Below are 135,549 nucleotides of genomic sequence, written 5' to 3' on the forward strand. Positions count from 1 at the left end.
ACTAAACTGGTTCTTTGACCCTGAGGAGGAGGAACATTTCTTATTAATTCCCCACTGTCTGTAGACCTGGCAGACACTATGAATGTCAATAAGCTTTCTTTCTTTCTTGAGCTGTCATTCTCCTCCTTAGTTGTGTGTGTGTGTATGTGTGTATGTGTGTGTTTGTGTGTGTGTGTGTCTGTGTGTGTGTGTTTAACATATATTTATAAGTAAACACACTTCCTTGTGAGCAGACCGTGTAAAGTCAAAGCTGGAAACTGGTTTTGAGTCCTTCAAGCGGTGAGGTGATGAGAGGGTGAGAGGGAGAGAGAGAAGGAGGGTGAGAGGGTGGCAAACGTGCGGCTCTCAGTTCTGCGCTCAAAGACGCCCGAGCACTTGAATGAAATCATCTCAGGCCCATTAATCCCCCTTGAAGGGCTGTGTCAGAAGCACACTGGGGTCTCTGGTCTGGCAGCAAGCAGATGACAGATGAGAGGGAGAGTTTGTATCTTTTGTGTGTGTGTGTGTGTGTGTGTGTGTGTGTGTGTGTGTGTGTGTGTGTGTGTGTGTGTGTGTGTGTTGTTTAGTCTGTGTATACATGTATAGCGCTACCAAAGGACTGAGTTGTGGATGGAGTCAGTATGGCTCTGCTCTCATGATGGCATCAGAGCTCAAGTGACCAGACTAATACAAGAGGTCTAAGAATGATAAGAATTCATTTAAATGGCTTACTATAACAATGTCCCACCCAAGAACAACCCTCTTCACCTCAGTCTTGTTCTGCTAATCACTTTGCCCATCTCTGTCCATCCCCATCACCATACCCCCACACACACACACACACACACACACACACACACACACACACACTGTCCATCCACACATGCACACACCTGTTGGGATGCTCTCCTGTTTGGGGCAGATCCCCTTGGCAGGCGTCAGCCTCCTGTCCTCATGCTCCTCAGGGGTCACTTGGACGCCCACCTCCACGGGCCGTCGGTGGCCTCCCTCATGCCGGTTGCGCAGCGGCGAAGGGCTGCCGCGGTTGCCCGGCTTGTCGTAGCAGTCCGGCACGCCGCCGACACGGCACATCCGCCGCTTGTGCTCGATGAACAGCAAGATGTCGCCGAGCGGGAAGTTGGTCTGGCACTGGCCGCAGGTCAGGAGGTCATGCTCGCCGACGCTGCCCACCGGGCTGGGCACAGAGACCGCTGGGGAGCGCTGACCCGCCTCCGCCTCATGATTGGCCTCTGCTGCTGACAGGGAGGAGAGGACAGGCACAGAGAAACTGTCAATCAAACAAATCCCGAACTCAACTGCATAGTCATTTCATATGATACACTTACTGTAATACATTTCTGATGCTGTTAATAGGTAGGTGTACTGAGGTCAAAAACAAGCTACTAAAATGCTTCATATATAGCCTTGGAAAACAATACTCCGTAAACTTCCGGTCATGATGAAATGATGCACATTGTCCAAAAATAATTTTAGTCTAATTTTTTCATAAAATGGCTTTTATTATAGACTCTGAAATATGGGAATATGTCCCTCTGTACAAATGTCCCTAGATATAATAATAGTTTGGATTGAGTGTTGCCACACTCCTTCTCACACCTGTTTCACTCTCTCTGGCACAGACCACAACTAGACACCTGAGTGCAACGTTGCCTGCAGGTTTTGGGTCATGGAGGGCGCATAGGGTGCAAGGCTATCTGGCTGTGGTATCTGCGTTTCCGGTCTAGTTCTCTGCACCGTGCACCGGTCGGGCGGGCGTGCCAGCGCGTAGCGTCGCTAACATCGCTCGGGTTGCAGCGTGTTGGTGTCGAGCTCTCGACACCTCCTGTTGAGCGTTAGCCAAGACCGCAGAGGCTCACCTCCCATCAAACGGTCTCCTGAAAACTGCACTGACGTTCGGCCCGGCCACGATGTCTTGCAAAAAAAAAAAAAAAAAAAACGGTGCACAGGTGCACCATGGGTCGATCCAGAAAACAAAACACATTTCACGCATGATATTTGTAACCATTTCCTGGAGCACTCGCAAAAAAAACAAAAAAAAAACACCCTCGTCCACCGCAACTGTCACAGAGCTCCCTCCCCTTAGCCTGTGATGCTTTGCTGAACCATGCTGTTTTGCCTGTTTTAGTCGACGGCCCTGCTTTCGTTCTTACAGAGCAACAACAACTCGCCTCTGACCCGGTCAACCCCACGAACACTCAGAACGAGCACGACTGAGCCCTTGAGAACACCAGAACATCTTTTCCTCATGTGTCCCCTCCATATAAAATGTGCTTCTGTCAACCGCCATTGTGCCAAACTGTATATTTTCTTGCTGATTTCCACACGGGCCGCCTGCAGAAATGCACTGACTGCCTCGTTTGCGTCTGCTTTTTTTCTTTCTTTCGTCCAGATCCTAAATCAAAATATTTTATATGACTCTCCATCATGGGTTGAAGAGACAGCCTTTGACAGACACAGGGAGACAGAGCGGAGCGATTGCCACACACACGCTCCGAATTCATACAATATGCCAATAAAACTGCCTGGCTGGAGTTCAACAGAGCCTTACTGATAGCTACACACACACACACACACACACACACACACCCCCCTTATGAGGAGGCATTATTTGAAATCATCCCAGATTCCTGGGACATGCAGCAATGCCTGTGCATCAACACACAAGGCCGAGGCCGTCGACAAGACACCTGGCCATCCAAAGTTCACTTTCACTGGCTGGTGACAGAGGAATAAGCGTGTTTGTTCACACGAGGCTTGAGTAACGTCGCCAGAGGAGCAACATAAATAACCTAGTGTGTGGCTTCGTCTCAATGCCACAGGAATGTCAGCTCCGAGCAGCTTATTAGACCCTTTCAACCCCCCCACCCCCAGGTTTTCTAAACACTCCCAGGACACTACCCCAAGAAGAAGAACCAAAACAAAATGCCTTACGTTTACTGAAAAAAGATAGATGACTATTCAAATTACTCGCAAATTGTCACAGATGTCTTCTAGTGAGGTAATGTTGAGTGTTTATGTTTTGGCTTGATACGGGTGTTCCTAAGCATTGTGACGCACTATACACTCCTGCAAAGCCCTTCATGCAAATTACATGGAACCTGCACCCCAACCCACCCCAATGTGTGCATATATGCAATTTTGTTAATGCCTCATGTGTTTTTCATCTCACATTTATGCATCAAGCAAGGCGCACTTCCTTCCAGAACATAAACAACCGAATCCAAAACCCATCTGACCATCTGTCTGCCCATTTTCACCTTGTTGCTTAAGTGTGTTGCTAAGAGTGTTCTTTCAGGCCTGGCATGGCGTGGCACAGCGTGCATCGCACATATTCATCCTCATTGCCGTGAGAGGCCTTGAGACATGATGACAAAGCTTGGCCATCGCATCGCATCAACCGCTGTCTGTCTTTCTGTCGCAGCACCAAACACGCTCGGCGTAAGAGGATTACGCCGCTTCAAGGTGCGGGGAAAAGACAAAATGGAGGTCAGAGATGGCTCCGAGACGCGCCAGGTTTGTGCTAATCCCCGTATCAAATGTTGATGGTGAGAGTGTCAAAAACACCTGAGGGCCCTCTCAACAGTCTCTCTCTCACTCTCTCTCTCTCCCTCTCTTGCTCCCACACTCTCTCCCTCGTATACAAGTACACACATAAACAAACACATGCACATATACATACACTCACTCACACACACTTGTGCGCACACACTCACAGACACCCCATATATGTACATTCAAAGGCAATGGTTGGCAGCACTCTGCCATGCAGGCATGCAGGCAAGTCTCAAAGACTAATAGCACCCCCTATCAGCTTGTGCGAGGCACCTTCTTCCCAGTACAGAGAGGCAGAGCGAATGGGAGCGTTTAACAAAGCGAGGCCAAACAAAAGACGGCTTCACAGCTTCATTTCAGAAGGCAGGTGGAGAAGACGCCAGCTTCTGTTTCAGCTCTGCGTGTTTGAACTGAGGCCAAGGTGTAAGCACAGAAGCTCCAGGGACAGGTGGGGTGGGACGTTTGAGGAAGGTCAGGAAGGTGCTGGTCTGACCAGATGGAAAAAAAAAAAAAATGGAGCTATGGAGAGGCCTCTCATTCACTTCTATTATTATTATAGTATGATTCACCACCTAGTCTGTGCCATGTGGTCAGCAGAGAGAGACTCTTCAAATATCAAATGCGCTTCTATATGTATTCACTACATTCAACTCTTTAGTTAAAAAAAATCAAACAAATTATGTTGGTTAAGATAAAAGAACATTAAGGTAAAAGATGTGGAGCATGTATCTATCTTACAGTCTTTGGGTCAAATTGTATAAATATATGGACATTATTATTTTTTAAATATATGGGAGATTATAATATAAAAAATAGGCTTTATAGGCAATGGCTCCATTTGCCATGGACTATTTAAGTTTGAGTATTTGTGGCAGGTTGTCCTGTGCACATTCCAAGTGCCTTGGAAATCTGTGCAAAAGTGACATGTTTGACACACAGATTCAACACTAATTAGAGGGGATTTTTTAAACACGTGTGTGTGTGTGTGTGTGTGTGTGTGTGTGTGTGTGTGTGTGTGTGTGCCTGTGCGTAAGGCACCACAAAATAATCCAACATGATTAAATTTAAAGCGGCAATGAGAAATGATACAAAAGCATTCCTCTGCCATACACTCACACTCACACACACACACACACACACACACACACACACACACGCACGCACACACACACACACACACACACACACACTTGCATTTTGCAAACAGATCCTTCATAGCATACGCTCATACATTCATGCATTTTGCAGAGATCCTTCACAGCAGGCATGTTTTTTTTATTTACATTCCATAATTTCCCCAATATTCTTTGAAAGAAAGGGTGATGACACAGGCGAACCGGTGTACACTATTTGACTGGACATGTTCAGCTGGCAGCTCTGCCGCAAGGTATTTGGACGAACCTACACACCTGTGAGTTTGCGTGTGAACTGACAGCATAGCATGTCCCACATTTATGGTAAGCCATGAAATATGCAGATATTCCTGTTCTCTCTCCACGGCACTCACAAAGCATGACCTATAGGTCCCACAACCGCAGGTGAGAAAAAAGAGTCACTGTCAAGTGAGCAGGCCTGCTAACAGACATGCTCTGCCCCCAAAAATATAAAAGGAGGAAAGAAAATTAATAAGCAAATGAGGGCTGTGTGGGGTTTCCCTGTGGACCTCACATCCCTGTGTGTGGTTTAATATATCATGTGAAGTTATGAGAGCTGCCTCCAAGGCTTACCTGGGGGCTTGTGCAAGACTTCTAGATGGTTCTATCAAATGTCCGTTTGAACTGGGTATCGCACACACACACACACACACACACACACACAGATGCAGAGTGAAGTGCATAAGCACACTTACTCAGACACACAGTCAGAAGTACACTCACACCTATGCGTTCATGCAAACACACACGTAGGCGGATGGCGGATGCATGCACACACACACACACAAACAACAACAGAGAGAGAGAGAGATAATGCTTAAAATGATCCCTTTCACACACACACATACACACACAAATAAACAAGTCAATTAATTCAAACAATAATGCAAAAGTGCAACGTGTAGCCTATAACACAGACGTCTCAACTCACACACGAACATGAGTGTACTTTTGATTGCCCTGTCAGTGTGAGGTCTTGACCACAGAGGCATGTTGCATATGAAAGGGCAACATAAAAACAGTTTCAGTATCGTCAAACCACTGATATGTTTAGTGATAACACGACCACCCATCCCAGCTACATAGATGATCAAACCTAGTGGGGTCACATTGTAAAATGTAGCCTAGGTGTACCGCGTTTTATGGTGACCGCGTGGTTTAATTATACTTATAAGTTCCCAGTTCATTTGCATCTATTATTGCGTCTATTACTACTGAAATATAAATGAACTGAGACGTTGACTTCAGGTCCGACTTAGAAAGTAGGCATTGTTATAGGCCTATACCGGCTAGGTGGACAATTATGGTGAAGGCCCTAACAATTTAGATGTGAACAAATATCTTGACTTGGACGATGGATTATATTTTTTTCGGTAAGACATTGGCATTTGCAGGTTGCAATTCCTTTGACTAATTAAAATGTACAAGTCAAAATGACATGGAAATCGTTTAGATGGCCGTAATAATATCCCGAGGAGGTTGTGTCATATTGTTTAACTTAAAGATGTTTCATCATAACGCTGGAGTGAAAAACACAAAAAAAAAAACTGTTCAGGGTAAACTATTAAAAGTCACACCGCGTAAATGATTGCATTGCATGTTCAGTGATGGTAGCGTGGCCAATATAAAATGTTCTTAACCCTGCTCAACATGAAACAGATTGGATAAGGATTACATCATGGTTCTGTTATGAATTAGATGGATTACACGACTATGAAATTGAATTTAAGCACGAGAGATTGCTGGGAACGTACTGAAGTTAATGCACCCTTATTGATTTTGAATTCGAAGTTTCGGGGCCTCTAAACAAAACAAACGTGCCCAAATAGGCTCTATTAACCAAAACGGTGACACATTGCATAATTGCAACGAATAAAAGCCTATATGATAATTGAGTGACGACATTACTAACTATGGAAAACATTAAAATAGCAAAACAATGTTTGCGTTCTAGCTATATATTAGGCTATTTGCTGTCAATCAAAACATCTGTCCAGCAAAAACAATTCAGGCTACCTGTATACCATTTCGTTTGGTCATAACAAGTCAGTGACTGGTATCCCCCTAAAATTGATATTCATGTTTATGATGGAAAGGAGCACCAATTCAGCTGAACCACAATTCAACACCTCTTGATTCGTGCTCTGTTGATTTAGAGTCACTTGCGAGAATTAACCTATATTCCTCAAAAGTAGGTGAATGAGGCTAGAACAAAACCCTTTCCGATTAAACCAAAGTAAAACAAAAGTTTTAAAGCTAATGGAGATATCTAGAAAATACTATATTTAAAACGTGCATAAACATGTAGCCTACTATCTTACACAGCATGCGTGCGGTATCTCCCTCTCTCTCTCTCTCTCTCTCTCTCTCTCTGTGTGTGTGTGTGTGTGTGTGTGTGTGTGTGTGTGTGTGTTATAGGACTCTGGCCTACGCATTGTCTTTGCACAGTTGTGCTTACAGTTTTTTTTAAACATGCTTACCACATTTTGTAAATGTTCCAGTAATCCTTTGCATTATTTTGAGAATCTGCCAATCTAGAAATTAGGGTTATAAACACGTGCCCAGTCAAATGTTGATGCACACGTGAATTGTTTTCAAAACACTAAGGGCCTGTACTCTTTGTTTGCAATTGATTCATACGTCAATTTCTTATAAACGCAAGGTCGTTGTAGGCTACAATGGCCCGTGACATTACAGTATTATTTGTACGTCTTAAGTAGTATGAAGTATAAAGTATGTCTCCTAGCTGTAACGCTTACTAATCTGAATTCACACTATGATTAGTTATTATGATTTGATCTTTGTAATGGAGGAACAAGGCCTAGGTTGACTACTGACATGTGTGTCAAAACAGCCATTTCCTTTGACCTTTTATGTGATACTATTTACACATCTTGTAAATGCTATATGCTTCTACCTCATCTTTACTCCACACATATCTGTTAAGAAAGGTTTATCTGGTAGCTCCTAAATTGTCATTGAGTTTAACTTATTTCGTTACCTAAATTAACAGGCACTGTCGTATGAGACAGAAAATAAAACTTTGATCGATGCGTAAAAACTACCCAGAACTACTGCCATTTGAGGGGTAAAAAGAGATAGGCAAGCCTATATGTTATTTTATGCGAAACATCTCTCTTCCTGTCTCTCCAGCACACATCTCTGATTTGTTAGTTGTGGTTGATGATATATATGCATGATACTCACGTCGTATTGTCTCCCTCTGCGACAAGGATAAGTGCTGTGGGTTCCCCTGCTTACGACGGGACATTGCCCTGGCATTTACACTCGCATCGCCCGGAGACCTGCACTTGAGTCAGCTGCTCCCGTTTCCTCCCCTGTGATTTCCAGTAACTTTTCCGAAATGCTCCAAACGTTTTTCTTTTCTTCGTGGGGAGAGGTTGTTTTTCCCTATTGGTACTATTATACTCAATCAGTTCAATGAAAAAAAGACCTGTCCACTTGAGTCCACCAAGTAAGTCTCGTGGTTTGACGCGTACGCGGTGTCTCACAAAACCGTCTGTTGACCAACAACATGAGCACCTGAACTGAAATCACGGTGCGTAAAAGTCTGGTGAGAGCGATATGTTCCTGGAACGTTGTTTAGGCAAAGTGGAAGCGAAATAACGTGACAGTTATGTCCCAAATTGATTTGCAACCTCTTTTCTCCACGGAAAAGTGACGAACGAAGTGCGCTTAATTTACACTATTCTCAGAACAATCCTTACAAAACCATGTAGACTACAACTAGTTATCTTCCAGTTGGTTTTTGCATAGATGCCGTACAGTCTTGCTTTTAAAGTCTGTATTAAAATGATTCTAAATTCCAAATTCCTCTGCGCATTTGGAATGCCAAGTGATGGAACCGTTGGCACCGATCTCCATGTGCTCTGGCATCAGTGCGCAGACTTGCAACTCTTCGCTCATGCAGACTCACACAAGAGGCCGGCGACAATTAAGACACCACCTCCTCTCCAACTCTGTCAAGGTCCACTATTTCTTTAGTTCTTCGCATTAGGCGTGACGAGTCCTGTCTCTGTGTAAGTACCCCGTGCGTGTGTGGCAGGGGTTGCCTCTGAAGAATGGGATGAAATTTAAGTTCAAGTGCGGACGTGACGTTGGGTCGGCGATGAGAGAGACATCACAGCGCGGTGAAGGACTACCGCAGCGCTGGGGGCGACTAGTGGTGGTTCGCGCAGCCATTGGATCACCTGAATTGTATCACAGAAGGCGTGACCGCATGGACACGTCGAAACAAGGAGCGCAGATATTCAGTCATTACAAGCCTCTAGCCTGGGCTTAGGCTACATTTGTATTCAAAATCTCTCACTAATAGACTATTTTATCCAGTCCAGTTAGGCACTTTGAATCACTGTCATCGCTAAATAATAGTTGAACAGGTTTCCTTTAGAGAATTATCAAATTGCGTGTCGATCTAGCCTAATTTATGATCGACTTCTGTGACACCAAGTTCATAGCAGTAAATTAACCCCCATGCTATTCAGAACTGCCACCCTATTGATACAGTATAGACTTCTGCTTAAAAAGTAATCGGGTTGTTACATTTAGCCTATGTGGCCTATGTGATACTTTTGCTGGCACAATTTACGACGGGCTCTTCGGGAGATGTTAATTAAGGACACCGGTTCTTAACAGAAGGCTACCTTTGTGGAGGTTGACAGCCAAACTGGTACTCTAATGTTTCGCTTGTCTAACCACGTTTATTGAAAGCCACGAGCACCCTCTGTTGGTGTATGTAGCCTATGCCTAGGCTTAGGCTATGTATAATCATCACACGTTTCCCCAGAGAGCGGGAGCGTGTGGTTGTGGTAGGCCATCATCATAATATGAGACGCTGGCAGGGTCATAGATCAATAAAGCTTGTAGGCTTCATACCAATAAAAAAATCGTTCACATTTACTAATTTTATCCCACGCTTCATCACAATGCCTATTTGGAGGCAATCAGCAAAAATGTCCTTTATTGAATATATCCTTTCTTTTAAATACAGCTCATATTCCCATACGCATTAAACTGCTGAAATGACTTTGCCATTGTTTGTTTATTATTTGCACTGCCTGATGGAGAGGTTCAGATTGCGCTGTAGAAATGCATAACTTTCTATGTTTGCTAGTTTTTCAGATAAGGACTGAGTTTAAATTGAAAGCTGGTGTGTTGAGGTACAATTTCATTCTGCTGTCTCTGAGCCCCATAAAGAGACACGAGCAAAAATAGTTTGTAACGTTTCTGGTGTGCACCAGATAGGCTAGTTTCTCGTGAGCACTAGAATTTCCTCATGAAATTCTGATCACCAGAAAGTTAACTGTGCACTGCACGACACCTTCTGGTCTATTAGAAACGGTGTCTCCTTGTGGCATACCTGTCAACCCTCTCGTTTTTTCCGGGTTTCTCGCGTATTTTAACTTTTCCCTCCGTTGTCTTCCCGTTTTAATATTTTCCCCAAAATATCCATATTTTAATAATCTCATAACATTGGCCCTACCATCGGACAGTCTCTGTCTCAGTCATCGTTTTGCTTGCTTGAAGGCGACCTTATAGTGATGTTATCAGATAACAGCGTGGTTGTCGTGAGAGCACGATTCAGTGGCGCCTGCATAGTGTAGGCCTATACGGCCGTAGGCTACTGTGCGCACCAGCGGTCTACCATCAGGCTACTCAGTTACGAGTAGAGAAATAGTTTCCCCTGTTTGTATATTCACTCCAAATTGGCCTACCATAACTTCCCAACTCTGCACTGCAGTCCATAAACTGCATGACAGGCTATTTATATTTTTTCTCTAAAATAGCCAAATGCATTTGTTCGACTTTATGAAGCAGAATTACGCACTAGGGTCTAGGGTACTTGGAACACACAATTTTGGTTGCGCAGGAGAGAATGACAGGACACGGGGGCAAAGATGATAGAACTTTAGCCTTTTTAGGGCTGTACAAAGTTTACTGTAGCCAACACTACTTTGTTGGCTACATTATTAACTGACCAATGCACAAACTTGCAATTGCGAAACGAACGAATACTGCACCCCTTCCAATGTTGGGGGACGAATGTTGATATTTTCCAGTATTTTGGGTGAGAAACCTGGGAAACCTCCCTTATTTTCAATGCTCAATGTTAACATATGCCTTAGAGGCCCTATATAGGGAAGAGAACGCTTTTGCAATATTCATTTTAAATGGCCATGCAAATGCATGGAGATTGGTCTCAATTGCTAGGCTAGGAAATTATGAAAACTTTGTGACACACACACACACACACACAAACGCAGTTGAAAACTTGGCATTAACGTTTCACCCCTTATTGTATGGTAATATGTCGCCCTCTGCTGTAGGCTTATGATAAATGGTATAGAACTACTTGAAATGGTCACTGAAATGTGCTCCCACGCAGGACGTCTGTCTGTAGTGACGTAAATGTAACATGGCGGCCTCCTTGTTTCGACGGGGACCGATGTGGATGAATAGATGATTCACTCTGATATCAAGATTAGAATAGTTTTGAAAGCAGTCATAACTATCCTGTAAATCCAGAATTCTTTGACGTGAGTACTTTAATATATTATTGTTTTGGTCTGTTTTCATCTCATTTTAGATAAGCTTAGTAATGGCTCGTTAGACTGTAATTTTCCTCCGCAGCTTCGCTAGCCAGCCGGGTAGCTAGCAGGTATTAGCTATATTAGCATATATATATATATATATATATATGTATATGCCGTCATGGATATCCTAAGATGCGGTGTACTTTCACATTTGTAGTTTGTTGATGTTCGTTGGGCGAAAGACGTATGTTTAGTCCAGATGACATTTGACTTCGTATTGATAATAAGTTAACGTTAATCAACATGGTAGATAGCTAATGTTAGCTACCATGCTAATCTCACAACTTCATGGTGTGTGCTGTCTAGGCAGCAATTTAGTTAGCTCACGAAGGTTATGTCATGAATGTAACGGCTTTTTATTGTAATCATATATTCGTTTCCCATAGATATTGTAACCTACAGCTTTGTAATACTGCAGGATGATTACGCTTAGACAGAGAGAGGTTCGTTTGCAATCTGACAATAGCTTTTTGAAATCATCAAATTAACTTCTAGTAAAGTTTGTCTCCTTGGGTTGGGCAATTGCACTTGGAAAATGATTTGTTGCTCTGTCGTAATAAAGTGGTCTATGACCCATAGCGGTTTCTTGCTAATAGTCAATAGTGATTGTTAGGTTGTTTAGTGTCAGGGTAAGTACCTTAGCTTTAGTTGCTCTTAACGTTTTTTGTCTTGCAACCCCTCAACAAACACAGGCCAAGTCTCACGACCCCCTTCTCCCCAACCGGCAAAAAATAGTCTCACTTTGGAAAATATTGCGAGATAGGCTTTTGTGGCGGGGGTAGAAAATGTCTTCTCATAGCATAGTGTTTTTCTGTCACTGGTAAGTTATGCACAGCATCTTCGAGCTCATCATTTCAACAGGCGCAGGTAGAGATTTGAATTTACGTAAACAGTATCCACTTTGGTGGAACATGTGAACTGTAAGCCTACATCTAGGGCTACTTAATATCGCATTTTTAAACATGGTAGTCTAAAAACTTTTAAGAAGAAAATCTTTAATTCAGACTGTAAATCTTTTCGCGAAGACTCCCATGTTTTTTGGCGACATTTATGGCAGCAGTCATTTTAAAATCGAATAGTGCCAGGAAACCACTGCCAGATGTGTTTTGATTGGCCCTTATTATTCTGTTTTGACTAGGTGTTGCTGTAATTAATTGCATGAGTCGTTTGTCAGCAACACTTCCCTTCATTAGGAGTGTTGCAAAAAAACAACACAAAAATAATTTACATTGTGTAGGCCTTAACAGTTGCATATCATCTTTGTCTTTTGTCTTTATTGAATGTTAAAAATTATACACATTTTTTTTTTTTTTTTTCCCTCCGCAGAGTCTACTTTCACAGAATCTCTGTCATCCTGTGTCGCCCACGGTGACTGCTTGTCACCAAATGAAGGACAACAAAGAGAACTCTTCTCTTGGGAGTTTTGCAAGCCTGGACCACATAAAGCCATGCTGGTACTGGGACAAAAAGGACCTGGCCCACACCCCGTCCCAGTCAGAGGGCCTCGACCCGGCCACAGAGGCCCGGTATCGGAGAGAAGGGGCTAGGTTTATTTTCGACGTGGGCACTCGGCTTGGCTTGTATCCTGTCATGTTGTACAATGTGTTTGCAGTTAATTTTTTGAGCTGTTTGGCTTTTCTCAGCAATGTTTTAGTCTGGTTTTAAATGGGAGCTTAGCTTATGCTTTAGCATTTCTCTTTATCATGCTATTTGTGCAAATATCTCTTAGTAAAACTAGCTATTTTAATGATCCATGGAAATGTCAGAAATGTGTTTTAGTCCTTAACATCTTGCCAGACACTATGATACCCTGGCAACAGGCATCATATACTTCCATCGCTTCTACATGTTTCACTCTTTCAAGCAGTTTCCCAGATATGTAAGTGATGTTCTAAATGCTTCCACACAAGCATATTACTCTCAAATGTATTGATGAGTAATAACCAAACCTTTTTCTTGGATCTCTGTAGGTGACCGGTGCTTGTTGCCTCTTCTTAGCCGGTAAGGTGGAGGAGACCCCAAAGAAGTGCAAAGACATCATCAAAACGGCTCGCAGTCTGCTCAATGACGTGCAGTTTGCTCAGTTCGGAGATGATCCAAAGGTGAACAGTGAATTTCAATTGATTTGTGCTCTTCTAGTGGTAGTATAAGGACATACGCATATGCAAAAAACTTAAGCATGTTTTGTGTGAGATATTTCTATGATTTTTAACTGCTGTTTCACTATCAGGAAGAAGTGATGGTGTTGGAGAGGATATTGCTGCAGACAATTAAGTTTGACTTGCAAGTGGAGCATCCCTACCAGTTTCTCCTTCGCTATGCCAAACAACTTAAAGGTATGACCAGTGTTGTGCTTGTGTGATTTATGACACTGAACTTGTTCATTTGTTAATAACAAGACCACTGTGTAGTTATAACTCACTTGCTTTTCTTTATTTATTAGGAGACAAAAATAAAGTACAGAAGTTGGTTCAGATGGCGTGGACATTTGTAAATGATAGGTAAAAATGACTGTCTTGTACCCACTTCTTCTCACTATACAATGGTTGTGGATGATGAATGTTTATCTACCAACTTCTAATTGGTAGATAAAAAGTTAATGTTAACCAACATGGTAGATATAACATGGTAGATATCCTTTCTATATCTCACAAGAGATAAACGAGCCCTTATTGAGATCTCCCCTTAGGAGAAATAAGGAGTAATGAGAGTAAGATTGAGAAGACAAAATCAAATTTAAACTTGACTTGGGCTGAGACAAGAGGAGAGCTATTTCTCAGGAGTTCAAATTAACAAGAAAATGCCAAAATTATGTTGAAATTAAGCTTAATGTTTTGGAAAACTAGAATAGACCAATTAGAGACTTCATTTCAAATGTACTTTCCTATAAGAAGCTAACATTAGCTACCATGCACACAACTTCACAGCATCATGGTGTGGACAGTCACATATAAAGTTTGTACTTTGTTCGTCGCTTTTGTAACATGGCTCTGTTGCCACCCCCCCCTTCTCCCGATCCTCCAGCCTGTGCACCATGCTGTCCCTCCAGTGGGAACCGGAGATCATTGCGGTAGCCGTCATGTATCTGGCAGGCCGCCTGTGCAAGTTTGACATCCAGGAGTGGACGTCCAAGCAGTCCTCTCGGCGCTGGTGGGAGCAGTTTGTCCAGGACGTGCCTGTGGAGCTGTTGGAAGGTATAGCTGTGGCAGGGAGAACATTTTTACTAAAGGCGCTCGCTCGCTCACTGCGCCAAACTTACGGCAACAAACATCCAGCAGAACCCAACAGCTGGGTCAGTGTGCACCATCAGTCTGTTTGTTGGTCTTGGTTGGATGGAGTTGTTCATGTAGAGTTTGACATGTCCAGGAGTCTTATTTTTTAACTAGAGTGCATTTTTGAGAAAATGCTAATTGTGACGGACGGATATATCCATAGCCCCCAAGCTGTGGAATTCACTGCCAGACTACATGAGACATTGTGACTCAATTACTGACTTTAAAAGCACACTTAAAACATATCTCTTCAAGATGGCTTATGGACTGACTGACTGACTGACTGATTTTTACTTTTTTATTTTTACTTTTAATTTATTTTTTTGAGATGACTATAATTTTACAACCTTTTTGTTTTGTTTATTTGTGAAGTGACCTTGGGTGACATGAAAGGCGCTCTAAATAAAATGTATTATTATTATTATTATTATTATTATTATATCCGGGCGCAAGTCTCGCTACGTGTGTCACATTGCTTTTCGTGACTTTGTTTGCCGCATTATGCTTGTATATTAATTCGCCAAAGTTTAAATGAGCTGTTACGCAACAGAGTTACAAATGAGCTATCTGACAGATGTTCAGAACATAGTAACATAACTGACACGGATTTGATTTCAGTGATGATGGCACACTGAAGAAGAGTTCTCTGTGGGGCTGAAACGATTACTTGAGTAACTCGAATAATTCTATTACAAAAAAATGAATGGGTCAAATTCTCTGCCTCGAGGCTTCGTTTAAATCCTATCACTTGGGTTATATGGCCTGCTCAGCTCAGGGACCATTGTTTCACACGGACTGTTATTACTGACGTGCACACCATTTTCAGAATTAAGTTGTTAAGACAAGAATGAGAGCTAAGAAACCGTGCGTAAAAGGCAGAGAATGTACAACGTTTTGGGTTGCTCTGCTGTTTTGAATAAGAAATATGTTGCAATAGAAGGGCATATAACGGGTTCAGTATAGACAGACATACAAGACACTTACTCGGATCCTATTCGGACACGGTGTGAGCTGAAAGCATCCTGTTGTTAAAACCAGCTCACCAAGCGTAGCAAGGCATCGTAAACATTGATGTTATGATTTAATGTAGCTAGAATGTACAGTATTTGTAGTGGCTGTAGTCTAATGTTGTGAGTCAATATGTTCAGTTGTGGAACCAAGTAGTAAATTAATTCATGTTAAATTGCAAGTGAGCAATACACCAAAAAACTTCTTATCACACACTCATCTGGTCTCTCTCTGTCTCTCCCCCTCTCGCCCGTGCGCACACACACACACACACACACACACACACACTCACACTTCCGGTGTTAGGTTATCTCACCAAATAGGCCTACCTCAGAGATACTTATTATAAGTTATTTGGTAGTAATGGTAAATGCTGCAGATGCACAAATCTACATAAAACAAATATATTCATTTACTTTGAAGTGAGTAGGGCTAGTTTACAGCATGACATTTGTTGTGCATATTAATAAAAAAAATGAGTTGATTACTCGATTAATCAATGAAATAATCGATAGAATACTCGATTCCAAAAAGAATCGATTGCTGCAGCCCTAGTTCTCTGGCTGAACACTGTCTGGCCTAACACTAGTGGTCCTGAATTATATCTTGTAGATCACCTGTGATTCCCTTCTCTCTCCACCAGATATCTGCCACCAGATCCTGGATCTATATTCACAGGGCAAGCAGCCCATCCCCCAGCAGCCCCCAGACCCGGAGAAGGGGAAGGCCTCTGCACCGTCCCCGGGCCCCCCACCTATCCAAGCGCCACCCACCCTCCCACCTGCGCCACCCCCGCCCAAGAAGGCATCTCCCCAGGCCAGCCCGCCGCGCCAGCTCAAACGGCCACACGTCAATACGGTACAGTTCCGCCTGCTGCCCTCCTCTCTCCCACAGCCTGCCGCTGTGTGTCTCATCCATCTAGTCTCTCTCATACTCTCTTTCTCTCTCACTCTCTTTCTCTCATGTCTCTGAGAGCCCTAATTTAAAGGGGCGAAGTACAGAGCTATTTTGCAAATTTAATTCCATGAGCAAAATGAGCAGCTCCTCCATACTACTACACACCACATGATGCACTTCATGCACAAGATGCGTTGCTCATTGCCTGCCTTTGCGTGTTGTTTTCATTAGGGCCGCCTGTCTCTCTTATGGCACACCAAACCTTCTGTTAGTATTTTTGTGCTCGTTATTCTCTTTCTCTTTCCCTCTCTTTCCCCCTCCCTCTTTCTTTTTTGTTTGCAAAATGACAAATTTATTTGCCAGGATATTACATATTACATGGCAGTATGATCGATGGATGTTGCAGACTTGTTCACTGGAGCTTCTTCAATCAGTTAGTCATTACGATGTCCACTTTGTCTTTTCACAGATATCCCCTAAAGAAGAATCAAAAACTGCAGGTGAACACTTTTTACCCTTTTAACCACTGATTATGTGCCATCACAAAATCATCTATCAAGCAATCTTTACTTATAGTGCACCTTTTGTGCAAAATTGCGCTGCAAAGTGCTGAACACTTAAGCATCAACAGACATCAAGACCTCATGAGAGCCAAAAACAAGAACAACATTTCTGAAAATTATTTTGAGAGTGAACGATCAAGACATGGCAAATGGACAACATAGATAGAATAATAAAAAATGAAGTTTTAAATGGATAACAGAAAATAAAAGATCAGTGCAAAGCTAGGCTAGAAAGGCATGTCTGAAGTATAAAAGATCAGCGCAAAGCTAGGCTAGAAAGGCATGTCTGAAGTATAAAAGATCAGCGCAAAGCTAGGCTAGAAAGGCATGTCTGAAGTATAAATGGGTGTACTAAAAGTGTTGTAAAGGGACGACAGGTGTTATGTGAGCTCTCTCTGGTCTTGTTTAAAACCCATGCTGCAGCGTTTTGTATGATCTGAAGCCTATTAATAGTTTTCTTGGTAGACCAGAAAGAAGAGCCTGCTGATGCTAAAAGCGCTTTTCTGCATCTGCATGTGAAAGAAGTTGCTGTACTTTTGCAATGTTTTGGAGGTGATAAAAGGCATATTTACTGACAGAGCAGATATGTGATTCTAGGTTCAAATCTGGCTCCAGGAGAACACCAAGGTTTTTTGCAAGGGGCTTGGCATTTAATGTGAAGGATTTAAAGCTGGCACTCTCTCAGGCTCTCTGGGTTTTGCTCTAACACCTCAGTTATATCTTTCTTTCATATCTTTGTTTACCGGTAGTTGTAGGAAATTATGAGACATCATCAACAAGCGAATACATTTGGTCAATTCCCTGAGCCTGATGATGGGTGCTTAACTCGTGGGGTGATTGGGAAATGTAGTTATGTTTCATCCGCATAACTCTGATTGGGAAATGTAGAGTTATGTTTCATACGCTTAACTCTGATTGGGAAATGTAGAGTTATGTTTCATCCGCTTAACTCTGATTGTCATAATGATAATCTATTTGCTCCTTTTTCTACAATGTGGGTGTGTTTATTAACAAGAAGCTGAAGTCGCTAATGGTGTGTAATATGTCATCTTTTAAACCTGCAGAGCAAGTTGGCAGCAAAATTCCACGTCTTGAGAGTCCCATGCCCCCCCTGCCAACCACTCAGCCCCCACCTGGTGAGTGCCTATTTTAGCAGCTTTGGAACCCCTGACATTGGAAATGGATCTAGAACATCAGGCTGGTCCGCTGCTTCTCACCTGTATTTCATTGGATCAGTCGTTGTTGTGCTCACATTATTCAGTTTTTCACTCATGCCTTATCTAGTTGAGTGCCATTCTCTTCTATTCAATTCCATTGGATGTTAGCCAAATGCTGCTCAGACAGTCCTTTTATCTGTTTTGGTGGTTTGATTGTGTTGAAGTGGCTAGAGTTTGTTCTTGCCCTAGCTTAGATTCTCTTGCCAACCTCTGCAACTTCCAGAATAGAAGTAACTGCATTGCACTAAAAACATGTCTTACTAAGGGTTAGGGATAGATCTGTGGGTTCTACTCCTCCAGACACACTTAATGGGTTTCAAAAATAATCTATTCAGCCAGTAGAGGGCGCCCTGTCACAGCAAGTGGCTTATGATGAGGCTGAAACAGTTGAGTGAGTTGACAAACTTGAATATCAGGTACCATTGACAACTTTAGAAGTGAGAAAGAAAACCTCTAAATGTAGGTCTACATTTAATCAAATTATGTTTTAGAAATAATATTAATATATGGAAATACAAAATGCTCTCTTCTGGGATGTTTTACAGGCAAAGCAGTTTCTCTTATATAGGCTTGTTTCTGAACTTGAACCAGGCTGTTTTCTATTTAAGTTAAGTTCAGGTTTTTGGGAGGTGGACCTCTTTTATTTTGTTTTTACAAATGGGCTCTCTAATTTTTGCACAGCAATGCCACATTCAAAGGAAATATGCATTCTTTCATGCAGGTGTATCACTAAAATAGTACAGACATATCTGCAGTAAAAGTGTTTCTGCAGGTGCACCCTGTTTCAAAGAATAGGACGTTTTATGCTCTGGGAAAATCACGTGTTTCATCTATCCGCAGACTGTATTATAGGAGTTTTTCCACCACAAAATTGAGCAGAACCAGGGTTTTTCCTGCATAGAGAATTGCCCAGGTCTAGTTCACAGCCACAAGTGGAGAGAATCTGAGCGCGTTCAGAGGTTCAAAGTGTGAAAGACGAGTCAAGGCGAGTGTTGCCTAAAAACAACAAGCAGGTAACGTTCAGTAAAAGTTCTCTGTGAAGTAGACACCTTAACCATGAAACGTGGTAGGCTAACATAGTATAAAAATCTGGTTTGAATTCTCCCACCTGTTGTGACAGTCCAGTAAATACAGACTGCAGCTCCTCACCTTAGGGGGCTACGCAGGGAGCATGCAAATCCTCATGGACATCCAGTACGCACATGTGAAAGAAATAAATGCATCAATAAGATCCCCAATAAGAGCAAGTGTTTTGTCATATTGTGAACACTGGTTGTGTATGTTATTTCCACACCCACCCCCCAGTTCATCACTGCCTCAGGATCAACACTAGATAAGGGCGCTCTGCAATAAACTAGTCCTCTTTTTAGCGATAGTGAGCATCTGAAACCGAGAAGAAACATCATCCAATCTGCCAGAGAGATCAAGCTCACAGAATGCTGCACTGCAAGTCCCTTTCACGAGCCTCACCAGCCAGATTCACCCATCAAGCTTCCATGGCTCAATGAAAAAGCCTGTATCAAAGTGGCATAATATTCAGAATATGAAGACTCTGATTATGGCAGAAGAGTTCCGTCACTGCCCTCCGTCATGCGGGCATGCTATCACTGCAATGGATGGGCATGATTGCTGTGTGGCATGGTTGCTGTGTGGCATGGTTGCTGTGTGGCATGATTGCTGTGTGGCATGATTGCTGTGTGGCATGGTTGCTGTGTGGCATGGTTGCTGCATGATTGCTCATGATTGCCTTTGCTGCAAGTCTTCTCTGCCTTTCTGCCTTCTGCCTGCACTGTGCTGCGATGGAGCAAATCCTCCTCAGTTCCAGTGAGGGGTTAGGTGCCTTGCTCAAGGGCACTTCAGCTGTGCCTACTGGTCGGGGTTCGAACCGGCAACCCTTCCGGTTACAAGTCCGAAGCACTAACCAGTAGGCCACGGCTGTGCCAAATTGTTGTGGCCTGTGAAGTTTTTGATGAAATCCATTATGGCTGCCGTTGCTCTGATGCTAACCATGTGTCATCTTTGGGACCTTCCAAGATATAACCAGGATGTAGAATTTTATTTTAATTAAAGCAGAATAATATTGCATTTTCATTTTTACCGAGAGGCGGTGCAAATCACAAATGAGTGATTATGAGCCAGGTTGATGTGGGCCCTTGAGACCAACATACCATAAAAGATTCTTCATCCTCAGTGCCACGGTTCAGGTAGTTATTTAGGAAAACTGTTTGTTTTTCCGTTCGGGGCCCAGCCAGGGGGCTGGTGGTGGTGGTACCCGGGACGAAATGAATTTTTTCTGTAAAGTCTAGTGGCTACATACCCACCAAATTTCATGTACCCCGTGGTTCGGTGTCCCGGTATCAATGACCAAAATTCAGGAGTAGATGATTTGCAAAAAATTTTGAATTGTGTGCGTGTACAAATTTATGTTTATGTGTGTGTGTGTGTGTGTGTGTGTGTGTGTGTGTGTGTGTGTGTGTGTGTATGTGTATATGTGTGCACCGCCATTTACAGGCCAATGAGAGTGTACAGTCACTAAATGTACACATAACCTAATTTTAGACCCCATGGATGAAATTCTACGAAACTTGACATACCCCAGAGAATGCCAGGTCAATCATACACATAAAATTTGGTGCAGTTCTGAACATCTTAACTGGAAGATAGGGCAATTAAAGCAGAATAATATTGCATTTTCATTTTTACCGAGAGGCGGTGCAAATCACAAATAGTGATTATGAGCCAGGTTGATGTGGGCCCTTGAGACCAACATACCATAAAAGATTCTTCATCCTCAGTGCCACGGTTCAGGTAGTTATTTAGGAAAACTGTTTGTTTTTCAGTTCGGGGCCAACCAGAGAGCTGGTGGTGGTGGTACCCGGGACGAAATGAATTTTTTCTGTAAAGTCTAGTGGCTACATACCCACCAAATTTCATGTACCCCGTGGTTCGGTGTCCCGGTATCAATGACCAAAAATTCAGGGAGTAGATGACGTAAAAAATTTTGAATTGTGTGCGTGTACAAATTTATGTTTATGTGTGTGTGTGTGTATGTGTATATGTGTGCACCGCCATTTACAGGCCAATGAGAGTGTACAGTCACTAAATGTACACATAACCTAATTTTAGACCCCATGGATGAAATTCTACGAAACTTGACATACCCCAGAGAATGCCAGGTCAATCATACACATAAAATTTGGTGCAGTTCTGAACATCTTAACTGGAAGATAGGGCAATTAAAGCAGAATAATATTGCATTTTCATTTTTACCATGCAAATCACAAATGAGTGATTATGAGCCAGGTTGATGTGGGCCCTTGAGACCAACATACCATAAAAGATTCTTCATCCTCAGTGCCACGGTTCAGGTAGTTATTTAGGAAAACTGTTTGTTTTTCCGTTCGGGGCCCAGCCAGGGGGCTGGTGGTGGTGGTACCCGGGACGAAATGAATTTTTTCTGTAAAGTCTAGTGGCTACATACCCACCAAATTTCATGTACCCCGTGGTTCGGTGTCCCGGTATCAATGACCAAAAATTCAGGGAGTAGATGACTTAAAAATTTTGAATTGTGTGCGTGTACAAATTTATGTTTATGTGTGTGTGTGTGTGTGTGTATGTGTATATGTGTGCACCGCCATTTACAGGCCAATGAGAGTGTACAGTCACTAAATGTACACATAACCTAATTTTAGACCCCATGGATGAAATTCTACGAAACTTGACATACCCCAGAGAATGCCAGGTCAATCATACACATAAAATTTGGTGCAGTTCTGAACATCTTAACTGGAAGATAGGGCAATTAAAGCAGAATAATATTGCATTTTCATTTTTACCATGCAAATCACAAATGAGTGATTATGAGCCAGGTTGATGTGGGCCCTTGAGACCAACATACCATAAAAGATTCTTCATCCTCAGTGCCACGGTTCAGGTAGTTATTTAGGAAAACTGTTTGTTTTTTTGCAGTTCGGGGCTCCAGCCAGGGGCTATGGTGGTACCCGGGACGAAATGAATTTTTTCTGTAAAGTCTAGTGGCTACATACCCACCAAATTTCATGTACCCCGTGGTTCGGTGTCCCGGTATCAATGACCAAAAATTCAGGGAGTAGATGACGTAAAAAATTTTGAATTGTGTGCGTGTACAAATTTATGTTTATGTGTGTGTGTGTGTGTGTATGTGTATATGTGTGCACCGCCATTTACAGGCCAATGAGAGTGTACAGTCACTAAATGTACACATAACCTAATTTTAGACCCCATGGATGAAATTCTACGAAACTTGACATACCCCAGAGAATGCCAGGTCAATCATACACATAAAATTTGGTGCAGTTCTGAACATCTTAACTGGAAGATAGGGCAATTAAAGCAGAATAATATTGCATTTTCATTTTTACCATGCAAATCACAAATGAGTGATTATGAGCCAGGTTGATGTGGGCCCTTGAGACCAACATACCATAAAAGATTCTTCATCCTCAGTGCCACGGTTCAGGTAGTTATTTAGGAAAACTGTTTGTTTTTTTCCAGTCTGTAAATTAATAGGGGGCTGGTGGTGGTGGTACCCGGGACGAAATGAATTTTTTCTGTAAAGTCTAGTGGCTACATACCCACCAAATTTCATGTACCCCGTGGTTCGGTGTCCCGGTATCAATGACCAAAAATTCAGGGAGTAGATGACGTAAAAAATTTTGAATTGTGTGCGTGTACAAATTTATGTTTATGTGTGTGTGTGTGTATGTGTATATGTGTGCACCGCCATTTACAGGCCAATGAGAGTGTACAGTCACTAAATGTACACATAACCTAATTTTAGACCCCATGGATGAAATTCTACGAAACTTGACATACCCCAGAGAATGCCAGGTCAATCATACACATAAAATTTGGTGCAGTTCTGAACATCTTAACTGGAAGATAGGGCAATTAAAGCAGAATAATATTGCATTTTCATTTTTACCATGCAAATCACAAATGAGTGATTATGAGCCAGGTTGATGTGGGCCCTTGAGACCAACATACCATAAAAGATTCTTCATCCTCAGTGCCACGGTTCAGGAGATATTCACAGAAAACTGTCTGCCACCTACAGGCCAGTTGGTGTATAGTAACATAAATTAATTTATTGTGTGGCCCCCATGAACGGAATCTACAAAACTTTACATGCATACAGAGGGTGTCATAATGATCCTACAATTCCAATTTCTTGCAGTTTGACTATGTTAGGGTCACAGATACCTTCACTACAACACCTCATTTTTACTTTTTTTAGTTTAACTAGGGTGGCTTATACATGAAATGAGAGTGGTTATGGAATGGGCTGACATGGCCCCTTGAGATCAACATACAAAAAATGGTCCTCCTAAACCCTACAGTTTTCGGTGATATTCACAGAAAACTGTGTTTGCCTCTACCTCTCCTTCGGGGTCCAGTCCAGCTGGGGCTACAGATCAAAAATCAAAACGATGGTTCCATGCTATCCATGTGGGTTACATGCCCACCAAGTTTCGGGTACCTCGGTCTTCAGTGTCCCGGGAATCATTGACGGAATTTGGGCATGCGAAAAAGAAAAAATCTGACCGATTTCGGCGCCGGGCGGTCATAATTAGTGTAAAGGCTGCAGGGTGCTGCCTGTATTGTTGGAAAGTCAAAGTGTCTCTACGTGTGATCCTAAAGTTACAGTAGAACAGTGGTATTCAGAGTTGATTTTGCATCTGCACAGAGCTAAAATGAATGCAACACAATAATTTTGTGAGCTACTGTAAATAAGAAGCTCTGAAAGCTAAGGACTTGGCGTGCATACAATGGGAGACCATGGCTACAGATCTGAATTTGAATTTGTGCACAGATTTTGAAAAAATAAGTTAGTTTAAACTAAAGCTAGTTTGTGATCATTTAGTAACTTTTATTTCAGTTTATTCATGGACTATACTACAAAAATGGCCTTTGTGGTCTCATGGTCTTTTCTGTGGTGTATTTGTATTGTACAGAGCAGACAAGCAGTCATAACAAACCTAACCAGACTGTTGTGAAGGATCACTATTCAACCTGAACAGCATGAGCAGCAATAAAATTCTCAATTGTAACGAACTGACATCTCTCATGTCAGTGTTTCCCAGAGAACTGAATTCCATTTGTCGTGGTTGGTGTGCAGAATTAACTTGAATGCAACAGTTTTTAACAAATTAGCACAGCGTGGTTATGATGCTAACCAGATTTAAGCACAATTTAGTACAACCTGGAAAATCATTGTGTGGAGGTCAATGTTGATATTGTGGTGGGCCGCCACAAATAAGTCAATGTATGGGTAACACTGCATGTACATGCACTCAGCAGAAAGACCACATTCTGTAATTAATCTCTTGCATTCTGTGTGTTTGTGTTTGTGTGTGTGTGTGATTGTGTGTGTGATTGTGTTTGTGTGTGTGATTGTGATTGTGTGTGTGTGTGTGTGTGTGTTTGCAGAGCGTAAGGCCCCACCTGCAGCCCCAGCGCCCCCAGTGGAGGCCGAGCCGGCGGCCTCGAGCGACTGCGTGGACCTGCCCAAAGGGCCGCCTCCCCCCACGTAGCTCCACCGCCCCTGCCGCACCGCCCCCCACCCCCACCCCCCTCCAACACCTACATCATGGGCATGTCCACCTCCAGCTCTTACATGTCGGGCGAGGGCTTCCAGAGCCTGCAGTCCATGATGAAAACCGAGGGGCCCTCGTACGCCCCCATGCCCCCTAACTACGCACCGCCCATGCCCTACCACCCGCACGCCTACCCACCCCCCAATCCGCCCCCACCGGGGCCACCACCCCCTACATCCTACCCTCCGGGCCAACTTTGTTCCCCTCCCTCCCTACCCTGCCTACTCACTACAACAACCACAGCCCGCCTCTGATGCCACCCAGTCATGCGGGGCCCCCGCCAGGCATGGGCCTTCCTCCGACTGGGTACCCACCCCCGCCGGTGCCCCAGTCCCAGGTGCCTCTGCCGCCCCCTGGCATGCCCCCGGTGCCCGGGATGACTCGTGGGGCATGGATGAGATGAGATGAAGGGAGAAGAGAAGAGAGCGGCGCAGCTCAAAGGGAGCAGGTGAGGTTGGCCACCAGTCGAGCAACCAGCCTGCACCCACCAGTGGAAATACTGTTTTGTTCAAAGACAGTTGCACAGGATCAACAGACCACAAACATTAACTTTAACCACACCAACAGGGCAAAAGTGAACTTTCTAGAACCAAGCCCAACAGTGAACACTGGGATCGCACACACTCACTCACACACACACACACACACACACACACACACACACACACACACACACACACGGCAAGCCTGCTCCGGGTCAGAACACACCATAGAGCGTCATGGATGACCGTCTTTATTGTTTTTTTTTTTTTTTCGTTTTTTTTGACCATGGAACGTTGCCGGCATGTCCATTGACGAGTTATTGTCATTTCATGTTTTAGAAACGTGTGGAGAAAAAAAAATCTAATGGAAGTATGTTTGCTCCATGTGTAAAATGCTTTACCTTTTCTGATCTTAGTTTGCTACCTTAGAACTTTTATGTATGTGCTTCATTAAGTACCATATCACCCCTTTCCCCCCTAAATATTTCACCATCTTTTTGCTTCTCTGTTCTTGCTCATGTGTCCAGGGTACGGAAGCGCAGATGTACTGCAGCTAGTCTACTATTCGGAAGTCCTTTTGGTCGTCTCACATTTTCATTAACAGTTGAAACACTGTAAAACACTGAGGCATGTACTTTTTTTCTCTTGTAAATATGATCTCTGAAAATCAGACGAGTCATCCTTTTTTATTAGCTAGTGGTATTTTCCATACGTGCCTTAGGAATAGGATGTAATGGCATAGGTAGGCAGCCTGCAGAACCCCTCTGATCCTCCCCTGCACACAGGATGTCCTGCTTATGTGATTTCTGTGGCACTTGGGATAATTAAAAATGCCGATTTTTTTTTTTTATTTATTTTTTTCCTCCTTTTGTTATGTCTGGTTTGTGGTGTGATGGTTGTTTTGGTGTTTACCTGTTTCTCTTATGTGCCGCTGTTGTTGTGTCTGCCGGGCCACAGCCAGGTAATCTCATTGGAAAGGTGTGGGAAAGTTCAGGCGTTTCCAGACGCAACAAGCAGCTTAGCTTGTTCTCCACAAGGCCACAAACACGTAGGGCACGTATGCAGAGATGTGAAAACACGTGGGGTTGCCTTCTAATATAGTGAACAGTAAGGGCTTCATGTTCTGCAGTTATGCAATTAGTCATATGGGATGGAATTTGCATGGGCATCTATAGTAACTTCGCTAGTGGAATATACCAGCATAAATTCACTTCATTTTGTTTTTTAAAAATCTGTTCATCCATTTTCGGATTTGTGATGATGCTTTGAAGGGACCAAGGAAAGTGGAGAGGAACAGGAACACCTGCAGTGGGCGCACATTTCTTTACCTGAAAACTTTTTCACCCACAAAAACATGCATAGTAAATGAGAGAGACATTTTGAAAGGAACATCTTTCTTTAATATTTAAAATCATCTAAAAGTGGGCTATTCCATATAGTACAATTTCTCCTTAATCTTTCATCTAAAAACATCCAATATACAACTCAAGTTTGGCTTTTTTAAAAAAAAAAAAAAAAGAAAATAAAACCAAAATGTTACATTTGTCATGCTAGCAACTACAGTATTGGCTTTAACACTGTAGACTCTAGGATCCAGTTTTGATATTTTCTCATGTTACAGAGTAAAATACAACATAATCATAAAACACAGGTTCCCAAATCAAAACCCATGCAAAAGAGAGGTGGGACTTTCCAAATGCCACATCAAGAAAACAATTTCAAAAATCGAATCATGGCTTTATATTCAATTCAATTCCTAAAAAGGACACTTTTTGTAATCCACACTTAGATTATAGTTTTTGAAAATGCATTTGCATGAAAGAACAACAAAGACCAACCTTATTAGGGCATAGTCAGTCATGTTCTAATTTGGAACAGTAATATAAGTGACAAAGTACCTTTTGACAAGGACTCTGCCACTCAAACCAGCCAAGATCTTTTCCAGTGACAATAAAAGGCTTTCTGCTGGTTTCAGCCATTGCTTTCACGCTCACTCTCCATACTAGCAAACACCAATAAATAACCTATTTGTTTTAATATACACCGAGTTGCTCAGCTGAAGACGTCAACATTGACTAGGGAGAGAGAAAAAGAGCACATCAGATATACCACCAAGGGAAGACTTCTCTCTCACATTCCAACTGAAAAGCTCTTCTGCCACAAACATGCAATGAAACTGCTGAAATGCATCTTCCATAGTTCTCACACTTGCTACCAAGGGTTCAAAGTCAGCCATTACGTCTAAAGTACCCTTGAGTCCCCTGGAGTGGTTTTGGTGACAACGCCAGACAAAAGAGATAGATATAAGGGATCTCCACAGTCCTCCAATATCACAGTAATCACAATGAGTGGATGGCCAGTGCGGTCAAGTGAATGTAAAAGATCTGCACAGTATAGTTTGTCAAGCAGTTTCTCAACCAAGTGAGGAACCGTGGTTCTAAAGGTGGGCGACCCAGAGGTTGAAACAGCTTCCCCCCTTCCCATGCAAGCATGTTTAAAGCAGTCTTTTTTTTTTTCAAATCCCAAACCTGAGAAAATGATTGTCAAGCATGCACAGCACACTACTGTAGTTTTCAATTTCACAAATTGTACGACAAACAGTAAAAATTCTGTTGACTTTACCAGTATGGGCAAACCAATGAGGAAAATGTCCATGTATTTTCAGACTGAAAAGCTGCACAACCTAAAAAAAATTACATTGAAGTGTATTGAATAAAAAAAACACACTTCTGTAATGTTCGGCGCATTTTTTAAACACAAATTGTAGCCTGCACAAGGCTACTAAAAGTAAATAGAAACAAAAAGCACAACAAGACAAAGATGACGACAAAAGCAGTGCTAAGTTTGCTTTAATTGTACATTATTTTACACATACTGAGAAGTATTTCTATCGACAGTACACTTCGGTCTGGAGGGAGGAAGAGCGCACTGGTCACCCACACACACGCACACACACACACACACACACCTGGAGGTTGTTTTTTCACGTGTGGGTTCACTAGTGGCAAACACCCATAAGTGTAGCTGAGTCAAAAACTACAGAAGTGCAGAAAAACGTTTGTTGTGTGAGGGGAAGTCGACGCTCGCCTGCAGCTGTCCCCTCTGTGGAGAAAGGTGTTCAGCACGTAACACACACAAGGGAGGTGTCTGTTCATCACTTATTGAAATACTAAGTAAACATCGAGAAAGAGCCAGAGATGGTTCGTGTGTTGGTGGAACAAGCTGCCGGTCATTAAACGCCCCATTTGCCCCATTTGCAGGCTTGCGGGGCAGAATGGAAGTGGGAGCTGCGTGCCAAGTTTTATGCAGGAAGTTCGTTGTGTGTGTGTGTGTGTGTTTATAAAAGCGACTAGGAGAGATGGTTGAGGACAGTGTTCTGTTGTCTACATGGGGAGCACTTTGGGGTGCGCTGCTGCTGTGTCCCAACGCTGCAGTGGTTTATGGGTAGGTGATTCAGGGTGAGCATGTTCCCCTGGGTGCCACAGAGACAGCGGGGGAGAGAGAGAGCGGGTGAGGCGGCTACAGCGGCCCTTTGAACTGATTCCCAGAGAGGTGTTGTCGGATGGACGGCTTTGATCCGGCAGCATCACCCAGCTTGCGCCATACCACCTGGACAGACAGACACACAGATACAGACACACACACACACACACATACACACAGGGAGACAGAGAGAGAGAGTTACATTCTGTATCTTCAATACATCAATCGGAAATGTGAAACAAAGGAAGAAAGGGATGTTTCAAAAAGGCACAAGTGCAAAAGCATTCTGTGTCCTCATGTGGCTTCCTCTAACCAGCCTCCCTCCCTACTCCCCTGTCCTATCTCTCCTCCTGACTCCATCCCCTGTAGAGAACTACAGGTGAGACGGGGTTACGGTTCCCCAGTAGTACACAGGAGCCCCCCCCCCCAACAATCCTGCTGCATACCACAGAGTGGGGCCGCTCACAGCCCTGCCCCTGTCTCTCATCAGCAGTCATCATTACAGCACTGAGGACGGCAGGGCCGGGCAGAGGAGTAGAGAGAGAGAGTAGCAAGGATAGAGGGAGGGGAGGGGAAGGCTAGGAAAAAGTGAGAGAGTCTCTCTCTCTCTCTCTCCCACTGCTCTCCTTTAATTGCTCTGACAGCTGAGATGCGAGCGTCTTATTAAGGCACCCCAATTAGAGTGCCACTGAGAGAGCAAGCTAGCCACAGAGAATCACTGTCTGTGCTGCGCCAAACAACAACATGCACAGACACAGAGAGAGGGAGAGAGAGAGAAGAGAGAGAGAGAGAGAGAGAGGAAAAGGACATCAAAATAGAGAAACAGAGGAGAGGGAGAGAGTGAAATGGGGACAGTGGGCTGCGTGTTGTCTTGTGTTGTGTAGTCTTGTGTTGTCTTCTGTTGTTTGTCTTGTCTTGTGTTGTGTTGTCTTCTGTTGTGTTGTGTAGTCTTGTGTTGTGTTGTGTTGACTTACGTTGCACATCTCCCGCACGATAGCTTTTTCCTTCTCGCTGAGGTCCTCCTCGTAGTCCTCAGGAAGCTGCTTGTCCAGATTTTCATGAACCTCAAGGACCTGGAGGGCCATGCAGTTGGAATTAGAGATCGTATGAGGCAGTTCACTTGCTTTACAAAACAACCTACACACAATGATACATACATTAAGTTATTCCACGTTGTTTTAAGAACCAAAATGCTCTTTAAAAATGGACAAACTCAAAAACGTTATAGGATGGACTCAAGTGGATGATTTGAATGCATGTTATTTTTTGGACTCTCCTGGTGCATGTACCTTCATTGCGTGCACCACGGCCTCTGGCTTCTGCGCAGAGCTCAGGAAGCCAGCCGAAGGGGAGGACTCGCTGGTGGGCAGACCCCTGGTGCCCTGCAGAGACAGAGAGAGAGAGAAAGAAAGAGAGAGAGAGACATAGAGAAAGAGAGAGAGAGAGAGAGAGAGAAAGAGAGACAGAGAAAGAGAGAGAACACAAAGAGCTCATCAACTGTTTGCCTACTGCAGGGGAATCAAACACGGTCAGTACGGAGTAACCAGGGGCACTGACACCCAGCATGCCACAACTGATGGATCTGTCGACCGATGCCCTTGGCTGGACCGATCCCTATTGTCCTACAGCATGATTAATCAGGCCTAATTAAAAAGAGCCTCATTGAAGCATGGAGCTAGCGTTACACAGCACCAACTCTCCTTTTTGGTGTATGCCTATGCGAGTCCACCCTGACATCCTCTTTGAAGAATCAATATATTTATTTAAGCAAGAAATCTGGGGGTGGGAGTAAATCTCACAGGAGTTCTAGGTCTGATTTTTGTGGATTTTGACAGTGTGCTCCAAAGCCTCAAATAGCAGCGGATGGCGGAGTTAAAACAAGTAGCCCCGAGCCATGCTTACTATTCATCCAGTGGGCACGAGGTAGAGTTGGCTCAGTGCACGCGAATCAAGCTTGTTAAACGCTCGGGAGAACCATCGAGACACACTGTCAGAGAGTATCGGGCTCCAGCTATGGGCTTGTCTATGCAGCCCTGCACTTGTACTTTTGCAAGTGGAGCTGAATCAAAGGGCCAGTGAGCAGCAGCTTCTGGTGTCGGTGGACAAGTCGACTAAAATAAGGGGGAAGATTTGAATGATAATGCAAATAAAGTTTGTTTGTTTGTTTGTTTCATTTAAGGCCATTTCTGCAATTAAGGCTATTTAATGGCCAGAGCATTGTGTGTTAGAGAAACTTAAATATGTTTCTTAAAATCTATGCTAATAAGATATTCTAAAACCTTCAAAGGTGGGACCTTATGCAAATAAAGTCTTGTGTAGTGTGTGTGTGTAGTGTGTGTGTGTGTGTGTAGTGGGTGTGTGTAGTGTGTAGTCTAATTCCAAACACATCCTACACCACAAGGACAATAGGACACATCTTGAAGGGTGGGTGTATGTATGTGTGTATGTGTGTGTGTGTGTGTGTGTGTGTGTGTGTGTGTGTGTGTGTGTGTGTGTGTGTGCACTAGTGAAGTTTCAGCAAAACCCTGATGGTACGTCTGTCTACTTCATGTTCTAGTTCCTCTTCGTCCTCTCCAACTCACTCATGCATGGATACGCTGAGTCTCATCAAAGCACAATCAATCAATCAATCTGCATGGCACCACATATTTCCCCCTACCCCTCCCCAGCCTAATGAGGATGTTGCCATGGCAACACCATGACGACGGGCCCGGAGCAGATGTAGAGAGTGAAGCGCGGCATAATCGGCCTAATAGAGGCGAGCACTGCCGAGAAGCAAGAACTACCAAGAGAGCTCATCTTTACGTCCAATCAGTGGGTAATTTGATGATGTAACACAATTACCCCTTCCTCTCTGCAACCATAAATGACATTATTATGAATCATCCTCGCTCTCTCTTTCTCTCTCTCTGAGCGCATGTGTAGAATGAGTGTCAGAGTGAATGCAATGCGAGTGTGAGTGAAGTGGTCCTTCTGGCCTGAGCTCAAACTCCTATCTTTTGTGTGTCTTATTGTAGTCTTGTTGTCTGTCTTATGTTTTTGGATTGATCATTTTTGAGCAGTAAATTTAGCTCTGTAGGTCTGTAGATTGCTTTAAGTTTGCCGTGTACATTGTAAACTGTTTCTCTGTGGAGTCAGCAAGCAGAATCTGCTGGAAGCATGACTGTTGCAGGGACAATGGATTATGAAAAGCTGACTAGGCGTCATGCTGTTAGAGTTGAGTGCAACACTGTGCAAAGTGTAGAGGAATGTAGTTTGACGATCGGTGATATTACTGATCAAGAACATGTTAAATCGGCCTCGCATATGAACGTGATTCATACGTGTACACATATCTCTTGTTCTATCTATTGTAGGAATGCCAAAAGATAGGCATGGAACTCTTATAAAACTGAGGCACTCAAACACTGCTTTACATTTGGGCTCTCCTACAATCAGACAGAAATCAAAAGGTCAATTCATTAATTTCATCATTGGTCAGGCCAAATTTGCAGTTTACATCTGCAGGAAAAATAAGGTACAGCAGACATTAGGAGAGGATGCCATGGCAGTTAAGTTAAATCAAGAATTGTCATTGATCTTCAAGGATACATGGTGCTGAGATGCTGCTCTTTGCTCTGTGACAAATTACATTTTCTTTACTTGGATGGTTAGAGATCTGTCTGTTGTAGTTGTTTGTTCAAAATGTTAAAATATTCTCTCTCTCCCACCATCTATATGTATAGCCTGATTCACTGCAATTACTTTCTTCTCACACAACATGGTGTACTAATGATGTTTCTGCTAGTTCCACACATATAAAACATATTTATTCCCTCAGTCACTTCATATCAATTAAAAGGTCGAGACACTTTTGGAGTTTGATTCTTAAAGTCTAAGGAGGTATGGTATTGAGAGGAATGCAGCTAGTGTGAATCAAGAGCTAAAGTAATCACTTATCCTTGTCAGGCCTTCATGAAAGACAATAATGCACCTTTCTTGTCATTGCAGGTCATGTAGACTGTCAGAGGACATTCTAATACACATCTGTTGTTCTATTGGAAAACCTAGTGCTCCCCTGAGACCATTTACCAATTACGCTAAACGTCACCAGCTGACAAAGTCTTGTGACTTTTGCCTGAGGCGGTCCGTCGGGTGAGTGCGTTTGACCTTGGGGGTATGTCGCGTCTACGACAGTTCAAGTGTTCACGCCAACGTCGCAGCTGGGCTGACGAGGTATAAATTGCACAGGAGCCCTATGCAAAAAGGTTCGGAGGAACGTGAATAAAATCAGGCCGTGCAGATCCGCTGGGACAGACAGCTGCCTCCCCGGCTGCCTGAAACATTAATGCGTGCCTTCAGAAGGAAAAGTTACAAGGTCACAGGAGCAGAGGGGAGAAGAGAGGGATGTGGTGTGTCAGCAAACTCGTGACCCCACACACACACAACTCCTAAGGGAGTTCCTAAGGGAGTGAGTGAGTCAGACAGAACGCCTTCATATTAGGTTCTATATTGATTTTTTTCAGCGGAACCCTTTTAGGAGGACCAGAACAAGTACCTTTGGCAGGGTGACAGAAGCGGAAAAAAAAACCAAAAACAATTACAGCTCTTTTCTTCTCTTTAACAGCACCACAGGGAGGTGAAAAGTCTGATCGATCTTCGGGAGCTAATTAACGTTTGATGAAAATGCACTCGCAAACAAAATGTAGGATTACAGTTTAAGTTAGTGGGCGGTGGCTTTTTTTGGCAGTGTGCCATGTTGCAAGGGAAGCTGACTCAAATCATTAACAGATCGTTTTGGGTTTCACTGGAGGCACTGCTGTTTTATGAATCAATACATCAGAAAATGTGGAGCTTAAAAACCTACTGTGTGATGAATTTAATAACACTTCATATGGTTTTAATTTTGGTGGAACAATGGCCTCTCTTACATGCTACAAGTACACTGGACAAGACTGACCAAACGTTTCAGCTGTTTTAAGTGTGAGCTGTGGTCATTTTACATAGCAGATGTGCAGCTAACCAATTAAAATGACATTTGATACTCATACATACAAGTGGACAGTATATCTTGTCTTCCTATCTACAATGCTGGAGACAATGTATACACAACAATAATTCTGAATAATATTATGTGTAATGTAATGTCTCAGTGTACAGCGGGGAACTCTGAGCACTTGAATGCCTTGAGGTGGCTGATAATCCGGTTACACATTTCATTATAGTCTAATTCCAAACACATCCTACACCACAAGGACAATGGGACACACCTTGAAGGGTGGGTGTATGTATGTGTGTGTGTGTGTGTGTGTGTGTGTGTGTGTGTGTGTGTGTGTGTGTGATGGGAGAATTTCCTAAGGGACAGTCACATATATGCATGCGACCGAGCATAACAAGGCCGAGTATCTGAATGTCGGCAGTGCAGGAGAGCAGACTGTGTGTGTGTGTGTGTGTGTGTGTGTGTGTGTTACGCCAGTTAGCTGGCCGCTCGGCTGCTAGTCTGCAGGTTCACTCACGTTGAGCATGGCCTCCTGGCGCTGGGGCAGTGAGGACAGCTGCGACTCAGAGTGGTACAGGGTCATGCCCTTCCTCAGGGCGCGCAGATCTCCAAGGTTACTTTGCTGCTGAGCAACACAAAGGAGGAAGAACCACCATCACCATCATCATCATCATCATCATCATCATCATGACATGGCATTGCCATGGCAAGCTACAATCACCATAAGAGTGAAAGTGAGAGAGTGGAAGTAAAAAAAATCATCACCATCATCTTCAAATCACCATGGCAACCTATCATACCCTCCAAGTGGTCACCAGTAGAATATGGAGTACTCTTGCATGGAGTCATTGGATCCCTGAGAATGGAGTCATTGTGTTCCTGTGATTGAGTTCATCTGGGACTAAATGTGCAGTGCTTTTCACCCATCTGTGCTGTAGAGCCACTAGTGTAGAGGGAGAATCCCCTGGTGTAACAGTGTGATTCTCACAGGGCCCCTGGGCTCTCCCGATCCTCCAGGAAGTCACAAGTGCACTAGATACTCTGTGATGTCCTCTTGTCCTCTACACACACACACACACACACACACACACACACACACACACACACACACACACACACACACACAAACCTTTCCTCTTATGAGAATATGCCCAACAACCTTCAGTCCCTCTATGAGAGAACAGCACTTCCCAAAGGCAGAAGTGACTGTACCGTAGCAACCCAGGGATCTGTGAGAAAAAAAAAAGTCTTCTCCTAATGACATTTCCAATGTCATGCACTCGTGTTCTTTTCAATGGGCAGAGTGGAGCGCGTGATTGCTGGGAGACTGAGAGAGCGAGAGAGCAAGCGAGAGAGAGCGAGAAGGATAAAAATAGCCAGGTCGTCGTCTCGCGCATCCTAGCGCGGTTCCTGTGCTTTCGAGCGCTCCAGGGAGGCTAACTCGCTCGCTCTTTAATACCGTCAGCATCCTGTAGCTGCGTCAAGACACGTCCCATTTTCGCTCACTCGGCGGAGACAGAAATACATTGTTTCATAACCTGCACTGAGGGCGACTGAACACATTGCTACAGATGGCAGGGTCACAGAGACAGCCTGACCATATCCATATAGGCCTTTATGGACACCTAAACAGCACATTTCTTAGGTCTCTAATGACATTTAGCCTCTTTTAGAAACGGAGATCAATCCATTTTGGGAGCATATTGAGTGGCACTGCAAACACAGGCCATGTAGATGGCCTAAGTAAGTTGTACTTAATGAGCTTATAAATGCTGGACATGCATGACCCGAGGACCTTCTTCAGACATTTTCTGTTAACATGTGCATTCTTTGCCTGCATTAATGGTCCTCAAAATGGCCGCAAGCGTCCAGTTTGGTCTGACGCGGCAGTCCATTTCTCTTCATTTTTGGCCTGGGCTCCAGACGACTGCGCGCAGGCCTGAGCGGCTCGACCTTATTCATCACAATGTTCCCGGAGGGTGACAGTGGCCTGCAGCCGTCGCACCTCATCTCCTGTCTGGAGCAGCGGACTGGGGCCAGAGGGCTCGTGCTTGCTACAGTGAGGTCACTCTTCTTGGAATGAAAACAAGGAGAAGAAAAAAACTTACCTGCCTAACCTCCTCCCAGGAGCAAATCAGGCCAGACTGTCAGGCCGCGAGGTAAGCACTTTTCCCCCTGCATCAATTTGACTCCTCTGGAGGCACCGTTTTGTCATTTGGACAGACTGCGGACACAGACCAGGAACACCCCACCGCAGCTAGGGTGCCATTTCATCTTAAGCCAGTAATACGATTCTAACTTCAATATTTCCTTTCATTTTCACTGGAAATTAAGAGGATTTAGTATCATTTTAATTTATCAATACCAAGATGCTTAGACTAAAAACTATTTTCTGGTACTAAACTGAGAAGCTTGCTCAAATGACACACTCTCACGGAAGAAACTACAGTGCAGCATCAACAGAGCATCCAAAGTCATTGGTCACCCCTACCATCCCCTACCATCACTCTACCACAAACAAACAATACACAGAGCCCACAAGGTAATCTCTGCCCACCCTGCACACTACACCTTCCAGCTACTGCCCCCTAAGCACAGGTGTCTAGTCTTTCTGAAGGGCTCAGGTTCAGCTCTTACCTAACCAGTTTGGAGGGTCAACATTCCATTCCTTTGGTCATATTGTTTCCACAGAACAAAGGGGGAGGTTATTCTAGGTACACTTTTTTTTAATGAAACCCTCTGTTTAGTAAGGCTTTGTCTGTAGGTTGGGCAATACCTTTGTTGAAAGGAAGAAATGTCAGGTCCTTGTGCACTATTAAGTGAGATTACAATCTGACCCTTTGAAAACTTGCTGCACCAGTGCAGGCCTCCTTGTGGAATTACTAGTTATTATGACTACTGTGATGTGCCACTCAAATTCATGTGTAGCCTAAGTATTGCCATACGGAGTGGTCTCTAAAATCTGCAGTAAAACAGACGATAGTAGCCACATCATCAATTTATAAAGACTGAACTTTTTCTCCCCCAACGTCCGCATATGGACAAGACGGATGCCGAGACAACCGCAACAAGCAAGACACAGGTCATGAAAAATTCACATGAATTCATTTTCTTCCTTACACACATCAATTTACAAGACCCATGCATTATGGAAGCCTCTCATCCACCTGCGTTGGGGCTGCTCAATTATTCAGCGCGTCCAGACGCCCCTGCGAGAGAGGGGGACAAACATCTTGGCTCATGCATCCACGTCGTGCTGCGACAACCCCCCTTCGCAGTACATCGCATCTCTCTCATCTCTCTCACAATAACAACCCCCACCCCAAGGCCTGTTCGCTGAAGCCACTGCTCTGCCAATTGGGAGGGTGGTGGTACACACATGCACACACGTTCAGCGTAGCCTAGCATGCTGTTCCTGAAAAGCAGATGGGATGCTGAGCAATGCCCAAAACGCAGCCAGGAAGTGCGAAGAGTTTATTAGAAAGTCAAGCAGCCGAAACACGCAAGAGAGCATGAGCACCACCACCAGAGAGAGAAAGAGGGGGGCTTAGTAAAGAAGAGATTTCAAGCTGCCTCTAAACCAGCTTATCCCAGCAAAAACAGTTCGGGCTGAAAATGGTTACCTTTGTTTGTATCTTTGACAAGCTATATCGGCCTCCAGGCTGAAGGGACAAAACATACCAGAGATCAGGATATAGGGAAGAGGTATGTGACACACATATAGCAGGCCACATGTACCATACTTATGCTTGGTTGAGAAGGTAAGCATATAAAACATAGGATGAGCTTCGTCGGTTGGGAGTTTGGGTGTATGTCCACATTCAGAGAGAGAAAGAGGGGGGGGCGATAGGAAAGAAGAGATTTCAAGCTGCCCCTAAAAGCAGCTTATCCCAGGAAAAATAGTTCGGGCTGAAAATGTTGGGTTTCGTTACCTTGGTTTGTATCTTTGACAAGCTATATCGGCCTCCGGGCTGAAGGGACAAAACACACACACCGGAGATCAGGATATAGGGAAGACAACATGTGACACACAAATAAGATCAGGATATAGGGAAGACAACATGTGACACACATATAGCAGGCCACATGTACCATACATATGCTTGTTTGAGTGGGCAAGCATATAAAACAGGAGTTGCTTCTGAGATCCTATAGCATAGACATAGGGACAAAGGCATCTAAGCAAAGCTCAGTGGAGCCAATCTAATACTCTCTGGATGCCGCTTCAGATGGATCGACTTCTCATCCGAGTCCGCCATATGAGGAGGAGTTTTATTTTTCTGTGAGGAGAGTTGTTTTTCCAAGATGCGTGGGTCCAGCATTGCAATAGAGAATAAGGCCCACATGTTGTTCACCATGTGTGGCAACAAAGGCGTCACCACCACAGAAGTTGCCTATGGATATGAATATGGATATGAATATGACAGCACAGCAGCCGAATATTCTGGAGACAAAGACAAATCCCCAATTTGAGGCCTGCTCCTGGCAAAGGAATGTATATTCAATAGCTCGCTTGGCACAGAGGCGTGTTGGTCTGATGAAGACTATTCGCCCACGCGCCTCTGCGTTAAAAAAGGCCCAACAGCCTTGATGAACACAATGGGGTTGTGTTTGGGGAGAATCATTGTGCTGATCCTACGAGGTGTCTTTCATAGCAATAGCCTCGCCAACGCTCCGCACACTGTCCCCGTCAGTCTCACCAACCACAATGGGCGATTAATACTTCATTTCACACAGGCTTTGCCCGTTCTCATCTGGCACCTAACACGTCTCTAGCTAACAATTGGCCTTTTCTCTTCTTCAGGCGCCTTAATAACTAAGAGTGTTTGAGTAAATGTAATACTGGGTGGCTTTTCACCCCTGAGCAAGGCTCTAATTATATCTCACTTTTAGGATCAGGATCTGATAATAAAGGCTTCATTGCAGACTATGGTACAGCAGAAGAGGCTTAGGTAAATTGCCAGTGGGCAATGAAACGATGGGTTAATTACATTTTAAACCCGTTGAACTATATATTGTATCTATAGCTAAATGCTAAATGCTAAATCTGCATGCGCTCTGCCGTATCAGCCTTGAGAAAAAAGAAGCTCAGGGAATCTGAGTGGGGTTTGCCATGGTTTTGAGATTGTCATAGGGATCCCCTCCCACTCGATCTGGCAGGTAACCAGTGAACTCTCGCTGAACTGGGGGAAGATTTTGCCCGAAGGCTGTACATAACAACCCCCCGGCGGGTGGCGGGGGCGCTAGGCTAGTGGATGTGAAGTCCAGGTCAGCGGAACAAAAGGACGCCAACGTTGTCACTGTCTCCAGCAGTGCTGTGCCGCTTAGGGATCCCTCTGGGAGAGAAGCATGCCAGTGTACCAGGCTTTGATTTCTCCAGAATCAATTAAACATCAGTGGAATGCATACTCTACCATTACAGTGGGCCTACTCTTAAAGGGGGCATGGTAAACATCAAACGGAATACCCTACTGAATGGCACCCTACTGTATTTTTTTCCCTTTCTTCTTAAAAGTAAAACAGGAAGAACTTAAGATGAGCATTTTACAGGGCAACTGTACCTGAGAGAGGAGCTTGTTCTTGTCGTCCTCGAGAATGCGCACCTTGGTCTCCAGTTGTCGGATGTAATTTGAAGATGACTCTGTGGTGACACAAAGAAGAACAGGAAATTAGGACTTAGGTATCATTTTATACATAGTGCAGAACTCATTCATACAAATAATAATAATTAAAAAAAACATGGACAGTGATTATAGTTGAACAGTATAGAGCAGTTATTACAGTGGTCATGACAGATACAACCCAGGTCTCATAAAAATATTCCTGTTCATGTTCCTGTTTTGAAGGTACCCTCACTCTTGCTTCCATGGATCATTAATTTTTTCCCCGTAGTGATTTGCTGCCTTTCTGTGCCTTCCGTCTAAAATTAGCCTTTGTTTGCAGAACCACAGATGACTCACTCCACACCATTACCCAGCATACAACACACCTGTCAACGTTCTCTACGTCTCTTAAATCCGCTTCTTTTTTCCCTGACAGTTTTACTCGGGTTCATATCGAGGACACCAGGACTTTCTCACACTCTTATTTTTAACTGTGACTTTTTTTCATGACATCAAAAGGGAAAGCCCTTGGAAGCTGAGGCCTCCCCGTCACCTCATCAGAAATCCTTAGGCTAACCACCACGGGCCAAGACACACCCTATAGGAGAATATCCCTGGATTCAGAACATTCCTTTTGATGCTATGGAGAAGTTCCTCTTAATGGATGCAATCTCTTCTCATCCGTGCTGAGATGGAGGTCAGAGGATTGGAGGGAAACTGGTGGAGGTGGGGGCACTGAAATAGGCCACTGAAAGAGGATTTGGAGGTCAGGGCAAGGGAGGTGACAGGGTACCCCCTGGGCCTTCCATCGCATGCAGGTATGAGTCACTCTGATGGTGCATCACTAAACGGTCCAAACTTACATGCTCTATTTGCGGCCCCTTTCCAGATCAAAACACAACCAACAGAATGTGACCAAAGCTGAACCACCCACTGCTACCACCAGGTGGTGCTGCTCTGTGGAGTAGGGACTGAAATGGTTGTTTTTACAGAATATAAGAGATGACTGAATTACTTGATGTTTTTATTGGAGGCTATAATGGCAACATTGATTATACAGGTTCAGGTCTGAACAAACAACAGTCTATCAACAGCAGAGGAAACTTTGTAGGTGGAGGTGGGGGAGAGAGAGGGGGAGAGAGAGGGAGGCAACGTTAGCGTGCTGATAATCCTCTTTGGCTCCCTTGTGACCCTCTAATCTAACTTCATCTGGTCGGCTGACCTGTGGCCAGTGGCTCAAGCCGATTAGGGACCAGGTTCTGCAGCCGGGTCAGGTCCAGCAGGACCCCACACCACCATAACCCACCCCCCAATATAATAACAAAATAACAACACAGGCACGCCACACCATCAAACCAACCTCACACACAGACACACCTAGAATCAAACAAACCAACATTCTCAAGATGCTCTGGGGAAGACACAACTTTACTCCTAACTGAACACCCACCCCTGCCCCTCCCACCCACCTTTTGAACAAGGTGCCATTTATACGATGTTTCCACTGTGGCAGAAATTAAAAAATATCCATAAACACACACACACACACACACACACACTGGCATACACACACCAAGCGTGTTGAGCAGTAGACAGAGCTTAAGGCTGTAGACTTGGGAGTCACAGGGGAACGCCTCTTCACATTAATACTGCTGGAGTGGAAGCAAGAGCCTGCGTGGTGTGGCTTGCGGCACGCTGCTAACAGTGACCCAGCTCTTCTCAGTGCCTTACAGCAGCAAACAGCCAAGTTTAGGATTGCACTCGCCACGCGGCACGTTCAAAACAATCACCAAAGAAGCGAGATCTGTCGAGTACGGAGCTTAACAATGATCCATTAAATGTGCACCAAGCGAGATGCGGGGATAACAGTTAAAGAACGAGAGTCAGTCTGGCTGATTACATGGGTAATGTTGGGACTTATTTCATTAAAGTGGCATGAAGCTAACCTGTAGCTAACCTTAGCTTGCTCTCATTGTGAAGGCCTGCTGTGAAATGAACTTTGTCACCTTGAAGTGAGATGGATGTAATGTTAACGTCTAACCCCCCCACCCCACAATGAGTGAGTTTTCATTGGGCTCGTGCGAGGCTTCACATGGGTTGCCGCAAGCCGTGGTTGGTTGTGGTTTGGTGTCAGATGGAGAGGGGGTGGAGGCGCTGGGTGGGAGTGGGTTGGGGGTTGGGCTGGGGGTTGTGGGATTGCAACTGAGGCAGTGCACGAGTCCGCGAGTCTGTCCCTCTCTCGGTTTGTCGCTTTCAATCCCGTCAGCGGCGCCGTGACCCACTTCCAGGGGCGGCTGGGGCTTCCTCCACAGTCACCACCACAACCACCACCACCACCAGGGTCACCAGCACTGCCGACTGCCACAGCCTTGAGAAGGGGCCAGATGGGCTCAGAGGAACTAAGCTCAGAGTCAGGCAAGCCCCCCTAGCAACCCCCCCCACCTCCTCCCCACATACACTCTGGCAGGCCCCACAAGAGGTATGCCCTCACGGGTGGGGGTTGGGGGGGTTGGTGGAGTAAAATCAAACTACAACTGGTCATACTTCTGCCACTAGGCGTAGCTTCTCCTCTGTGTCAGTGTGTCTTTAAAATGGGATTATCCAGACTTCCAGACTTTTTCTGCCTGCCAGGCCCTTTCTCTAGGGTTTTGTCTGCCTGTTATTTGAACTGTCTGGGAGTTTTGCAATACTGTATGCGTTCAGCTTAGCTTTACTGAGGGCTGTGAAGAAATATGATGCTATGTATATGCATATGGTGTGCATGTGTGTGTGTGTGTGTGTGTGTGTGTGTGTGTTGTTTGAGTAATCCTGTAGGCTGTACAAGTGGGTGGAGTGTGTGTGTGTGTGTGTGTGTGTGTGTGTGTGTGTGTGTGTGTGTGTGTGTGTGTGTGTGTGTACTTGCCTCTCTGTATGTGTGAGTCAAGACGGGGTCTGCGTCAATTACTGCAAGATGTGGAAGAAAGCGAAGAAACTACAGTCTCCGCATAATTAAATTCCATCCACTCTGACCTCATTCTTTAAAAAAAAATATCATCCATCAGACAAGGAGCACTTCATTACAGGGGGCAAGAAGAAAGCAAAGAAGAGCGAACGAGAACATTCCGGTGGACAAACATGTTGAAAATGTAAACTCAAGGTCAGACCAAAGTGAGGCAGATAACGTGCAAACAAAAAATTTAGAATATCAGTTCCTTGCTGATAAGAATGGGAATAATACCGTCTTAGACTGACTGTAACTGCCAACTCAAACCCAGAGAGAGGGAAAGGACTGTTCTGACTTTAAGTTCATAAGTAAACGGATGAGTGTGTATGTTTGTTTGTCATTTGTGGGAAAGAGTGTGTGTGTGTGTGTGTGTGCGTGTGTGTGTGTGTGTGTGTATGTGAGAAACAGACAAAAGGAGAAAAGAGGGAGGCCTCCAAAGAGAACAGGGGCGGCTGTTGTTTTGCATGTTGGCACAGGGCAGGCTAGAACTCAGCGGTGCATCTGACAGCAGCACAGGACGGGATTTTTCAGTGGCATCTGAAATGCCCTCAAGTGTACGGAGAACGGTCAATGGGACCAGCTATAGCCAAAACTTCCTGGGAAATGGGCAAACCGGGCATTAACGAAACATTAGTGAGACGGACTTGGCACGGGGGCTAAATAACAGCAGGCTCTGGCATCATCAACGTGCCATCAAAGGCACGACTGGCATTCTTGGGGGCATCAAGCTAACACGATGTGACTGGGCTGGCACTGTGGGAAAGGCCAGGATGTGAATGCGCTCAGTCAAGAGGGTGAGGGCCTCTCCTTTTAATGCAGGGGTGCACCCGCGCACACACATATAATAATAATAATAATATAATATAATATAATATAATAAGCTTTATTTGTATAGCACCTTTCATACACAGAATGCAGCTCAAAGTGCTTTACATTTGAAGCATGTAACACAATAATAGTCAGTCAGTCATTACCAATCACTTTCACTTTAATAAATTTAAAGTGAAACTTATAAGCATTAACACACACACACACACACACACACACACACACACACACACACACACACACACACACACAGGTAAGTGCCTCTCCTTTTAGCACAGTGGCATAAATGCATACAGACAGACAAACGCACACACACAGAGTTGATGTGCCTGTATCGTTGATGTGCCTGTATCGACTGTCTGTCTGAAGCTGCAATAGGCACGCAGGTATATTAAAGGTGATACTTCCACAATCAATGTGGGTGTGGTTGCCCTGGATGTCAGCAGTAGCCCTGGACGCCTGCCACTTCTATTGATCAGGAGGCACGCGGAGGAGTGAGCCAGGCCCCTCCACTTTCCTGTCGCCACCTTTTCAACATGCTGCTCATTAGTCACAAAGGAACTGGTGAAAGTCTGATACACTCAATGTCAGTCTGTGTGTGTCTGTGTGTGTGTGTGTGTGTGTGTGTGTGTGGGTGACTGCCTGGTAGAACTCACTCTTACACAACCCACTCATTCAGGCTTTTAATCATTGACTTGCTTTACAAATGCGAGGGCCACCAAATTCGACCTTGGACTTGGGGATCGTGGCCAGGTTTACACATACATAACAGAGCTCAGGTCAAAACTTAACTAACCTCCTCGACCTCGCTGGTCTAAGGCTGTTTCTATTGACCCTGTAGTGTCAGTGAAAGGAGAGTGGTCCATCTAACTTGAACAGGTGTATCAGGACTTAGTCTCTGGGGGAGGGGGGGTGTGGTATGTGCAAAGCTCTTAAAGCTCCCATTCACTGGGAGTATAAGGGCCATGCTGCAATCTCTTCTTTTCCTCTCCAAAACAAACACTACAAGAGTTTTTGTGCTTTTAAGAGGACAGCAATAAGGAAAACCAAAAACAACTTCACAAACAAAAAAGCTTGAAAAAGAAACGTTATCTTTCAGGAATAAATCCTCCTCAGAGGAGGAATTCTCCCACATCGCTGTGAATCTATTTTCTTACTTCCAAAAAGAGTAAAGACACTTTTTTGAAGGCAACATTGGAATGCACATGGGTCTCTTCAACCGTTGAGACGAACAAAGGGAAATAATTCAGATTAAACAAGTTAAACACACCAGCTCTCTGAGCACTTGCCCACTCCAAGTGCAAATACACACACAACAGTTTCCCCTGTGCGTCACTGACTCACTGTACGTGAGTAGGTGGTACCTACGTGCCAAGACGTGTCACCTTGGCATCATCCCTCTCTCAGCACGGATGTGCCACTGAAGTCAACTAGCGGTGAGCGTGCCACCACCCCACCCCCCCCCTCTTTAAAGAGCCACCGCCACACCTTGATACCAGGTCTGACTGTCTAGTGGCAGGCTCTCAAGTATGTGGACAGGAATTTTTGACTAGAGCTCAGACTCAGTAAACATTTCTAGGCTAATCTCTGTAGGCATCAATAACAGGAGCTAAACAGTCTTTGTTGGCATTGGCATTGTGCGAGTTCTTGGCATATGACTCGCAGTCTAAAATCAAGTGATCAGTCTCAACATCTAGACACAAACTAGTGGATTTGATCTGTACCTTCCCTTTGCAAGTCCAACTCTTGCTGCAACAGAAACCACTCCCTAACCAAACCTGATATTTGGGGCGAGCCACTCACTGAGCAACACCCTGAGGTGCCGATCCTTTTCCCCTTGAACCTGTCATCAAGCCATTCGGAGAGCAAGAGGGATGGGTTGGTTGACAATTAGGGCTGCACGATATAAGGAAAACATGCGATATGCGATAACATTATTGAGTACTGCGATAACGATATAACTTGCGATATTTAAATATTTAATGTTTTTCTCCACCTCATGTTTTTCTCCAACCTCATACACTTCATCCCGTTATTAGGCTACCGCATGTCGAGTGCAGCGGAAAGTGAAAAGTAAGGGGTTCGCGTCGCTGACAGTCCAACAAAGTAGGCTAACCAACTTTTACAAATAATCTAATCCTGATTACCTCTCTGCTGCTGTCTGGGGCTTTTGCTAAATGCAAATCATGAAATACAAGCCTTACAGTGAAAGACAGATATCTTCTGATCCTATAACGTTAACGAAAGAAATTGTTTATTTTAACACAGTGGAGAAGGACGCATTTGGCGCTGTGTTTGTAACACTTCATCCTTAATAAAACCAAAATATTTCCATAGAACAGACATGCTTTTCCTTTTAGTCACCAATTCCTCTTCATCCAAGTGTAACCTACCTCGCTCGACTCACTATCTTCAGCCATCACGACATTAGCTCCCGCCTCAACACCTAAAACACCACACAGCTAAACTGGTAGGGGATCAACGGGCTTCTAGGGCAGCATGACAGCATCGGTTTGGTAAAATATGTTGACATTCAGAATGTGAATACACCATAGACTGTATGGAATGTGCAAGGCACAGAAAATGTATCGAAATTTATCGAAAATTAAGTAATCTTTGCGGTATGTCCATCGCAAATGTTGATATCGCGATAACGATAGATTTTAGATATATCGTGCAGCCCTATTGACAATGGTCGGGCGTGCTGTGACTGGGGCCTCATCATTGGCACAGTCGCCTCTGTGCCAGGGCAAAACACATTCAGACGTCTAAGCCATGCAATGCAATGCAAGCCTCTCGGGGCAATTTCATTTGAATAAATCAGCACACTAGGAGCAAGGGAGTCTGTCTCTCAATTGGCTGAGTGTTGTGCTTATATAACCCTGAACCTAAATGTGTTTATCTGGAAGCAGTAAACGCTAAATATGTATGGCATTCTGAGGACATGTACAACTTTGGCTTCCATTAAAAACCCACAAAGCTCAAGCTCTGGAAGAGTGAACGCAAAAAAATTCAGCTCGAAAGAGGGGATGTAAGAGCTCTTCTGCTCTCTGTGAAAAGAAAATAACCTCAAAATAAACTCGCAACTCGCCACGCTTTCAGTTCGGTCTGGCGAACCAATCTAAAGTATGTTTGACACAACAGCTTAGTGGAGGAGACGTTGCTTCAGCCTCCATGATGTGGATAGAGGCAACATCTCCATGGTGAATTCAAAATGGCTGCGTTCTGGTCCAGAGTAGTTTTGGCATAGGGCCATTTTCAATCAAGTCAATTCTTGAAAGGGTGCCACAGAACCACCACAAAAAAAACTAGGTGAACATTACCAGTCTATCCAATCTTAATAACCTGAAAACAAACACCAAGCTGAGAGAGCACTGTTGTAAAGGGCTGGGCTAGAGATTGTCTAACAATACTAGGCCGGTTCCACTCCCTGAATGGTCAACGAATGCGCTGATAGGGCAGAAGAGTGCATGAGATGTTTGCTGGTGGGAGCGCTCTCCCTGGCCCAGAGTATTCCACACGATGAAAGGTAGCGAGTGCTTCAGTTCAGGCAGTTGCTTCCCTCCCACCTGCTTGTTTGAAGTCAAGAGAAAGGAGGGACCTGCTGAGAGCTACACCTAATCTATTTCAGAACAGACATCAGATCTCTTTGTAGGAGCAGACAGCACGCTAATTTCAAGCCTTCTAAAGTGGGGACAGTCTTTCTCTCCATTCATTTCTCTGGCTCTGGCAGACGCCTACACCGCAAGTACCGACAACAGAGAAGATGTCTCACCGAGAGAAAAAGCCTTCGTCAACTCTCAAGTTGCTGTCTTGCAGAAAACATCGCAAAAACGTACAAAATATATAAATAAACAAGCGAGTGTGCAGCGCAATGTAACCAAAACAACTCGCCAAAATAGGCGCTGCACATCAAGCCATCTGACTGCCACTTACAGAGGCTGACAGCCTCAGTCCTTAGGGGGCGTTTCTCATTCATACAAATTTAGCATGCTGAGTCACATCTAGCTGCCCCATGCTGTTTAACAGCTCAACTAACAGCACAGGTTTTTCGGGGCGAGAGAGTTGCAGTTTTGACATTAGTGCAAGGGTTGCTGTTTTCCATGTAAAACCGAAAACTGTTTGGAAGCCCTACGATGACTGGGTGTCGACCCATGTTAGCTGTGACTTTATCACTGGAGTGGCTGGAGCTATTGACTCTTTTCCTAGTGAGTTTAATAGGTTGGCTGAGTGTTGGATGGATTTGTAGGTCATGTAGCTAGAGGCTATACACACACACACACACACACGCGCACACACGGGCACACACACACACACACACACACACACACAATCCCACACAAACAAACAGAGGCCACTCTTCTTATCGAGCTAAAGCTGGGCTGAAACTGTGTCTCTCAATGCACTTGCAACACAAAGAGCCCTGACACAAATGCAAGACTAATGTCCTTTAATCTCGTGTAGAGTGTAACAAATGCTCAACACACACATGGCACAGTAGCCTACCGCCACTGTTATGCGGTACAGAATGTCCTTCCACGTCCTACTCCACGACACGTGACTCAGTAAGTCAGACCATCCCTTTGCACTGTCATTTCACAAATGGTCTACGAATGCAGCATTTATAAAGTGGACCCCTTCAACTTCCGCGTCGGAAGGCCATTAAACATATTAGCGGGCCTTGGACAGAGGAGATCGGTGGACAAATTCCATTAGTGACAGAGATGAGAGCTTTATGGCCAGATGGTTAACCTTGGCCATATCAATCTGACGTAGACCCACTCCATGCTACCCAAGGGCCCCATAAAACTTAATGAAGCCCCATCAATCCCCCTACTCATTACAGAATGCTTAATTCACACCTCCAAACTCTCATCCATTGGAGAGCACGGAGAGCGTCCCACCTTTCAGCAGGCAAGACGGATGACTCTGGATCACACGGAGCAGGCAAACATTCTGTGATGCATGTTCTGGTCCATCACTGCAGCCCAGGCATTCCGGGAGCTCCACTTGCAGTGTAATTACATAGTTGGACATTATTATGCATCGTGTATCAAGAGTGTGAAGAAACAAAGTGAAGGAAAACTGCCTGGTGCCTAACTATCTGGATCGAATACATGCAGATTCCCCATTTCATCCTAATGTCTGAAAATGAGTGCATCAAACTACTGGAAAGTGGAATCGACATGAAATATTGGTTGGAATGCTGCATGACCATTTTGTGTCCAAGAGGCCATTTAACCAAAATAATTTCAAACAAAGATGATTAATAGCATACGTTCTACCCAGTAATGACTTTCATCTGAACTCTTACCACAACAAATCTGTTCACAGACAAAACATTTAGGCCATGGTATTTGACCAATAGGTTGATAGTAACTGGCTTGCAATAAGCTTAAGCCATTTTATCTGCCTCTGTTTTTTAATACAACCCATCCAAGCCGTAATCATCTTACAGCTGAAATCTGTAGATTACCTAAAGGGGACATATGTTCTTTTTTCCAAATTCAGCAGTCAATCTCTCTCTCCTTTATACAATGTGTGTGTGTATGTGTGTGTGATGACGCTAACTAGACTGTTAACAGAGATGTCGGCAACTACTGCTTTGCAGTGTGTTGCCGTCTGTTACTGTCTGTTAAGACAGACTTCCCCCTGTTCTTAAAGCAGACCGTTTAACCGCAGGTGCTGCAATCAAAATGATTTCACTCACGAATGATTCCTACATACTGTAGGCTAAATTGGCGTCATGACGTTTGTAGCACCTCGGTTCAAGTATCTGTCAGCGTGTTCAGAACCCTGAGGAGCCTGGGTGATCCCCAGTTCAGGCCTAACCCTTTATTAGTCAGGGCACATTCCACTCCGCTCCGCTCCATCCAAAACACAACCAAAGACTTGTGTGTTTTCCCCATTTCATCTAAATTGCCTATTTGCTTCTTGAGGTCTTTTTGACCAAAGCGATCATCCAAATGCCTTCACATTTTGATCAGGTCACATCATTACTTTGGACAACTTTGGTTGTGTTTTTGAGACAGCCGTGGCCTACTGGTTAGTGCTTTGGACTTGTAACCGAAGTGTTGCCGGTTCGAACCCCGACCAGTAGAAAGCGGCTGAAGTGCCCTTGAGCAAGGCACCTAACCCCTCACTGCTCCCCGAGCGCCGCTGTTGTTGCAGGCAGCGCACTGCACCGGGATTAGTGTGTGTGCTTCACCTCACTGTGTTCACTGTGTGCTGAGTGTGTTTCACTAATTCACGGATTGGGATAAATGCAGAGACCAAATTTCCCTTACGGGATCAAATCATACTGTATTTTGTAACACTGACAAGGGGGTTGAGGTTGGGGGGAGGGCAAGAAAAATAAGTATTCCAAGACCACAGGCATGTCATTCCCTCTTTGTGCACAAAAGCACTTTCCACAGAGCCTTAAACTGTTGCACTGTGTATGGGAGAGCTAGCTCAGACATCTTTCGGTCACTGGGTAATGATCTGTGACTGCATGCATGTCTCTGCATGTAGCCTTGCTGTTTGGTGTGTGTTTGTCTATAGTTATAAGCCTGTCAGCTCTACCCAGTTGCAGCATGAGTGTGTATCAATGTGTGTGTGTGTGTGTGTGTGTGTGTGTGTGTGTATGTATGTATGTGTGTGTGCATGCATGTGTCTCTCCATGAAATGCTGGATGTGAAGGGAGATGTTTCACACATGGCTGGGCACCTCTCTCTCCATTCCTTACGCTACGCTAGCTTTTCATATCGATGACCCTCAAGGGGAAGGTCTTGGCTGCCTAGGCCTGCTGCAGTGCTCCCGCGGTGGCCTTCTATACCCATTCAGCTCAGGAATGCATGGCACCCATTGAAGGGTAGAAAAAGGGACTCGTAAAGGCTCGACCGAGGCCACTGTCTCGGGTTAGCTGTGACAGGACAGCGGTGAGCTTTCACCACCCCCACCCCACAACGCACACCCTGGGAGCTTTGCTATGATTGGACAGATTTCTTCTCTGCCGGGACTGCAGGGCTGGGACCCCAGGCACACTCGATGATGATGGGGTCCTGTTTCCTTGTCACCGCACATAGAAAACTACACGCTGGTTTTCAAACTCTTCATTACTTTTCTGCTCTTTTTTTTCCCCCTCACACTCATTTTTACTCCCTCTGTCCTTTTTCCTCCTCTCTCTCTCTCTCTCTCTTTCTCCCTCTCTCTGACGCAGCTGTGTGGTGAGAAATGACCTGAGCCTCACATCGGCTCCCCACAACTTTCTCTTCCAGGTCCAGATGAGGGTGCGTTACATAATCCCTTCCCCCTACTTTTTCCTCTTTTTCTCACTCACAACTGCATTGCCCACTTTGTGAGGACATGGGAGCGGAAAAAAGCCCATAAAAAAAGAATGCTTTTAAGAGGAAGATATAAAAGCCTGGTAAATGGACAGTTTTGCAAAACTTTATTTTCCACTGGACTGTCTGATGCCACTTTATTTCAATTTGAGTGGTTAAAAAGTAATGAAAATAATATGCCAGTAAAGCCCAAATAGGTCTCCGCTATTAAAAACAAAACAAAAAAACTTCAAAAGGGACGTTTCAAAAACAACTGTTTACACCAAATGAGTATGCTAGCATTTACCCCTATACACAAGTCTGAACTTGCTTTGAAGTTAAACAAATAGGAAAGTCACAGGAAGAACATACTTTGGTGGTGGTGGGGGGGTGGAGGAGGCAGTGCACACTACTCAACGTTGCACAAAAAAGAGAGAGGGTATCCTAGCAACAAGCGGCTGGAGAGCCTTCTTCTGCCGCAATATCCACATTCTAAGACTCTGAACCTTGAGCCCCCTGCCAAGAGCACTCTTAGCCCTCGAGGGCCACTTTCATCTTACCTTTCTCCACAGCCCCGCCATGCCATCGCTGGAGACGCTGCCCCCTGTAGGACCATTCCCTTAACGCATATATTTTGATGGCACATTTTCACATTTCTACTCACCCCCAGCTGGCCTATCTCCTGGAGCAGCTTAAATCAGAGAGAGGGAGGGAGAAGACAAGAGGGTCTAAATTCTAATCGTGCTCCCTGAGAGCAAAAAAAGCCACGTTCCACATCATTTGGGGGAAAAAAAGGCTAGAATATTACACTTATAATCTCCTTTCGTTATCTGTAAGCTACTTAACGAATGCTGCCCAAATGCATTTCTGTGTGGGTTGTGCATGTTTTTTCCCCCCCTCTTTCTTTTTTCTCTCTCTGTTCGGTTTGAAACATCACAACCACGAGTGTGGGGCCTTTCCACTTGAGGACAAAGAAGATAAAAACCCGATGGATGGATTTTGCGAGGAAATCCTAGTCGCCGGGAAAGACCAATTCAACTAAACAGCTGGTCTGAATGGATGCTTAAGCAACCTAACTCAGGAGGGCAACTTAGAAGTGGGTGATCTTTTTCATGGCTCATCAGTCCCATGTTGTTATATCTATGAAAAACATCAGCACAGAAGGGATATAGAGCAGACAGGGAAAGAAACTGGAGGAAAATAAAGACATTGATTCCAAAGGCTGGGATGCTTTGTCACAGGCTCACTTGAAAAGCAAACAGGTACACACCAGAAACAAACACATAGATATAGACCAGCATGCTGAATATTTATGTGTTGGAGTGCTGTATAAAATGGGGCCTTAATTCATAATGAGCCAAAAGCCATCTTCAAAGCCACCATTCGCAGACTTAATGAAATGGATGAAAGAGATGAAACAAAATGGAAGCACTACAAAACAGGAACTCTATAATAAGCAAATAATAAGGTGGTAGATAAGGTATGTCCACACTGACATGCCTGGAGCAAAAAAAAAAAAAAAAAATTCACAATACTAAAAATAGCAATATGGCGAGAATGAGCAAGACATATGCAATAGTAGCTGGTTTGTCTCATTCTCTTAAGCAGAGCCAGTGCAGTTTGGACTGCTCTTTTATCTCTCCATGGCTGACTGAGTGAATTTTGTAGGCTGGCCAACTTAACCCGGGAACATTCTGATTTGATCTAATCACACGCAAATATGTGTTGCACACAAATCGCAGAACCTTGGATATATGATATATGATGTGCACTTTTAATAAAGACCCATGATGAATCTCTTCGGACAAAAGAGGATCTTAAACTAGCTGGATCTATGAGGTGATTTGCAGACCGGTTTATGTTGTATGTCATTCTTAACATTACATTATCCGCTCCCCCACCCGACCCAACCTCCATAACTGATTTGACATAACTGGCAGACAACTGTGTCATGCAACAGTTGGTGAGGCAAATGCATCAGTGAGCTATAGCTGTGGATCTGATGGATTCCCTCGGCTCTCTGTGAGAGGATAACTCACCTGTATAAACTAGATTAGAGCAGTAATCATTCAGAACTGCCTTCCCCTCTGCATGAGTCCTGCATTTTGTATTATCACAGGCTTTTAGATAAAGCTCTTTATGATGTTCATGGAGACTAAAATTCTAAGAATGAGACAGGGTGGGGTGGGACATGCAGGCATGGGTGGGGATTTTTTAATGGCCTTTCTACATCTACATTATGAAATTCTAAAATGACTAATCTGTGGTTAAAAAACAAAACTAAAGCACGAAATGAATCAATTGACCAATTTATAATAGGTGAATGTGTGGCAAACTGGTTTTGCAGTAAACATCTATGACAGACTAAAACCACTTTATTTGCAATGAACACTCAACAGGCTCCCTTCTGGAGAGACAGCCAATGTTCTCTCTCTCTCTTTCTCTTTTTTTATTACCAGCAGAACTTTCACAGCTTTAAAGCTTGTAACTTGACAGCACAGTGGCAAAGCAGTGATGGTCTATTGTATATGATGGAAGCCACAAAACATGCTTCACTTTATGGTGTAAGGTGGTTGATTTAAACATACACAAAAGCACTATCAGCCAACTAGCATGGCACACAGGAGCGCTATAGAGGAACTCCCCATTGGCACAATGGTTGTTTGTTCGCTGAGAAGATAGAGATATAATTTGACTGGATACACACAGACACTCACACACACACAAACACAAAAACACACACACACACACACAGACAGTCCCATGCACAGAGATTATCACTTTGATCCGACATTTCCATGGCTCTCATTTGTGTTTTATGACTTACTGGAGCTCATGGTGCTCTCCCACTCCGGTCCAAATGTCCTGTAAAACTGTAAAGCGGGGGGGATAAAGAGATAGCGGATTGATATATCGGAGAAGGTCAGGCCGTTTGAGCGGCGGGGAGGCCACTGCTAGTCATCCCCTAATCTTCTCTCGAGCCCTGCCCGGCAGCAGAGCAGTCTGCTGTTGTGAGTGTGAGATGGCAGAGAACACCCCCGCCCCCCAGCATGCGACCCCAACAACAACCCTTTTTAAATGTTCTTTCACCCCTGTGGTCATCACTCGTGCTTATTTCAGTGACCAGTGCACAGTTTCCTGGGCTTGGTTGGCTGGTTGAGATTGGGGGGTCTGGTATTGAGGGCCAATGAAGGCTTCTTTCAGAGCATTTTCTGGTTGGCTTTTTTTTTTTAAAAAGAGCCCTCCTTAGCTTTGTCCCTGGGAACAATGGCGTCGGACAGATGGTCTGCTGTTCACTGGCTGAGCACGGCCTCCACCCCAACTGGTCCCACAGACTGGCTGGGGGGGGGAGAAAGAGAGAGAGGACAGAGAGAGAGGGGGAGATTGGGTACATTTAAGAGAGAGGAAAAGAGACTGTGGGTATGTGAGAGTGAAAGAGGGGGAGAGAATGAAAAGGAAGAAAGAGAGAGGGACTCCAGCCAAGGAAATCTCACTTTACAGAGCACTAGATGGGAGAAGTGAAGACCAGAGCAAACTCTCAGCAAATGTGTTATCAATAACGGAGAGCCGAGCTCTTTTTCTGACACCACCCAAAAAGTGAAGCCAAACTAAAAAACACACCCAGAGGGGAAAGAAGAGAGAGAGAGAGAGAGAAAATTCCAGTTAAGGTGACCGAACCACCCGAACACGAAACTAAAATAAATAAATAAAATAAAACATTTCCTGAATGTGAGGCAACACTTTTTAAGTTACGGACAATCAATGCCAGATGACTGCCTCAACTGACCCACTTAGATTTGTTTCGAAAATGTTTCACTTTTTTCCGTGCGACAGCGGTTTTTGGAGCGGAACACTGGATGTTTTTTTCCCCGCAACAAACAGCTACATTTCGTGTCTCACTGAGCCTGAACCTGATGACACTAGTGGGGCCCGTTCCCATCTGAGGTACCAGGTGTCATGCAGAGCTCCAAACAGGGGGCCCTGGCACGCAAGAGAGAACAGCACTTAGCTGGAAATGTGCCCAAATATGCCCAATTCAGCTCTCCGTGTGAATCCAGTTGAGAGAAACTTTTAAAAAGCACAGCACAGCACGACATTGGCAACATTTGCTTAAAAGGCGCAGACTTTGATTAACATCCATTATAGACAGCTTTTCGTCAAATTCAGCAACATTTTCCTGACATCCCTTTAAGCTGGGTCAGACCTGGTCAAACCCCATGTCAGGCCCCCTAGAAAACTGTTTGTGCGGAGTGTGTGCCGTGGCAGCTCTGTAAACGTCGGTGTGGTGGAGGCCACAGACGGGCAGTCAGCTGACCCGGGTTTGAGTCCCGCTGTGGCAAGTCCATGTCGCTTTGGAATAAAGCATCTGATAAATATCAGCCAACTTTAACTTGAAATGGAACACCAAGAGGCTCAGACTGCGCCAAACAATGCTGTCCCGGCCAACCAACACATTCCGTCAGGAGCATGAAAAGGAGCACGTCATGTGGTTCTGTTGATCGCAAACCTCTTCACCAGAGCTCCAGTCTATGCCTTTAATATTTCATGTACCGGTACATATTTTACATACATACTTACATGCATAGTTTACCCACAAGCCGCCAACCCAGTGTATCATGTAGAATGGATGGGCACAGAGCAAATGCAGGGCTCCACTGACGTGAGATGGGAGAACAAGCCCTGATGGAGATAAGTTGCCTTAAGCCCCATGGGAGAAAATGAAGCGTTTGCACTTCAGCTTAAGACGGCAAGCGAGAAGTAGGAGAAAAAAAGCTGACAGGCACAGAGTCACATCTTTATTGGCCAGGGAGGGCATCAAGGGCACACACAGCGCATTTGACTTTTGGCTGTGTGTGTGTTTTTTGGGGCTTCCTGAAGGTGACCCAGGCTACAGTTTGCGTAAACAGAATTGGATTGCTGACAGGGTGGTATGCCCGCGTGGCCAGACCCCTGCCAGGGTACCACCATCACCTTGGCCACCTCATCAAAAAGCTCCAGCATGCCGCGTTGCATTGAACTGCAACAATCGATGCTGCTTTACCAGAATGTTCCGTGCAGCTCATCAAATTAGTATAATAGCCAAACAAGCCCTGGATTATGGCACAGATATGACTCGATCTGACTTTTTTGTCTTACTAAGCCAAAGTTACATAAATAAAATGTCAAGAAATAGCACTTGACACAACTACACTGCTGTAGTTACACATTTATAAAGACATCATGCATGCCATGAGAAAGTGCTCTCGAGAGTTGCCATGATAAAGTGCATCAGTGGACAATGTTGCTGTAGCAGCAGGGCTGCAGTCACACCCAATCAGCTCATCAACTCCCCTTGGTCCTGGAAGTCACAGAGCGGAGGTCGCGAGCACTAAAGTGGGGGTGGGGTGGGGGTGGTTGGGTCTCCCTCCCTCCCCTCCTCTCCACTCCACTGCTCCCAGCATGTGGTCCGAGCAGAAACTGTCACAGGCAAACTGGTGACCCCTTTTAACGTGATGTCATGCTCGGTGGGTAACGCCAACCCCCACCCCCACCATACACTCCCTTACCCCATAGTTCCACCCTCCGCCTGACCCCACCTCTCTCTACACTCCCCAAGCCAGCCGGGGAGCCAGTGGGCAGTCCAGACTGCCAGGGCTCATCCCTGCTGTTACCGTGGTGACCAGCGTGACACCCCAAACTTCGCCACATCTCTCTCTCTCTCTCTCTTTCTCTCTCTCTCTCTCTCCAAACCCAACCCTCATTCACTGCAGATTATCGCCATTCCAAGAGTTCCTCCTTCTCAGATTTTGTTTTTATTGCGTAGGGGCAATAAGAAGCTGAATAGGAGTGTTCTAAGAACACTACACTTTGCTGCCAACTGAACCCATGTGACACTTTGAATCCTACACAGAGACCAAGGACTTCACACACACATACATGCATACACACACAGACACACTCACACAAAGGCTGTGCTTCACATCACTTGTGAGCAGCCCCGTCAGCTATGTTGTGTCTAAGGTTGGGCTGGGTTGTGTGTCGTACTGCGCTCTCCACTGCGTCTCCCACAGCTGATGGGGACTTTAACCTCATTCTGTCGGAGACGAGCCTCTGATGGCTCTGGGCACAGGATCCAACCGCAGGTTTCAAAGTGACAGAAAACTCCCGTCAAAACTGCCCCACCCCCATCGCCTTTCTTTCTCTTTCTCTCCCTCTCTTTCTCTTTCTCTCCCTCAGCACTTATTCATACGCAATGAGTTCCACTTCCTCCAGTCTGTTCTGGAATGTGGGAATTCCTGACCTGCCGGCTTTCTGACAAACAATACACAAGAAACAAATCAGGGAGTGATTTTAGTCAAGTGTCATGATTTAGTCGTCATGATTTTGTAGGAAACTACTGTATCAAATTGCCTCTGATGCTGAAAATCAAACTTATACTACTGAATAAAATCATTCAATCATTTGTCTGCAGTTGGTATTCAATAGACTAATAGGCCACCATGGGAATGATATAAATATCAATTTCACTATATAGAATGGAGAACTTTAATGTATAACCATTATTTTCATTCTTTTTATATATTTTTTATCATTGTTGAAGGTTTAACCTCTATGGTTTTAAATCAATACAATCATTTGTAATATATTGATGAATGCTAGTATTGAATTCACAACTGAAAACAAGTGGAAGGGAAAGAGGAGGGTTGGGGGCCCTGGGGAATCTTAATGCCTTGATAGGTAACACAGAGCTTTCCTCTTGGCTACACAGAGTCACAAACCGGTTATCAGATCCCAAGCTCCCTAGGGAGGATGCTCACTAAAGTAGTCCCCCTGATGGAACTCTCTCTCTCTCTCACACACACACACACACACACACACACACAGATTCAACAGAACAGAATAAGGGGAAAGATCTGTTCACACCAGGAACAATAAAGTGTAACTAAGCTGTAACTATAACAACAATCATTCATATTAGCTGGAGCAATATTATAGTTGTTGTTCTTAGTGCCCTGAAGGCATATCAGTATCAGTTGTAGAGGAGAAGGTGAGGCCATGGAGGAAGGGTTAGTAAGTCTGTATGTAAGTATGCAACTTCACTAAGGGTAAGGGGGTAGAATAGTGACTGACACTTGGCCTAGTCTCTGGAATGTACATCAATCATCGGCTCACAATGTGTGAGTCATTGAGGACACTCAGTTGGACCAGAAGAGCAGGTTGGACCGTCTCATTGACCCACCAGACTGGTCAATGTCTCTCTTCAAGGGGAGAAATGAGGAGTGAGATGGATGGCCACAGACTACAGACACACATACACTTTACACTATAGGCCTCCTAAGCAGTTTATTGCTCACACGTCCTTGCCTGTCCAGAAATGTGCTCCTCCTACCGGCAACTCTGAAACAACTCTTCACATCTTCCAGCAACTGCATTGCAACCCACCATTCTCACGTGTAACCTACAGTACACACACATAGACACACGCACACACCTCAGATTCCACCCGCTGTATCATATCATCCTCCACACCACAACAGCCATGATGAGGCCCCCCTCCTCCTTCTCCTCCTCCTCCTCCCATTCCAAAACACCGTCCGTCACAGAGGTCAGTCCGTCTCTCACCCCTGCGAGTAGGATTAACCCCCCCAGGGTCACCCAGCTGCCAAGAGAGCAGCACCACCTCCAATTAGCATATCTGTGGCCAGCTTAAGCATAATGACCCATTCTGAGCACGGCGACAGCAGGAACAGATAGGGCCCCCGCGCTAAAAGGCAAATGTTTACTTTGGGGAAGGCATAGGCCTGTGCCTGTGAACTGGGATGAAAGGATAATGTAATCAATATTCCAGGCAAAAAAAAGGGGAAGGAGATGGTCTCGTTCATTCATCATGGCCATGATCAGCATGTAAATGAGTGAGAGATGAAGGGGGGGGGGGGGGTCCTACATAAGGTCAGGGAGTTTGTTTAATTTGGGGAGTGGGTTAGGTTCAAAAGCACTATGTCTGGTCAAAGGAAAGGAGGAAAAAAAGACACTCCCTTTGTCTCTGGTATGCGGTCCACACATGTGCAGTTCAAAACTGCAGGCCTCACATTCGGTTGAAGTGATTCTCTGCAGGGTTGGGAGCGAGCGGCCGGGACTGTGTTACATTAAAGCAAGACGCTGCCATGAAATCGGACTCCCGAACAAACCGTAAGTGAACACAGGCGCTGAGAGCAGATCCTCTGGAATAAAACCAACACGAGCACCCGCACCCCCCCACCTGCCCCCCAGGCAGGAATCTCCTGCAACTCCCCCCTCTCCTCACCATTGCTGGACTCTTCTCATGACAGAAGAAGCCGGTCAGCCTTCCCCAGTCCACTCACCCAGTATTATCCCTCAGTGATGACTCTGCACCGGACTCCCACATCCCCGCTCAAAGAAATCCAATTACCCCACCAGCAGGCCGCATCTGGGCTCCAGCAAGCAAAACCCCCACCCCTAACGCTGCACCCCAGTCCCCCTGCACCCCCACCCTCCTCCACCCCACCCTCCATCCCACTCCACCCCCAATGGCCGGGAAACTCAACCCCAGCCAACAGACCCCCTTTCAGCTCTTTTGTTTGGGTCCCTGATTCACCTCCCTTTATTGCTGGGAACTTTTACAATGGGGTTATGCAAGGAGTGGGGTGCGTGTGAGTGTGTTTGTACGTGTGCGTGTGTGTGTGTGTGTGTGTGTGTGTGTGTGTGTGTGTGTTTATGTCTTGAAGGGGGGGGGGTTGGTGGGTGATGTAAGGGGGTAAGATGAGGGTGGAGGGGCACTCCACTGTCTGTGTGTCTGAACCCATGCATGATTATCAGCCCTGGCCCAAGTGCACACATGCTGTGCGTGTTATTATGCAGCCTGGTCAAAACATTAAAACCCAACTTGGCTGATGCGCCTCTGGAATATATGACTGCAGTTTTCACAGTGACGGACAGGATTTTCAGTGGACTTACATGAGCTTAATTTATATGCTCCGTTGCCCAGGAAACATTTATGAGCTGTCAGTCAAAAAATACAGACAGCAAAGGAAGAAAACATAAGCTAGACATTTCAGAGGTTGGCTGCCAAGAGTCCATTTAGGGCCTTTTTTTAATTTAAGCAATGAGACAGTTGATTAAAGTTGTCATATCACCAACACCGATAAAACCCTGCAATATCAGAAATAATATAATACATTATTAATAAATGCATATCAGATATTCATATTATTATTATTTTTTACATATCTGCGATGCTAAACCAGTGATGGAATATGCTCTCTTTGTGGTAATTACAAGCACACCATCTGGATACTAGGAGAACAGCTGTGTATTTTAGCTGACTTGCATACTCTAGCTATGGGGTCCAACAGAGGACCTGATGAGCGTCTGCAAGTTATTTTTCCTCGCTTCCCACCACACTATACTACTTTATCTCTCTCTCTCTCTCTCTAAACCACACACCAACAGCTTGTGAGTCTTCCATCCAACACAGCATCGATTCACCAAACTGGTGTCAGGCTGCCTCTACACACTTAGCGCCGCAGTGTTGCTTTTCCCATGTATCTGCTGAGGGGAGACTGGTTGTCCGCTGCCCGACCCAGCTGCCCGACCCAGCTGCCCCCACAACATCTGCACGCGCTGACCGTAAAAATGTTAACCGACTCCACACACAGACCACACATCAGACCCTGGCCACACACACACACACCTATCGTATCCCTCTTGGGCTTATCCATTAGTCTCTCTCTCTCTCTCTCTCTCTCTCATTGATTGGTCTAGCTGGGGGCTGGTCTCCCACCCATCGTGGAAAGTGGGTTTCCAGGCCAGTGTGTAGGGCTTCTGAAGAGACACGCGAGTCCAGACCAAGAGGGAAAAAACAAAAGGAATCAAAGCGGCTCTAAGATGGCCGAGGATGGGCCTGGGTGACCCACAATCCCCTCCTAAGAGGCACAGAAGTTTTTAGCTGGTGGTGGTGCTATGACATAATAAGATCTGTCTGAGGTGGAAAAGGACAGGGTGGGAAAGGGTTTCTTGGAATCTCAGCTAATGACAGATGTGAGATAAAGGGCTGCCTCCATAGTCCACCCACACACACACACAATCATACCAGGGTTGCCTTCACTTATCTCCTCTCGGATGTACATGCCACATTCCCGGAAAAAAGGGGGATTTTTGGGAGCAGGCTGCACGAGAAAAAGAGATTTCTTTTTTATCCATTGTGGATGGACAGCAGTGTGATTGCAGTCCAGAGAGAACCTAAAGCCGGGCTTAGCATCCCTCCATTTCATTACAAAGTTTTAGCAAACTCTCTGCCCAGACGGACCATACTTTGGTCCTCAAACAGGCCATCACCATCTAAACCACTACATGGATAGAGGGTGCACTGCAATGAGCATCAGCGCAACAAAAAAAAAACAATTTGGACAATCCCCTCCAAATACAATTAAGATAAGCCCCTCTTTAATGTTGCATGATACTAAGTGACCTAAATCCATGCGTCGGCCTGTATAGGTTTTATGTGTCACTGAAATGTATCTGTAATCCTAATAACAAGACAGCTGAATTGTAACTAATTGAATTTAAACACAAGCTGTCTCATGGGACACCTCATAGACAATTGAAACAGCCAATATTAACAACCAAATTAGGAGAACAATAGCCTACTGGGTTTATAGTTAGAGTAAAGTGCACTACATTTGTCTGCAAGATGGCACTACTGAACTAGTGTTCTTAGAACAGCAGGAGGCCGGTTCGATTGAACCCGTTTGCTCACATTCTGCTTTTATCTCTGCATGGTGCACGCATGATGAAAATGGAGAAAATCTTGGTATGCATTTTTACACCATCACATTTCTAATGCCACAACTGATAAATTATACATTCAGAAATGTGGTTAGAACGCTGACAAAGACTCTGACCTGAAGGAATTGCATGGATGTAAACCAAATGCAAAAAGAGACTAACTTTATGGGAAGGGCAAAACTGGCCTAGGAACCCGCTAAAATGTAGGTTTCGGTGAGGGGGCGTTTCAAGGAGGTAGGCCAGTTACCACTTGTTAACGTGAGTAACATTTTTTGGCATCAGTGACCTCAAGATGCTTACAAGTTTGAGGAGAAGGCAATGAGAGTGATTTGGTGTGTTACTTACCATTGAGACCATTAGGAATACTTCTGTGGTGATGTGGAGCCGAGAGGTCATCCATAGACCTCCTTATGGTCGTCCCCACTTTGGTCTCCCCAGTTTTGTGTGCGTGATTGTGGTGGTGGTCCGGACTGCCCGCACTTCCCGTGCTGGAGGTGCTGCTCCCGTCTCCCACGTCTCGAACGTTGTTCGTCCCCCCATTCAGGTTGGTCAAGCTCGACTGGCTGTCGATGGAGCTTCGTGACCCCGCTCCATTCCTCTCCTCGTCCAGCATGAGGATGATTTCTTTCAAGTCCGAATTCTCACGCACCATGCTCTCTTGGCTGACCTCGAGCTCCTTGAGCTTTTGCTGGTACAGGCCCACCTCTTTCCACATGGCGCTCGCCGTGTACCTGCCAAAGCGCTGCCACTCCCGTGACAGTTTCTTGCCCTTCTGCCTGTCATCGTCCAAGAAACAGCAGAGCTCCCGGAGCTCGTGGTTGTCATCCTGAAGTTTCTGGTTGATCTCTTTCAGATTTCGAATCTCGTGCAAATGCACCTGCAGCCGACGATTGACATCTTTCATCATGTTGCCGTGTTCTATCATTAAGTTCATTTTCTCGCTGTCCACCTTTCTCAGTCTTTTGACCAGATCCTCCTTGCTGCATCTTAATAGTTCATCGTCTGAAACCTTACTAAGGTCATCCCTTAGTCCGTCAGTGCAATTTTTCGCCATATCCTCGGGTAGGCTAATATTTATTTCCACGGTCCGCGTTAGAACAGTTATCCGAGCCTCAACTGAGTCATTGTAACGGAATGCAAATACATGCTAATCTGTTGCACAGTTTCACTCAAAATCATCAGATCACACTAACCAAGTTACAACAACTCCACGGAATCTATGATCTTGATTGACGACTTTCACCCGTATCAACCGTTCCCTCCCACCCACGTCCAGCCAGCCGTGTCGAATGTTGCTTGGGTTAACTAATTTAAAACACTCTACAGTTTGTTGGACTATATTGCGATATTTTATGATTATATCATAAAACAATAGTTAAAACGCTCGATATCTTAACGTAAAAATTAGGTTTTCGAGTCATAACGTTGGCTCCATCATTGTAAGAGCCCTAACGTCAACGTTAGCAAATGTCACTGTGTGGTGGAGATATTCTCTGTAGCATGTGCAGATAATTCTAGGACGCCAGTAGCTCTAAAATATCTAGGCTTACCAGACATGAAATCAGCAAATATTTTTTTGTAAAATCCACGTTGGAGTATCCCACTGTAAACGTTAAATCACGAAGGCGCAATGTGATTGCACTTTTGAAAATTCCATGTTCATTCCAGGCAAGAAAGGAACGCTCCGAAGACCATACACGCCTTCAGGCTTCTCCTCCGTGAGGGGTAAACGTAGGGGGATTGAATCCTTTCCCGGTTAGGAATTAGCGCAGTCCTCCCCCGCTTCCAAAGGATTGGTTTGAAATCATTCAAGAGGATTTTGGCCAAGACGGCCAATCAAGACGAAGGCAAAGAGTCTGAGCAGGTACTCAGATGAAAAGTATGGTCAAGCCTATCCTTCGCTTGGCGCTGCCTTCTTAAAGGGCCAGTAGGCAAACATTTACTGAAAAGTACACCTGCTCTCTAACCAATTAGTGCAGATGTAATGAATATAATAATGTGTTCCAACAGGTAGGTTATGTCTTAACAGTTATCTTTATAGAACAGTATATAACCATGTTTAATATTTACTGGGATATAGTCTATATGTGGATTAGGTAGTATGCACTGACAACTGAATCCTTTCCTTCCTCTTCTGAGAGAGTGATCTTAGAATTTGGAGATATAGGCATGGTGTTCCATGAAAACTATTTGGACGGCTGGCTTAAGAAGTAGAACTTCCCCAACTGAGGGAAGATTCACAGTATACATTCACTGAACTGAAATTTGTTTCCATGTAGGCCTACAAACTAGCCTGGTAACTAGAAGAAAAAAACATTAAAACTATGAAATCCTAACTGGAACATTTCATCAAGACATAACGATAATGCAATTAATGACTGTTCCATGTATAAAAGTCTACAATATGGTACAGTTCAGCCAATATTATTATTAGCCATGCCAAATTGGCATATGCTTGAGACAAAAGACAATTCAAGATATAAATAATAAAAAAAGAAAATGTATTTCTGTTTTTTTCTTGGTCAAGCCCACATTTGGCATAAATAATGGATGGGCTTAACTATGTCCACCACGTAACTGCCCCCCACGACTCGTCAGTTAAGAATATTCTAAATATATATCATACAACATTTTGCTAGTTAAAAGCTAAATTCAGTGATCTCTGCATGAATTTATCCTTAGGTATTAAGATATCAACAAACTCTCAATTTGTTTTTTGTTTTTTTGCTGTAGGCCTATTTCGAGGTGTTGATGAAATTCCAAAACCCTTGAGAACACCCCCATCTAGTGGGCATTGGTGAGATTTACATTGTTGTTGAATCGGTCTTCGGAAACAGCTGACAGTTCTTTTACATTAGGCTACGGATTTTCACAATCTCGATCAGAAATTTAAATATCCCGATTTATCATTGCATTTTACTAATAGTAATTTATACACACTTGAAAATGAAACCAAGACTCGTAAGTATGTCATAAATTACCATTATTAGTGACAGTTTTAATTCCAAAACATACCACTAGGGCGGACTGACTGGCTCCATAGCTCAGTGGTTAGAGCACTGGTCTTGTAAACCAGGGGTCGCGAGTTCGATCCTCGCTGGGGCCTGTTTACAGCTTTTTCACCAGTGAAAATTGAACTATAAACTTATAATGGTATGACTGCACAGTGAATGTGCAGCAGCGACAGACTGATTTCAGATGGTGGCTAGCTGGTAACCCATAGGCAAGCTGACATCAGGGCGAGGAGCAGGGAGGATATGAATCGCTGTTGCTCGTCTTATCTGATTTGACACATAATGACACTGGTGAAGTTTCAGTGTTAGGCCCATTCACTTGTGGATTTGACATTGTCTATTATATATCCAAAGACAAACACAGCTGTAATAGGAACACAGTTAAGAATACAGCTATACGAAAACAAGAAAATCAATCTTAAATGTTTTTTGTAAATATATTTTATTACAAATAAATTTATAGACATACTGTAGACATATTATTAAAGGTAAACTATGCAGGTTTAGGTATTTTTGGCGACTGTAGAGCTCCCTCTAGAGTCTGTATATATTTATATTTTACTCTGCTGTTGTAAAAAGCAAACTTCTTGTGACTTATCCCCCCTGTACACAATGAAAATGCTTTTGCTGTGGAAGTGAAGGATTATCAACAGAGCAGATCTCCAAAGAGCTATCTACTGACAAGGTAATGTTTCAAGATTCTCACGAGATTTGTCGGGCTGCCTTTCTTGAAGTTGCATGGCTGGTTTTCTTGGTAGCGACTCGCTACCTCTATGCTGTATAGCTATGCTAGGTGAACGATTCGCCTATTACACGTTTGTCAACCATCAAATTGGCTTCATAAAGGTGAAAATCTTGCATAGTGCACTTTTAAGTTTAATTGGGTAATTCAATTAAATAGTTCAGTCTCATACATTAATTCAGGCATAAAACATTCAAGAACTAAGTGCCCAATGCAGGAAATGAAAACATGAAGACTTGGCTGGTAACTCTTGATTATCATTAATCAAATCAACTCTCAATGATCAAATGCCATTAAAAAAAATCTCTAAACTAGATAAAAGTACCACCCACATAAAAATACATAGAAAGATGGTTGATTAATAAGAGTTCTATTCAGAAGTGTTAGTGTATCACATATGGAGGAGTTTGTGACATAGCCATCTTTAATTACATTTATTTTACATTGTATATTCCATTTCTAAATCTTTAATTACACATATCATCAATCTAGCTTTCATATTATGTGTCAATGTGTTAATAAATATTTCAATAATTAAATACATCATTGTATGTGTCAATCTATTAAAAATTATATATATATCTTGAATACATATAAAATTATATGTATCTTGAATTTCCCCTTGGGGATTAATAAAGTATCTATCTATCTATCTATCTATATATATATATAATAATTCCACAACAGCCTGCCAGTCTGTCAAGACAGTGTTTGTCCAGGCTTGGAGGGTCATGCACTGCCGCAGTGTTTGTCCAGGCTTGGAGGGTCATGCACTGCCGCAGTGTTTGATGGTGCATATCACCCCGCCCTCCGGGCGCAGTGTCCCAGTGTCCAGGATGGCAAAAGACTGCCCGGGCACCAGGCTGAAGTCAAATCTCTGCAGCAGTTTAGCCAATGCGACCTTTGCCTCCATCTGTACACAAACATGGAATTTATTAGATTAGATTATATTAGGTTACCACCGGTACCTTTATTGTCATTGTGCAGAGTACAAGTACAAAGACAACAACATGCAGTTTGTGTCTAACCAGAAGTGCAAAAAATCAGAAAAGTGCGATGTGATATACAAAGTATAGACAGGTGGTGCACAGACAGGACAGGATATATAGTGCATTGTAGACAGTATAAGTATACACTTGTATACAACTGTCTACACTGATTGACTGGTGATATTTATTATGTAACGTGACTTTGAAGTGTGTGTGTGTGTGTGTGTGTGTGCGTGTGTTTCACCTGGGAAAAATTTTGCCCGAGGCAGGACCGTGGACCCAAAGCAAAGGGATAGTAGCAAAAATAAGGCCTTGGAGAATAAAGTACAAAATAATTTGTTTAGTTTCTAAAGTTTGCTTCAAAGTTTATTGTGTATTCAATTATAAACTACACCGAGTTCTTACTTGGGAGCATTCAAGTTAAATCTCTCTGGATCGAATCTCTCTGGATCTTTGAAGAATTTGTCCAACCTTGAACTCACATACGAACTTAACTACAAAAACAAGTTGAAAATGTTACAAAACATCCGTTACAAAACAAGTCTGTCATATAAAATCATTCAGGATGGTGTAATTGGACTATCAACTCTGACTTTCACTGAGACTTCCATTTAAGACTTTCAATAAAACCTTTGTGAGAATTTTCAAAGAGGTTTCCATCGAGGCATTCAATGAATTTCTAATTTGTGACTTTCAATGAAATTTTCAATGGTCTCTCAGTCTAAGACTGAAGCTGAATCCATGCCAAAGTATGTTTCAAGATGGCAATAAGAACTTGACACTCACTATAACACTACATCCTGCTGGGACCTTAATGCCATTAATGACCGTGTCCTCTACCAGCCAGCGAGAGGTGCCAGGAGCAGTTGGGTATAACCTCAGAGTCTCTTTCAGCACCTATGGACATTTACAGACATATCTTCAGAACTTATCATTTAGACATCTCCAAGCAAAAATTACAAAAGGTGGCAAGAGTCTTAGCAGTATTATGATCAGTAGACCAAGAAATAGAGTGAATTAAAACAGTGTGATTAGACAAAAGAGTTGAGAATTTAGCAGCTAGCCAACAAGGTCCAAGTGCATGATAATCCAGACTCAAATAATAATCTATGAATAATAATCTATGATAATTATGTTTATGTTTCTGGTTCTAACATACACTTTCGTCCAAAGTGTAATACAATGATATCAATAAACATTATATTAAGCATTAAAATGAACAGTTTATAGTGAAGGCAAATTACTTAAATGTAAGAAATAGCAATAAAATTAACACACTAAATAGAATTAACAGAATACTCTTTTAAAATAATATTAATATTTTGCAACAAATCATGATTTTATATTATTTTGTGCAATTACACATTTGTGGTCATGTTAGATAGACCTATTTAATTCTTAATTGACAAATGTTTCTTGGAATCTGTATACTGTCATCCCAACTAATATATAATGTATTATGTCATCCCAACAGGTATAGTGTAAATGACCTGGGTTAAATAGGTGAGATTTCCTAGGTCCTCATAGCTGATTTCCTGTTTCATCCCAAGGACTTCATCCACTTCCTCCTTCAGCCTGAGATGGGGAGCACATTTATTAGTGTCTTTAACACTTTTAAAACCATTAGTTAGCTTTGTATTATGTATGAGCTTACTTATAACGCCTTCATACCTCTGTAGTATCTCAGGATGTCTTCCAAGTTCCATGATGGCAAATGACAGCTGATTAGCCGTTGTTTCTTGGCCTTAATATACACAATAATCAGCTGATTGATGCATAGAAACATGGGTGATTATATTGCTCAATTAAATTTATTTTCAATGTAACACGATAGTCACCTGCTATGAAAAATGTGACAAAGTTGTCGAGCATGATTTCTTCATCATCATCATCTTTGTTTTCCTCTGTGAAGATAAAACAAAGTTAAGACAGATTGTTGCATAGCCAGCCCTTAAAAACAACTTTTTATCTTTTTAAATTCTCACACACTAATACGAATGTGCTGGGCCAGTTGAAGTTGCAGCATACTCAGTATATAAACACTGATATGTACACAAAGTATATTAATACTGATATGTACACAAAGTATATTAATACTGACATGTACACAAAGTATATTAATACTGATATGTACACAAAGTATATTAATACTGACACGTACACAAAGTATATTAATACTGACACGTACACAAATTGTAATTACCTGCGGATTTGAGAATCTGTGTTAGAATGTCCATAGGCACATCGTCTCCAGCCTGTATAGCCCTTCTTCTCTCGTTTATCCAGGCAGCTCCTGTATCACGGAGAAGCTGTGCAGCTTCCCTGATCTCCCGCACCACCTGCCTGTTCTTGTACCAATACTGAAAGAAGATTTGAAAGAAGTTTTAGGGGCAGCCGTGGCCTACTGGTTAGTGCTTCAGACTTCTAACCGGAGGGTTGCCGGTTCGAACCCCGACCAGTAGGCACGGCTGAAGTGCCCTTGAGCAAGGCATCTAACCCCTCACTGCTCCCTGAGCGCCGCTGTTGTTGCAGACAGCTCACTGCGCCGGGATTAGTGTGTGCTTCACCTCCCTGTGTGTTCACTGTGTGCTGAGTGTGTTTAACTAATTCACGGATTGGGATAAATGTAGAGACCAAATTTCCCTCACGGGATAAAAAGAGTATATATACTTATATACTTAGTTTTCATTAACTATAATAACCCTGGTCTAGACAGTGATCCACACTGAATACTGTTACTTTGAGTAGACAAAGGAGGGTTCTCCGCGCTTCTGTCGTTTGACGACAATCCGGTGCAACCAGGCCAGGACAGATATTTTGGAGAAAAGGAGAGACTCCGGTGCAGCTCAGATGTCTTCTTAATTTTCTTTATTCTTTTACTGTTACTTTTATGCTGTAATAAAGATGACAAAACCCAATCTATCCACTGTTTCCTCCAAATCCAGAATGTCTCTTGCAGGCACTTTAGGTCTCCTCAGCCCTTATATCAAGCCACATGCGAAGATACCTGGGTGTTATCCTTGATTCTGAGCTTTGCCTTGACAAACAAATGTCTTATGTTGTTGAAATTCAAAATCACCTCTAGCGCGTCGTGCCTCACAATGCCCCTTAGCTGTTCTAAAATCAGTGTAACCTACAGCCTCTCAGGGCTTGTTGCTTAATTTTCTGCCATAACAAGATATGTATTTTGGAAGTTATTCACACCTTTATTACATCACAGATTATTGTAATTCCCAAGATACCAAGGCCTCTTCCTGTCCCTACTAACACGTGTACGGGTGGTCCAGAACGATAGTCCAGAATTTGCTTTACTTATTTACTTGTGACAATGCAATTTTATAAGTCTTCAACAGCTATGTAATTTGCTGTGCAATGCCAGGAAATATTACTTGCTTGGTTTCTCCCATGCAACTGTGATATCTTACCTGAAAGATTGGATCTCGGATGTAATACACCATGCCCTTAAGACATAACTCGATGGCTTGTGGGAATTTGGAGTCCATGACGTTGAGCAAGTCTAAGTCAACTCCAAAAGCAACCTTCATGGATATCATGACAATCATGACATGTTACTGAAAAATCTGTGAAAGACCCTGATCTAGTTTACATACCTAAGAAGGTTAGCAAAGTAAGATGTTGTAAATTTACTGTTAATTTAGTAAATAACACTGATATTTTTGGATGATATTCTGCACACTAGTTTGGAGTAAATGTGCTCCATCATTTCAAACTCCTTGACATCAAGATATTGGACTAAATCAAGAGGTAAAATATTAACTAATCAAATATCAAACTGTCGGACAGATTTTCTTTCCCACATAGGGCTAAAAGAGGCAGTAAGTGACCTTTGTGATCACATCAAGGGTGAAGGAGTTGACAAGCTTGTGCATGTGTGCAGCCTGCTGGCTCTCAGCATACTCATCCAGTTTGGTCATCAGGCGCTCCGCTCTCTCGTTGAACGTAGACATCAGACCCCGTAAGTATCTAAATATCATGGCATCATTGATTTTAGAGTGCTCAACAAACCCTTCAGAATAATTTACACTAAATAAAGCAATCTTACCATGCAGTCGATTGGAAAAATAACTTGTTAGACACCATGGTCATCAACGTGATGGGTTCAATACCCAAGCAATAGGCATAATATTTGTCAGAACTAGCTGTACCATAAGTTGCAGTAGATATTTGTTTTAAACGAGTGGGTGAATGATTCACTTTGTACTACTTACACACTACTAAATGCAGGATCCATGATTCTGCGCTGCTTGTACCACATATCATGGTTCATGGCGGTCACCAGGCCATTTCCAAGGAATCTAACAGAGAGCAGTTAAGATTGTTTACCATTGCATTCTAAAGGGTCCACAGCAGTTGAAATAACTGTAAAGGATGGTTTCCTAGACATGGATTAGGAATAGTCCAAAACTAAAAGAGAATTCCATTGAAGATCTCCACTGAAAAAGAGCCTCTAGTCTGTACTAGGCTTCTGGAAAACAGGCCCGAAATGTCTCCTACACATCTTACTGTTTCATTTCATCAAACAGAGGATGACACTGAACAAGATTGACACAGAAAGAGAGTACTGACAGTCAGTTATGCAGATATATAGAGCAATGCAAATAAATAGCATGAACTCATTGCCCATGTTTACACCACACTGTTAGAGTATAATGAACTCTGCTGCAGATGGCCTTGAAATCGAGTTATATCAGTGGAGTTCAATCTCGCTATGTATGTTGCTGGGCTAAGTTGATTCCTCTCTCCATGTGAAAATAGCCTCAATTGGTTTGTCAAGCAGAGAAATGCGTAGGTAGTTTGAGTGATTACATCGCTGCCTGCCCTTTCGCGGGCCTACCCACGGTCACACGGTTGAATAAAAATGACAACCTTTTCCTTCGGTATGAGTCAGAGTCTACCAAACAAGCCACAGGTTTAAAATAAGGCCCTAATTAAATCAATCTCATGTGTTAACATGGTTAATCGTAGATGGTGGTGGCATATCATTTGAGCAAGCAGTGAACTGAAAACAATGGGCTGTGAATAGTCTTTATGGTGAATGTGGGTGAGGATTGTCAATGTAGTTTAGGGAGTCAAACAAAAAAGTTCTGATGCTCCACCGCTTCTAATGAAAAGTTTTAAAACTGTGTGATTTTGTGATCAGTCATGCACTGACAACACCAAAGGAGCATAACGTATAACTGAAGAATGATTGGATTTGGTGCTTTCTATTGGCCCCCAATGAGTCATATATGCTAAATATACAGTCCTCCTTTCTGGCAAAAGGCTGTTGATATGTGAACTCAATAGCCAATTAAATTATAGGCTACCCTCTTCTTGCATGTTCCTAAAACAATTTGTTGACTGACTGGAAAAAAAGTACGGCCCAGTCCAAGCCACCTTCACTTGTTTTTTTATATGTACATACTGGGCAGCCACCTAAACCAATAGCCTTTCACACCTTCAGCCGCGGGTGCTAACTGGTGCCACCTGGGGGCTGTCTTGGTGCTACTGATTTCAGGCCCAACCTAAACGTTCGGCCACTTGGTGTAGTGTTAATTTCGTCAGGCAGGCGAGGCGAGAGGAAATATGTTAAGATCAACAACCTTTTTTTTTCAAACTAAGGCGAAGGCGATGTGAGGCGGCAGTAATGGAAACACTGACTAAGACTATCTTAAGATGCATTATTGTTGACGAAAAAGGCTAAAATGTTTTGCATGAAATAAAACTAAGATAAAATCTCTCTTCATTTTCGTCTACAAAATGAAAAAAACAGAATATCTAGCTGTTACATGTTCAAAATATTCGAATGGTTCATCCCGCTTTCCTGTAGTGTCTCACGTGGTTGCTGCAACCCTGTGGCTTTGGAACACTGGAGATTTCTGCCAGGGCAATAACTACCTAAGCTTTAATGCTACATACCCAGAAGTTGAAGCTTCTCTCATACAAATTAACATCCCCAGAATGTCCATATGTGTTCAATGAATGTCAACTATTTAACTAGAGACTGATGATGCAAAGTTTGCTAGCAAGTAAGCTAATATGGAAAGTTAAGCTAGCAAGTTAATATGGCTAAGATGGAGAGTCTGTTTGGGGAATGTGTTGTGTTTAAATAGCACAGTAAAAAACATTGAACTTTGGCCTATGACAGTGTTTCTCAAACCTTTTTCAGTTTCAGGACCACTAACTAACCCTATCTAAAAAAAAAAAAAATTAGACCTACTTCAGCAGTAGCCTATAATTAGTCTACACAATAGGCCTAAACCACCTTATTCCTTTGCTTATTGTGTGGATTCATACTGTATGATTTAAACTGGCATTTTAGTTGCAGAACTGTTTTTACATACAAGTTAATTCAATATTGCTAACAACTCAATTATATTTTACCCGTGTGGAATACTTTTTGAGACCACCAGTGATACCACACTTTGCATGGGATGGTCCAGTCAAATCTTTTACTGTCTATGGTCAAATCCCAGCCGACTTTGTAGCTCTGCATGTAAACATGTACAAAAATTGAATGAGTAATTATAACCTGTTTAAAATTGAGATGTGTGAAACACTATTTGACTCAAATGGTAATCAGAAATAATTTGTTATAAAAAAAAAAGACTAAAATGTGTTGACTAAAACTGACTAAGACTAAGATACTTTTTAGTCTTCTTTTTGATAAAACTAGACTAAAATGGCCGTTTTAGTCAACTAAAACTTGGATATTTGAATGACTAAATATGACAAAGACTAAAAGGACATTTAACTACAAAATTAACACTAACTGTCTAGAGAGGGGCTAGATGTCAAGCCTCAACCCGGGATATGAATAGTTCGTCTGTGTTAAAAGACCAGAGGTCGCCATGTAGCACAGTAAAAAGTGAACTTATGAGCTAACTAACATAGGCAAGCGTCCCGCTAAATTATTCCTGCCAGTGTGCTTTATGATGTCAACTGCTATATCAATAGTGTGGAATACTTTTGTTTAGCTAATGACAAAAATGGTATTGGCCTGGGTAGGTGTAATAGCCTGACTGTCTGAGAGAGGCTTGTAGACCAGGGGGGTATTTCAAGTACGTGGTTTAGTGACAAACCTGGGTAAGTTAACTCAGAGTAGTGGTAAACCTCCTATAACAAGAGCCCTATGGCATTGTTTTGTTAGGAGAATGCCATACAGCTCTTCTATTAGGAGGTTAACCACTTACTCTGAGTTCACTTACCAAGGTTTGTCACCAAACCACGTACTTGGAATACCTCCTAGGTGGCCTCCAAATGACCTTAGCCCGTGTCAGCCTGGCCTGACTCGACGGTCTGAAGCTGGCTAATGTGAGGTGGGCAGGCCTTAGTCGAAGAACTAGCTTTTCAGGCTGTATTTGAATATGCACAGTATGATGAGACTTTTCAATACATTACCTTCTACCAAATAAGGAGAAAAGGCGTTTGTACACAAAAGGGTCTTTGGGATACTTCGGTGACATTAAGAATTCCTGTGAGCATAAAAAGTTTAACAGTTAAAATCTGTTTTCTGGAGACATGTGCTATGAGAAAATGTTTGTTACCTTGGTTGCCTCAGGACAAGAAACAATGAAAAATACACTATGCAGGCTGTTCACTCTGCAAACAGGGCCATACTTGTCAGTCCTACAACATTAAGATAAGTAGAACACATGATTAGGGTTAGACAGCTAGATGCCATTTCCATTCAGATTCCGATCAGACTACCCACACGTCTATTTAGAATTATTGAATATTTGACAATCATTTTAAGGAATTGTGGCACCTTTCAGTTTTCAAACTCTGATAAACAGAAGTATTAATAAATGAGACTCATTCCAGAATGGTTGAATGCTTACAGAATGTCACAATACCCTGAATAATTGGTCAACTGATCAAAAAATTAGGTTCACATTGAACGACTATGCCCAATGGACTGTCTATGGATGTAAGGGAATGCAAAAATGGAAATGATGTGTGTTTAGTGTTTTTAAGAGATCTTATAGAGCTTGACTAATTGCATTGGACATCAGAGTTAGGTTACATGGCACATGATGACATGCAGACAGATTATCACGTCGCCTTGGTATATTTCCTTGGACACAGGAAGGTGTTGGGGGCAAAAAGGTTGAAATTGTGCACAACTATAGGTCTATAAACGTTTGACAGTAGGCCTACAACGTTTGACATTAAGCCTACAACGTTGTAAACCTGCAGTAGGCAATAGATACCAGCGTCACTCAGAACTGTCCTCATTGCACTTTAAAACAATGCCAAAGTCTGACGAAATGTTGTAAGCGAGTAGCTTAGCAGTTAACACGTCAAGAAAAAAAGAATAAGACGTCCACACACACAAAAGCCGAACGTGCAAGTTTGACCATTAAATTTGCGCTTACCATTCTAAAAATCTTTGATTGATATGACGGCCAGGGGTTCTGGTCTCTGCCAATATAGTTGGCAAATGTCCAAGTAGGAAGCTGTAAAGAAATCAGAAACATATCAACACAAGAACCTAGAACTGCGGTCTTCCACGTAAATAGATGTAATGTTAGGCTATTAGGCTCTACTTCTTTGTAGGCTAAATGTGAAATGCGTCACTTACTTATCTCTTGGTGGTCCTGGGATATGATCGTACTTTCGATGAACATGTTTTATGTAAAGTAAGTAGCAAACAAATGCTATAAAAAGAACTGCAAGTAGTAGTAATAACACATTTCAAACCATCCGGTAAGTTTGAGAATAAGAGTCATTTTCTCTTGACGTGTTTGTTGTGCAGCCTCTACTCTAGTGAGCCAACCAGTCATAGCCTACAGATACTGTAGACTAAAACCATTCTGTCAGTTGCGTAACAACAGATAGATATCTATACCAAAGGTAGGCCTACTTAGACAAAGACTGTAAATGAAATTCCACGTAGTCTATGTAGGGCTACAACCACGTGAAAGAGTATGAAAAACATGGAAAAGGTGAATTATGCATCAGACAAAAACCTTCATAAGCGACTTAGTTGATGTAGCAAAACAAAAACAGTAATGCACTAACATTGTAGGAGTTTCAGAAAGTTCTGTAGTGCATTTTAGGAAAACCAACAAAATTAAAATAGACTACTGGTGTTTGTGTTGAATAACTGTTAATGTTGCTATTGAAATACAGTTTTAATATAGCCGCAAGAGGTGATGGCGGGCCCGAGCACCTGCGATTCTGCAACCCCGTGACATTTCGGAATCCAACACCTTACATGTGGTGCCTATGTCAAATGTGACCCTGCAAGGCGAAACCAGTCGTTTTGCTATTTTGAGAAAATCCACAATAAACAAACGTACAGGTTAAAATGTCGAATTTCATGTTTTCGCATAATTCGACAGTATACAGTCTACACTTTAATATTGTGAACAAATTTCACAGATAAACATTCGTTTTGACTGTTAAACCCTTACTTTATTTAGGTGAAGATTCAACACATTAGCATAGAGCTAATTTACTCATTAGGCTACTCATTTACTCGTTGTCAGCTCTATATCGGGCAGATGTGTCAGCTCTATATTTTAGAAATATCCTGGCATTTTTAGTTCTTAGCAGATGTAATCGAATATAAATATGAAAGACTTGCCTTTCAGGGACTCGGCACAGAAATATCCGCATCATCCGCTTCAAAACACACTACGCGTTTATCATAGCTGTGCCCTCATATCCTGGCGTCATTTTTCTCCTCTTCACCAGTGGGACCAGGAGAACCATGCCAACTACAGATACTTTTTGCAATACCCTCGATATACATATCGTTGGAAAGCTTAGTTTATGGCCGTTCGTGTGAGTGCAATAACTGGTGTGTGTGCCATTTTCTCACTTCCTGTTGGGTGTGACGCACATGACCCCCCAACCCATTCGTTGTCCACATGCCTACCAACTTGTGTGAATGAAACTACTTGCAGTGTTGCCAACTATTTCCAATGGCAAGTAGCTAAAGCCAGCTCCAAAAGTCGCTAGATGACGTCATGCAATAATTTGCATATCAATTACGTCATCACATCGTTTTTCCCCCCTCAGCCGACAGTCTGTCCTGCATTGACAATGAGCCTACATAAACGAATGCTATAGGTTTTTCTAACTTGTATTGTCAATTTTGAACTATCTGATTTGCTTGTGAATGAAGTTGTAGCCTAGGCTATTTCCTTTGTTCAATGTGGTTGTTGAACGATGCTGGCAACTGGCAAGCGTGCCCCTTTTTCCCTGTAATCATGTCATTGCTCTCGTCTCGTTGGCTCTGGTTGCAATCTCACCCGAAGTTGCTGCACCTTCCAATAACGTTGTCTGAGCTGTTAGATCTATAGAACATCTACTTCCGTGTAATAACATGGGCTGATAGGCTACTACATAGGCCAGTCATTACTTTTATAATCATGGGGCAACGCTTTGGGCGAACGTGATGCAATTCACAAACGAAACAGGCATGAGACTCTCACAGCACAGCCGAACTCACTGCTCACTCAGAAGAGTAAAAAGGGACAGTACATCACATCAGAGTCTCCAAAGTCTCCAAGAACGCCAGAAAAAGTAGCTAGATTTGTCGCTAGTCGCTTTTTAAAAAGTCGCTGGGGGGGTCTGAAATCTCGCTAGATATGGCGACAAAGTCCCTGAGTTGGCAACACTGACTTAAGACTCAATGACATAAGGGGGCGCTGTGGAGTCCCTGCCCCCACCCCCCAACAAACACACACACACACACACAGAGAGAGAGAGACACTACATATAAAATCAGGTCACCTGTGAGTTCAACTCAAGGGGGGAGGCGAATTCCCGGAAGTAGAAGAATCAATGTAAGCTGGAGGGACCACTTCTCTGCTAACCCCTTAGAAGCCCATTCATTTTAGGATTTTTTTGAAATACCATAACTTCATATAACATATACCCTGTGCCGATATTGTAGCTTCTGTGTAATCTACATAAACAATAAAAGGCAAAACAAGACTCGACTACCTCATACGTAACGTTAGGTTCCCGTAAGAAGAATGTTTAGCATGTCCGGTTGTAGTGAAGCTAACGCACCGTAGGGGGTAGGGCTTTGACTCCGAACTTCGTTATTCTAATATAATTCGATTATTTTTAAAATTAAAGATATTCGAACGAATTTTAGGGATCTCTTAATATTCGAACCTGTAGCCTATATGGAGATAATTTCTACAAATGTATTTGGTTGTAAGCGTTGTTTTCAATTCAGATTCGAGGTTTTTTTAATGCCTGGTGAAGTAAAATCATGAGCTCATTAACAAAGGCTATTATTGGTCATCCTGGGCTGGTTCGGCTGCTTAGTGAGCTCACACATAGACATAATAGACACTTTTTTATTTTAAACTTAACCTTCCTCTGATTTTAATCACCTCAGTTATCAATCAAAAGCAAACAGGGGAAAAGAAATGGCAACACAATCATGAAAAACACTCAAATAAATAAATGTGCAGATCGTCTGAATGAAAAGCAGCACTGGTTGAAGCCTGGAAATATTGTAAAAACAAAGTAGGCTAACGTTAGCTTAAAGCTTAAGTTAGACTGTTCAGTTTCCTAAGTGTGTTTAAGTTTTAAATGAATACTTTTCTCCTTGGGACAGGCCCGTTTGAGTCTTGGAAAATACTTTTTCATTTGCATCGGGATTGAGATGATTAGAATTTAGCAGTCAATTTGAATGTAACAGTTTTGAACAAATTAGGTGCAGCGTGCTAATGATGCTAACGGATTTAATAGCAATTTAGCCAGTCGTCTTACGATTAATGTTTGGATGTGCATGCTGAGGAGGGATCGCCTGTTGAGAGGGAGAGAGAGAGAGAGTGCACGGGGCAAGGAGAGTCTGTGTTGAGGTAGGCCTACTTCTGTCGCCTACTCTGGTAGAGTTTGACATACTACAATGCAAGATATATTTAGCCTATTTATTTATGGACAACGTAAGGCAGGAGGTGTGTGTTGCTTTTAATTATGAATGTTCTATCGAACTTATTTTTTATTGATATCGATTACATGTCTATTGCGATACATATCGCTATCGTTTTATCGCCCGGCCCTATGCTCAATAGGGAGGGAAAGTAATCTCATCGCCATCTAGTGGTTGCGTTCCTAGAGTTTAACGGAGTGGATGGGATTTTATTTTTAGAAAAAATATATTTCGGTGCACATTGGGATCTTAATTTAATCCTTAATTTAATGATAAGGAACTACAGCTGCATGTTTTACAGTCACATGTTTGGGCGCTTGATCAATACGCAATTTGCTTAACTGGCTTAACATATTTTTGTAATAACGGAACGTGATGTAAACCGCGTGGTGATAACCTTTATGTCAGGATAACTGGTGTTGTGCTTCTACTCACATGAAGAGCTAGCTGTAAAATGTCAATGCTAACCAGGCTAATAAACAAACCATGCTACCGTTACGTTACAGTAACGTTGAAGGGTAAAGTCCGTGACTTCTTTTGTAGTTCGTTTATGAAACAAAAGGGAGCAATTTCGATTTTTTCTTAAATAAGGCAAAATAGGGTCTGACATTTTCACAGTTAGAATATTATTACTGTATAGACACCGAAAAATATTTTTGGTGGATAAAATCGCTGATTTGGCTTCACAATATTTTTTTTAAAATAGGTCTAACATTGGGACATGGGACTTAACATTGGAGCTGCTCTTCGATAGGAACGCAACCACTTGGGGCGCTGGTTTTCACTTTCCCTCCCTATAATAACAATTTTAACACACGCGTAATACCTTTCGTGCACGTAGTCTATTGACATTGACTGATACACTGCCCTCTGGTGGACAGAACATATAGAACTTAAGTTTGATACCAATATCGGTCTTACTGAAGACATTTAATGGTTAAAATATTATTAATACATATTCGAATTTTAATATTAATAAACAAACGAACTTCGAATATGATTTTTGGGCAAAAAAAAAGCCCTAGTAGGGGGATAACCGTATTGTTTGGATAAGAAGCTCAGTCCAGCCAGCACGGAAACTCATGAACAAAGCTATGTAGCCTACAGCATTGTATGTTAAAGTAAAGCATTGCATAGAGGCAAGTAAACCTAATGAAAAACGGCACTAACGATAATCATTTCAGAGGTTTTCGATGGATTGACCTATAGGTCGGAAAAGTGGAAAGAAGATTAGCTTCAAGGCTATAACTTTTTTGTTTTGTTTTAGCATGACTGTTTTTGAAGATGATCATGTGTGGTAGCTTCAACATTAACACGGACTTGGTATCACTTGTGAGGATGATATTAATAATAATACATAAATAAATGTTTAACTTTGATGACTTTGAAGGCGAAGGAAGTGTGAGAAGAATTTCTGTGTATCTATCATATGAGTTACAAGATTCAGTTCGATGGCTAACGTCACAAAGTTAAGTGTGAGTGCGCAGTACTGGGGGGACCAACTGAAAAATCGTTCTATTTCACTCTGTGCCCTCCCATTGAAAACGACGGAGTCTGTTAGTCCATTTCTTTTACTGTCTATGGGTCAACTACATCAAGCTTGAAGTGAATCTAATGAAACATCTAGGAATCGTGAAACTATGACCAGTGAAATAGCCATTCTTTCCATTGCCAGATGGTGGCGCTATGCCAGACATTCTTTTGTGAATAGTATAATTCTAATACTAATCATTAACCTGTGAATCAGCTGCTGCTTTAAGACTTAAATTCCATTTTTTGATGATCACTATATATTCATATCTGTGGAACATAAAACTAGTATTCATTGATGCAGTACGGTAGATAGAGGCAAAAATAAATAACAACAAAAAAAAAAACATTAATTTTGTATCTGCCAGGATAGCCTATACAGTAATGTACACTGACCTTGTACTACTGTCACCATTCCACTCAGCGACATATGCAAGACACCTGGGGATATAGCTCTAAAATCGATGTAGCTCCAATCAAGTTGACAGGCTCTTCTTAGAAAAAGATTTCTCTTGATCTCTGGAGTTTGGTTGAGAGGATGTTGTACAAACTCCTCAACATTTCATACACCCCACCCCTATGGCCTACCAGCTCCATCTTCTCACCCCAATTTCCATTTGTACAATCTATCGTGTATTCATAGATTTACATGTTAAAATTCAGTAATAGCCTGCTTCATGCTGCCTTATGGTCATGGTACTGCACTTTCAGAATGAAGAGAAAACATGAACCTGAAATGCATTGAAGTCAAGTAAAATTAACTGAATTCTGGAAATGAAAATCTGATCATCACTAATGTTCACCAGAAAACAAGGAAGCACATGGACAGTAATTGTTATTTTTAAAACCCAATTTTAAAATAAGTGTGCTGGGGTACGGTCTGTACAGTTAAGTTGTGAGTGTTGTGTGTACAGTATTTATTTTATTTTGAAATTCAGTGGTAAAAACCTAATATTAGTTTTATTTTTATCTTATATTTTTTATCTTGACAAAAATAGTGTCTTTATAATGATTCATTTAGCCATTTATTTCCTCCCTAACAGAAAGTCACCTGACAGTGCAGTTGCTGACATTCAGATGACCTCAGATTCCCCTTGTGAAGAGAATCTTAGTGACATTGAACTTGGCCTACAATACTATCTGTGCTCCCATCTGTACACCCGGTCAGAGGTAGTGGCAGACACTGTCACCAGACTCCTGTTCATCATGAAGACAGACCCCAGTGGTACTCCGTACGTCCTCCATGCATCTTACAGAACTGGCCGTGGATATCATCCATTACGTTCATCAGACACTTTTGAAGTGTGTGTGTGTGCGGGCACACGTGTCCCCAGGCCAAACTTAAGCATCGATACAAAATAATAATCTCCTCCTCAGACTCCAATGACAACGAGATCACAGAGGACACCTGTGTGTGTGTATGTGTGTGTGGTTGCTGAGGTGATTGTACTGGTTATGTGTGTGTGTGTACGCATCTGATTGGTATATGCCTTGATAATACTATTCATATGCTTCAGATAAATAGTGTAGCATCGGCGTAAGAGACTGTGTGCTACCGCTCCCACGATGTTGCACGCTGGGGATTCTGGGAGGACTGTTGGGGTTGTTTTTGTGTGTTTATGCCGTTATTTACTGTTTATGTACGTGTTTTAGTGAAGCGTGATTCCCCTTTTAGTGCTACCTCGTGTGTGATCCTTCGTGTTGGTGTGGCTGCATCCCACCGTGTGTGTGTGATCTACGTGTGTTCTTGACCTCCCTAGCGTGTGCTATGATCTCTGTCTGTGTCCCTGGAAGAGGGCTTGGGAGCTCTTGTAAAGGCTACTGAAAAGCTTTCTAGGTCCTCTCCCCGCTGGAGGGCTGCCGTCATTGGGGCTTGGCTCCGCACTGCAAGGGAATGCCCGGGAGAAGACTGCATTCCGGCGGAGGGCTCCATCGAAGAGGACAACTTGAAGGACGGCGGGGGGGCAGCTGACCCGGAAGTGGCCTTACCGAAGAGGAGAAGACCGGACCCGGAGAGGACTCGCTGGCTGGGTTGCTGTTACAGGGCAGGGAAGTTCCAGAGCCCCTGCCCCCACCAGGAGAGTACACGCGACTGCTGGCAGAGGGCCTGCCTGCCGATGTCGAGGCGCAGCAGTGGGGTCGCGATATCAGCGAGGCTGGTGGCGGCTCCGAGACGGGGCCCTTTCTTGACTTGAGGACGGCTTGGCCGACTGGCAGCTCGGGGAGAAGAGCTTAGTTCCGCCCCCTCTGGCGTGTGAGGACTTCGGGGTGGGGAAGAGGGTGGGCGTCCTCTGAATGACCGTTGTTGTGACCTTTGACCTAGGCCTACAGACTAATGTTCACGGTGACGACACACCATAGACAGTAAGCGACACACACATACAGACACAAGGGAAAAGACAGAATGGCAGAGAGCCTAAGATCCGTTGAAGAGCATGAACATGTTACACCATGGCCATACCTTCAAAAGTACGTCACTTTAGTCGAGACCAGCGAAAATAAATATATTTTCAGATGCCTTCTGTGTAATCCAAAGAAAAAGTTCCTGTTGACTTCAACGACATTAAACACAAACATACGAATACACGTTCAGGTGATTGAATTTCATTGAACTACCGTTTTTCCATTTTGCGTCAGTGCCTGTTCAGGTTGGTGCCCTAAAAAAAAAAATAAGTTTGTTGTGTGGAAGCCGGTAGCAAGAAGGGGAAGGAGGGTCGAGGTAGTCAGTGACCGTGGCCAGTGTGGAGCAACCCGGGGAGCAGCGGAGGACAGCTCCGCGATAAGGCAGCAGAGGAGGGACGCCGAAGATCGGTAAGCTGACGGCCTGAAACCTCAGCCTGCTCCCGAACTTGCTTATTAAAGCGTGTCTGAACCAAGAGTGGCTGAAACGTTACAATAGGCTTTATGTATTAAGAAACCATGCAAGAAAAGACTGGTGTGTGTGTTTTTGAATCTGAGGCCAGGTAAGCAAGAGTGTGTGTATGTGTAATATACAAATAGATTAGATATGCTGATGGGGTGTATTTACTCTTGATGACTTGAAGCACTTCCTAAGCACGAGGAATGAGACTCTTATGGCTGTCATCACTGAACACCTGTCAGTGAAAGTTGGCAAGCTTTTTCAGCAACTGCCGCAGTCTTCAGAACCACCATCCATCTTAAAACTGTTCATGCTTGCTACTGTCCATATTGTAGCACTTGTGTTGCTGCAGCTAGCAGAAGACACTGAATTTATATTCCAACCCCATAATTGGCATCTTGTGGATCATGTGGTAAAAAGACTGGCCATCTCCAGTGTGAAAGTTACCAAGAAGAGCTAAGTCAACTGTTACTTTAACACGAAAGAGATGGAATCCCTCATGGAGACATTATCCTACATAAACTGGATGGTCTCCAGAGACCATACCATCTTCAGATGGGCTGCCAAAATAGGAAACTGCATGGATACACGACTTTTTGAGAAGCCACCTTGCCCTCATCTTGAAAATGTTATATGTGGTGTAGTGGCAAGGTTTGTCTATATCCTTGTCCCAGTTACTATGGCAAATAAGAAAGACCTCATTGTGCCTTCTACTGGTGGACCAGATCCATTATCTCACTGAAGTGGATTTTTCCCATTCCCAGGAAACAAGTTTTTTCAAAGAACTCTCCTCAGATATGATTGATCAGCTAGGTGACATGGTTTTCAATCAATACAATGCTTGGGTGCGTTTTGTGCAGGACTTGCAGAGTATTGACCGTTTTCAAAATAAGACAATATTGTGAATATAGTGTTTACATGAGTTGTTAATAAAATATTCTGTTCATATTCCTGTTTATCTCACACAGCATATTCTGATTAATAACGACTTTATCATAGTTCTAAACGTTCCTTCCGTGAATGTTTCCATAGTAACGTTAACCTTATCACTACCTAAGCTATACTGCCACTTATGTCGCTATATGCTGTCTTACATGTGTTTCTTTTGTCCTCGCCCAAAAAATGTAGCCCATCTTCTTCATTCCCAACATCTTTTCTGAAGCTGTAGCCTACATAGCTCCGCTTATAAATAGGCTAACTGAGACTTTTCTACCAGAAGGTTAGCCTGGCGAGCCAGACCCACATCGAGGCCCGTTTACACGAAGGGAAGACGCAGATATTTCCCTGCGGTTTGGCCTCTCATTGACACAAAAACTCTGTTTTTATCAGAGAAAAAGATTATTTCTAAAAACTCCGGATTACTGATAACGCCGGTTATGTGATGTCGTGTCAACTGGGAGAAACAAGGTTTTAGGTTCTCAAACGTCACATTACACGTCAGAAAATGCCTAACGTCATGTGATGTGAGCGCCATATGTTTACAGTTTGTTTGGCTACTGATCATGGATGCTATTAGGTGGTACTCATTTTTACGTTTGTGCAAACGCTTTTGGCCTTTTTGCCTTTGCAAATACAGTTCAAAAGAGAAATAGGAAGTGATTTGTTGCTGTTTTTGGGATTCTGATTGGCTTTCGTGGGATTGACCTTCTCCTTACACTGTCACTGACAGGTTTGGCATGATCTTGACGACATATATACATGGGGAAACTTCTCTGAAAACTGGCAGGTGTGCACAATGTTATTTTGAAAATTCCGTTTATGAAAATAGCCGGCCTTGTATAAACGTAGCCCAAGATATAGGGTCTGGGGAATCGGTTGTCTTTCAAATTCCCTCTCCACGCAATAGGATAGCGCTACAACTCATGAGTCCCATGCGTTTTCCCACCAACTAGTTGGCTAGTTCAAACTTTTACCAACTTAACAAAAGCTTAACTCATGTCACACTGTTCGCCAACAGCAACGGCATCTTCTTTGTTATCAAGAAAGCTAGCAGGGAATTCACGCTGAACCACGTACCGACTCTATACACCATGTGATTGGCCTTATCGAAGTTTAATTTTTCCAGCTCGCAAGCCAACGGAGAGTTGCTAGACTACCCTGGGTGCGTCTAGATTTCTAGGCTAATGTTAATCGGTTTCAAGCTAAACCATTTTTTGTTACATACAACAAACATCACCTCACAATCCGCTAGCTGCCTGCTGCCTGAACATGTCACAATGCAAAAACACTGTTTCCTTGATGAAAGTGAAACCGAAGTTTTCCCATATATCCACTTTGTCTTCAGAACTAATTGTTTTCAGTGATTCAACCTCCGTTTTTGTGTAAATGAAAGGCCAAACGGCATGGAAATATATGCATTTCTCCTACGTGTAAAAAGGGTCTTAGAAGCCATCTGTCTAACTACTAGCCACAGGTTCGTGTTGCAAACAAAATCAACTGAAGCGTGCTCAAATGACGTGTTAGACGAGGCACTGTTGCTCATCTGTCCATCATCGTAAAAAGCCCAATTTGATTGGTCTAAACAGCTCTGGTTCGGGCATAGTTGCTCCACAACGGAACAAGTCGGACCGAACTTCCCGACAAGAAACAATCAGATGGATATCTAAGTTAACGATAAGTAAGTTATTTTCAAATCATCGATTGCTCAAAGAGGAGAAAGCTAGACAGCGAGAACAGAGCTTTATATAACGATACGGGGGCAATACCATGCAAAACTGTCACGTCCATAACGCCAACTAAATATGGATGTAACAGTTTTCTTGCCGGAATGTCCTGGACCTCTTCTATATATTCTGAGACAGGGCGTTTTAAAAGCGCCAATTTGAAACCCTCTACTAGACAAAGCATATATTTTGAGCAAGCATAGGGTAGGCTAGGCCCATTCAACAGTGAACTGAGACCACAGAATATTTTTCACGATTTAAGAAGGCAATATGATTGATCCACCACAATCTAGTTAAGCCTACATGCATTCACTGCCCAACAATTGATATTCCTGGGTTTCCAGGATTTCCGGTCAACATAAAAAAACTAAAAAAATAAATTAAACTTGCTGATTAATGGGTTCAAGGAACCAGCTGTGGAATATCCATCCTTGTCTCAGCTCAAATTTTATTTTAAGTTCACGTTAAGGGCTGAGCTACACCAGGCACGTAACTGAAGCGTTCGTTCGCGTTGCGTCTGCTGCAACAATTAGCTTCCACTATAATCAATGGAAGTAGCTACACCAGGCGTGATGGCGGCGTACCCTGAAAAAAATAGACCAATCCACTAAAATGGATTTTACGGGTCGCGAGCGGGCAGCTTCAGATTCTGGCGCCTGGTGTAACTTAAGCTGTAAGATCTTAAAATAGCCAAAGCTACTCAGTTTTTCTCCCAATTACTCTTATCTTGCCTTATTTCTCCTCATTTTCGAATGTTGCCTTTTAGGCTACTTATTATGACCGCCCTTTGGGCGTCATATAAGGTTTAGTCAGATTTTTTTTGTTTTTTTTTTTCGCATGCCCAAATTTCCGTCAATGATTCCGGGACACTGAAAGACCGGGTACACCGAAACTTGGTGGACATGTAACCCATGGATAGCATGGAACCATCGTTTTCGTTTGATCTGTAGCCCCTCCGCTGAATTGGACCCCGAAAGGAGGGTAGGGCGAACACAGTTTTCTGTGGAATATCTCCGAAACCGTAGGGTTTAGGAGGACCATTTTTTTTTTTGTATGTTGATCTCAGGGGCCATGTCAACCCATTCCATAACCACTCATTTCATGTATAAAACCACCTAGTTAAACACAAAAAAAGTAAAATGAGGTGGTTAGTGCTCAATTGAAGGTATCTGTGACCTAACATAGTCAAAGCTGCACAAAATTGAAGTGTATGATCATTATGACACCCTATGTATGCACGCAAGTTTTGTGGAATTCCGTTCATGGGGGGCCACACAATAGTAATTTATGTTACTATACACCAACTGGCCTGTAGGTGGCCGGAGACAGTTTTCTGTGAATATCTCGAGAACCGTAGGGCCTAGGAGGTCCACCTTTTTTTTTTTGTATGTTGGTCTTAAGGGGCATGTCAACCCATCCCATTACCACTTATTTCATGTATAGCGCCACCTAGTTAAAATTAAAAGCACAAAATGAGGTGTTTTTCATCTCAATATCTCTGGTGACAAGGTCAAAACTGCACGAAATTAAAAAAAGTAGATCATTATGACACCCTCTGAATGCATGCCAAGTTTTGTGTACTTTCGTTCATAAATCCTTACAATAAAAAAATTTATGTGTACATTTAGTGGCGTTACACCAACAAGGATTCGGGACACTGAAAGACCCGGTACACAAAACTTGCGAGCATGTACCCCTGGCCATGGATAGCATGGAACCGTCATTTTAGTTTTCATCTGCAGCCCCCCCTGGACTGGACCCCGAAGGAGGGTAGGGCAGACACAGTTCTCTGTGAATCTTTTATGGTATGTTGGTCTCAAGGGCCCACATCAACCTGGCTCATAATCACTCATTTGTGATTTGCCCCGCAAAAATGAAAATCAGTAGGAAAAGAAAGCCAAAATAAATATTCATCATCATCATCATGGCTGCATTTTCAGTATTGGCGAAGTAGTCGTTTGTCCACTAGATGGCGATCGTTGCAGTGAGGCGTAATTTTGTTGGAAGTTAAAAGGGGTTGGAAAAACAATGGGCGCTTCATACAAGGATTTGTATTTACCGCAGCGAACATCTAATAAGGATAGGGCGATGTTCACATGAAGTGTAATTCCCATTTCTTCTTGAAGCCGAAATAAATCTAAGGATGTTTCTCGGACATGCTTGGTTTTACCGGTAATGCGTTAATCTTGTAATATCAATAAGGACCTGTAAAGTAATGTTACCCGTTATACTAAGCAGTTGATGATGGAGGCATTTGATTGATTGCATTTGTAGAAAACTATAATGCGGTTATACAAAGCAAATTGATAGCAGCACTGTTTGTATCTTTCGACTGTCATTTATTGCACGTACTACAAAATCATTCTGTGCAATGGAAGATTTTACCAACGTTAAGACCGGTCTGATACAGTTTTGCCTATACATGCGTGAGACTGAGGCGCCTGTTTATTTTGTTTTAAGTGCGTGCAGGGGTGTGAGAGGAATCGATGTGCTTTGATTACAGCTTGGTAGTTGTAGTCTGTGAAATTAAAAAAGCACGTGTGTGTGAAGTATCAAACAATGACACCTTTCATTTCATTATGGCTGCTTTAGCAAAACACCTTAAGGTACTGTGTAGTGGGTCCCATTTAGAAGTGGCTACTTCATTCAACTTTCTTGACTCATGGAGCTTCGTGAATGTTATTACAACTTTTTTAATGATATGACAGTTTAAGTCCCGCTTTGATACTGTAAGCGAAGCCATTGGTTTCAAAGGAGATTTTATTTGTGTCGTTAGGCATAGCCTATTGACAATTTATGTTGTCAATAGGCCTACCTTATAATCCTACCTGTAGCTTAGGGAAGCTAACAACTTTCTATTAGGATCTAGTTTGTTAGTTACCGTTTTGTCATAACTCCCTGATGCATTTTTGCATTTAGAATAGCCAGAGCGTGTATATCTCAATCGAAAATTAAACAATATCGGTGCCTATGGACTAGGCTGGGTGAACCCAGCCTGATCTGCCCGCCATTTTTATTTTTGATTTCTTAAAAGATTGAGCTTGGTCTGATGAAAGCCAGACTAGCCATGGACCTCAGTTAAACAATGCAAGGGAACATGAATCAGCCTATATTTGCACTAACAATAACGGACAAAAGCTTTTCAACTTTGGCCCGTTAAAATGTGTATGAACAGTCTAGCTATGAACAGTCTTGATTTCATCAAGGCCCATTTGGACATGTCAGTTATTTGCACCACTGGTTAGATGTAAAAACAGCATTTCGTTTCAGACTAGGCTACTGTTACTTAATTTGTGCATTAACAATAACGTTTCAGACTACTGTTACTTAATTTGTGCATTGACAATAAAGTATTACATGAACTAAAGATGACTAAAAATCTTATGTAGAAGAAGAAACATTCACAAAAATCCATCCATCCAAAATGACCTTTGTTTTTGATAGCTGTTGAAAACGGGAATGGAACTGACAGAGATGTTTTTGTTTATAAATACATAAAAAATAAATAAATAAAAAACATTATGCTGATACCTTTTGCTTTTCCCCAAATACAATGTAGCCTACAGGTGTAAGTGACCTTTCATCAATCCAGTTGCAATGGATGAACTGTGATGAACTGCCCTACTTGTGATTGTTTAGAGATTTTAAAGGTTTTATAACAATTCTACATCTTCTTTGGCTATTCTACAATCTATTCACCTTTTCAGCACCAGCAGGGTACTTTCTCGTGCAGCCGCACACACTCAGGCATGCCAAACAAGCATACACAAAAAGTTTCAAGAGTGGGGGATGGAGTAAAATATGGAGACAAATTGAAGTGTGATTTATTTTCGCTGAACGGATGTACAGGACTGAGCGGGCGGTCATATTTTGTACCGCTATGCGGTACATCTAGTTTTATTTCACATTAAACATTAGGCCTAGGCCTACAATCTTCTACAACTAGGCTCCATCCATCCATCATAATATTATACATACAAACATACATACATATAGCCTAAACACGCAAGTTAAACATTATGATGCTCCGGACCTTTGCTTGAGGAAATTTTCCGTAACTGGACCTCGCTGAAGATTAATTGAATACCCCTGGCCTAAACAAACTATGCAAGCCATTTCGAAATCTTGTTTTATTTAAACTACTCAATGCAATCTCAAATCCTCACCAGAAACACCAACAGTCAATATATTCATTCAAATCCTAGTTTTGTTTGTTTTATGGACTAATAGGTGGTCGTGGAAGAGATCATTAAAACATTATTTGTCTTGTAAGCGGAACCAAAGTTTCACAGACACCGTTGTGGTAGAACAAAGGACCTACAACCTCATCCTTTCATTGGAGAGTCGCCTCGTGTTCAATGGATTCAACTGCATAAAGATGGGCTTCGCCCAGCTTTTTGACGCGCAACATATTTTCAAATGCAGCGCTGCCTTCCTGGAATACTTTGCGGGCGCGTTAACGTCGCCCATAGGACTAGAGTGGAATGCGACATGACAAAGTGAAGTGCTAGTGGATCTGTACCGTAAGGCTTTGTTACAAAAACTGGCATTGCGTTTACTCGTTGTGGTCAGGTTAGAGTAACTGCCGTTACTGGCATACCTGAAAGCCACCCCCTGTGTTTGTCTCCCCTGATGCAACACTGGGGCCACCCCCTGAGTTCGCTGTACCTGGCGCCTCAACTGCAGTGAAACTAACTTGCTTTACCCGATACAACACCTGTGCGGCCTTCCTGCTACAAGATGCCTCCCTTGCTGTTGTAGTGGAAAAAAGCCTCTACCAGAACCTCCAATTAAAACACTCTGAAAAACAATGTAATCCATGGAGAACAGTCTGAGATGAGAAGTCACCGCTAAAGGCCTTTATTCACAAATCCTCCAGTATAAAGCTCCAAACACGCAGAGACTAAGTACAGCCAGGCAGGAGATGTGAATGGATGGCTATCCTCTGCAGCGAAATCCAGGAACCAGGCCTCTGGTGAGAAGATGCCCAAATTCTGAAGTTCACTCCCTTGGGAGCCAACTTTTATACCCGCTAAAGCTGGTGTTAGAACACCACCTCCTCAGTAATTTTGGCCAATCCTTGACCAGGTGTCTCCCCATATGCAAATGGAAGACACCTCTTTAGCCAATCACCTGTTTCCTGTCTTGGCTCATGCATGACATCCTCCCTTGGTGCCTGCCTGGCCATACATTTGCCTCCAGAAATTCACCACACTGTGCAGCTGCCACCTAAGGTTCTTACTGCACTCCAGACCTAGGCCCTGACCCTTCTACTTCACCCTTCCCATCTGTTTGCACATTCACGTGTAGGGGTAGGGTGTTCCCATTCTTTTGGGACCCAAGGGGAACGTTCCCTAAAGGTTCCCTAATAGTTGCACAAAACTACCTTTAGGGAATGTTCCTTAAAGGAACCGTATGTAAGAAATGTATTTCAATTAATCATAAAATGGCCCTGATATGTCACTAGACATTAAGAAATCATGTTCATTTCAAATACTTATATCACTGACAACAGTAATCCGGCCAGGATATTGTCATTTAAAAAGTGAAGTTGCAGCCCTCAATTGATGTTGATGTTGTCATGTTGTGTTTTGGCCTGATGCACCACCCTCCACCTATCTACTAATCACGAAGTCAGTAGTGTTTCGGCATCCGGGTTGCCAGATCTGCCAATCAGAGGGGAGGGGGAGGGGATACAATGCTCTACAGTAATTTGAAAGTGATTGTAGTACCAGTTTTGGCCACAATCTTACATACGGTTCCTTTAATGAATAAAAAATGTATCCTCAAAATAACCATTAGGGAACATTCAATATAACCTTTAGGGAAAGGTATAGTTTTGTGCAACTGTCAGAGAACCTTTTGGGAACGTTCTCTAAAGGAGGAGACGTTCTCTATTGTTTAGTGTAACCTTCACCGTAAACGTGAAAGTACTAGGTATAACCCGGTATAGATATAGGCTACAGCCGATTCTTAGCAGTGACATGAAGGAGGATATAGCTATCGCTGTCACAGGCATGAGGTAAGTACCAATGATTACACGCAGAAGGCATGATGAATGTATATGATCAATGAATGACTATCAGATTTGATACATGCACTTGAACTCTGTTCTATTGTGAGCTGATATGTCCTAAGTCAAATCATACTCAGTGCCCACTAAGAAGGCTTCAAATTTTCACTGCTCGAGTTTTAAACATGGTTGAAAGTACGTTTCCGTGAACATCCCCGGAACCGATTTTTCTCTGCTCGAGTTTTAAACATTCAAAAAACATTCAAACTGTAACTTGCCATTATGTTGGGTTTGTAAGACAATTTGTTTAGGTTTTATTTTGTAATTTGTACATTGATTTTTCTGGTAAGACAGAGACACGTAAGTGAACGAAAGAGAAGCATGCAGGCACCGTATGCGTTGCTGATGAGTTTAAGGTCAAGCAGTTGAAAGTATTACATGCTTTGAGTGAACTGAAGTTAAAGGAAAATTCCGGTATTTCGTACTTTGAGTCCCTTTTCTGGTTTGTTTTGGATGAACTAGAGTGGTGGACACCGACATTTTGACTATTGGTCCTGTCTTGACTTTTCTGACTCGTTTTGAATCGCCTTTGACTACTCAGAGTGGCTGCCTACAGGCATGCTCGAACATGTCCTAAAACAACCCTTGACGTTCATTTTCAAAACTGTGCAACTCACCGAGTGGTTAGTGGTGTCATCAAACATCAAATTTGACACCATACTCAGTCAGTACATATGTTCAGCATCTCTTGAAACCCAGCACTGCTATTCTACCAGAAAGACTCAGTAGACAGAATAGAATCAGTTAACCATTTAATTAGTAAAGGAACGGCTTGGATACAAGCAAGATAAAGAGTCCTGAATAGGTGAACAGTCTTTGGCGTAGGACCCCTCTCGGACCAGTCCAGCGACGAGCGGATCTCGTCTCCTGCCGATGGATGAAGACGGGGCGGGGAGCCTACCCCCAAAAGGATGAGTGATGCCCACCAGGGCGGTGATTCAGTAACCTGGTTCTGAGAGGAGCAAAGAAATTAGTAGACATGCAAGATTTTAAACGGCATGTCTGGGCAGGGGTGATGAGGTTGTGCCAGGACACCGACAGAATTTTAAAGTGGCTAGGTGTTAACCATTTAACCTAAGGGTTGTAATGGGGCCCGCAGCATGCTTTTGCTATAGTGGGATTTAGAAGCTTGACGAGCTGGGCGACCAGCGTCTAGGGCAACCTAGACCAATGCGGCGGCCGGGCAACCGGCGTCCAGGGCAACCTGGACCATAAGCACTTCACGATCTGGGCGCCCAGTGACTAGCAAGCTAGTACATCGTGATGAGCCAGGAAACCGGCGTCTAGGGCAACCTAGACCACGATACATGCCGGGCAACCGGCGTCCAAGGCAACCTGGACCATTAGCTGGGCAACCAGCGTCTAGGGCAACCTAGACCAACGTGATGATCAAGCGACCGGCATCCAGGGCAACCTGGACCGAACTGGGCAACCAGCGACTAGGGCAACCTAGATGAGCGTCATGAGCTGGGCAACTGACATTCAGGCTAGAGATGAGTGTGCAGGGTAACCATGAATGACCTATAGACAGTGAGCGAGTGGTATAAATATTGGTTAGACTTCCTAAAACTTCAAAGTGTAGATCACAGAGATTTTCTATCATTTCGATGGCCGCGTCTGCCCTCATGGCCGCGACAGAGACTCTATGGGCCGGACCGCACCGCGCACATTTCCTCGGCATTACCACGAAAACTCCCGATTGCCCTCTCATCTAGGTCAGCAGAGAGAGGAGATTTTGTTTACAACCCGACAACAATGCAGCTTCAGCTCTGGGTTGTTGTCATGCGATATCCACACTGTCCAGAAGAACAGCCCATACTCTGAACAACAGATCCAAGACGAGTCACGAATGATGTTTGGATACAGCTATATAGTGTGCAACCGGAGTTGAACTAACCTGATCCCAGGTGTACATTTGCATCTGCGTGTGTGAGTGTGTGTGTCTGTGTGTGAGTGAGACCCAGGACCCTGAAGCAGGCAGACCTTCTTGTTTTACCACTTCTATGCAAGTAAAGATCTCATAAAGCTCATTAAATCCTTTTCATGTAGTCTGTTGTGTTCTGTAATACTTTAACAGGTTAACCTGGACCGAACTGGGCAACCAGTGTCTAGGGCAACCTAGACGAGCATCACGAGCCCGGCAACCGGCGAGGAGTGACCTGAATCATGAGCGTCGAACGGGCTGGGCAACCAGTGAAAAGGGCAACATGCCCATGGCTGAACTTAAATCACAAATACCCGGCGTGCTGGGCTTCAATACATTTCAGCGGTTTAGTGCATGCGAATGCCAGTATTTAACCACCGCCACCAGGATTTGTGAAGGTAAAATGAGGTACCTGAGTGTTATGTCCCTTGTCTAGGGCTTAGGGAAATAACAAAGAGTAATAACGGGCAGACAAAAGATATAAAATTAATTATATTTATTAATAACAAAAATAGCATAACTTAGGAAACTAAGGCTCAATTTTAAGGTTAGCGAAAATGCCAGCAAACACAGGAAAAATCACCAGGCCTCCAAGTAGGCCCTGAACAGGCATTGATTCACTTCCGCATCTCACCCCGGGGAGTGGCTGAAGCTGACAGAACTGAAAAAAACAACTCTGGCCAGGCTGGGCCCAAAGGTGGCGAGGAGTGGAGTGGCAGTCTCAAAGTCGGAAGAGCGCGCCCCCTGCTGGCGTCATGGCTGAATTTTAAGGGCCAGCAGCCTGAAACTAGCCTGGAAACCAAACTCTCTGACTTCAAGAGAGAGTCTAGCCTAGATCTATAGAAATATCGTTTATTTCGGGTGGGAGGGCACAGTTTGAAGTTTAAAATCATTGGAGTTCCTTTGAACGCTTTGAACCAATCATAACCCGGCGTTTAGGCCATACAGAGAAGTTTCTCTGCAGCATGCCCATAACAAACACGGGTGCATCTTATCAACAAACAATCACATGTTTCATCTGCGTAACTCTAAAAAAAATGCATCATATAGTGTTTTGTGAATGTACCCAAGTCAAACTTTCATGTAAATGCATAAATAAGTCCAAAGCATACTTTTCAGCTTGTATCCTTTTGTCGTTTTCGATTGAAATGACCTTTTGAATGGGATTCTTATAGGGCCACTACTTTTTTTTTGATACAATAAATCAAAATATTGTATTTTCAAACACTATGTATGCTTTCGACACAACATGAAACTTTGATCAAAGTATCATCAGTGTCTCTACACATGAACTTGAGCATTGAGAACATTGTTGGTGTACACAGTTTTATAAAGAGGTTTTTGAACAACTTCGTTTTTTCTGCTTTCGCCATCTTACAAACGGAGTTTATCCAAAATCCTTCTTTTTTTTTAAACTAAACTATGAACAATGTTCTTAATGCTCAAGTTCATATGTAAGACACGATGATCAAAGACCTCCAAGTTATGTGAGCCTTCTTTAGTGTGATTTTGACGCATTACGACCACTCGGTACGTTCGTAGCCTTTTTTTAAGTGACAAATCTATGACTAAAAATTAGCTGGCGATATAACATCCTGCTCCACTGTGACGTTCGTGACACTCCTGTTAATAGGCTAAACTATTATTCACATTTGCTCAAAAGATTTCATAAGTATAAGCCTTTTAGCTCCCTACATTGATGTATTCAGCGATCTGCTTCAGGGGGGGCAGGGTAAAGAAACACCATGCCTGGGTGCGTAATCGCTCTCAGGGCAGCCCTCTGTTAACTGGTTGGTCCAAGATTGTTAAAAGCGGAGTCGGCTGCCCAACTGCGGGCAAATAACGAAGCCTTGATCAACCCTATTCCAAGTCCTACCGGGAACATAGGACCCTTTTTTGAAAAAGGGTCCCATGTTTCCTTCTTCTCAAATGTAGACTGCAGCCGCAGGCAAAAAGGCGTGGGTTGTTGTTGCTCCGTTACCCACACTTTGTTTGTGATGAGGGAAGGAGGGGGGTGAACTGAAGTTCTTTGCACAGAGCGCGAGTGCAGCCTCAGTGTGATATAGTCACGTTTAATTGATTTAATTGTAACAGTAGCTGCTTGAAATAGCTGCTTGACTTATATGTGGTTTAATGCGCATCGGTAATTTCAGAAGATGAAAAGAAGGTTCAACAGATGCTAAGAGAGACGAGTTTAAGTTAATAATGCTAGGCTATGTTAGCATAAACTTAACTTAGGCTACCTATAAAGCATGCTTATGAATTCGTTTGAAAATAAGCATTCTTGAATTTCCCCCTTGAGGATCAATAAAGCATCTTTCTATCTATCGACATCAATAAATAAGGAAAATATTCACATATACACACACTCACATATATCCGTTTTATTTAACCAGAAACACACAATCCCTTCAGTCAACACAGTTACAAAGGCACGTCTTGGACGGTGACAGCTTTTGGTGGAAAACACTTTGTTTGTGATGAGGGAAGGAGGGAAGGAAGAGGGGCATAGAAACTGAAGTTCTTTGCACAGAGGCGTCGCGGAGCCCAGTGCCATATAGTCACATTTAATTGATTTAATTGAGACACTTAAGTCTTGTATGTAACAGTAGCTAGTGTCGGTGGCAATCCAGCCTAATGACACAGCCCCACCTGTTTTCCTATGATATTAGGATTGGCTCACTGTCTTGCTGCAACGGCCAGCTGTGTTTAAATCTAGCGAAGTCTGCATGGCTTCAGTCCCAAGCTTGTCATTGTCTTTGCACTTGGCATCTCATTGTTGATTCTTACTGTAGAAGAGGTGAAGGAGGTGATCTAAAATAGCCTTTGTTGAGCTGTCGGAAGAATGGGATTAATTTTAATGGAACAAAGAGATATCAAACTATACTGGGCTGTAGACCCAAAGGACATTTTGGATTATTGACGAGTCAGACCAAAGGGGCTTGGAGCAACGCAGTCCCCCTGCAGCGTGCCAGCTTAACGGAAAAAAAAACAAAACAAACCAATTAAATATCAACTTAAAAGGCATGTAGTTGTAGAAGGCTCTTCTGTGAGAGGTGCAGCTGGGTGTGTTTGCTGTCCTCAATTTAGTGCTGAAGGACAATCGCGGGTTACCTAGAATGTTAACTTTGAACTTCGTTATAATCGTAAAGAAGCACTACACAAGTAAAACCATTGTAGGCCTATGTTATAAAAATGTTCTTCATCTATTCTTTTTTGCTCCGCTTATACTCAACGTGGAAGTTAGGAAAATTGCCCTTCTGGCTTGTGCAAAGGCAATAACGAATGACAGGCTCTTTGAAAGCCTCGGTCGAAATTTTTTCCGGATGACTGAAATGTCGGGGAACGGGACCCTTTTCGGATGCCGAAGGCAATGACGGTCTTTGAAAGCCTCAGGTTGGAGACGGCAACAAGAGGGAAGCAAGATTAACGTCTTTACCTTGAACAATGTCTTGCCTGAGTTGCGGAGAGATGGAAACCGCAGAGGGAGCAACGAAGCTCCTACCCAGCAGAGGAGCAGGGAGAGCCGATGCCAGGTTGAAGATTGGCACAACCGGAGCGCTGAGGGAAACAGCGGCAGACACTGCAGGTGGAATAGCCGTGCTGCAGCTCGGAGGCCAGGAGGGAGGCGAGAGCCGGAGGCGCCGTGGGAGGTGGGGAAGACGAAAGAGCCAGGCGCCGGTTCTCCAGCGATCGAATCCTGGAACCGATGGCCTTCACCGATGCGGCGAGGGAGAGAACAGCATCCAGAATTGGTTGAGGCATGGCCGGAGCGACCGGGGCAGGGGTGATTGGGGCGGGGGGCTGAGTGGCAGGTGCCCTCCCACGCGGCGCCGGGGCAACGTGCCTGGCCTTGGCTCTGTGTTTCCTCAGAGGCCACCCATGCCCTTTTGGGTCGGCCGCGGGATCAGCGGCGGAAACAGGAGCGGGGTCCAACGGACCTGCCACGACGGGGAGGGCGGGACTGCCGATGGCATTGTGTGCGAGGAGCACGAGGTCACCCTTACGCAGGCCGGCGTCGAAGGGAATCCCTGCCTCCGTCAAAGAAGCGGACCCAGTCGGATTTGGCCTGGATTGACATGATGCTCCTCCTGGGCTGGGTTGGAGGAAGTCCTCATCCGAATCGGACAACTGGATGGCGAGCAGAGGAGAACCGAGAGACATGGTTCGCGAGTTCAAGCTCCTAGACCAGGGGTCACCAAATGGCGGACCGCGGTCCGAGTCCGGACCCTGATGTGATCCTATCCGGACCCAGACCATAATAATTTAGATTTTCACAGAAGATTTCAAAGCTGCGCTAAATGTTTCGTAGGTTAGGATAACAGCTTCAGGAAAAATCGTCTCGCTTGCTGCTACTCAGCCAGTGCAATCTATGCATTCTGATAAAGTCGAGTCAGTGAGTAGGCCTAAAGTTACTATGGTGAAGAGACTCACTGATAGCCTGACAGGGATAACGAGCGAGGAGAGGAGACGGGACGAGAAACAATCGGATGAATATGCAAGTTAGCGATAAGTAAGTTATTTTCAAATCATGGATTGCTCAAAGGGGAGAAAGCTAGACAGCGAGAACAGAGCTTTATATAACGATCAGGGCAATTACCACGCAGAACTGTCACGTCCATAACGTCAACTAAATAGCCCCACGATGGCATTGTGTTGGCGTTATGGGTGTGACAGTTTTGCGCGGAACTGCCCTGTACTGACTCATACATATTCTGAGATAGGCGATTGCTAAAAGCGCCAATTTGAAGCTAGGCCTACCCATTCAACAGTGAACTGAGACCACAGAATATTTACGATTTAATTAAGAGGGCAATATGATTGATCCACCACAATCTTAACACATCCATTCACTGCCCAACAACGTGATGTTCCTTAAAGGTTTCCAGGATTTCGGGTCAACATTAAAAAAAAAAAAAAAAATAGAATTAAACTTGCTGATTGATCCATCCTTGTCTCAGCTCAAATCTTATTTGAAGTTCATGTTAAGATCTTAAAATAGCCAAGGCTACTCAGTTTTTCTCCCCAATTAGGGCCTACTCATATCTTCCTTATTTCTCCTCATTTCGAATGTTGCCTTTAGGCTACTAATTTTATTTCACATTAAACATTAGGCCTAGGCCTACAACTAGGCCTCCATCCATCTATCCATCATCTATCCATTCAAATATATATATATATATATATTATGATTAAAATGATATATATTATGATGCTCCGGACCTTTGCTTGAGGAAATTTTCCGTAACTGGACCTCGCTGAAGTTTAATTGAATACCCCTGTCCTAGACTTTCAAGGTAAGGTTTAAATTTAAATCGTAGAGTAACAAAGACGACTGCGGAAGGACGTCAAAGTCGGCATACTGAGAAGCAGAAGCAGTGTTAGGTGGAACATATTTAAAGAGCCCACTGAATTCCTATAGGCTAGCGCTGATTGAATGAGTGAATGATCAGATTGCAGGGCTTTCCCGAAAAGCAGGCAAAGCTAAGATTGGTGAAAAGCATGGGAGGAGTAAAGGCTACACTACGAGTCTTCCTAGTAGAACTTTCGCTGAAGCTATCATGGAGAAAAGATAACTAAATCATCAGCATACATAAGGTGGTTTACCAGGGTGTTGCCAACCATGCATCCTGTGTTACTGGCTCTTAGTTGGTCAGATAGATCATTCATATGAATATTAAAAAGGTCGGGTGAGAGTAAACCCCCCTGACGTACCCTATTACCCATGCCAAATGGTGTAGAGACTACATTCCCCCACTTGACCTGCATGCTCTGGTTAGCATACCAATAGGATCCTAATTATGCTATTGGGCCCACCTCTTTGACTGAGCTTAGTGGGAGTGACTGAGAGGTGGAGCTTTCTAGAAATCACAAAAATGCTATTACATATATTTTTCAATATTATCAAATTGTAATATACATTTTAGTAAATTAAATGATTAGAAATACTCTATTCGCAAAACAATATAAAGAGACAACAATAAACAATAAAGACAGCATGATTTAATATTATTTAGGTAACTGACTATCACTCGATCTTGTTACTGTTTGAAACACAATTCCAAGAGCTATGTGTTATCTGTCTGATAGGATATGTGATATAGTCCAAGCCTATGAGCTAGAATTGGTCATTGTAAAGCATATAATAATATGTTTATCATTATAATTAGTTTTTTATTTATGCTGGTCTCTAGACCTTACTCTTGCACTGTTGCACTGTTGGACTAATGTTGGACTACTTTTTGCACCTTCACCATGACACTCACTCTCTTGAGCACCTTGCCAGGCACACATAACTAAGGACTATGGTTGGACTACTGTTTGCACCTTCACCATGACAGTCACTCCCTTTAGCACCTCACCAGTCCCGGCCCTGCCACTACAAGCGTCTTATGCTTGATCACCCTCAAGCACATTGGACTTTCCTAATTTAATTTATATAGTGTATTTAGTATTTAGTTTTGTTAGTTTTCTTATCTTCTACTGTCTTTATTGTACAGTGGAGTTTAGTTATGTTTATACTTATACTTATGTTTACCATTTCTGCTGTAAGTGCATGTTGTGTGTTATGTCTGTATGCTACTGAGACCCTTGAATTTCCCCTTGAGGATCAATAAAGTATCTATCTATCTATCTATCTATTATTATTATTATTTACTTGTTGGAAGGTTGGATTGAAACAGGCTGTTCCTAAGGCAGTAGGCCTGTATAGATGATAAAATGTGTGTGTGAGGTCAAAAGAGTGTAAAACAATAGGGGGCAGTCTTGGCCCTGGACAGTAGGCTATTGCAAGTAGCCAACATATGAGTAATGTGGGACTTTCTGTAAACTGGGAGCATCATTTTACACGTGTCTCAGTTGTCTTTAATGACTAATTGAAGTATAAATCCAAGATAAATATAGCTCTTAGATTTTTCACCAAACAAACATGAGTACATCCACAATCTATTCTTCAAAATGGTGCCTATAGCAAAATAAGGAACGAACACATTGGCATGCAAAAACATAGGGCCTACATCATCCCAAAAAAGCACGCCAGCAGACAGCACTCCCATGTGAATTCATCTCACAAAACAAAGCAATCATATTCTGGGAATGTGGCTGGGCTTGACGTCCCAGGCAGAGGTCATTTTCTGTTTGATGTTGTTTTTTCTGGCTCCCTGCCTCGCAGTAGCAATGGTTCCTCTCCCTGCTATCAGGGTTTGCACTTTGAAATGGCCTTTTGTTATGATTGCATCTCAAAGAATGATGGAGAAAATTAACAACTTCTGTTGACATAGAGAGGGGGGGAAAGACCCAACAACACGTAACACTCTAGACCATTATATGACGTCATGAACTTTCACATCCAAACACTGTAAAGTTGGTGCAAGTCATATTCTGATTCATTATTCTTCCATATTTAACTGGAATGTAGAATGTGATGTTTAGTATAGTGTAGCTTGTAGAATGTGGTGTGTAGTCTTTTGAAGACCTGTTAGTATCTGGTTTCTTTTCATAATATGTTTCAGCATGCCATATGCATATCAACAGTGATACAGCAACAGTTTAATTCATGTGACATGTATTGTGAAGAGTGACACTAAGACGTGGTACCACACATGCCATTGCACTCAGGAAGAAAGGGAGAGAGAAGGAAGGCAGAGAGAAACTCTGAGAGAGAGTCTTAAATCATACGTTCACAGGCTGAGCCAAGTGACAAGCACTAACGCTGTCTGTTCTCCTTCGGAGACTTAAGTGTGTGTGTGTGTGTGTGTGTGTGTGTGTGCCTGTGTGTGAGTGCAACCAATGCTGCTCAGCACGTGTGGTCGTCTAGATCGCTTTCATCTGTCCACCATGGGGGACCTCTGGCTCAGTGGGTGGTACACAGTGGCGGGGTGACTGAGAGTGTGTGTGTGTGTGTGTGGGGGGGGGGGGTGGGGGTCTGGGCTATATCACCCCCCACCACCACACACACACACACACACACACTCATCCTATCAAAAAAAAAAAAGGGTTTCTCTCAGCTTGGTGGAGTAAGTCCTACCCTGGCTGGGGCCTGGACAGACTGTGTCACCACCTCCACCACAGCCCTCCCCCCTCATCAACAGAAAGCTCTCCATTAAAGGTGAAGTTCCCAACTCTAATCCAGACCATCACGTTTTGGTGAGGCTCAGTTTCAGTTTTCTCCATAGTCCACTCCACTGTATAATCTGTGTATACACAAAAAACCTGTTTTTATAAAGGGTAATTAGACAAAGCCATATAATATTCAATCCAATAAACAATGTTGCTTCAGGTGCATGGATATGTGCAATGTTGTTTGATTGGCTCCTGGACTCAAACAGCACCAACCTTGTAGCTGCTTTTTAGTCCCTGGGCAAACATGCTGACAGCACCTGCTCATAACACAACTGGTTTGCTCTATCTGCCTCACAAGAGTTTTCCATTTGCCTAATGGACACTCTTCTAAACAACCATCAAAAGGGGATAAAGTGCATCCTAAACACTGGGCAACCAGCAGGAACTGATTGACCATATGTATACTGGTATGCCAGAAGTATACGTCATTACACTCTACCGGGGACCAAAGAACACGCTAGCCTGGTGATTTCCCTGGAGTTTAGAATTTTCTTGAACACACTTATTTATTTTGTTACTGTCTCTGTATGGTTTTTGCCGATGGATCTTTGGAAACATGCGGTTCTTTATTGATGTTTGTGAGATAAAAAAATAGCAGGCTTTCAATTTCCTGTGTTCTTATAACATATAGTTTGTTTTATGCTGTCCTGATTTTTTCCTTCTTCTTTTGCGCACTTTCCTTAAACATGCCCTTCCTCCTCTGTATTCACATGTGTGGAATATTTATCTGTTTTTCCTCAGTCCAGATGTGGTCAACATCTGTGGCATTATTTCAAAGGAAGCTCATCTGCAGTCAGCATCTGACTCCTCATGGCCCGGTGCATTCATGAACCAGTGACACTGCCTCGAGTAACGTTCACTATGAAGCTGTATGAAGCTGCCACTGCAAACAACTAGCACCGTCGGATTTACTGAAGCCCTCAGCACAAGCAAAAATCTCTGTAGCCAAGAATAATAACATCAACAATGGCATCAACAACAGTAATAACAATACAAGCTAAAAATGTCTTGAGTAAATAGCAAGTTATTTAGTTTTTCACTCAATATTTGCAACTGATATTCTAGCATAATCCCGTGCTTTAGGATGAAAGAGCAGAACATATCTCCAGGAATATCGAGGATTACTTTCTGTGGATTCACATTACCTTGCCCCTTGACCGCCTAATCCCTAAGTCTAAGATTCCTCTGACTCTTATGATTAACTGCAGGAGAGGATGGATATCTGTGTGCCCCAATGCCGGAAGCCTATAAGGATATAGTCCACTGGCCATTGTAAAGGGTTATGTAAATGCCAGTAGGCTTTTGGAAAAACAATTTTTTACACATTTTCTACAAGAAATTCCCCTGTGGAATACTACCTTAAAATGCATAATTAAATGTACAAAGGCCTCAGAAAGATGTGGTGTCCTCCTTTTTAACAAGGAAATGTTCAGTCAAATGTGGTATCTGGACTGAGCTGACCAATAAACTGAAGTGGGTCACCTCTTTTACTGAAGAGAGTTGTGTGCTTCCTTATTCCTTCCCTTTCATTCAAGGGACAAGCCCCATCATCAAACCTTAGTTCATGTCTGCTATCTGTTCTCTCTCTTGATCCTCTGGAGTCTATCAAAGGGAACAAAATCTGTTTGCCTAAATAGTGACGGGCTGATGTTTTCAAGACCCCCTTTCACTGATCCAGATGAGGAATAAGGCTGCTCCATACTCATGGCCTGGGTTCCTCTTACACTAACTAATATCCATCATCCATGAGTGCTAGAACACAAAAGGCCCTTTGATCCAGCGTCCCTGGCTGCCTCCTGACTCCTCAGAAGATAGAGCAGGTTTGTCAGAGGATAAACAAAACGCAAAATGGAACATATTGCCTGTCTTTCTCTGAGTACGGGGGCTGCAAAATAGAAAACAGATTGAAACAGATTGTGAAGAGCTGTTGCTTTGGTGCACTGGGGAGATCAGCAGTCCCTGAATGGTGCTGCTTAAGGCCTGAATGGCACTAAGGAAAGCAAATTGCATCAAAACCAATTTGTATACCTTCAGCTAGCACCTATAAGACATGCTTCATTGGATGCTTACATCTCCTGAGATAATGGTATGAGGGAATTGTTGAACTCAGCAGCTAAAGACCCTTTGGGTTATTATGGTTGAGTCCCTATGTCTGTTGGCAGATGAGTTACAGCCTGTATATTCCCTACAAATGTATATAAAAAAAACAAATACACAAGGGAATAGATTATCTTCATACACATCTTTGTATTTATCACAACATGTTTCTTTAAATTGTGTAATGCAGTGAAAGTCAGGAAAATGCTGCACATGATACACAAATGAAGCAAAATGTTTTCTTTTGATCACAATACAGTCATTGCTATTGAAGTGGTATGAGGCATATGAATTCCCTTTTGACCTGTGGATCTCAGTCTCGAGTAGTGCACCGTCTGGACAGAAGCATCAGTTCAAAGCTTAAAACGTTACAAAATAGACAATAAATACTGTACAGGTACAACCCTACCACTAATCAATGGAATTACTTAAATGACGTGGAGCACTTCATAAGAAAGAATGCAGCAAGTCATCCCTTCACAATAACAGAATTGCTGTATGAACATAGAACAATTCATACTCATAGACATGTTCATTTCTATATATACTTTAAATAAAGTGCCATTCATAGTAAGTGAATGTGATGCACATATGCACACACCGTAAAATCATATGTTCCTGATGAGAGGTCTGGAGCAAACAGTCCACAAGTTTTATACAGGCCTCAAGCGATGTATATGACATATATGAATAATAATAATCATTATAATAATATAACATAACATATACAATGAATGACAGGTTAATTGCTCGTCAAAGACTGCATGTTATGTAAACAGATTGCAAAAGGGCTGTCATGTAAATGCACAAATAGTATCAACTGCATGTCAACATTCATTCTGAGACCATCACATATACCAACTAAATTAGCCATGTATATTACTCTCTAACATTCATCCTTCCCCTTTGATGCTAAGTAACATTAGTGCTCCATTGCAGAGGTACATTGACTCTAACTGTAGTAAGATGCGCCCCCTGAGTTAACAGTGAAAATGAATGTCCTTCAGGTGTCCCCCCAAGCACTGAGGTTGAGAGACCAACAATCTGTTGCTTGTGACTGATTTGAGGATAATAAAAAAAAACAGACTTCAGAACAAAGAAGAGCACTTGTTTCCTATTGGTATGTCAGTAATGGAGCAAATGACCCATCTGTGAGGGACTTTTCGATATTTGATGTTGGAATTAATGTTTTCATGAGTGGACGGTCCACCGTGTCCTGGGTGGGTCATGTCACCAAATTAAAGGGCCCTGCTTGAGCACTACCATTAGCACAGACAACAAGCTTAAACAACGGTCTCTCTCTCCTCCCCACATTGTGGCGATGTTGGGCTCGGCTGGCCAGAGAAGAGCTCTGAGCCAAAATAGTTTCCCCATGTTCAAGCTTCCCACAGTCGAACGGCTTGCCCCAGTCACACAAACAGAGGCTTGTGTGTTTGATCAGGCTGGATTGATGCTGCTCAGCTAGGAACTCTGTCCAACATTTAAACCCACTGCAGAGTTGTAGAGGCTCGTCAGGAATTCCACTCTTCAAATGTGTGAGTTGGAAAAAAAAACTTTAAAGGACTCACGGCTGATCAAATATCAAGTGCACGTCTACATATCAGTGGCAATCACCCCATCACATCACATAGCATATCTGATGTCCTTTCTGTCCATCTTAGCAGCGGCATTGATATGAAAATATACTTTCTGTGTGTGTGTGAAAGAGAGAGAGAGAGAGAGAGAGAGCATGTGTGCAGAGCTATAATTTACAAACTCTGTAAAACCTCCAACATTGGCAAAGTATTGTCCAATCTCTAAATGCTGTTTTGCCAGGACTATGAGCACAACATGCAGGCACTGACAGTTACTGCGTGGTGTTTGAGTTAGACACATCACCAGCCACAACACCAGAAAAACAACAACAAGAAAGTGTCATGCTTATGAGCTGTCAAGGTTACAACTTAATGTGCATGATCTAAGAGTTACAGTGCTCACAAGCCCATGCATGCATGCATGATCGAAGCAAGACCAACAAAGGCATCTACAAAAGTCCTTGTTTGGGTGCATTTTAAGTTAGTAGTTGGTAGAAGCACTGTGTGAGAGAGGACTGTGATATGGAACACCATAGGAATGTAGGTTCTGGTGGAGTGAAGGGAAAGGAACTAGTTTTGGGACGCGGTTGGTTAAGTCAGTGTTGGACTGGTTAATGCTAGGCTGGGTTGGTTTGGTGACTTGCCAGTTATTTCTTGCGTTGAGCCTTGAGCAAGAACAAAGGAAAGGGTTGGATAGAGTTAATCTGACTCAAGATGAGTTTTTCTTTTAATTGTTTGATACAGTCTGGATTGATTTGGCAATTCAATTCCATCAAGGCTCCTTTAGCTCTTGCTTGAGCGTTTCCTAGTTCTGTCCGGCTCGGGTCAGTTGGGTTTGGTCGGGTTGCTTCAGGCTGGGTTGGTACGGTGCGGTTCTGGTTCGGTTTCGGTGGCTCAGTACTCTCGGGCCTCCTCCAGCTCGTTCATGAACACGTCCTCGTGGGGGTTGGCGGCACAGCCGCGGCCGTTGTTGGGCGGTCGCACGGCGTGGAAGCGGCTCCAGTCGCCCTTGCACAGGATCCAGGGCAACACGTCCACCTTGAAGTGGAGCTCGGGCGAGAACTCGGTGCTGATGAGGTTGGGCGTGCCGGCGCCTTTCCCCCGCGTTACGAGCCGCCCGCGCTCGTCGTAGCAGCAGTGCTGCGCCGCCAGTGTCGTGCCCTCGCCCGACAGCGCTGACCGCGCACACGTCCTCGCCGACGGCTTGTAGATGTCCAGGCGCTCCTTTGGGCCGCTGGCATCGCGCCAGCGGAAGGTCCGACCGTGGCCTTCGTCGACGATGCTGACCGCTGTATAAGCTAAGCCCTCAGGGTAGATGCAAGGGCAGCTGGGTAATTCTGACAGCACCTGCTGGAGGTAGCGCTGAAGGAAGTCGCTCTTGCAGTTCAGCCACTTCTCACAACTGTCAACATCTGGAGGAGAAATCAGTTTTGTCAATAACTGCCCCAGAAGATGAAGAATATCTGCTACGGTACCACCCATCAGTGTCTTAAAAGTAAAAGGGTGTAAAAAAATGGCATTGAGTGAAATCTGTGTGTGAAAAATGTATCTAGGTCACTAACCTGTTCCAAAAGGTTCTGAACCATTCACCATCTCAAATGGGAACAAATCTGACACCGTATTCAAATCATCTGCATAGGAAAAAAAAATCTCAAGTTCATTTTCATAAATGGGACAGACAAAGCAAATCCCACAACATCCTTTGCTCTAAATCAATCTAATAGTTTCTAATTTCATTTTATTTCAATTACAAAAACAGATGAAGATACTATGGAAGTGTGTTTTATGTGATAGATAAAAAGGTGTCTAACCAGGGCATGGCTCAAGCTCACAGGTCCTGGTCTCTGTTGCCGTGCACGAGTAACCACATGACCGTGTACGGATCTGGTGCCCATGACCACAGGTGACATTACAGGAGGACCATAAACTCCACTCCTCGTTACCGGCATTCTCTGGAAACGAACAAAAGAAAATGCTGGACATTTAATGCTGAGGATACCGTTGATGTGTTACATTTATGGTTTGTTAAATCATTACAAAAAAATCTGTGTGAAATGATTTGCCTAAACGTCTTCCCGCTAGAATACAGTAAATGAATGAGTTTGGTCAGCGGGTAGCTGTCACTCATAAGCTCACAGCTCTTTAAGTGGTGCGCTTTCCCTTTAAATGCCTTTTTTAAAGGCTTGTTTACCACACTCGTTTAATAGGCTCTCCAGGAAAAGGAAAACAACTTCAAAAGAGTGATTAGGGGCTTTGGCAGCCGTTCCCAAACGGGCATACTTGAGGCAAAAAATAGATTTAACCTTTGATTACCACTGGGTCTGCTGGGGACAACTGACTTGCACTATGATTTGTCATTGTGGCCCCAATCCTGCAATGAAGAAGGACTAGCTCACTACTGCTGAGGTTCACTACTGACTCAGAGCCGCGCGTCCATGCTACTCCCTTGTTTGTGTTTGTTTTCCTCTTGTGACCCACATATCATGCGCTGACAACTGATTTTTAAATCCAATGTCAAACAAAACCCACATCTAAATGGGTAGATTTTTCCACTGTTTTAACCTTGCCCCTCCCTTTGGTCCAGTAATGAAAAGCTGTCAAGATTACCGACGCACTTTGTCTCAATATTTGACTTTCAAGGCAGGGGGGCGGGTTTGATGTTTGGTGGATTGGTGAAGATGCAGAGTGCCTGGGCTGCCTTGATTACAGATATGCAGAGATGAGATGGCGTCTTTTTAGTTCTCCGCATGCACACACGGCATGCCCAGGCCCTTTGGCTTTGTGTGAGTGCCAAGTCGCTGCCGTGTGCGACACACACAGGAATAGACTTCCTGGAGTATTTTAATTATAGGAGGACACAGCAACACTGGTGCACATGTGTCTAAGTCGCTTGCTTTCTCGTGTCTGACCGCTCTGTGTGTGACGTGTATTGCCGGTTTTGCGGCTCACACAAGGCTACTTTTAAAGGGGTAGAGAGTGTTTATAAACACAAAGATGCCTGCCACACACAGAGAGACTTGCAGACGTCCATGTCTACATGCAACACAGACACACACACACACAAACGTAGTTGTTTACAAATAAATTTATACACATACCCAGAAAGAGGTGTGCATGGCTACAAGAAAACACAAGCACCAACTCAGCCTCAAGCTACAAGCAAAATGGATGGTGTGTATTAAGCGCAAGCTACAAGCAAAATGGATGGTGTGTATTAAGCGCTTCCTTCAAACAGCTCTACGTCCCTCTTGTTCGTTTACAAACCCTCGGCATCTCTCACTGCTCAGTCTGTGGCCAAATGAAAGGAGAGAGAGAGTGAGTGAGAGAGAGAAAGCGAGGCGAGAGGCATGCCGCTATTTTTTCCCACCAGAGCGAGGTTGAATCAGGAGAAAACAAAAAAACAACAGAGGCGTAATGTTATGCGCGGGCCCCGAAAAAAGGGCTCGGCTGAATTCTTGAACCAGCTCAAAAAGGGACGCGCCGCCTCCGAGCTGCGCTGAGCCGGGGCCAGGGGGGCCAGGGGCCTCGGAGTCCTGAGTGGGGGGGGGGGCAGGGGCCTCGGAGTTATGAGTGGGGGGGACTGTGGGCTCCACCAGGATGAAAAGAGCAGCCGAAAGGCCGCTGTCACTCCGTGTTCCCAATCCACTCCCTTAATTGAACACAAGTACCGCCGCGGCCTGTTTCTCTCTCTCTCTCTCTCTCTGTCTGTCTCTCTCTCTCTCTTGTCTTCTTTTTTTCATTTTTTCTTGTCAGAGGGAACAGCCTCACGCTGCCATTAGTGAAGGCATCGGAGCGGGGCCTTCAAAAGACAGGCTCTCGCTGGAGCCCAGGACCAGTGTCGACTTCAAAGAGCCGCCGCACTCACAAAGACCCAATGGTGGAGCCTGCATGCTCTCAGTAGAGAGAGACAGAGAGAGAGAGCTGCACTCTCTATTCCCCTGACTGTCACTCTCCTGTTCCCCTACCAAGCTAGACTTTTTTCAAATGTTGCAAATATTTCTGTGATTTTCCTTCCCCAATTTACTCTGCTTCCACATTAAAGCTGACATCGGTAGCACTGCTCAAGTGTAGAGAAATAGGCCACATGAGGTTAGGCAGCATCCCTATCACCTGGAACACACACATACCAGACCTATGCAGTCTGTCAACATTTCCCTCAGCTTGAGGCTTTCTCCAAATACTTCCACTCACTACCGGATCTAAGCATGTTACAAGTGCGGAGGTTCCAGCTAAACAAGGTCCAGCTGCACTACTGGCACTGGAGGCTTGTAGGTCAAACCAGCCAACTGACCCACTCATACGCTCACTCATTTGTCTGCTCACCGTAGTAGCCCTGTGTGGAGTCCCATCCCTCATTCCAGTGGCTATCCCAGTCGCTGCCGCCGCCCCCCACCCCGCTGGGCAGGGGCTCCCCACTGTCGTACTCCAGCAGATAATCTTCCTCCTCGGGCGCGTCCTCCAGGCCTGAGCGCCCAGTACCGTCCTCGCTTGAGGAGTCTGTGTCCGTGTATCCCCAGAACAGTGGCCAAAAGAGCTTCTTCCCTTCCAGCCAGTCCACGGTGGATGAAGGGGATGAGGAAGATGTGGTGGAGGCTGAAGAGGAGGATGAGGAGGAGAAGGAGGAAGTGGTTGATGCTGAAGATGAAGAAGACTGCATGGGAGGCCACTTGTTCTTGGTCTCTCTGGGCAAGTCCATTTCCACTTCCATCTGAGGATCATCCACCACTTCAATGGTCACCTGTGATATGCAGTAGACGGAGAAACATTTAGGTCAGTTTGCTATTTCAGATGGAATAGATCTATTACCTTATATTGGATAGACAAAAAACATCATGCATCAGTCATGCTCTGCATCAGCCGTTTTTCTTCCTCAAATCTGGTGCATGAGATCCTCTAAAAAGAACCGTACATTACGCAGGGTAAAACAAGACTCCAGTTAAAGAAGCTGAAGAGCCAAAAGGAAGAAAATAGAAAGCCTTCAGAGTGCATCTAAATGATTTCCTGCCTGCCGTGTCTGGAAAGAACCTGCTGGGTCTCCGACTCCACCACACCAACCACACGAGTCAATCAAGCGCAGTTCCTTCTGTCTGTGCGCGAGCTGTGATCGCTTATCACGCCTAACTACTCCCCATTAGGGGGGGTGACTCACGCTGGACGCTAACCGAGAAGTCACAAGCCGAGAGGAAAGGAATTTAATTCGAACACTTCTGCGCTAACGCAGTCTGACTGGGGGTATGGGCGTCTTCTAAGTAACTGAGGAATGCTTCAGGGAGGAATGCAAGAAATGGACCTGTCAGGGGTTGGTGAGGTTAATAGCCAATGGAAAGATTAAGGGAGGGGGTTAAGGATTGTTTAGTGACCACAACATTCCTCATGGCCTTCTCAGTTCCACAATTTGGAGCAAAAACGTTAATTAATCCTATTGCAAAAATCCTATTATCCTGCTCAGACAAACAAAAGGACTCCCTTTTATAGAATATGTCTTGATCTCTTGATTTGAATTCACCTGAATGTTTGGATTCTGAGAACTGATGTCGGCGTTGGCCAGCTCCGGAAAGTTCTTCAGATCCAGGACGAAAGGTTTGGTCTCCTCCTCGGGTTCGGGCTTGGGCAGGACCCCAGAGGAGCGGTGCTGGGACCATCTCCTCTTGTGGCGGTGCGGCGCCTGCAACACGTTCTGCACCTGGTTCAGGTGATGCAGTGGCCCGTGGGCATGATGCTCATCCCTGGGAGGCATCTCCAGATTTGCCTGAAAATAAAGATGATAGACGGTGTAAGTTTCCCAGACAATAACAATGATGGCTAAGAGATGAGTCTGAGCTGAGCTGATAGGAAGTCATGTGAGGATCGAGAGAAGCACTGTCCTGTCTATTACTCTCCCACAGCTCAACAAAGGGACGGCACTTTCCTTACTCCCTTTCCCCCACCATAGAACCATGGCATTGCCTGGCATGCGGCTCTTTGATATGTGGGGACTGGTGCCAGATTTCCCCCAGCTTAATGAGAGGGCTCTGGTGGCATGGGACCTCTGAGATGCCTGCTTCGTGTCTGGAATTGTTGTGCCACCAAGATGGATAAGCAGCGTGGCGTGAGTTATGGCGCCCCTCCTCCTCTCTCCTGGCATTCTCCTGTCCACTCTGGTCGTGTTGCCACCCACCCCACCACACACAACCACACCACACACGATCACACCATGTCCCCCCCCAACTGTTCCCCAAAACCTGTTTCATTCCCCTCTGGACATTCCTCTGAACAAATTCCTCTCATGACCAAATAAAAAAATCTGGACAAGAGCCACATGCTGTTCGTTACCATCTCAAGTTGAAAAGGGGGGGTCAAGTGGAACAGTGGAAGAACTAAGTGGACTACACCAGCCGTTGGAACACGTTATTCTCTTCACTAGCCATAGCCCATTTGAAATATCCAAACATGAACACATATGATCGTCATTTGGGAATGAAAAAAAAATGATCCCTCCAAGCATGATAAATTGATGGAACATCATTAAAGTATGAATGTGTGATAAAGGCACAAACCTCACTGAGGTCCACTTACATATTACTGGGTAAGTGACTAATAAGACCCATATAACAACCATTTTAATCTGACCTAGGTGTCCAATAGCACCGTTGCCCCTTGCTCGATCACTACATTCTCGTCCTCAAATTCCATATGGGTGGAAAAGCATTGCATACTAGTCTCTCAGTGGCAGCTTTGATGACACCGAAGATGAATAGCATGGCTCACATGCTGTAAGATAAGGCATGGCTGATGGGGGTACTGGGGTCAGCAGTAATAGCCTAGATTTATGGGAGCAGACAAATCAAAGGCTTCCAATACCAGGTCATTTCCAAACCATTGCATGAGAACAATAAACACTGGAAACCCTTTCACCATTGCCTTTGGAATATAACAACAACAGCACATACACACACACACAAATAAAACAAGGATGGATTTTTTTTATATTTATGTAGGCCATTTTAACTACCCCCTTTCCCACACACACTTCAAGGCAAATCGCAGAGCAGGAAATTCCATGTTAACGCAGAATGGGGTAAAGATAAACAATCAACACAATGACCTCTGACCTGCTGGGAAGCCTGAGAGGGCCCTCTCTTTCTTTCTCTCTCTCTCACCCTCTCTTCCTCTCTGCCCTGGTTATGTAAGGGCCCAGTATTGTACTGCAATACTGTACTACACCACGTCCAACCCCTCAACACCTCCCCCCCACCACGTCCAACCTCTCAACACCTCCCCCCCACCACCACCACCATCATCACCTCCAACGCCACCACCTCCATCCCGTTACCACAGCCAGGTCATGGAAAATGTGCACTGTCATCAGTCCTTAGTTAGTCAAGGGTGTCCACAGAGCCAGCGCAACCTGTGTTACTCCTGCACTGATCACATTTGTTCAACATGTTTGAGCACCAAATTCTTTTGGAATTGAGTCGAAACACTGAAGAGACAGGCAGAGAGGTCTGTCAGTTTCTTTGAAATTTGGCATATCTTCTTGATCCAGTGGATTTTTAGGGGGTGGGTGTGGGGGACTTTGATTTGGACCCCTTGAAGCATGACTTCCAAACCTTACGTCCATCCAAATATATGTACACGAGTAGCACAAACTTATGAAATACGTCTTAATAACGTAGCTTATGTCCCCAGGAAATGTTGAAAGAAAATCATTAATGAGGCTGAAAAAGGCCTGATTGGATTAATCATAAAAACACAAAATATGGTGGCATGGTAAAATAGTATGACCTGTGTATTTGTATCTGCACTGGAACTATTTTTCACAATTGTACTTAATATTTTCAAAAATATTACATGTAGCCTAATGTACACCAACTACGATAACTTAACTAGAGGCTTCCATAGATTATTCTGATAACTTACCTCGGGAGAAACTCCATCCTGTAGTTTGCTGGTTTGGCTATGATGATATCGGGGGAAGCCTCTCACTATCCCAGCACAGCCGATGAAAAAAACTCCCAAGAGTAACATTACTTTCCTTTTTACATTAAACATGTCTGCCTTTTCTACAAACAAGACACCTTGGCTCTGTGATTGATGCTCGTGCAGCAAATCAACGCAGTACTTTTTGAGTTTCCGATGCTTGCCTGAATCCGGAGAAAAATGTCACCTTCGAAAGAAAATACATGATCATCTAGGCAATGGACTCAGGGGATAAAATGCAATCTTTCGTCCAAGTATAAAGTGTTGCAGAACAACAAAAAAAACTATAAGAACAACAAAAAAAAACCTGCCAAAAGGTTTGGTCGATAAAGACTAGCCTAGACGAGTTAATAGTAAATTTCCTAATTATTTTAATTCTGTTCAGTTGACCGTGGAGAGACCTCGTCTGATGCGTAGAGGCGCAGTCTGTCAGCTTCGTCCAGCAGTGGCGGACTTCACAGCGCTCCTCCTGACCATGTGCAACCCCTTCAGAGCGGGTACGTGCGCCTTGGTCAGTGTACACTGCTGGGAAAGGCTCAGTTCATTCCAAGCAGCTTTGGGTTTAAGTAGACCCTGTAAGTCTCCGAACAACGCTCTTACCCACGCTCTCTTCTGGTCCGCACCGGTGCGTGTTCAGTCAACTAATTCGTCGCCGGCTGATTTCTTCCAACAGAATGACATCTGGAGTTCAAAGCAGGCTGCAAACGTTTCTAATCTCCGATGCGTTAATCCATTATCCAATTGAGCCCCCTTTATCCAGAGATGTTCTGGTAGTTAAGATGCTCCAGTTCTAACACATCTCTTGCCCGAGTGTATTGTCTGGCACCGCTGCTTGGCCAACCACGACGAACTTGATGGGGTCGTGACGTTAGGGAGGAGGACCATAGATTAGGTGTCCCTAGAAAACACGCAGGAAGCTATGGCACACTCCACTGTAGCGTAGGGACTCGACTGCCCAACCCCCCCTCAAACGCACGTTTCGAGGAAAAGCGGATGAAACTTGACTGCTGGTGTGTTCTCTGTCGCATCACACTGTGCCACTCTTGAAGGTCATGGAGTTGTGTCGACAGGGCTACAATGCTATGCGATTGCTGTTTTTGATTCATATGTTTAATTTGAATACAATATAGTCGCAAAGCCAGGCTCAGGCCTAAAACTGTTCACCTCACTTCTCACATAACTACCCAAATGCAAAATAATTGGCCTAAGCGAGCAGTGATCAGACATTGGTTGGTCAGATTTTAAATGTGAAGATAAAATGTCTTCCTTCACGTCTCTCACTTTCACAAACAAGTCCTTTCGTTTCACAAAATAAATGTGAGTCTCAGTGTACAGTTCCACAGACCATGACTTACTAACCATGCAGTGCGAAAACTTATCATTGAGTAGGCTGAAATCGAAAGTTACGATTTAAGTCACATGGCGACATCTAGGGGATATTGACCTCAATGACAAAAGCACAAGGAAACGATGCACATTTTAAGTTAAAGGGGGAAATCCAGTCACACAATTTCTATTTAAGAGTTTAAATATTCTTTTAATTTATTTGTCATTTTGGTACAAATGGTATTTAATGAAGTCACATTGAACAAATTAAAATCACAGTTATGGAGACAAAACAAACATGTAACTTTAGCCATATCAGTCTCATTGGCAGAAATTACTGACCAGTTTACTTCTGGAAACTGAATATTGAAATGTCATGTAAAAAGAGACAAAGACAACAAAACAAGTAAAAGATTCTGGAATGCCCTTTGGTATTCTGTAGAAAATAATAACAGCACAGTAGCATTAAGGTCCACAGTGACACTGAAACTAGTCGCTTCAGTGACTACATCATCTACGTATGTCCAAACGCTCATCAGTAGTACGCGCACCGCTAACGCAAACCTTCAGAGCTGCCTCTGGGCAATTAAGAACAAGTGAGTCAGAAAAAGAGGGGACAGAATGACAAACGACAACTCAAAACCTCAGTCAATAAATTAAAGGATTCTCTGTACGTCGGACAAGCATCTCATACATGCGTTATCGTCATATGTTCAGATGGAAGCGCATCATTTTGACATCAACGCTTCCTAACAACTACTTCAGTGAGGACTGTCAAAGTAAAAATAATCAGTGAAGCCTAAGATATCAATCTGCAGAACTGACAAATATCTCATACACAGCTTTATCATCATTTGAAGAGTGCAAAAGTTCTTTTTTTTTTCTATTAAAGAAGGCATTAAGACTCATAAAAAGTATAAGACGAATTCCACTTTCCTCATTGCAATCTGTATGCTTTCAGCTCTATGATAAGAGGGATGGCCTGTCATTACTCTATGCTGTCAGACAGGAAGCCCAAACAGACACACCTGCTCTGGGGTTGCCACGGCAACAAGGTCAAGTAGTAGAAGGCAATTGCAAGTTCAAGGTCAATGCCAAAGAGTAAACATTTACAGTAAGAGAGGAAATTCCAAAACAAAGGTTTCAAGTTAAGACCGAGATGGTGGATGCTTTGATGGAATGAAAGCAATGTTTACATAGTAAAAAATAATGATAATACAAAAGAGTTTATGCCGTTTAGGGCATTTGAGGCCTGTAACATTAGGGATTCATGCTCAAGGTTCATGACTATTCGATTAATGTCATGATGCCCATCATGACAAACAAATCTCTTTGAATTGAAAATTTAAGTGGTACTCATGAAATTTGGTGGGACTACAATTTGAACACCAAGGACTAGATATCATGAAATGTACAAGCTCTTTTCTCAGAAAGTTGATAGTGTTGCTAACAATCCTGAGAATCTTCTATTAAAATTCTCTTGCGATCATAATGATATAAATGTCTTTCCAGTCATACAACAAACAAACAAAACACGAAAAAAAAATAGACAAAAACTCTGATGTGACAGATGAGACACTCATCCAAGGCAACCTGGCCAACACAAGGGAAAAAGTAACAAGCGTGTGACACACACAACATGTGAACACAAAGACAGGACAAGACAGAGGGGAGGACAACTATGGACGTCAGCGCTGACGGCTTAGTGGTGGATGGTTGTGTCTCGCCTCGTTGTTGTGTTGTTGTTGCGGTGGTTGCCATCACTCCTGGCTCTCCAGGAACAACGCAGCCTCCTCGAGAGGTGATGGCCTCCTGTGTCGTGAGTATTTCAACTGGAGCAGATCCCCGACTTCGCTGATGGCGTTTAATGCCTGAGGAGACACCAATGAGAGAAAAAAAGGAGCTATATGAGATGAGATGGGGCTCTGCATTCGGCTCAACAGGCATGCAGAAGGCTTTGAGTCATCAGGAGAACAAACTGAAAATGAACAGAGGACTCTGCAGGGGTGAGTCACAGTCCTCATCACACTCTGCAAGGTTTGTGGAGATGCCTGGTGACAGGCCCATCTATCCGTCTCAAATAGGACAGAAGAAGAGACGTTATGAAGCGCTCAAATGAGAATGATTTCAGTGCACCGATGGAAGTCCTAACTTGACCCCACCTCCACCCTTCCAGAGAAAAAAAGCTATCACAAACACATGGAGAGCTGGACTGGTGAGATTGTCTTGACAAAGTTGTCTTGACAACGGGAGGAGAGCTTGCGCTAAAAAGGCGAGGCTGCGTTTGAGAAACTGGTCGGCCGCTGGATTTTGTCCGAGCTGGGAGCTAAGCTGGACACACCCAGCGCAAACGATCCCACAGATCTGGGACACATTAGCATTGCTATGATTGTGTGTTTTTTATATATACTGTAACCAAGAGGAATTTTAGATCAAGGAAGGATATCGGGATACTTGGGCAGAGCAGAACTGTGTTCACATGATTGTAGCCATAGACAAGATGCTCGTGGGAACTCTTAAAAACCATCTGACTATGGTGCCTTCACGCTATACCGTAAAATTGGTTTTCAACTGAGTGCATGTTTCTCTGTCAGATAAAGGTTGATTTCTGCTCTCTAGATCCCTCCCACTTCAAACGTTGCTCCATTTTGTCCATTTTTAAGAAAACGTGCAAAAGGCAGACATTGGTCTCCATTTGTTTTGGCACTTTTGGAAGGTTGCCATTTGGGGTATATGTGTTGTACATCGTCTTCTCAATTGTTAAATTCTTTGAAAATGAAGTTATCAGTATTTATCCTTCTTGTAATATTTTTGTTACAACTTGCTTTCCTGCTTTCCTTGTCCACAAGCCTAGAAATGGCCTTTCATAGGTTAACGGACTCACCGTATCAAGCATCTCTCTGGTGTGAGCAGCTGAAACACATAAACGTGCCCGTGACTCGATGATGGGTGTTGCTGGGAAACCCACCACCACTGTGCCGATGTTCCTCTTCAGCATCTCCCGTCCAAACGCTCTGAGAGAGAGAAAGAGGGAACCAGACATTTTAAAATGAGACTTTATTACAATACAACAAGAACCAACTAAACTTTAAAATCAGTCTATGCAAAATACTCAGAAGCACAAACCCAAAAAAATAAAAAAATATACCAGAACCAGAAAGAGAGAAGACAGAAAGAGAGAGAAAGACATTAAGCCATCTTAGTGCCTCTCTGCCCACTGGCCGAGCCGTTATCTCCAGACGGAGAGTCCAGATTCAGACTGCTCTGAGACTCACCCAATCTTGGCAGGCATGTAGAGCATCAGGGGCACCACTGGGGAGTCTTCATTTCCGTAGATGATGAAGCCCGACTCCTGCAGCCGCCGCCGGAAATATGTAGTGTTCTCTGCGAGCTGTCGGAGACGGTCCCGACCTAGGAGTGGATTAACAAGCAAATACAGATAAATACAGAACATATAACCACACATTAACAAAGTCTTTCTTTAAACAACAAAACAAAACAAACATCTGATCAGTTGGAAGTTGTAGGATGTAATACTCATCAAATTGGAAACAAGAAGAAAATCTCAAAAGCATCTTTGTTGTTCTCAAGAGCATAAAAGGGAATGTCAAGCTCTCTGATGAGCAGCACCAATGAGAAAAAGACTGAGACGACATTCCACTGGGATAACTAGTGCTACGTATGGAACGTCCTGCTCTCTGCGTCCCAGACTTGGAGACTTCTAGAGCCGCGCGTGCAGCCGAGAGGGGGAGGGGAAGATGATGAAGAAGGAAGCCCACTCCTCCTCGCCTGTACTTTCATCACCAAGGCGGCCTCTCTGTTTCACGGAGATCAGAGACAGCAACACACACACACACACACAGGCCCAGGTGCTCTGGATTCCCCCTCCGGACAGCAGACAGATAGACGGACCCCCGGAGGGAGAGGGCTCTTGGGGCAGGAAGAGAGCTAAGCGGAGTGTCTGGATGGTGCGGGTGTGTCGGGGCCATTAAGCCCCTCCAAGATCAGAACAACCACAACATGAACCCACTGTTAACCAAGTATGATGGAGAAGCAGACCATGAGGCGACCATGCTTGATCTGCTTGTCTAAAACGGATCTTTTGAAAGGAACATCCCAACTATATCATTCTGTCAAGTGCACACCACACACCAGTGTATTCAACCAGAAACTCTGTGTGTCTCCTGCATCTCATCAGGATCCCACTGTGGAGATCTGACTTGTCCTTCACCCTGGCCACAGTAATGTTATGGCATGCCCTCATCGCCATACCACCATAGTCATCATGCAAGACCAAGACAGAATGAATGACAGATGGCCTTTCAAACAGAGCCAATACAAAGAGCCTGACATGAGCCATCACTCAAATATACTGTGCAGCTATGGACCATCACATCTGGCCACAAAGAAAAGACATCTTGAATGGACTATAAAAAGTATAATACATCTGTTCAAATTAAAGTACGAAATACAATACAATTCACACTTAGCCTAGATAAAAATGCTCAGATTTTGTGCGTCCCTTGGTATTAGGGCTGTAACGATATGCGATTCGAAACCGTAATCGCGAATTAAAGAGGTAGAGTTGTAATAGATAGATAGATAGATAGATAGATAGATAGATACTTTATTGATCCTCATGGGGAAATTCAAGAGGAATAGGAATAGTAGGCTTAGGCTATAGGCTAATCTGCTTAAAGTGTGCGGTCATAAATATCAGATATGTTGTGCTATAGGCTAATCTGCTTAAAGTGTGCGGTCATAAATATCAGACATGTTGTAATCCTCTGGTGTTCTAAGGTAGGCTATTGAAATTGTATTTAATAATGTCCATCCCCCTCCCCCCCAAAAGAAAGAAAAATCGAGGTTTGTATCAAAAATCGTGATACAAACCGAATCGTGAGGTTGGTGCATTGTTACAGCCCTACTTGGTATTCCAAAGAGCTGTCCCCTTTCTCACACCCATATGCACTTCCCTGCCCTTCCCTGTAGTCCTCGTGATCAGAGAACATCTCTCAACTCGGCCAGCTCCTCACTGCTCCCCATCAACTCACTCTGACACATCTGAAAGCCATAAAGGCAGAGGGGGGTCTACATGGAGATGGTCGACTTCAAGAGAGCGAGCGAGAGAGAGAGAGGGATTTGGCTGGCACGTTTAAGATCCAAGGGCAGATAGAGAGGAAGGAAGAAAGAGAGAGAGAAAGGAGGGAGAGAGAGGAAGAAAGATAGAAAGAGAGAGAGAGAGAGAGAGAGAGAGAGAGAGAGAGAGAGAGAGAGGAAGAAAGATAGAAAGAGAGAGAGAGAGAGAGAGAGAGAGAAAGAGGGAGAGAGAGGAAGAAAGAAAGAAAGAGAGAGAGAGAGAGAGAGAGAGAGAGAGGATGAAAGTCAAAGAGTGAGTGAAGGAGAGCCAATGGCCATGTCTGTACAATATGATTGTTCTTTTTCCTTGTATGTACTGTACATCTCTCTCTCTCAGCCTATCCTTCTTCCTCAAGTCTTCCGCCTTCTCTTTTTCCCTCTCTCCCTCATTCCCTCCCTCTTTCAACACCTTCAGAGATGGGGCCCGGGGCTCGACACGGAGGCAAAGAGCTTCCAGATGTGGCTGTGAGGCACAGCGCGGCTCAGCACAGCGCTCCCTCTTCCTCCCCCGTGGCAGGCAGGGGCGTCCAGATGGGTTTCAAAGGGACGCCGCGCCGTCGCTGTCTGTTTGACGGACGGCCATCGGGAGGGCCCTGATCAAAGGAGAGGGCTAGGGGTGGGGTGGGGGGGGCCCCTGCCGTACAGCACGGGGCGGATAGAAGTATTCTATGATGTGTACTAGCGCTGCTTGTGGGAGGTAGGATGTGTACAACCTGCACCAACATTTTTACTGAAAAGTTGAGTTTGATATTATGATGCTGGTGGGTCAATGCTCTCCTCTTTCTCTGTTTTTTTTCCTACTTTATTCTCAACTTTCGGTAAAGCAGGTATGATTCCCTCTACATGTAATCCAGACAGTAAAAGTACATAATCCTTATTTAACTTAGCTGGAATACTTTATCATTAGACTCCTAGATATTAGACATGCTGCAATCTTGAAAAGCCAAGCTCTAAGGCATATAGAATCTGAAAAGGTTTTGGGTATAGAAGAAAACTAGAAAACCCAAAAACTAGAATGTGAAACTACATTTAACACTGACACTTCCGAACTAGACAGCATAGCAACGGGTAGACAAAGGCAGGTGACAGTTCTATAAGTCAGTACATGACATTTGAATCGAGATGGAACGTGTGTTGAAAGAAAAGCGAAACCATAGCACTCTAGAGATCAACATGGATGTGACTATGTGCTCCATCAGACAAGCACATTGAGTGTTGGAATTGGAAAACTCAACACTACAGATGTTAGTTGGACATTTAATACTCATGCTGGATCCATTACCTCTCCAATTCTCCCCTCCATCCAAAACTTTAAAGCAGAAAGTGAACCTGTCAAGTCACATGACTTGACCTTGAGATAAATCAAATTTCTTTCGATTTTTCAGTTTTGGGTTGTAGCTCAGCTCAGTCATACACAGGAGGTTTCAATAGATTTTTTTGCGAAACAACACAAGCCAAGAGTTGGTTAAAAGGGAAAAGAAAAGAACAGTTAAAAAGGAGGGGAGAAGCTTATATTGAAAAGGAAATGAGTTCTTGATGCCAACCTTTGCCTCAACTTCACAAACAAGGCACAGAGATCAAAAGGAACATTACGCATGTTTACTTTGGCATGTGTGGTTTCTAGGACAATCAAAGGAGCCACTGAGACTGCCATTGTGAACTGCAAATTGTGCTTATAATAAACTTGCTTTATCGGTTGTCGTTAAGACTTTCTGGCAAGTGCTGTAATTTGAAATGAACACTCAAACTTGCCACTGTGTCCCCAGCAAACAGTGTGCAAACTTGACTGTTTCCAAAGGATGTTCTGCCACCTTGTGGTCTTCGCATTAAATGCAATGGGATCTCACAGCATGTTCATTGTGAAACTTCCTGAACACCATCACTGTGTGTGTGTGTGTGTGTGTGTGTGTGTGTGTGTGTGTGTGTGTGCGTGTGTGTGTGTGTGTGCGTGCGTGCGTGCATATTTAAAAAAAATTAGGTCTAAGCATCTTGCTCAAGAACACTTTGACATTTTGTCACAGTGCCAAGTCAAGACAGTCCAGCATAGAGGGACCATCGGATGTCCAAATGTCCTACCTCCATAGTCACTGCTCTAAAGGTCAGTAAATGTCACTGTAAACACAGATTCCTTGGCATGGCGTGTAGACAGAATGTTCAAATGTGTAATGTGAAGGAACCAGCCATCAAAGCTCACCAAGATTAGTGCCATCCTCTCCCATAATGCACTTCATAGAAGTGATGATCTGTTGGGCGACTGGTGGCGATATGGAGGTGGCATAGACTGCGCTATGTGAGTGTGTGCGCAGGTAGTCAATCAGCTCCTACAAAGCAACAGCAAATAACTAATTATTAGTAAAAATCTTACATGAGCCTATATTCAGAGATGAAAAAGGGCTCTCGGATGACATTTTGTGATGTTCTGGTTGACATATTATGACATACTGTTATGTCCTGTTTATCCAGTATAAAACCTTAAAACACTTTTAAATATTCATGATGAGTGACAATTATAAAGTTATACTATTGATCATCCAACTGAAATGAATAGAACCCAAAGCCTACTCAAGGGAAGCTAAAAGATATTGATTTGTAGCCTGGCAGCTACAGAACATTGTTTGTAACACTATTAGTCTACTTGCCTTTTTGCCACCAATGTAGCCACCTGCTGCTCCAAAGCTCTTAGTGAAGGTCCCCATCATGATGTCTACGTCCCGTGGGTCCAAGCCAAAGTAGTCCACCACGCCTCTGGCCCTGGGTCCTAGTGCCCCAATGCTGTGGGCCTCATCCAGGTAGAGATAGGCCTTGTACTTCTTCTTCAGTGCAATCACCTCAGGCAGACGCACAATGGAGCCCTCCATGCTATCGGGTACACAAGCCAGAAGAGGTGGTGAGGGTCCTGCATACTCCAGGTAGTGTATGTATGGTGGCACGCACTAGGATATGCTTTCATCAAGTTAATCTGTTTGAAAATCTTCTATGGCACAAATTACCCATAATTCCATCCAATACATTATGGCTCAGTGTGCCAAATGACTAGCAACAGTTCATCAAATAATAATAATATATATTAAATATATAATAAAAATAATTCAAATCATATAATTTGTCAAGAAACTGATTCAGGTAAAACAGAAGGAATTGAGTGAACTGAAGACTCGTTCTGGTAATAAAACGCCTCATTGTACCCTCATTTCCAAGAGTAGCTGGCTTCGTTAGTAGGGTACCTGTAAATTCCTTCTACCAGAATGAGAATCTTCTTCCAGGGCCGGTGTGTTCGGGGCTGGCCGTGTACTATGGCATCTCGCAGGAGCTTCTCCAGACTCTGCATATCTAGGATGAAGAACAGAGAGAGAGAGAGAGAGAGAGAGAGAGAGAGAGAGAGAGAGAGAGAGAGAGAGAGAGAGAGAGAGAGAGAGAGAGAGAGAGAGAGAGAGAGAGAGAGAGAGAGAGAGAGAGAGAGAGAGAGAGAGAGACACACACACAGAGAGAAACAGACAGAAAGAAAGAGAGAAAGAATGAGTTACTCAGTAACAAAAACACTCCAATTCAGGGGTGTCCACGTCCAACTCCACCCAGAAAAAACACATTCACATTCCAGCCATTACTGCCTTTCATTATCAGGGGATGGTTACGTTCAAGGCTGGGCCAGCTCACTAAATTGCCCAGAATATGGCATTCGATCCATCACACATGAGCCAGAGATAACAAGCTGCCATAAGCATGTGACTGGATAACTATGAGATAAGAGTGGATAAGAGAGGAGGGGAGGCCTACTGTTGTGTTTGAAGACGCGAATAGTGGATCCAGACAGCCTTGCCCCGAGCACCAGAGAGGCATGGTTCAACTCATCACTCAAAATCAGACAACCCTGAGAGTGAGGGAGGGAGAGAGAGAGACAGACAGACAGAGAGATTGAGAGAGAGACAGAGAGAGAAAGAAAGAGAGAGAGAGGGTGAGCGATATGTGTTTAGTATGCATTGTGCATAGTGTGTGAGCACCTTTCTGTGCTACACCCCTCATCCTTGTATGTGTGTGGGTGCTTATCAGCACATAAAAGGAGTCAGTGCCATTTCCCTGTGCGCTACCAAAGTACAGGCCCGTAAAGTAATCTCCTGCTCCGAAAATAAACAAATGATTGTCACTGCAGGCTCATATTCTGCCATGATGTTATTAACGTCAATGACAGACGGAAGCCACCTGTTTCCAGACATTGCTGAGTATCGCTTCATCATTCCTATGTTTCACAATACTCGTATAAAAATACAAATCACTGTTCTATTTCAGCAAATCCATTGTGTCGCAACATCAGCAGGTGGGTCATGTATTTTTTTTTAATACTACTGTGTTGGTTCATTTATTGATCAATTTCCTGTTGTTTAAATATATTAACACAAAATGTTTTGTTGTTCTGTCATTCCCTGCCAAAAAATGAATTTCCACCTTTATACAGTGCATATACGCATAATCATGGTCATGTGCATGGTCAGGCTGCTGATTCTAACAGTGCCAGTAACAGTGGCCAAACAGGAAGTGAAAGAGTGACTCAGAGGGCATTGCAGACTTCCCATGAACCTGCTGTGTGAGGCGCCGTGATGACGATTGGATCTGAAATATTTGAAGCCTATTCTGGAAAACAGGAGGTAGAACACTACACCCTCTTGAATCAACTGAACAGCCATTAACCGCATGCTTTCATAACATGTAGAGGAAGCAATCATTCCATTATTCATTTGAGGATTATGTTTTTGAGCACTTGTTTTCCAGCTCAAAGCCCTCTGATAACAAAGGTATGGAATGAACACATACTTTTCCTGTCAAAGCAGGAATGTTCATAGAGTTTGTGGCAAAGCCCATCCCAAAAGCCATGGAAGCCTCAACGCCCAGAAATCTGGCAACCAGGTTCTCCAACTCCACATGTTTATCCAGGTTTCCTGTTTGTGGAGCAAGCGGAACAGTCAGTACCAGATCTAGTAGTCCCCTGAACTTTATATGATCAGCAAATTAGCATTATGTGTAAAATAACATGTTAATAAGAGACCTCTCTGTCAGTGGCATGACAAGCAACTGATACATCCTGGCTAGAATGGAAATACTGTTGATTCATTCATTTTATTCTGGATTTAGTAACTAAAGTCAAGTCAGGTAACATTTAAGTAGTATTAAAGTTTAATTTTAAAGTTAACTAGTAGAAATGTCATTAAAACATTCATTCAACAATGCTGTGAGTGAACAACACAGTCAATGTTTACAGTAAGTAAACATAAAATTATGGTGCCATGAACTTATGGTGGCTAGATAGAAGTGAAGGCGTTTACCCATTTCATGCCTGGTGCTGTTGACTCCCACTCCGTACTGCAGGGTAGCCTTGGTGGCTGCGTCAGAACACGTGCCAATGTTCTCCGCAAAGCCCAGGTAGTTATATGAGCCCATGTTGATGACGTCCTTAATCACCCTGCCTGTGTGTCTATAGGTGGAAATCAACAAACAAACAAAAAAGGAAAAGGAAAAAAAAATATTACAAACCTAACCTTTACAATTCTATGTGTGTATATTTTTCAATTATTTATATACCAAATACTGCCCAGTGATCAGCAGCCATCCCCACTGTGATGCTAAAAGTACAAGCTACGTCTTCCATTGAACACACACTGCAGTCTATTCATCCTCATTATTTGCTTGGTCACTGCACTGCCCCTGTAAGCAAATATTTACTCTTGCCAAGTAAGTAACCCGGAATAGTTGGGACTATCCGGAGTAACCGTTTTATTTATCTGTTAATTTAAACACAGAGGGATTAGGAGAAGTCATCCCCCACCACACCTTCTATAAGGCTCAGCTGTATTGCAGAGAACAGGTCCAGTGTAAACAAACAAAGCCTGGTGGGGCTGATAAAAGCCAGATATTAATTCTCTACCCGTAGCTTCAGAAACCCTTGAAGGGAGCCACCTTGTTGTTAATTCCATTGATCAGTGTAATCGGAGTCTCAGTTAACGAGGCATGCATGCCACTCACTCAAAGGTCCAGTTGTAGTCGTGGGTGACCCGCTCCACCAGGTCCATTCGGGCTCCAGGGACGCTGCAGATGGGCCGGTTCCAGTTGTCCCGGATCCTCATGTACAAGTTTCTGGTGTAGAAGTTCTCAAAGTCCTGATAGAGAGGGACGAAGTCCTGAAAGACAACAAAATACATACAACGTAATCAGAATCTAAAGGATTTGTATTTGTGTTTTCATAATGTAATCATAATGTGACTTTTGGTGGCGATTCACAGTATAAAAAAGCAAGTAAACTGCCTCATCCAACATTACTTTAGCCTACATTACCTAACCAAGGCTAAGTTGGGAAAAGGTCTCTTGTACAATGCTATGATGAGGCACTAAACAATCCACAAAACAATCATGACATGTTTCCACACAATGGTGCTAGTTGTAAATTCCTGAGAGATCTTTAGTGCAACAGGTAACTGCTGACTGGGTGTGTGTGGTACCTTCTGCTCCTCACGTTCCCTGGCAATGTGGCACTTCTCAATTTTCCACTGTCTGAGGAAGTCACGGAGGTATCCGAAAATGGTGAGGATTCCATAGCCCATGTACGTGAGGACGGCGACCAGGAGAGGGGTCTCCTCAAAGGACTCCACGAATGGCTTGTTGTACAGTGCAGCGTTTCGGGAGACATGTTGGCTCTGAATGGACAGACACAAACACAGATACCCATGGAAGCATAAACATGGGGTGCCAAGCACACACATCCACACAGATACAAATGAAAAGACAGCACTGTTTAAAATGGTTAGCCAAAGTTCAATTCTATCAACTGGGTCCTCCATGCTTGATTCATGCTCCTCAGAAACTTTTTAGAATGTTATCTTTATTTTATTTTCAGCAATGTTCAGTCACAGACACAGGGGGTGAGAACACCTCTTTCACACCAAACAGGGAGATGACAGTGGATCCACACTTGAGCACTTTTCCCCTTATTGATTTAAAAGAAACCTACCGTGCAAACATTAAAGGGTGCTCAAAAGGCTGTTTCTAGTAGACATGTGTGTACACAGCACTGAGGTGTTAGCAGGTGATGAGTTACAGTTCGGCAAAAGAGCTTGATTGTCCGCTTGTCTTCTTCTACAGCTATTACGAAATTATCAGCAGCGAGTAACCTACGTTATGTAGAGATTCATGATGGTGCTGGACTGGTTCTGTATTTTTGGAGAAGTTGCGCTCATTCTAATGACATCGCACTGGCCCATCAATACAGCAAGGCCAGCCAGGTCCCAAAAAACAGGTTTGCCTATAACCCTAACCTGGAGCCTGTACTATTAGATAACTCGGCATGGCCCCTACATTGCAGGGTCTAACAACCCCTCAACAGAGGGACAGACTGGCCCTTTTTGTCCCTCTAATTCTCCCAAATCAAATGAGGCCAAAGCACAAGAAACACAAAGTCAGTACCTCTGTCAGTCCCTCATTAAGAGCTGCTGGGCTGCTTAGCAACTGCATGTGACTGTGGTCATGCCCTTCTCTGAAATGCCTCTGATGACTGAGAGGGTGACTGGTGTGTGCACTCAATTGAGCTTAACATTAACATAGCCTCCAACCCAAATCCCCCTGGGTGTACTGACCATGTTACTCAGAAACCTGGTGGCCCCCTGGACGGGCTAACATTAACCAGCAGTGGGCCTACACGACACTACACAGCACGTTTCACTCCAGGCTACAATTGGGATCGGGAAACAAAGACAAGTGTTGTTTCTTCTTAAAGGCTGCTATAGGCTTGATGCAAAAATGTCCCACAGTTGAGGAACCTTAGACTCTTCCAGTCTTCCATAACCGTCATTCCTGAGGCTAAGGCTAGGGGACAGAGGCAACTTTGAATACAGGGTGGAAAAAAATACAGGAAGCACTGTCTTTTCACCAAAAACAAAGATCACGTAACCACTCATGACTGATAACTACGCCTGTGTTCACTGTTGTAAAATATTGTCAGCAGGTCTAAGAGGAGCTCCAACAGTCGGGGAACACACAGGATTAGATGAGCCAAAGGGCCTTTTCTAAAAGAAACTTGTTCCCAGGAGAGCCGCTCCCTTTGCCCCGGGAGCGCCTGGGAGGAAACGTAAAGATTTCAAAGAACTTAACTCTCAGGTTACGCTAACGTATTCTCCACAGTGGTGTCAATGTAAACAGCCCTGTCACCAACACAACACAATACAACCTAAAAACAGTGGGTCATTATCGAAGTATTGTGCATCGACAGCACTATTCAACACCATAAAACAGAAATGTCTGTTTTGGAATGAAATCTCACTGAGATACAGCACGTATCCAAAGTAACCTAACAGGTGCTATATGTTAGGGTCTAAAATAATTACGATCTAGTTAGTTAGGCGATCGAGTTAACCCCCGTCAATGTAAATTTGCAACAGACTGATGAGGTCTTCCTACTGTTCACATTTCAGAAGCACTAACTTAATGTTCTGTCCACAGGCAAATACGGTATGCTGTTATCAAATTACGTTACGAGGCGTAACGTTACAATTACAACAACAACAAACAACAACAACGAAGGGAATTGTGTGTTTTTAACCACCTAACCTTCAAACAGTTGAGACACTTTTAGGTCGGTTAACAAATGTTAACATCTGCTAATATAACTAATGTAAGTAGCCTAAAAACACGTTTAAGTTCAGTGAATCATTCATATTATCGTCAGCTAGTAACAAAAGCTAGCATGAATTTATCGAAACAACGTTACACCGATAGCTACCAATAGACAAACTTTTTGAAATAACAAGAGTGTACAATGCCCGAAACTAGTTACCTACAACAAATCACCATCGTTTAACATTCAAAACGTTGAGCCAAAACCTTACTGTATTTCCGGGTATGCATACCACGACCCTTCCCTCTCCCACCCACCCACTCTGCCGTTGTTGTATGGTTGTAGCGCGAGGGCCTTTTACCTTCTCCTTCGTGCGGCGGTACTTTTGCAGCTGCTGCTGTTGTTGGAAAAGACAGTGGTTCTTTACGAAGCCGTTTCTAGCTGCCTTTTTTCCGTTAGCGGTTCGGTGACAACTATCTCCATTTAGCAGTTTACTCGTGGAGCTTTCCGTCATGATGATGAGCCGAGACCCCCTTCTTCGCCCAAGAGACTCCGGTTTACTTGTGTAACAGTGAAGTTTCAACGCCTCTTCCACTCAGTTGAGTGAAAGGAAATAACCTACCACCGCCCACTACGGGACGAAACATGAGATTAGTGGACAAAAACGCCCCTCAGGACGACAGAGCAGCTAACGACGAATGGCATGTAATTTCGTCACACAAGGGCGCGGTTTCGCGTGGAAAATTCAAGAGGAGGCTGGCTGCCTGTCATGAAATGAAGTCATCAGGAATAACCTGTAATAACCTCAACGTGGGTGTGGATTGCCACTCACCATTCCTGTCGTAGTTCCACAAGGCCTACCTGCCTTGCATTAGATTAGGCAATGCCTGGGAGTGGCTTATCATTTCCAAGGACAGTAAAAAAATGACCTTGGGAAGAATGAATGACTAAGAACATGCAAGGCAAAGCCTATTGTTCCGCTCATAAAATATATAAAAATGATGACATATTTACTGTGTTAAATTCAGTAAGTACTGTGTTAGTACTGTGTTAAATTCTCATGTTGCCACAATTTTTTTTCTTTAACCAGTAAGGCTGCTTAGACTGGCCAAGACTAGAGGCTCCTTTTCAATGGGAAAATACTTTTCACATGTCAGCTATTTATGTGTTTTAGAAGTTAATTTGTATGAATTCTTAGACAACTCCATAGGATACAAGCAAAAATGGAACACCAACCTCTAACATACCTATTATTTGTAGGTTTTTAGTATTCATCCACACTCAATTCTGTCTATCAAAACGTCAAGGACTAATTTGACAGTGAGAGTGTCTTGTAGAAATAACAGGTGGTACAGAAGAAAATGGCAGGACAATCCAAGACAACCAATTGTTACTCAAAAGCCTATTTTAAAACCACCACCAATGTGCTAGCAATGAATTAGTCCCCCAGTTCAAACACAGAGAAAACAAAATAAATAAAAAAAATAGTAGGCCTAAACCAAGCTTTTTCATGGTTGTGTAGGAATGTGAATGATTGCCTTTTGAAGACAGAGAAGAAGACAACCCTATTTAGTTAGGCTACATTGGTTGCATAATTCATAAAAAAAAATCCTGAATGATATTTGGATCTTCTCTTGTAAAAGAACAACGGTGGGGGCTTAAAACACCATCAAGCTATGTGGGCCCTCAGTGTCTTGCTGCTTTTACTGTTACCCACTAGGTGTAACTGTTGTGCCACAGCGACTATCGAAGGATATATCTGTCCCTAATCTGCAATTAATGATGTGGTCAAATTCCTCAAAAATGACCAAGAAAGCTATAATTTATGAACTATGAGGAACATTCACCATTTATTCTACAAATAAGCTACTCAAGGATGACTCAGGGTCCCTCAGTAGGCCTACTATTTTGTGTTGGCTACTGGATGTGAAAAGATTCAGGTAATCTTCCCATCATTGCAATCTCTTTTGGCGTAGGAGGTAGAACTAAGCTTTAATGAGATCGGGGTTGTTTAATGAGATGAGAATGTGGATCTAATGAGTCATGTTAGAACTTCAGTGGTAATCAGACCCCATGCATGATATCTTCGTATATAGCCTAGGAAGTATTATTACATAATGCTATATCATCCAGTTGTTCTGCTATGTCTGAGATTAAAGCCATTTTTTTATCACATTTTATCATCATTCTTAATATGAGCCATTCAATTCATAGGTCAAGTATAAAAACAGGTGTGCCAAATGTGTAACAACAAACTGGAACAAGAGCCCTTAAACATTGCAAATATTTTACTATATTTGAACTGAATAATTAAAGCATTACACAAGAGTCAACAGAACATTAGCATTCAGCTTATTTGTCATAAAATAACCTGCACTATTATAATATAATATGTACCTTGGGCTATGCAATAGATGCCAGACTGGTCAAGATGTTAACATAACATTCCACAGATCAATCTCTTCTCCCATGCTCTTTGACATCTTATCAGGAGCCCAGAAGAAGCCATTACTGCTTGACTCATTTATCAAGTTTGAATGACATGATCTTAATGGCAAATTATAAAAAGAGTACGTAATACAAGCAGCCCAGATGTATGACTGTGTTCGTCACTAGGCAATCCATCAATTTGCAGGTTACAAATCACTTTCGTTAAGGTCCAAACAAGGAGATAAATGATTTTCAGCTCAGTGTTCCTCTGCTTTGAAGAGGCCTATAGCTGCAAGGAAAATCTCAGATCTTGAGCAGAGATAGAGAGAAAACACACTCTATCAGTGCCTAATGTGACATGAATATCAATACCAATATCAATTTCAATTAAAGGTTAAAGGGACACCTTTTGTGCATATATCATGATGGCATTGCAATGATTGCAGTTTGCACTGAAATGTATACTTCCCTTTCAGTTGTGAAGTGATCAGTTGGTAAGAGGGACCAAAGTCCTTTGAGGCAAGTCCCTCCACTCGCCGGCCATATTGCAACACTTTTTGGGCACTTATTGGACATCTATTTCGGCAGAAATGCACGTGTGCAAGACTTAACAACACCAATCTTGCTCCAGCGGCGAGATCACAACACATGATTGGCACGATATCTGCAAAACACACCACATGATTGGCTCAATGTATTCACAGCACAACACATGATTGGCTCAATGTATTCACAGCACAACACATGATTGGCTCAATGTATTCACATGTTGACGTTTTGCCACAGAAGGGGCGGGATATGTGTAGGCAACGGCCATATTGGCTTTTCAAACTAACCCCATGCATTTCTATGGAGGATTTTTTGAGTGCTGTGTCTCCTCATTAGAAAGTCTCTGGAGGGACACATAAGAGGGACACAGAGGCACTAACTGAAAATGTGTTTAAACAGAGCTGATCAGGGTGGTGAACTCAGTGTTGGACACTTTTGGTCTGGAATCAACAAAATACTTTAATTGTACTCCACTCATAACTTTATTGCTTGTTTACTGTATTGACAGTGAATGGTTTCAGATAAAGACACAGCACAGCTCAGATACTTACATTTCAGTTCTTTCAATACCGGAATGCACAGAACTTTTTCATACAGTTTTATATATTGCACGTGACACAAGATGTGTATAACGGTATACATGGGGAAAATAATAGTCTCACTGAATTGATGAAAACAACTCGCATGGTGGTTGGAAGTGAGGGAATGAAATGTCAATCTCATATTGCCAGTGGTTTTCCCGGCTCACTGATACAAACCTATCAGTCTTTGCTTTTGTTTGCTTGGTGAGGTTCCTATTGTGGCCCTGCACAATGTGCTCGCTGTTTGTGCCTGAAGCCACACAAAAGCTTGCATAAGAACCAATTTCCTTGGTCCGTCATGAATAAGAAAACTCATTTGTCCTCCACTGAGCACTTTCTAAAACCCTGACAAGACATGTGAGTATACTCATTATGTGTCTGTTTGCTTGGAAAAGAAAGGGAAAAAAAAGACATTCCATACACCTGAAGGACCACACATTGGGCAAAGTGCAAATACAAAGCACTGGACAAACAGGGAAGCCAATCCCATTTCTTACTTTCAAGAAAAAAAGAAAGAGAAATGTCCAGAACAAATTCTCTTATTACAGTCTGAGACTACTCGATATACTACTCCTAAGCAGAGCTGCAGTTTTTCTCATGGATGCATCACATAAGAGGTAAACTATTGAGTGTCGCAGGGCAAGGTGTTAATGCAACACACCTATTCCAATCAAAGTTCCCATGTTTTGTGAGCTTTGACTGTGAAGGCTACACAAATCCAGGCGAGCTCTTTTGTTTAGTCACCTCAGAAGAAAGGAGGTCCAGGCTCTTCTTTTGTTTAGTCACCTCAGAAGAAAGGAGGTCCAGGCTCTTCTGCATGACTTCTTACAATGAGCAGAAACAGTAGACTGTTACAGTAAAAAATATAGATTCTGAGTGACAGATGGACAGATAGCCACAAAACTGGATGTGCTCCCTTAAAGGCTTAGTATCTTACCCCTCTGCCCTGTCGTCGGACACTGCCGCCCCTACACTCACTGCCATCCAAACTATTTTCATTTGTAGTCTAACTCCCCGACGGTGGAACACTTACCAAGCACTACCACCAAAGCAGAGACATCCTATCTTCAAGAAGCTCTTGAAAAAAAAACATTTTTACCAGAGTACCTCCCAGAGTACCTTCCCAGAGTTTCCCATAGTACACTTTCCCTTTCCCATTCCCATTGCTAAATGTGAACTGACAGTGTTTGGAGCATCCAGGCAATGAGTAGTTCCTATGCCCGGAAGTCTGGTTTGGAACATGTTCAAAAGGCAAGATATAATCTATAGTGCCTTCATGCCACATTGGATATTCAAACAATTCCGACCTCTAACAGAGGAAAAAAGACTTGATCGCAAAGTTGGGTCAGATTTTTGCTCGGAGACAAGTCTTGTGCCCCAAGTTACCCGACTGGCAGGATACTCAAGATAGGACCCAAGCGCAAGACTCAATGCAGGCGGAATCTTCAGACAAACACATTTATTTGCTACGAACTTACAGTTACAAACTTACAGACAGACAGACAGACAGCCAGACAGGACTTCGCCAGGGTGAACAGAGAGACAATCTGACAAAGAACAGAGAAACAGGGGGGCAGAAATACACAGAAAGACAGAGGACTGGACCAGAGTAACAAGACAATAACGGGGACAGGTGTGAGCAGAAATGGAGAGAAACTGACGAGACAGGAAGTGCAGACCATATAAGGGAATGGGTGGAGACAAATACACATGACCAGACAGGTAAATACAGAGCACATGACAGAAAACAATACACAGAATGGCCACCAGGGTGGCACAAAGTCATCAGTCCAGGCCAGATCCTGACACCGACTTTGTCGTCACTATCATATTCTCCAACCACAGCTGCCTTCTTTGCAACAAGACAAGAGACTAATCTCACTCTCATTTCAAATAGACAAGGTATAATTTATTACTAAATTAAATACGGATAGAAACACTCGCCGGATACATTGTCCTTCTTACTCAACCATAGTAAGCAGTTCTAATAACGTTACACGTTTCCTATATTTGCTTTCTGAGCTGATCTCATGAACACACTTTTTTCGGAGATCGGGATTTTTAAAGTACTCCGAGTTTACGGCCGGCATGAAGGCACTATTAATTATTTCAGACACCTCTGGGGAATTCATTAGGCCTGTGCACCTGCCACAGGTGCCACTGACGCCTAATTAATGTAATTTGGTACCACAGGGATGAGAGGATGACGACAATGATGACTGAACTCCCAGTCCAATTAATAATCTGGTACATAAATAAACAACTACCCAGTGTTCAGAAATGCCCCTCCATGAGAGGCTTTCAAAATGGGAAACTATAAAAGACTTGCCCTGTGATCCATTACCCACTCTTTCAGTAGATGCATAGTGCATTCTATAGCTTAATGAACCACCATAGTTATTCACTATTTAGTGCATTACTGGGCTGCTATAGCCTGACGAGCCAGACCCACATTAAAATGTAGGGTCTGGGCACTCACCGTTCGCAGTGCTCAGTCCGAGGGGCGGGATAATCAGTTGTCTTTCAAATTCCCTCTGCACGCAATAGGACAGCGGCAGCTTATGAGTCCCATCGCGTTTCCCACCAGCGGAGCTACTTGGCTAGTTCAAACGTTTGCCAACTTAATAAAAGCTTAACTCGTGTCACACTGTTCGCCAACAGCAACATCCATCTTATTTGTTTTCAAGTAGCAGGGAATTCAAGCCAAACCGTTGCAACTCTGCCATCAATCATTATGTTAAGCCCACCTAACGACTCTATACACGATTTCATTGGCCTGATTGAGTTTCAATTTCTGGAGCTCACAAGCCAACGGAGAGTTGCTAGACTAGCCCTGGCAGCCGCTAGGGGCGCGTCTAGATTTCTAGGCTAGGGCTGCTACTGAGATTGACTATAATATTTATTATATTTACTCAGATCGTAAATTTGTAGCAAAAAGAAATAGGGCTAGTTTTCAACTCATAAATTCAAGAGAAGATTTTCCAGGGGTTTTCATTGGTAATGCTTTATAGCGGATAGTACAGTCTACAAGAGGACATTTAATGCAAATTGAGCACATTTTTGAAGGGAAATTATTAAATCTATTCCCTGTAATATGGAAACAGCTTGTCTTCACTGTTGCTCGCTCATTGGCCATGCAAACACAATTCACTAACATGGTCAACAATAAGTGTGTAATTGCACTGGTCTTTGGAGCATGCATCTTTTAAAACTTCAATTAGGCAAACAATAGCTGGCTTGAGGCAACATTTTGGCACAACTGTGTTTCGACCCAAGCATACCAAGAAATCAGGCACAGTACTTTGTATTAATCTCATTATCTAGTTATAACTTCTAAAACATTGTCAAACATAGTCCAGTCTAAAAGGGATAAGTATACTTCACAAATCATCGGTTTTGAAAGGAATGACCATTTCACGTCTGACAAGATCCTCTGGTCAATGTTATATTGCTATTGAGAAAAGATTGCTTCACAGTTGTGGCCTTTCCATGTACAAATGAGGGAAGGAGTTTGAGACATTCTATCAACACTTAAACAGAAACACATGGTTAATTGGGGGGAATCCAAAAGAATATACCTACTGTTGAAAACAATATTAAAAGAACAGGCGACTGGCTGGGGCACCTGCACCGTACGCCGGCAACCCAGGTTCGATTCCCGCCCCGTGGTCCTTTCCGGATCCCACCCCGACTCTCTCTCCCACTCACTTCCTGTCATTCTCCACTATCCTATCTGATTAAAGGCATAGAAAGGCCAAAAAATATACTTAAAAAAAAAAAAAAAAGAACAGGAATGATAAGATAGGGATGGGGGCTGTATATGTCTTACAAACAACTACAGAGCGTTTTGACTTAAAATACACATTTTACGATTCAGCTCAGTAGCCACGTGTGACAATGGAGCACGTGGAGCGAAACAAAGATCTACTCCGAGGTAGCAGCACAAGAGGTCCTTGGTATTCCCTTGGGCGGGCTCAGATCCTATAACAACACACAAAGTAGAGATGCTATGGAGGTGTGGACGTCTCTCCAGGGCGTTGGCTAGGCTGTGCTGCTCACTCCTTCCTGCGCTTCTTCTCGTGGTCGTAGTCCTTGGAGTGGCCGCTGGTGGAGGGCCTCTTG

The 135,549-nt window shown here is 43.5% G+C and overlaps 5 protein-coding genes, 1 non-coding gene and 1 pseudogene across 11 annotated transcripts; 2 read left to right on the plus strand and 5 right to left on the minus strand.

Moving 5' to 3' along the window:
- The window catches only part of LOC125299821, a 29,047-nt pseudogene extending 20,133 nt beyond the window's left edge, over positions 1 to 8,914 (minus strand).
- Positions 8,915 to 11,114: 2,200 nt separating this feature from the next.
- On the plus strand, positions 11,115 to 26,241 carry LOC125298780 (cyclin-K-like). The gene is given in 13 exon segments (XM_048249645.1): positions 11,115 to 11,263; positions 12,647 to 12,900; positions 13,118 to 13,199; positions 13,291 to 13,422; positions 13,551 to 13,656; positions 13,764 to 13,821; positions 14,345 to 14,514; positions 16,244 to 16,458; positions 16,967 to 16,997; positions 18,125 to 18,196; positions 24,746 to 24,844; positions 24,847 to 25,100; positions 25,103 to 26,241. Coding segments are annotated over 12 exon segments (1,626 nt in total). The 5' UTR covers positions 11,115 to 11,263; positions 12,647 to 12,706; the 3' UTR covers positions 25,316 to 26,241.
- Positions 26,242 to 28,228: 1,987 nt separating this feature from the next.
- Positions 28,229 to 63,241, minus strand: ccdc85cb (coiled-coil domain containing 85C, b). 5 transcript variants are annotated; one of them, XM_048249647.1, is made up of 8 exons: positions 61,704 to 63,241; positions 39,417 to 39,496; positions 37,788 to 37,826; positions 37,479 to 37,517; positions 34,373 to 34,477; positions 30,167 to 30,259; positions 29,852 to 29,950; positions 28,229 to 29,003 (listed from the first exon to the last, which is right to left on the minus strand). In XM_048249647.1, the coding sequence occupies exons 1-8, from the start codon at positions 62,410 to 62,412 to the stop codon at positions 28,914 to 28,916; spliced, it is 1,254 nt and encodes a 417-aa protein (XP_048105604.1). In that variant the 5' UTR covers positions 62,413 to 63,241; the 3' UTR covers positions 28,229 to 28,913. The 5 variants fall into 5 exon arrangements, with proteins under 5 accessions (XP_048105604.1, XP_048105603.1, XP_048105605.1 ...); XM_048249646.1 differs by having other exon boundaries at positions 34,373 to 34,480; XM_048249648.1 differs by lacking the exon at positions 37,479 to 37,517 and having other exon boundaries at positions 34,373 to 34,480.
- Positions 63,242 to 64,391: 1,150 nt separating this feature from the next.
- trnat-ugu lies at positions 64,392 to 64,464 on the plus strand. Its single transcript has one exon. It is a non-coding gene; the product is annotated as a tRNA-Thr (tRNA).
- Positions 64,465 to 65,533: 1,069 nt separating this feature from the next.
- LOC125298783 (cholesterol 24-hydroxylase-like) lies at positions 65,534 to 74,908 on the minus strand. The gene is made up of 15 exons (XM_048249651.1): positions 74,688 to 74,908; positions 74,482 to 74,562; positions 73,651 to 73,732; positions 73,505 to 73,578; positions 70,333 to 70,419; positions 69,949 to 70,087; positions 69,529 to 69,642; positions 68,307 to 68,463; positions 67,942 to 68,007; positions 67,775 to 67,847; positions 67,594 to 67,678; positions 66,890 to 67,000; positions 66,509 to 66,597; positions 66,348 to 66,414; positions 65,534 to 66,027 (listed from the first exon to the last, which is right to left on the minus strand). The coding sequence occupies exons 4-15, from the start codon at positions 73,567 to 73,569 to the stop codon at positions 65,881 to 65,883; spliced, it is 1,200 nt and encodes a 399-aa protein (XP_048105608.1). The 5' UTR covers positions 73,570 to 73,578; positions 73,651 to 73,732; positions 74,482 to 74,562; positions 74,688 to 74,908; the 3' UTR covers positions 65,534 to 65,880.
- A 28,494-nt stretch (positions 74,909 to 103,402) lies between these two features.
- On the minus strand, positions 103,403 to 114,233 carry ism2b (isthmin 2b). Its single transcript, XM_048250216.1, has 6 exons — positions 112,750 to 114,233; positions 110,357 to 110,599; positions 109,174 to 109,588; positions 106,662 to 106,802; positions 106,413 to 106,481; positions 103,403 to 106,262 (listed from the first exon to the last, which is right to left on the minus strand). Exons 1-6 carry the CDS (start codon positions 112,879 to 112,881, stop codon positions 105,745 to 105,747), a joined length of 1,518 nt encoding a protein of 505 aa, XP_048106173.1. The 5' UTR covers positions 112,882 to 114,233; the 3' UTR covers positions 103,403 to 105,744.
- Positions 114,234 to 114,356: 123 nt separating this feature from the next.
- LOC125299106 (serine palmitoyltransferase 2-like) lies at positions 114,357 to 128,499 on the minus strand. 2 transcript variants are annotated; one of them, XM_048250214.1, is made up of 12 exons: positions 128,229 to 128,499; positions 125,760 to 125,954; positions 125,287 to 125,441; positions 124,590 to 124,738; positions 124,081 to 124,205; positions 123,049 to 123,142; positions 122,499 to 122,604; positions 121,914 to 122,133; positions 121,469 to 121,595; positions 117,411 to 117,546; positions 117,020 to 117,149; positions 114,357 to 116,006 (listed from the first exon to the last, which is right to left on the minus strand). In XM_048250214.1, the coding sequence occupies exons 1-12, from the start codon at positions 128,379 to 128,381 to the stop codon at positions 115,896 to 115,898; spliced, it is 1,701 nt and encodes a 566-aa protein (XP_048106171.1). In that variant the 5' UTR covers positions 128,382 to 128,499; the 3' UTR covers positions 114,357 to 115,895. The 2 variants fall into 2 exon arrangements, with proteins under 2 accessions (XP_048106171.1, XP_048106172.1); XM_048250215.1 differs by lacking the exon at positions 128,229 to 128,499 and adding an exon at positions 126,269 to 127,598 and having other exon boundaries at positions 114,358 to 116,006.
- Positions 128,500 to 135,549: the final 7,050 nt, after the last annotated feature.

The sequence above is a fragment of the Alosa alosa genome, chromosome 8 (assembly GCF_017589495.1).
Source record: "Alosa alosa isolate M-15738 ecotype Scorff River chromosome 8, AALO_Geno_1.1, whole genome shotgun sequence".
Classification (NCBI taxonomy): Eukaryota; Metazoa; Chordata; class Actinopteri; order Clupeiformes; family Clupeidae; genus Alosa; species Alosa alosa.

What these genes read in the sequence shown, in the direction of transcription:
- ccdc85cb (XM_048249646.1), bottom strand. Translation starts at nt 62,412, where the DNA reads ATGGCGAAAAATTGCACTGACGGACTAAGGGATGACCTTAGTAAGGTT. An exon ending in AGAACAAGCTCCTCTCTCAG is followed by an intron (nt 37,827 to 39,416) that starts GTACAGTTGCCC and finishes TTGTCCCTTCAG; the next exon opens with CCCGGAGGCCGATATAGCTT. An exon ending in TCGTGCGGGAGATGTGCAAC is followed by an intron (nt 29,004 to 29,851) that starts GTAAGTCAACAC and finishes CTGTCTGTCCAG; the next exon opens with GTGGTATGGCGCAAGCTGGG.
- LOC125298783 (XM_048249651.1), bottom strand. Translation starts at nt 73,569, where the DNA reads ATGTCACCGAAGTATCCCAAAGACCCTTTTGTGTACAAACGCCTTTTC. An exon ending in GATCCTGCATTTAGTAGTGT is followed by an intron (nt 70,088 to 70,332) that starts GTAAGTAGTACA and finishes CATGATATTTAG; the next exon opens with ATACTTACGGGGTCTGATGT. An exon ending in CAGCAGGATGTAGTGTTATA is followed by an intron (nt 66,598 to 66,889) that starts GTGAGTGTCAAG and finishes TTGTTTTTGTAG; the next exon opens with TTAAGTTCGTATGTGAGTTC.
- ism2b (XM_048250216.1), bottom strand. Translation starts at nt 112,881, where the DNA reads ATGTTTAATGTAAAAAGGAAAGTAATGTTACTCTTGGGAGTTTTTTTC. An exon ending in AGGATGGAGTTTCTCCCGAG is followed by an intron (nt 110,600 to 112,749) that starts GTAAGTTATCAG and finishes CTTTATTTTCAG; the next exon opens with GCAAATCTGGAGATGCCTCC. An exon ending in CTCAGAATCCAAACATTCAG is followed by an intron (nt 109,589 to 110,356) that starts GTGAATTCAAAT and finishes TGCATATCACAG; the next exon opens with GTGACCATTGAAGTGGTGGA.
- LOC125299106 (XM_048250214.1), bottom strand. Translation starts at nt 128,381, where the DNA reads ATGACGGAAAGCTCCACGAGTAAACTGCTAAATGGAGATAGTTGTCAC. An exon ending in CAGCACCAGGCATGAAATGG is followed by an intron (nt 124,206 to 124,589) that starts GTAAACGCCTTC and finishes CTCCACAAACAG; the next exon opens with GAAACCTGGATAAACATGTG. An exon ending in TACATGCCTGCCAAGATTGG is followed by an intron (nt 117,150 to 117,410) that starts GTGAGTCTCAGA and finishes TCTCTCTCTCAG; the next exon opens with AGCGTTTGGACGGGAGATGC.